Source organism: Podarcis muralis, chromosome 6, assembly GCF_964188315.1.
Source record: "Podarcis muralis chromosome 6, rPodMur119.hap1.1, whole genome shotgun sequence".
Classification (NCBI taxonomy): domain Eukaryota; kingdom Metazoa; phylum Chordata; class Lepidosauria; order Squamata; family Lacertidae; genus Podarcis; species Podarcis muralis.
This window is the reverse complement of record NC_135660.1, coordinates 74,781,813-74,925,991: the sequence shown is the minus strand read 5'-3', so window position 1 is coordinate 74,925,991 and position 144,179 is coordinate 74,781,813. Positions and strand designations below refer to the sequence as shown.

At 42.2% G+C, this 144,179-nt stretch overlaps 1 protein-coding gene and 1 long non-coding RNA gene across 9 annotated transcripts; one reads left to right on the top strand and one right to left on the bottom strand.

Annotated features, from left to right (window-relative positions):
• Positions 1-32,929: 32,929 nt before the first annotated feature.
• On the top strand, positions 32,930-39,106 carry LOC144328046 (uncharacterized). Its single transcript, XR_013393284.1, has 2 exons — positions 32,930-34,186; positions 36,047-39,106. It is a non-coding gene; the product is annotated as an uncharacterized LOC144328046 (long non-coding RNA).
• Positions 39,107-66,251: 27,145 nt separating this feature from the next.
• Positions 66,252-120,303, bottom strand: CCSER2 (coiled-coil serine rich protein 2). 8 transcript variants are annotated; one of them, XM_028729291.2, is made up of 13 exons: positions 120,025-120,295; positions 118,831-118,907; positions 109,123-110,577; positions 106,454-106,656; positions 97,896-97,986; positions 96,099-96,258; positions 95,388-95,577; positions 91,848-91,931; positions 90,589-90,675; positions 88,783-88,881; positions 82,631-82,715; positions 78,970-79,028; positions 66,252-71,914 (listed from the first exon to the last, which is right to left on the bottom strand). In XM_028729291.2, exons 3-13 carry the CDS (start codon positions 110,528-110,530, stop codon positions 71,102-71,104), a joined length of 3,279 nt encoding a protein of 1,092 aa, XP_028585124.2. In that variant the 5' UTR covers positions 110,531-110,577; positions 118,831-118,907; positions 120,025-120,295; the 3' UTR covers positions 66,252-71,101. The 8 variants fall into 8 exon arrangements, with proteins under 8 accessions (XP_028585124.2, XP_028585125.2, XP_077786702.1 ...); XM_028729292.2 differs by having other exon boundaries at positions 118,844-118,907; XM_077930576.1 differs by lacking the exon at positions 118,831-118,907 and adding an exon at positions 79,376-79,415 and having other exon boundaries at positions 78,970-78,991; positions 120,025-120,294.
• Positions 120,304-144,179: the final 23,876 nt, after the last annotated feature.

Genomic DNA, 144,179 nt, shown 5'->3' with positions numbered 1-144,179 from the left:
CCTCGCCACTAGTTCCCTGCACAACTGCTAAACTAGAGCATAAAAAGATAATCAAAGAGATTTTCTAGGTAACAAGACAAACAAAAAAGATTACAGAAATCTGGGTGGAAATGTTAATACTTGCTTCTTCCACAGTTCAGTAAGCAAGACTTACTTCATGCCCCATGTTAGAAGAGGAAGCTTTGTATTATCTGAACATGAGAGAGTTTCCATCCAGTGATGGTTTGAAGATTTTAAGATGGAGAATATCTGGATTCTGGTTTAATACTACTGTAATTTCACTAATAGCAGCTCTTGTTTGATGCTAATATTTCTCCACTGCTGCTTCTTTTTCTGAGTGTCCACTGCAGTCTTTAAAAATTATTGCAGAACTTGCTACACAAAGTATTGTCCTGAAATAAATTCTCAACACTTATTGGAAAAGAAATCTCAAAGACCGCAAGCTTTGCTGATGGATACTGCAAGTAATTGGATGCATAGCATGCCATTGGATTAACGGCTACTGTCTCCACTTGGCAAAGCACTATAGCATGTGTTTAAATTAGTAAGTCCCAACCTCAGCCTGGGAGGTGCTGTAACACAACAAGGGACTTTAGTGGTGGTGGGGAGGCAGGAAAAATCCCATTGAAGCAGCTAGGGGCTGGTGCCTGTAGTAGGTACCCCAAATTAGACCTAGTGGAGGCTGGTCCACTAGGGTGAATTGGAACTGCCCCATCAAGGCGAGACTGCCCTCAGCTAGCTTCCACCAGCCTGCATTCTTACAATGACTGAAGAGAGCGGCACTGCCTCTCAACTTCCTCCATCTTAGTCTGTGTGCCCTTTGTAGATTCAGCAGGGAGGAGGACAAAAATAGAATTAGTTTGCTCTGCATCTTGTTGACTCTGGCTTACCGTGCTCCCTACCTACTTCCCTGCCAATCTCAACAGGTGTTAGCCACCACTGATTACACCTCGCAAGCTTACTTGAATGGAGGAATCCTGCCCTCTTGCAAACTTATGTCTCACAGGAACAGAATCTCTGCAGTTCCTGAGATCTCAAAATATCATGGAGGGAGATGAGAACTGTAACAAGGGGATATGCCTGGAGAAGGCTTTAGTTTTAATAATTTTAGGTCTTTTAGTTTGCTGTGCCTTATTATACAAACGATGTTTTCATTGCACCTTATATTTAAATTGTCTCATCGAAACTAGAACTGAAGCAACTGGTTCCTAGAATCATAGAATTGTGGAGCTGGAAGGGTCTACGAGGGTCATCTAGTCCGACACCTTGCAATGCAGGAATCTTTTTACCCAGCGTGCTGCTTGAACCCACAACCATGAGATTAATAGTCTCGTGCTCTATCGACTGAGCTACCCCAGTTTTGGTTGTTTTTCATACCAGCATTTTTAAAAATGGATTACAGAACCTTTATTGGCTTGAATGGGAACCAAAGCCTGAATGGTTTGACTAAAGCTTATTTTCCACTGCAAATAAATAAGTTTTTGACTAAAAGTTATCTTCCACTGAAAATGGAGCCTTCTCAGAAGCTCTGTTTCATCCAATGTGTTGACAGCTAGCAATGGAAATTTGTCTGCATGTTGATTCTATTTTAAAACATTTTTCTCTATAATGATGGGCGCCTTTTACTATATCCTTGCCAGTAGAGTAATTTATGTTAAACTCACAGTATTCATTCCCTAGCAATAAGGGAGCCCCAGATGGGTACCAGAGAATTCATTAAGTCAGTCCAACTGTTTAGTTGAAGTGTGAATTCCCCACAATAATATAGATCTTAATTTTGTACCCATACTCCTGTTCTCATATCAGAACTTGTTAGGTTGCAGTCCTAACATAGACAGGGGGTATCTCAACCTAACCTACCTCATAGGGTTGCTTTGAGGATAAAATGGAGAGCAGGAGCAGAACCATGTACACCACTTTGAAGTAGGTCCTTAAAGTGGCATATAAATGTAATAGTAAATAGCGGCTAATGTTAAGTATAATTGGTTTAATTCACACTGATATGCAAATTCCTGTGTATTGGTAAAAAGGTTTAACATGGGGAGATTCTGCTGAAGCTTTAGAAAAGCAAGAAGAGCTCTCTCTGTGCTTTAAGTAGTTGATAATTAACTATTGTTGTTTTCTGCTAGCTAACACGTGAGTGTTTAACCTTAGATCAGGTGATTAAGGTAAAGGAAAAGGTAAAGGGACCCCTGACCATTAGATCCAGTTGTGACCAACTCTGGGGTTGCGGCGCTCATCTCACTTTATTGACCGAGGGAGCCGGCGTACATCTTCCGGGTCATGTGGCCAGCATGAATAAGCCGCTTCTGGCAAAGCAGAGTAGCGCACAGAAACGCCGTTTACCTCCCCGCCAGAGCGGTACCTATTTATCTACTTGCACTTTGACGTGCTTTCGAACTGCTAGTTTGGCAGGAGCAGGGACCGAGCAACGGGAGCTCACCCCGTCACGGGGATTCGAACAGCCGACCTTCTGATCGGCAAGTCCTAGGCTCTGTGGTTTAACCCACAGCACCACCCACGTCCCGTGATTAAGGTATTGAATTCCAAATTAGTCATATTGGAAAGGATTCTTGTTCTTTCAGACGATATGGAGTAAAGATGCGTAAAAGACTCTCCCAAAGGGAGAGAAAACAGCTCTAGGGAAATGGAATGCAGGCAATGAAGCCTGTGTGTGTGTGTGTGTGTGTGTGTGTGTGTGAGAGAGAGAGAGAGAGAGAGAGAGAGAGAGAGAGAGAGAGAGAGAGAGAGAGAGAGAGAGAGAGACTTGTGTTTGTCAGGTCTGATTGTACATTTATTTTATTTCTAAGAGGATGCTGAGCCTGTGATGGATATGCACAAGATATGGAATTTTTTGAATGTATCATTTACCTTTTGGTTATATTTTAAAGAAAGTTCTGCATGTAAACTTTGCATAATATTTTCATAGGTCTGGACAATGTATTTTACTCCATAAGGACTCTATTTTTAGCACCTACTTGCTTCAAACTGTGCAATATGAATATCTGCAATCCAAGGCCTATGGAGGGCACCAGGTTGGAGAATCCTGGTGCTAAGCCACTGCTGTTGTGTGTTTGTGTGTGTGTGTGTGTGTGTTTGTGTGAGGTGTGGGAACTCTCATCTCTCCTGACGGAGCTAGAAGACTCTGGCTGCTGTGAATACGCTTATCTTTGCATTGTGTATAATTGTGCATGTTTGTCTGTATGTCTAATGCATCCATAATAACCTCAATTACCTAGGCTGTTAGCGTTATCATTGTGATTTTAGGCCAGCAGCTCAGCTCTTCCCTTGACTTTCAATGATCCAGCAACTGCAATACTGCACCAGAGACTGTAGGAATACACGCAGCAGTTACTTACAAAGCATCAAGGCCAGACATTGAGCAAAATGTCTTGGCAGCACATAATCACAGACTATAGCAAAGATGATCCTTTCCCTTTCCCTTTCCTGCATGAATTTATTCACTTCACAGTTTGTTTCCGAGCCACCCGGCTGAATCTTCTTTTCTGACACCTTCATGAAATCTTTACTGATTGTTCTGTTTCCATGGATCTTTGTGTTTGTTTCTGTGCACGTGAGATGAAAAGAATATAGAGTCTAGTATATTTCTAGTATCTAACCTGAAATTGCATCTCTGCTTTTTATTATTATAAAACAATACCGTGCGTCCATTTCACCTGCCTTCATTTAATCTCATTAGGCAACTAATTCACCATCTGAACTACACATTTAAAGCAGAATCTTATCGCTTTAAACTGTCACCCCTTCTCCCAAAACTATCTTGGGAAACGGTAGTTTGTTAAGAATGCTCACAGTTGTCGGGAGACCCTTCCCCACCCCCTTCACAGAGCTATAAATCCCGAGAGTTCCCTGAGAAGAAGGATCGATGGATAAACTACTCTGAAAATTGTAGTTTAGTGAGGCATGGCCAAGGTGGTATTTGAACCTTGCTCAAGCATGTGTCTCACATGTCGGCCCCATGAAGCCTTATGCCATATTCGGTCTATTTGTCACAACAACCCTGTGAGGTGGCGTTCCATGACAACATGCTGCTGGAGATGTAATAAGGAAAATGCTTCTTTGAAGCATAGGTTGATTCAGTGTCTGATGCTTACAAATATTTGGAGGAAAATACTAAGATGTAAATCAGGCATAGGCAAACTCAGCCCTCCAGATGTGTTGGGACTACAACTCCCATGATCCCTAGCTAACAGGACCAGTGGTCAGGGATGATGGAATTGTAGTCCCAAAACATCTGGAGGGCCGAGTTTGCCTATGCCTGATGTAGAAATACTACCATGGGGGGAAATGTTAAATTGTCAGATGATAGTATTATCCAAACCACAGGTGGTTTGACAGCAGGTCAGCATAAATGTACTCTTCAGGCTCTGACTTAAAAGACTGATATTGATTCACTGGAAAGATAACACCCTGCCCCCCTTTGAATGATGGATAGAAAATATGACTACTCTTGCACCAGAGTGAGAAGGGGGGGGGGAGGGAGAGAAACAGCAATATTTTATCTTTTTAAAAAAGCAAAGTTAAGCGTATCTGTAGCATCATACCTAACACCTAGGTTTCCACAATTCTGAAAATAATCCCTTGGAGTTGTAATATAAAACCAGTGAGTAAGCCTGAGACTTACAGAGTGCCCTTCCTAAATGGTACCCATGTCTGCTAATGAAGATGACATTTTGATCAGATGGAGGAGGACAGGGGGAGGGATTATTTTAAACTCAAGGCTCTGATGCCAGTTTGACCTTGTTCTAAATATGGCCATGTTATGAATAAGTCATCCAGATGACTTGCTTTTTATACTTTGTCCCCAAATGCTTACCCACACAGGAGTATCCTTTGTCTCATGTATCAGTTAATCCCACTTAATTGCTGCATTGCCACAGTAGATTCAATAGCATCAAAACCAGACTTCTGAAAACAAGGTTATAGGCACATTTGGGAGCTGTTATTGAGGAACAGTATGGGACGCGGGTGGCGCTGTGGGTAAAAGCCTCAGCGCCTAGGGCTTGCCGATCGAAAGGTCGGCGGTTCGAATCCCCGCGGCGGGGTGCGCTCCCGTTGTTCGGTCCCAGCGACTGCCAACCTAGCAGTTCAAAAGCACCCCCGGGTGCAAGTAGATAAATAGGGACCACTTACTAGCGGGAAGGTAAACGGCGTTTCCGTGTGCTGCGCTGGCTCGCCAGATGCAGCTTGTCACACTGGCCACGTGACCCGGAAGTGTCTCCAGACAGCGCTGGCCCCCGGCCTCTTAAGTGAGATGGGCGCACAACCCTAGAGTCTGTCAAGACTGGCCCATACGGGCAGGGGTACCTTTACCTTTATTGAGGAACAGCACCAAATAAAAGCATACAAACCATGGTAGAAATGGATCGTGTTAGTCTGAAAACCCAACTCAGCAGGGCAGCTAACAAAGAAAGCTGTAAGCTAGCAATGGGTAAGGAATTTGTGAGGTGTTAAAGAAGTATTTGTCCTTTTTAAAAAAAATAATGCATTTTCTGTCTGAGTCCAGGAGTATCTGCCCCGGTGCGTGAGTATTCTCATGTGTCAAGATTAATGGATGTACTGACTTTTCGACTGAGTAGTGGTAGCAAAAGGGACGCAGGTGGCGCTGTGGGTTAAAGCCTCAGCGCCTAGGACTTGCCGATCGAAAGGTCGGCGGTTCGAATCCCCGCGGCGGGGTGCGCTCCCGTTGTTCGGTCCCAGCGCCTGCCAACCTAGCAGTTCGAAAGCACCCTCGGGTGCAAGTAGATAAATAGGGACCGCTTACTAGCGGGAAGGTAAACGGCGTTCCGTGTGCTGCACTGGCTCGCCAGATGCAGCTTGTCACGCTGGCCACGTGACCCGGAAGTGTCTGCGGACAGCGCTGGCCCCCGGCCTCTTGAGTGAGATGGGTGAACAACCCCAGAGTCTGTCAAGACTGGCCCGTACGGGCAGGGGTACCTTTACCTTACCTTTTAGTGGTAGCAAAGAGCTAAAAGTTGTGCAGGAAGGAAGTAAATGGCTGGATTTCCTGGTCCGTACACTACTTGAGCGTTTTCGCCATCACAGAAGGCATAGAGGATGCATCAGTTAGAAAACTAGACAAGAACTTTATTGTCTTGAACAGCACAGAAAATGTTTGCCTCCACCTGGATACAACTAAATCCAGTGCCACCTCATGACTAAACTACATAATGGCACTATTCGCTCCCTCAACATGCACCTTTTTGTTGTTTTCCAGTTCTGTAGTTCACCTTCTGGCCTCACTCATAAAGGAAATTCGGTACACAACCATTCAGTCTGGAAGTTGCCTGAGCATGGAGTACAGAGGCCAAGTCATTTCTCTCCAAAAACAGCCAGAGCATTCCTAGTCACCAAGGCCACCAGAGCCTCCAGCAACAGTGTTGAATCCAGCAACACGCCTAGGACTTCCACACGTCTGGGTTTTCCAGGACATTATTCGTTCAGGAAAATGGCGTCCGGGCGGATTTTTGCTGAAATGGTAAACGTCCGGGAAAACCCGGATGTATGGTAAGTTGGGCTATTTTTATTTTTACAATTCTTTAAAAATACAAGAAAAGATACAAAATGAATGTTTTTGGGGAGCTCAACAACTTTGCCCCCCCCACCAAAAAAATCAACAACTCGGTCTGGATTTTCACTTTGGGAAATATGGGAACCCTAACCACCCGTAAAGCTGTAGTCCTGCTCCTTTCAAGGTAGTGTAACATTGTCCAGAACAGGATGTCTCGCCGCCTCCCTGGGCTTTGCTGGATTCAAATGAAATGGCAGGATAAATGTGCTGAAAGAGACTTTTATTCTACTTGGTGCTGATAAGGGCTTAGTGATTTAAGAAGTCCCCAGAAGGCCAACTGCAGAGATTTTGAATTGCTTGTTTGGAAATAATGCGGGGTAAAGCTGTGATTTATAATCTTTCTGAAATTTTGCTCTGGTTTTTATTTTATTTTTAAAGACAGAAATTCCATTTTACTCACTATGACAGCCTATTGTTTACAACTTACCCCTCCTTTCCTTTTTCTGACACCACCGGACTGTGTTCTCGCATTCTGATTTCTTCCACCATGTTTCTCTCTTACGCACAAAGTAATTACAGCCAGCCTAAAACACACTGCCCGTGTCACAGTCTTAAAATTTATAACACTGATATCCTAACATACTTCCCTAATACCTAAAGAACTGGCTTTTTACCCTTCACTTGACAAAACTGCATACATCACGCAATGGGTTAGATCCCAGAGGTCCTGTGTTGTGCCAAGCCGACTTCCCTGGGATTTTTTGTGCTTTATGGATCTCACTCTATCTCCCCATCCATTGCCTGTGATGATTTGTACATTTCTTATTTTGCCATTTGAATAGGAAGGTTGCATAAAGTCAAGTCACTGGAAATTATTTATTGTTTTCTCTGGATAATTTCACTCTAATGGGGCTGAGAAAGTGACATCTGCTCCACACACTAATGCTAGTTACAAAAGGAATCTCCAGCAGTGGGAAATCCAACTGCTTGATGGGTGCAGATGGGCAAAGTTCCCAGTTTTTCCACACCTCAAATGTGGCAGCAACCTGTTATTCTGGGGCTCACGGATCGCAGGGGAAGTGGTAGCAGCCTTAAGGAAGGTCACATCAGGTCAAGTTCATATAAGGTCAGGTCCCAGTAAGCAGGTTTACATCAGGTCAAGTTTGTGGGATGGGTTTTTAATGAGTAAGAGAGGATATATTAATTGCAATTTATCCCTCCAAGTGCCCACCTGTGTGAGTTGAAAAGAGGTTCAAAATCCCATCCTTAGGAGCAAAATTAAAAGTATAGGAATTAGGCTATAAAACCTTGTTTTGAACAAGTTCAGCTATGGATTAAGCTGGCTCCCCTTTCTTATCCCACTTAACAAAGAATCAACTTACATATTCTTGCATTGGTTCACAGCGATGGCATTAGTCAAAACTATGCAGGCAAAACACTCATATTTACAGTATGTGCCTAAAGTTGGAACAAGCAAAAGGCTCGTCTGCCCTCATGGCTGATCACTGGAAGAAAGAGAGGAACAAGAAGTACTATATGCTCCTTCTTCTCCAGGAAAGGAGGGGAAATGACATCACACAGAGACCACTCTACCAGTTGTATTTCTATGTTCTGAGTACCTGCCTATCAGCAATACAGCTCTGTGGACTTAGCCCTTTCTCATGCTAACCAGCAAGAATATACATTAGTTGGGTTGGACTGCTAATCTCCCACAAAGTCAGATTTAGAAGCACTTTAAGGTGGGTGGCTACCAAAGAGAGGGTCTTTTCAGTGTTGGGACCGTGCTTATGGAATAGCCTCCCTTGTTTGGATTCTTGTTTGGGGTTTTTCCGCAGTGAGCTCTGCTGCTTGTAGCTCTCCCTCTACTGTAGATAACATGGGAATGTGGCTTCAGCTAAGCATTGAAGCATCATAAAGCTACGGCCTGTTATTCTGCTGGCACTGTCTCCCTAGAGCAGGCTTCCTCAAACTCGGCCCTCCAGATGTTTTTGGCCTACAACTCCCATGATCCCTAGCTAGCAGGACCGGTGGTCAGGGATGATGGGAATTGTAGTCTCAAAACATCTGGAGGGCCGAGTTTGGAGATGCCTGCCCTAGAGGAACAATCTGTTCTTTTAAAATGGTTTATTTTTGGTTCTGCAACTGCAGAGAAGCAGGAGATGCTACTGAAGGCTCTGAGTCTGAGGAAGGCAGAAGTTCCATGTCCTCAGGCTTGAAAAGTGTGAGATGCTGAAAGTCTATCCACTGGGTGGAGCAGTGTGAATCTTTTCCTCATCTGGGCTTCCTTTGGAGGCAGTGCAAGTTATCAGGTTTGGGAGGCCATGGCAAACCCATTACCAAATCTTATATTTTTCTAGCTTTTGGAGAACACAAATGAAGAACACGAGAGCTAACTGGTATGAGCTATTTCCAGCTAAGGCTGCTTATACATTATACCTTTAAAGCACCTTCAAAGCACATTCTTTTACTCAAGGAATTCTGGGCTCTGTACTTTAGCCCCCACAGCTGTAATTCCCAGCAAGCCTTAACAAACTGCAATGCCCATAATTCTTTGAGGGAAAGAATTAAATGTATAATGTGCACACAGCCTAACAGTCCCTGGTTGTAAATTAAAGGTAAAGGTAAAGGTACCCCTAGGGACGCGGGTGGCGCTGTGGGTTAAAGCCTCAGCGTCTAGGACTTGCCGATCGAAAGGTCGGCGGTTCGAATCCCCGCGGCGGGGTGTGCTCCCGTCGTTCGGCCCCTGTTCCTGCCAACCTAGCAGTTCGAAAGCACCTTCGGGTGCAAGTAGATAAATAGGGACCACTTACCAGCGGGAAGGTAAACGGTGTTCTGTGTGCTGCGCTGGCTCACCAGATGCAGCTTATCACGCTGGCCATGTGACCTGGAAGTGCCTGCAGACAGCGCTGGCTCCCGGCCTATAGAGTGAGATGAGCGCACAACCCTAGAGTCTGGGAAGACTGGCCTGTACGGGCAGGGGTACCTTTACCTTTACCTAAAGGTACCCCTGCCCATACAGGCCAGTCGTGTCCGACTCTGGGGTTGCGCGCACATCTCGCTTAAGAGGCCGGGGGCCAGCGTGACAAGCTGCATCTGGCGAGCCAGCGCAGCACACGGAAACGCCGTTTACCTTCCCGCTAGTAAGTGGTCCCTATTTATCTACTTGCTCCCAGGGGTGCTTTCGAACTGCTAGGTTGGCAGGCACTGGGACTGAGCAATGGAAGCGCACCCCGCCGCAGGGATTCGAACCACCGACCTGACGATCGGCAAGTCCTAGACGCTGAGGCTTTAACCCACAGCGCCACCCGCGTCCCTAAGGTTGTAAATTAGCTGTGTTTAAACATTTTTTTAAAAAAAAATCGTATACCATCCCCCCTTTAGTTCCTCCCCCCCCCCCCAAGTTTTATTGTCCCTTTGCAAAACTTGTGGTTCCATCAAACCTCCGGATAGCTCCCTCATGTACAAGAGTGTGTGTCCTTCTGCCTACATAGACAAACCACACACATCCTGAACACTGGAGATATTAGTATATTAGGAAACTGGCCCTGTAATGGCTTCCCCTGGAACAGCCTTCTCTTCAAGGTCGCAGAAGGAGCAAAGGACTTTCTTGCCATCATGTTTCTCTGAAATAATGCAAGGCCTATGAGAATTCTGTCAAGTACAGGCACAAGACAATAATGAAGCTGAAGACAAAGAACTTGTAAAGAGAATTTTGAAATGATAATGTTTTCAGCGCTGGATCCTAGGGAGATTTGACTTTTACTGAAGGATGCTTCCTGTGTTAAAAATCAGCCTTGTGGGAGTGTTCTGGAGAGCTAATTCCCTTCTCAAAACATAGCATGGAAAGAATGAGACTCTTTCATTAGGCCCCCTCCTCCCCCCTGAGATGTGGGCACCTGAAGAATCCCACTCTGCCAATGTTGAAACTTAATTATTGACAAAAGTTCCCTTTCCCTTTTGCCGTGGAATGAAATGTCTAACAAACCCCAATGAATAGTGATTGTTTAGTACACAGCACAGCCCCAGATTATCATCACGCTGTCAGGTGGAAGAGAGAAGCACTGTAACTTCCTCAGCCAGTGGGTCGCAGTGGTTTTTAATGCGGTTCTAACAGAATATCAAAGCCCATTATCCCTGGCTGAAACATGATGTGCTTCAAAAAGAGATATTCACTGAGAGATACACACACACACACACACACACACAGAGAGAGAGAGAGAGAGAGAGAGAGAGAGAGAGAGAGAGAGAGAGAGAGAGACCTAGGGATTCAGGCAGGGGGCAAAGGGGAAACTAACTGAAAATAACTGAAATTTTGGGGGATTGTCTCATCAGAAATATATTCCAAAATGCATGGGTGCCTAGTGAACAGATGAAGGAAAGCAGGGAATTGGATGAATAAGTGCATCAAAATCAAATGTTAAAGAGCTTGGCTTGCAGCTGGTACCCAAGAAAATGCCAGTGTGATATTTCTAATGGGAAAGTCTTGGCAGATTAACAGTAATTAAAACAGAGCTAAATACTCTCTTCCTTTCTTCCACATATTTATCCAGTGAATAATGTGCGTTCAACTCTTACTAAGTCCCAGCACAATGCAGAATTGCATTCCTTTGTCTCCCTATTCCTTAATAATTGGTTACTCTTGCTCATGAATTTTACTCTGAAATGGAGCCAAAGTTAATGTATAAAGAATACCACTGTTGTCAACTTCAGTGAGAATGTTTTGCAGGAAGGGGGTTTATTTTAGAATGTCAGCTTTCACGCAAGATCTCTCCTACTCAGAGCAGTAGCTCCCACACTTTCTGTGGCAGAATAGTTCACCCTTCATTTCAGAGGGCCTTCTCGGTAGTGGCGCCCACCCTGTGGAACACCCTCCCTTCAGATGTGAAGGAAATAAGTAGCTATCCTATCTTTAAAAGACATCTGAAGGCAGCTCTGTTCAGGGAAGTTTTTAATATTTAATGCTGTATTGTTTTTAATACTTGATTGGGAGCCGCCCAGAGTGACTGGGGCAACTCAGCCAGATGGGCGGGGTATAAATAATAAATTATTATTATTATATAGTCCTGCTCCTTTTCCTATTACCAGATCCTAGGAGCCAACTCCTAGGAGCTGAGGTCCTATAAATAAAATAATTTTATTTATATCCTGCCCTCTCCAGCCGAAGCTGGGCTCAGGGTGGCTAACAACAATGCAACCTTGCTGGAAAAGGCCAGTGAAATGTTGACCAATTGACAATCTTTACATACCCTTCAGCATTTTTCCAAAGATATTTTGGAAATATTTTCCATAAAATATTTGAGGGCACCAGGGACCCCCAAGCTAATGGACATTGCCATTCAAATGATGTGTGCGCACCATGTCTTGTGATCAAATGGGGGGGCAGATAAACCCCATGTTTTATTCAGAACAGATTTGAGGGCACAGAGGGAGAGGAAGTCTCATTGCGCAGGCAAAAATCTTACAGTGATGGGATGACTTCACTGGCTACAACACAATGTTGAATTGATAGTAACCAGTTAGAGATTTTTTAATGATTAAGCAGTATATAAATCCTGTTAAATAAAACAAACAAACAAACAAACAAAATCTGGCAGAATCTTGTTTGTCTAGCACAGAGTGTAGCGGGATTTGATGTTTACTCACTTTTACTTGACAGAATAATAATAATAATAATAATAATAATAATAATAATAATAATAATAATAATTTTATTTATATCCTGCCCTCTCCAGCCGAAGCTGGGCTCAGGGTGGCTAACAACAATGCAACCTTGCTGGAAAAGGCCAGTGAAATGTTGACCAATTGACAATCTTTACATACCCTTCAGCATTTTTCCAAAGAAAATAGGGACGTCCCATTCCATATTGATCATTTTACTTTTTATGCCCCACATATCTTACTGGGTTGTCACAGCCACATAATAAAACATTAAACATTAAAAAGAACTTCCCTATACAGGATTGCTACTGAGGCCTAATTTGAATACAGTGGTTCTCAAACTTAATCTGTTCCGGAAGTCCGTGCCAAAACCAAAGCGTTCCAAAACCAAGGCGTGCTTTCCCATGTAAAGTCATGCAAAATGGATTAATCTGTTCCAGACAACCTCTAAAACAGCAATTTAACATGAATTTTACTATCTAAGGAGACCATTGATCCATAAAATGAAAAAAATAATCAATGTACCATGCTATATAAAATAAGTAAGACAGTACTGTAGATGATAAAAATTAAAATTATTATTTTTTCCTTACCTGCACCAATGTTAGTCATTGTTTGGATGGGGGGCTTTTATCCATTTCCACAGTCACACAATCAATCAATCAATCAGTAGCTGAACTGGGTTCCACACAGTCACAAAAACAAATTAACTGAAAAAGCCTCAAAAACAGAAACGCAAAATCAATAGCAAAAACAAAAGCGCCAAACTTAATCCGTTCCAGAAGTCCGTTTGACTTCCAAAATTGTTCAAAAACCAAGGCGCAGCTTCTGATTGGTGCAGGAGCCCCAGAAACCATAGCCAACAACCGTATCGGACGTTCAGCTTCCAAAAAACGTTCGAAAACCAGAACACATACTTCTGTGTTTTCGGCATTTGGGAGCCAAGGCTTTTGAGTGTCAAGGCATTTGAGAACCAAGGTACCACTCTAGTAGAGTGCTTGGCATCTGGTGGGTGGGGCTTGTGTGCTTTGCTCCGGAATCAGCCCCTCCCTTCCATTTGTGTTCAGTTCTGTTCAGTTAAGAATGTCCGTTAAGAGGGACCAACTGTGTCTTCTTGTTTCTTGCCTCCTGTTGCTGCATTTAGTTTCTCTCATTATGCTATTCTGTTACAGTTTTCATTATTATTAAAGCTTAGTTTATATTTACGCGAGCCATTTATTTTTCTCAAAGAAAAATTCATGGGTGGGATGGCCTTGCCTGACATCAATATGGGCATGGACACTGGTATCTGTTTACCTGTAAGCACACACCTTTAATACACACACACACACACACACACACACACACACGTTTCTCAATCTACCAGCTTTGCACAAAACAGAAGCCGTGTGTGTGTGGCCAGGACGCAGGCCTGTTATAGCTTCTGGGCTTGGCAAAAAACGTGAGCCTCACCTGAACCTTCTCCAGATGAGGAATCACACACCTCCCTCCAAGCTAGCGAGCCCCACCTGGGCTGTGGGTCATTGCCTGCCTTCCCTCAGAACTGACAGCTGTAAGTTCTGGAATTCTGAGATCAGGGGTGGTACATCCTATTTCACCACTTGAGGCAAAACAGGAAGTACCACTCTGCTCTGCCACACCACCACCCGTGGGACACTCCCTGCCACTGCGCCACCTGCCAGTGTCACTGCTGCTGTACCATAGCTTCGAACATTTTTCCAGTGAAAATAGGGAAGTCCCATTCCATAATGATAATTTTACTATTTACACCCACACATCTTATTGGGTTGTCCCAGCATTCTGGGCAGCTTCCAACACATATAAAAGCATAAGAAAACATTAAACATTTTTTAAACTACCTTCCATATACAAGATTGCCTTCAGACAACTTGGGGGTCAGATAACTCCATACCCTCCAACATTTCTCTGATGAAAATAGGGACCTCCTAAGGAAAAAGGGAGACATTTCAGGATCAAATCAGAACCCAGGAAGACTTCTCTAAAGCAGGGACGTCCCTGGAAAATAGGGACACTTTTAGGGTCTGTTCTGACTCAGGCCAGGCAAAGAAAACTGAAAAACATGTGACTGTCTTATAGAGCCAAAGCAATGACCCACAGATAAATATTGACCAATGAACTAGAAAATTACACACAGACACACATACACACACATGTAAGGTGGGATGGGGTAGAGGTGTCCTAAAAAATGAGTTGCCTGTACTCATATATTGATCAAAGTGTTATGGGTGCCCACATAAATAGCTGTACTGGTGAGAACTCTCTCTCACACACCTCACACACAAGCCTGTTGTTCAGTGCAGACATGAAGGATACCAATCCAACCAAGAAGCATCTCGAAGACATTTTTTTCCTCAGCCAATCATTCCCAAAAGAAAGATTTGTGTTGACAGAGCTTACACTGTGCAGTGTATTTGCTCTACAATATTTCAGCAGTTAAGCTGCTACAAACGATACAAAGCCTTCAGTGATCCTTTGCGGGCTTCCACTCTCCCAGGAGATAAATGACTTCTGCAACCTTTTAAGGTGCTTTTTTATAAAAAGGAAAAGAAAAGAAAAACTGGGACCTGAACGGAGGGGGACAACAGTGCCCCAAATCAGTGAATTTGACATTGTGTGGTTTGATTATCAAGCTCTATGGTTCCCTCACACCCTTAGGTGAGAAACATCTGTAGTTATTAGAAACTGCTCCAAGCATGCTCTCAGCTAGATCATTATGTTATTTTAACGTGCCTCATCCAGGATTTGAACTTCTGGAGGGCATAGCATGCCCCTATTTATGCAGGTGCAGTAAAAGATTTTGCTGTATTTCATCTCTGCCTGTCTCTCTTCTCCATGCAAATGGGAATGCTTTCCCATGGAGCTCCCTGGCTTCATGAATTTTGACAGCACTAGTGATGTCTCTCCCATGAAAACCCATGAAAGGAAAGAACACCTGCGCAGTAAACTTATTTGCAGTAAAATATCTGACAACTGGAGATAAATGGAGGTTGCGACTGTGTCCTTCTGTGATATCCTTTTTACCCTTTCCAAATAAAACTTTCTATGATTGCTGGATTTGCTAAGCAGAGAGAGAAGCGAGGCCAGGTGCGTATTATATGCCTGTCATTACTAAGGTGTGTATTCACGGATATATTCGTATGCAGATGACGCCGTCATCTTATCCAGAACAGCTGCAGACCTAGCAAATACAGTTAATGCATTTATCGCCTATTGTAAGGCGGAAGCTCTTAATATTAATTATAAAAAATCGAAAGTCCTCCACTTCACTCGTTCCCGCAAACTCAAGCTGGAGCCGCTTAAGATCACAGGTGGCTACTTAGAAAAGGTAAAAGCCTTTAAATACCTAGGCTTAATATTCACCTATAATCTCTCCTGGACCACCCATCTACAATCTGCCTTTCTCGCTGCAACCACAACCTCTAATGCCATTGTCCGATTTTACCACCAGAAGGGCAGCAAACACCTTCCAGCAGCAATTCAAATATTTAATGCCAAAGTTGTCCCTAAATTATTATATGGCTGTGAAGTATGGACTACAGCAATATCAGGTAACTTGGATTGCCCACTTCATATGTTTCTGAGATCTCTTTCCGGCGTCCCGAGATGTGTCTCAGGTGCAGCCCTACGACTTGAGTTCGCCCAGCCCTCAATTGTAAAACGAGCATGGAGTCGAGCCATTTCCTATAGCTCCCACCTACTAGCATCGGATGCTCAAATTAGAGGTGGTTTTTCCAATCTGATCCTAAGAGATATTCATAATTCCCCCTGGAAAACTACAATTAACCTCAAACTCCACTCTTTTCTCAATCTGAATTGCAAAACTGTTCTTAACTTAGAGTGTATCAGTCCGGCGGCCCTACCTCCAATTAAAAAGAAGCTACAGCAACTTGACTTCTCTAATACAGCTGCCCATGCAAGAGGGCCGTGTTCAGGCCTAGCCCTAGCTATTCCACCCCCTGAAGGGATCCCTCTATACTGCTTCACAATTTCTTCGGAGGCTAAGCGAAGGGCCTTTACCTGTGCCCGTCTCAACTGTTTTCCTACAGCAGTTCTGTCGGGTCGTTATTCCAGAGTTCCCATCGCAAATAGAACATGCACCTGTAATGACACGGCTCTGGAGACTATGGAACATGTAATGCTCTTCTGTCCCAACTGGACAGATGAAAGATCTCGGTTTTTAACTCCTCTCATGAACAAGCTTCATCTCCCAATCCAGCCCTGGATAGTGTCCCTTTTTTTGCAGGATTCTGATTGTTGGATTACCGAGATGACAGCTAACTTCCTGCTCAGTGTGATGAAGAGGAAAGCGGCACTAACTTCTTCTTTAACACCACAGCTGCAGTCGATATGCCGCACAACCGAACGAAGTTCCAAGTAGCCTTATTATACAAGGACAATGGAGCTAGGACACATCTGAGGAGCCGAAGGACCCTTTAATGATCCTCCGCCAGCCTCAGCAGTTTTTTGTCTTTCTGTTTTTGTACTATCTGTCACTCGATGTTTTAAATCCCCTGTCACTTTTGTTATCCCCCTTTTTTTTTTCTTCCCCTTTCTTTAAGTACTCGCCCAGGACGATATCTACCTTAATCTCCCCACCCCCATTTTATGTTGTTATTTCTATGTATATCATGCTATGGCCACACGGCTAACGCAATAAAATCTATTGATATATTCGTATTGCAAGAAGACTGGTGGGACGCGTTCCTACACAACTGTCAACAGACACAGGGTTAACCTGGGATAATGAAGGTGGTGATGGTGATGATAGAACAACAATTTCTGGTGCCCCACCCATCTGACTGGGTTGCCCCGGCCACTCTGGGTGGCTTCCAACAGAATATAAAAGAATGTAACAAAACATTAAAAGCTTCTAAAGCACCATAACAGAGTACCAGTCACGTTTCAGTTTTATGTGGTGGGAATATGTGTGCCTCCCCACTCTATTACAGACCTCCCCGTGTTTATAGCAAGGAAAGTGTGTTGAAGGTTCCAAACTGTTTTCGCTTAGCTAAACTGAAGTCTTCACTTAATTGAAGTCTTCAAGCTATGATAATACAGGGCTCCTATGTGCAGAGGTGTCTACACTCAGTCAAGTAAATCCAGGTAAAAGCCTCATTCAGACATCTCCTGCTCAACCTGGGAAGATCTGGGGCTGACCAGCATGCATGGCTCAATACCCCAAATCCAGACTGCTTTTCTTGCTCAAGCATGATGCCTGAATGAGGATAGAGTTTGTTAATCTTATCAGAATCATTTTTCCTGCCTTTAAAATCGCTGCAGATGTTTTGGCTGCAGAAGATTTTACAGGTTTGACTGGTGTCTCCCAGGCAATGTTTGGTGATGGCCTTCAAGTTGAACAAATCCAGTTTCCACTGACATTCTGTGTATGAGGTAACAGTGCACTTGGGTCCCGCGACAAAACTTTAAGCGCGCCAGCTTATCTCGTAGCAGATGCTCGAGTGGCAATAGAAAATGATCAAAGTTAATCCTGTTCTGAGAAATAATGAGCACAAACAGTGCATAACAAGCGTAAACTTAATCCCTTTCATCCGAAAGGGTTATTAGAAATGGATTCTTACATTTTCCGCCAGTATTTGAACCTACGGCTATGTTATCCCGTTTCGACTCTTCTCTGTGCGAATGATCGTTTCTAAAAGAACATCTCACTCCTCATATATGCCAAATTGTTCACTGTGATCTATAGGGGAAGGATCTCCTCAGGAGGTCCATTGTATATGATACAGGAATCAGGCCTCTAGCATGGTGGCATCTACCTTTTGGAACTTCCTCCCTGGTCCGGCCCACCCATGAGGCAACAAGGTGAGGCAACTGCCTCAGGCAGCAGGATTCACAGGGGCAGCAGATCAGGTATCCAAGGAATGCATCACCCACTGCTGCGGCTGCCACAGTAGCAGCTGCAGCGTGCTCCTTGAAGTCGGGTCTGCTGCCTCCTCATTAGCCACCCTGCTATTCCACTGCTACAGTTGCCTCTTGGTGAACAACAGATGCTTCTGGTCTCCTTTCACCCTTGTTCCTGGTGTAGATCTTTATTCCACACCCTTGCTCCTGATGAAGTTTCTTCACTCACCTTTCTTGGTGGGGGAGAATCACCATTGTGTCCTTCACCTCAGATGCCAAAATGCCATGAGTTGGCCCTACTCCCTCTTGTTGCATATCAGACAGGGGCTGTTTCCGTTGTCCTCCAGTGCCTAAGGAGGCCCTTTCTTCTTCAACAAGCCTTTTAAATGGAGATCTTTAGCCCAGCCAGTATCTACATTGGATCTGAAATTGTTTTTGCACATGAAACTTCCTTTAGTTGGTTTCATACATGAAACGGTCCATTGGTTTTCACTGCTGATGTTTTTATCGTGAAATCTCTTCGAGATAATTTAATTCATAAACAGAACAAAAATAAGAATAAAGAAGAAGAAAAAATAAGAAAGAAGAAATAAAGAGATTGCACCGACCTCCCTTTTCCCTGCTCACAATACACTTTCCCACTTAGGAAGGAAGTTCTAATTACAGTGACCATCTAACGTTTTAATGGCTTTAATGGTTTTTAATGGCTTTAATGGTGAAGGCTTACTTTGAGAGATGTGTGGTGATGCTGTAGGCACATTTTTCAAGGTGGAGATGCTCTGGTAGAAAGGATCAATACTCCCATTGCCAGAAGACCACATGTAGAGGTAAACAATGTTCTTCATTCTGTGTTTAAAGACGTGGTGCTGAGACGGCTAAATCATGCTCAAGTTGAGCTAGGGATTTGGCTTTTTCTTCTTCTTGATTTAAACCATGAATCCTTTCTACCAGATGAACAGTAGAGGAAAGGATAGAGGCGGAGGAAACTCCATAGATCAAGAATAGTCAACTGACAGCCTGCAGACCAGCCCTAGAGCAATTTTATCTGGTCTCTAGTGGTGGTACCAAAATTTAATCATGGTGATAGAACAGGTTTGCTCACAGCTTCATTCCCAAATAAAATAAAGTGCTTACAATTTGTTAGGGAGGAAATATTATAGAATTGTAGAGTTGGAAGGTACACTGATGATCATCTAGTCCAAACCCCTGCAATGCAGGAATCTCAACTAGATCATCCATGACAGATGGCCATCCAACCTCTGCTTAAAAACCTCCAAGGAAGGAGAGTCCACCACATCCCGAGGGAGTCCGTTCCACTGTCAAACAACTCTTAGCATCACAAAGTTCTTCCTGGTAAGGCTTGGTTTCCAGACCCTTGATCATCTTGGTTGTCCTCCTCTTCACATGTTACAGCTTGTCAATATCCTTCTAAACAAGGACTTCTAAACATGACAGTATCTGATCACTCTAAGGCCTCACTTACACTATATATTTGAAATAGTATCAAACCACTTTCAACAGTCATGGCTTCCTTCAAAGAATCCTGGGAACTGTAGTTTGTTAAGGATGCTGAGAGTTGCTAGGAGACCCCTATTCCTCTAGGCTTAACTAGGCTGGCCCTACCATTAGGCTGCCTAAGGCAAAGGACAAGATGGTGCCTTCCCCAGCCCCAACCCTCCATTTCACCTACAGAAGTCATGCAGGATGTCATCTCCCGAGACAACCCTTGCAACCAAGCAAATTGTCTGTTCCACATCTCCAGAGGTTATCTGTTGGGATGCCTTCACTGATGTTATTAGGGTAGAAGGTGCTGCTGTGGTCTAAACAACAGCCTCTTGGGCTTGCCAATCGGAAGGCTGGCAGTTCGAATCTGCGCCACAGGGTGAGTTCCCACTGCTCTGTCTCGGCTCCTGCAAATCTAGCAGTTCAAAAGCATACCAATGCAAGTAAACAGGTACTGCTGCAGCAGGCAGGTAAACAGTGTTTCCATGCGCTCTGATTTCCACCACAGTGTCCATTGTGCCAGAAGCGGTTAAGTCATGCTGGGCACATGACCCGGAAAGCTGTCTGTGGACAAACGCCGGCTCCCTTGGCCTGAAGCGAGATGAGCACCACACCCCATACTCGCCTTTGCCTGGAATCAACCATCCAGGGTCCTTTCCCCTTTCCCCCTTTTACTGATGTTGTTAGCATAAGCAGCATGGAGAGGGGATGAAAATGTAATCGGCACATATATACTTGTTCAATATACTTGTCTCCATGCTCTGCAAATATTAATTAATAGGGAGAAAGGGGTAATAGTCTGTCCTCACCCTGATGTCCCGCTGTCAAGATGCAGGACTATAAGAAGTGGGAGGAATTAGTGAAAGATTGACTCTTAAAACAACAACAACACATTAAAAATACATTAAAACATCAGTCATTAAAAACTTCCCTAAAAGAGTTTCAATGCAGGCTCTTCTTCTTGCCATTTGAGACCATGCAGCTGTAATAGTTTCCCTTGCTGGGCTTGGGAACCTGCGAGAGGTTGTTCTAATTTCATACCAGCTTACAAAGTCTAGTGCCCTTATAGAAAGAGCAATTATATCCACCCTTTAAGCAGCAAGCGGCAAAAATAATTAAATGAGTAATTACATCCCCACTTTAAAGCTGTCACACAATTAAACTTAATTAGACATTCTCTATACTCCGCTAACCTTATAGAAACAGCAGAAGGTAAGATGGGTGGGGCAAGGAAGACAGGAAAGGGGTTTTGGCAAAGGAGTCGAACTAAAAACTTATTATCTCTGTTACGATGAAAGAGGGGAGCTGTGCAGATCTCCCTAGAACAACTCTATAGTAGCCTCTATAGTAGCGTAATAGATGAGGAGGTTCCACATTGGAGGAGCAAAAGTCATAGTTACATGAGACAAAGCAAATCCTGGAGGAAGCCATGGGGACATAGCCTAGTAGCACAGGGCAGATTCAGCTAAACAGTTATTCTAGAGGGAGCAGTGCAGTGAGTCCCACTAGTGCAATTGAACTTCCCTTCCTTCTTCCCCCCAAATTGGTTCAGGAGGCGTCAGGCTTCCTCCCCCCCCCCCCCAATAATTTTGATTAAATTTTCCATTTTAGAATATTCATTTAAACCAACTTAAAATATCAGTGACTTCCCTTCTTCTCTTTCCATGGTTCATTTTGCATAACATAAATCCCTGCATATTTTATATAAACTAAACTATGCTGTATTCCATTATTACATCCATCAAAACTTATGGTATTTACACTGTTGAATTTATCTTAATGCTGCCCACGTTCTCCAATATACACAATTTTCTTCCAGATATTCAACAAACATTTTCCAATCTTCTTTAAACATATGTTCTTTTTGTTCTCTTATTCTGTATATTAGGTCCGCAGGCTGTGCATATTCCATCAGTTTAAGTTGCCATTCTTCTTTAGTTGGGACTTTGCTCGTTTTCCATTTTGGGGCTAACGAAACACTGGCTGCGGTAGCGGCATACATAAATAACCCTTTCTGATACCTGGGAATTTCCCTCTGAATTGTCCCCAGCAAAAAGGACTCTGGTTTGTTTGTTTTTGGGAAAGTACTTTTAAACATTTTTTTCTATTCATCATGAATTATTTCCCAATACTCTTCTACCCTTTTACATGTACACCCCATATGATAGAAGGTACTGTCAGTCTCATTGCATCTCTAACACTTATCTGATTCAGTCTTATGCATCTTAGCAAGTCTACTCGGAGTTAGATACCATCTGTAAATCATTTTGAAGTAGTTCTCCCAGGAGGCGTCAGGCATGGGGCAGGGAGTCTAGCATAGGGCAGCCTTCCTGCTTGCCTACGCTGCCCCCAAGGGCACATGCTGGAGCAACCTTCAACGAGCTCATCCTTACTATGTGGCATCATTCACCATTAAGCCCCTATGGCATGATCCGGGACCTACAGAAAAGCACTACTATCTAAGGGCTCATCCAGACATCCTTTCGTGCTGCATGTCCGGCACAGGTCCATGTTTCAAAGCTCTCCGTACCTAAGCACTTTTCTTTTTTCCCCTTTTGCCCCAGCAACTTCATACCCTCCAACATTTCTCCGATGAAAATAAGGATGCCCTGTTCCATCATCATAATAATATTTATAGCCTACCCACTTCACTGTGTTGCCCCAGCCACTCTGAGCAGCTTCCAACATGTATAAAAACATAACAAAACATTAAACATTGAAAACCTACAGGGCTGCTTTCAGATGTCTTCTAAAGGTTGTTGTATAGTTACTTCCCTCCTTGACTCAGGGGTTGCATCACTCCATACCTTGCAACATTGATGAAGATGGAAATGTCCTATGGAAAAGCGGGACGTTCCGGGATCAAATCAGAAACTGGGACAGCTTCTGTAAATCCAGGACAGTCCCTGGAAAATAGGGACATTTGGAGGGTATGCACTTACCCTGCAAAAACCTGCTCTTCACCACTGAATCAGGGCCAGAGGCAGATTTAGGGGAATGCGACAAATTCAGTCACAGAGCAAGGAACCTTGGGGGTGCCATGGGGGACACCACAACTATCATTTAGAATGGAGAGCAGGAGGCAGAGGGTGCAGAATTTTAGCATCTCACAGTGTGCCACTGAAATTTGAGACACCAAGATCTCTGCGCAATCCACAGAAAACCTGAGTTGCCATTTGTTCAGATTCAGCATTAGTGAGTGGGTTTTCTTGGGGAAAGCGGAGCAGGGGGAAGCCTTCAGGCATGGAGCTTTGAAGTGTGGATCTGTGCAAGGCACGGGGCAAAAAGGAAGTTTGGATGAGCACTAATGGGACTTCTGCTGGGAAATTTACCAGCCATTCGTGCCTGCTATTTCTAGGCCCAAGACTTAACTTGCGTTGTTTTATATTCTAAGGAAAAACTTGCAAGAGAGATGCAGACTTTGATTTGTTGTTTGAGTTAGGCTCATTAACCAATTTGCTGAAACAACTGAGCAGGCCTGGTTTTCTACACAGAACATGCGTCTTTTCTTCTCTATCCTCTTCTCTCTCTCTGACTTTTATTACCATTTCATTTATGTGCTAATTAGCTCTTGAAAAACATGCTTGGGAAGGTTCCCCTTTAATTAAAAATTTATCTGAAGGCTGAAGAATCTGCACCCAGAATGTTATCCTTTTTGCCTTTCTCGGAAATGCATGCATCCCATTATAGTCTGCAGAGCAATGCGGAAGCCCTTGTGCATTTATGACAGCTTTCCTGTTCCATTTCCACACTTTGCTGCTTTGCACGCGATAGGAGGGCCTGTTTTTCATCCACTTAATAGAGACAACCACAACAAAAGTCCACATGACGATGATTACATGGTTGTTGTATCAGTGGTTTGTCAGTAATCATATTGCAGTCGGTCCTTAGCCTGTCAGTGGCCTCTACATATTTGGAGAACATGTAAAAGGGGGAGCATGGCTGCATCTGCAGGCCCTGTTTGCAGCACGAACATTCGCAGTGGCTCCGATCTCAGACATCCATGCATTCAGCAAATGTCTGAAGTGGTGGCCTATGTGCGCATAGCCAGGTACATGTAGGTAGAGGCGTAGCTAGCTGCTCGGGTGTGGGGATGTGTCCTGCAGCCGTGGGCAGGGTGATCCACCCGTGGGGGCAGCGCGATCCGCCCATGGGGGCAGGACAATCCACCCATGGGGGCGGGGCAAGCCTCTCTGACGCTTGGAGCCTCTCCGCCGCCTCCCCCTCAGCTGTAGGGCGGCTGAGGGAGAGGCAGTAGGCAGGGGCAAGTCCCTCGCTGCCATTTCAGACAGAGCAGAACCTGCAGGCGCCAAAGCCACCACGTCACTCCTAAAAAGTTTCGTGAGCCCAATTTGGTTTTTGTAACTCATTTTGTCACACACCCTCCCTCAGTGATGACACCCAGGGCAGGCCGCACTCCCTGCACTCCCCCTTCCTCTGCCACTGCATGTAGGCTTTGCCATGTGATCAGGAGCCGCTGTCATGTGTGGCTCCCAGTCTTGTGCTCATGTAGAGCTATACACACACATAAGTTCTCCCTTTAGATCTTCACTGGAAACACAGAGGTGCAAAGGACAGAGCCAGGAATGAGGCAGATTTAGAGTTGTACAAGCAGTTCCGCCCAGTGGCATAGTGTGGGTTGCTAGCACCCAGGACTGCGTGGAGGCAGGAGTGGGTGTGAGGGAGGGAAACAGGTGGAATATGCATGCCCATTCAACTGCATGATGGCATTGTTCCATTGTCTGGCAAGGTCACTTCCTGGTTCACGCAGCAAAGCCATTTTCAATGGAGCCCAGCCATGGAAGCATGCAGCTGTATTGAAGCAGCTCCGAGTGTTGAAATTTTGCTCCCCGGGCAACTGCCTCTGTGGCCCCTCATGCTATGCCACTGGTTCTGCCACACTGTATGATACAAAGCCTAGAGGGCACCACAACTATGACATGGTGAACTGAGCAGAAAGCAAGGTGAGAAATTTGAAAGAGCCAAGTCTGCCAGGGGTGGTAATGTTTGCACTGGAGGCGCAGCCTGTGCATATAGCCATGCTCCCCAGGGCCAGCCTTGTCATGTGGCACAGGAGGTGCATGAGGAGAGGCAATGAATTGTGCCCTCCCTCCATCTGCTGCATACAATTCACCAGCTGAATAACGCTGCCTGTTCACTGGCGCCACTCTTGCCTCCTGCTGCCCCACCCACTCACACTGCAGTGGCGGCAAGGGCGCTGCTGGCTTTGCTACTTCAGAGTGTCACCTTCAGAGTAAGGTTGCCCAGGGAGTGCCAATGCCACCGCTGCCTTGAGGCATTGTAAAGCTGTATTTCTGAGACCCACCGAGTGGCACAGGGGCTTTCTGGGCAACTTTGCCAACAACACCGCACTCTGAGCAAAGGCCCCTTCCTTGGAGCAAACTTGGCAGTGCCCACGCTGCCAGTGCTTTGTCAGAGGCCAGCTGGCTGGTGTAAATAACAGGCAAATGGAAGGGTCAGAGGAAGCCAGGAGCGGAAGGAGGCAGAGAAAACTGGGTCAGCCTCAGGCGGCACGATGTCTTGCACTGCCTCTGCTCTCATGGACCGCTGAATGCACAGAGGCAAAATGCTTGAATCTGGCCCATGTCATAAGCATTTCCTTCCCTTCCCTAGGTTCTGTTGCCTATGTTGATTCCTCCTCTACATTCTGATGCCTTGTCTGTCTTCTCTTCTTCCCTAACCTCACACTCCTGTGCATCAAAGGAGGCAGAATGCTGCTGGAGGACGACAGGAAGAGATTGAGGCAACAGACACCAAATGAGACATAGGCTTCGCTGGCGCTGCAAATCTCTCCCACAGGCTTTAGGCTGCCTGCTCAAATTGCTGGGTTCTGGAAGAATGAAAAGGAAGTCACCTGCTTTGAGATGGTAGGAACCTGTCCTCTTGGCAGATGTATTGGGAAAGTTGCTTGCAACCTATGAAGCTGTCGGGGAAACAGCTTAATTGACTTTCATGGGAGCCACTTGCTTCCCTTCGATGACATTGCAGGGACCTGGATAGGCTGTGACAAGTTTAGATAGAAAGCGCTGGACAGGAGCAGTTTTCTTCCATCCGTAACATTTATGATTATGATTTAGACTAATATAATACTTGTTATAAAGAAGTATGGAATAAAATACAAAAAGCTGAAAACATATAAAACTGAATAGTTAAAAAGCAAACTGTAACAGAATTAAGACAATGAAAAAATAAATGTATTAAAATACATGTAGCAAAAACAGCACAGCGCTATTAAAAGCTCTTTCCTTAAAAGCAGATAATTTCCAAAAGCCTGACAGAATAAAATGATTTTCACTTGCCAGCAGAAGGACAGCAAAGAGGAAGTCTAGCCTCTCTAGGAGTTCCAAAGTCTGGGAGCAGCCACTGAGAAGGCCGTCTCTCGCATCCTCACCGAGTGTGCCTGTTCATATTCATTGTTCATATTCAGTAACATAGTTAATAATGTCAAGGTAATTGTCAATGGGCCAGTAGTAGTAGTAGTAGTAGTAATAATAATAATAATAATAATAATAATAATAATAATAATAATAATAATTTTATGTGGCTGGTTTCCCCAGCCACTCTGGGTGGCTCTTTATCCATAATGGAGAATTGTATGGATTTCCATGTATAATAAAATATACACGAAACTTCTCTCTGTGAAGATATAGCCTACAGCGGATGAATATTAAGGTGTGAACCAGCCCAACCTCTCCTGCAAAAGGAGGGAGACACTCCCTGTGCAACACTTACTTGCTCTTCCATTCAAGCCGACACAAATTATGACAGAAACTCACAAAGCAGGCTATCGTTTCATCAGCACTCAACTTCTCCTCTCACCTTTTGCTCTCAGAGATTCATAATTGGAAGTGGTGCAGTCGTAACTCTTCCAACAGCAGCTCTCCAAATGTATCGATCAGAAAAGAATTAGACAATTAGACAGGCTTGGCGCCATCATTATATAGCTTTAGGTGCCAGGCAAAAACTTTCCTCTGTAACCAGGCCTTTAACTATCAGTGGCCTTTTAGACGAGCGGAAGGATGTTTTCAATGTACAGGCCTTTCATCTGCTCACCTGTGGCAGGTGAGAATTTCTTCCAGCAGCAAGGCAGAAAAGCCGGTTGACCGTTCCAGTGTTATGGGCTAGTGACTCTTGTGAACATATTTGCAAGGCTGATCTAGCCTAGGAAAAGTGATACAGTAATAATTGTGGCACTCATAATAGACTTGTCTCACAGCTTGGTTCCCATTGTTAGGCAATTACTTAACATGGAAAAGACATGATCTGTGGTCCCTCATCAGATCACCTTTTTTTTTAATGATCTGCTTATGAAAGCTAAATTGTGGAAAACTTTTTCATTAAACCAAGCCTACGCAGACACATAACTGAGTTACCTAAATTCATTTGAAAAGTTTTCCTGTTTTCATATGTGTTTTAATGGTGTCTATTTTAATAGGTTTGTGAACTTTAGCTGTGTTTTATCTACAGTTTTGTTTTGAACAGAAAGAGCTCTTTGATTAAGTGGTCTATAAACCTTTCTACAGAAATAAATTAACTCGCATATAGAATGATGCCACCTACACATTCTGAACTTTTTGTGATGTGGGGACCAATAGATAGGGGCGGGTGGGGGGAGTCAATGTAAGCCTCACTGTGATTATTCATTCTTGGAACTCTACACTATGAGCATGCCAACTTTCTGCTGAAAGGCAGCTCAAAAATAGGAGGAATCATAACTTGAATCCAAATAATTAAGCAATCCAAACAGAAGAGGATCTAGAAGAGGGAACCATGTTGTCAGGAGATTGATAGCTTGAACTAGATATTGCAGCAGTGCTTGAATGGGGTTGGCACAGAGGTCCCAATACCTTCTGTGGTGCCTTAGCTACTGATTCTAGCTACTTTTTTTAGTATAACTGGAGCAAGTCTGAGGTTGAGGTTTGTGGATTTCATTTAAGCCCCCCTCTACTTCCTCTCAACTCGAGCACTGTGAGCAGGGAGCAGCTCGGTGGCTCTGATGTTCAGCCGCCGCCACATTTGTCATACTATCTAAATGTGCATTAGTGAAAAGTTTTAACGTGGGTAGACTCCACTGAAGCTTTAGAAAAGCAAGCAGAGCTCTCTCTTTGCTTTTAATGAGTTGATAATTAACTAACTGCTGTTCGACAGTGGAATTTGTTTGTTTTTTTTAAATCATATTTATTGAAATTTCCAAAATACAGAAAGTAAAAGTAAAACAAAAATAAAATACATTTGAAACCTTACTGTCATTACCCACTTTCTGGGACTCCCCCCTCCCCCATCCCTACCATATTCCCCTTTCATAACGTTGGTTCTACAAGCTCTCACTCCCAATTTAAAACTTAATTTGTTTAACCCAATATTCAAATTTGAATTTATACAGTCATCATCATTACCTTAAATAAAAATCAAAGATTCTCCCCCCAAAGTCCACCCCATTTTCCTTCCACGAATTCCCTTTTTTTGATAAAGACGCCCCAACAAAGTATAAAAAACTATATAAAGATATAAAAGATAAAAAGTATATAAAAAAAAATTCCAGAAAATAGTTACCCAGCCTTTGGATTCTAAATCTCTCCCCCCCCCCTTCCCCGGTTTAGATTCCCCATGTCCATCAGTCTGTCTGTTGTCTGCCTGGAAGTCTTAGATCCATAATCAGATTTTCCCCCAGTTCCTTGCCAGTTTTTTTTTAAAGTTATTTTTATGGTATTTAACTTCAAATCTCCAATCCAAAAACGGCCCCTAAGGGCCTTTAGTTTCCTTGGTCTTTAAGGCTCCCCCCATTGTTCTTTCCATGTTGTAGTCCAGTTTCTTGTCTTGTTCCGCTGCTAAAACGTTCTAATTCAGAAATTTAGTAGCTCTACAGGGGTTGTTGTTATTCAGGAACAAAAACTTGCGTTCAGTCCCTTCCTTTCTTCAATAGAAAATTCTATTGTCTCCTTTAATGTAAGCACCCCTGTAGACAAAATACTATTTCAGTTTTGCAGCTTTCCCAGGAGATAACAAGTCCTGTACAATTCCAAGAGTATTTTTCCACTTACATCCATCTTTGTAATGTCCCGAAACCCCTCTAGGGGGATTGTAGTAACTTTGTTTCCTCTGATCCAAAAGACCGATTGTTGTTCCATATTTTCAACATTTTGTATCCAAATCGTAGCAAATTGTAACGAAATTAACTAGCAAAGTCCTCATAGCAGAGTCCTCTTTAAATTTTCCGACTTTGACAGCTACTTTGACAGCTGTCAAAGTCTCCGTCTCTTTTCACCAGGCTCTCTCACAAATCGCCCCGGTTCCCGGGGGGGGGGGTTGCGTTTTCCTTCTCCCTCCACTCTTCTCCTCCAGCACAGTTCTTGTAGTTTTCCATCGTGGAATTCTTAATTTTTGTCAGAAATACGCTTCTTTTTAGACCTTGGTTACCCAGTCCTTGTTTTAAAATGTTTACAGTAGGGAGGGGGACTGACTTCCTTTTTGGACACCCCCCCCCCCGTGCTAAATCCGAAAAAAAATTTCCTTTTTTTTCCCTTTTAAACCCGGTTTCCCAATTACTCACGGGTTGTTGTTAAAAGTCCGAATTTTCAATGGAAGAGGTCAGCGCTCTCCGCCGGATGGCATGCGGCTTCGCTCGGCAGGGAAAGCAGAGGACTCAAAGCACCACGCCACTCCCCGGCACCCAATCCGTAGCCTTTAAAAAGGCTCCTTCACGAGTCGGGAGGGCGCTAACGGTGCCAGCCGAGTCACCCATGTCCACGGGCTCCGTGCCCGTGGTTTTTAAGGGTCCCCGCGTCGCCGGCGCGGTAGGACCCAGCCCCTGCCGAGCAGGCTCCCTCCGGAGCTTGGAGGGAGTCCGCCATTCGGCGATGGCGCCAACCCGGAAGTCTCGACAGTGGAATTTGCTGCCAAGGAGTGTGGTGGAGTCTCCGTCTTTGGAGGTCTTTAAGCAGAGGCTTGACAACCATATGTCAGGAGTGCTCTGATGGTGTTTCCTGCTTGGCAGGGGGTTGGACTCGATGGCCCTTGTGGTCTCTTCCAACTCTATGATTCTATGATTCTAACTGCTGTTTCCTGCTAGCTAACACATTAGTGTTCGAATCTTAGATCAGGCGATAAAGGTATTTGGTGGCAAATCTCCATTTTGAAGGGAGTTGCCAGTTTAGCCCCCCCCCCCCCAAACACCACAGAGAACAAAAGCATGTAAAATGACTCAACATCAGCTGCAAAGTCGAAGGCCAATGGAGGCTGGAATGCAGGCTGGCGGGGAGAGACACAGTTTGGATTTTTGGAATTGCCTTTTATTTCTAAGATGCTGAGCCCGTGCTGGACAGCACAAGATGCTTTATGGATATTTTTGGTTGTATCATTTGATGTTTCTGTTTTGTTTTGAAGAGTTCTGCAAGATAAAGTTTGAATAATATTTTTGTGGGCCTGGACATTTCTTCCAAAAGGAGTAAGTTCTTATGCTTCCAGTTGCTTCAAACTGCACAATATCAATATATGCAATACTCCTGACCCCCCCCCCGAGCCAATCTTTTGGTTGGCCCACAACCCAGGGAGAGGAGGCGAGGGGTTGAATCGAGCCCTCAGCCATTTATGACCCATCTCTCGTAACTTCCTTGGAATGTCCAAATGGGCTTTAAGTCCAGAATAGAGAGACATGATCAAGAGCAGGGGTCCCCAAACTATTGCCCACGGGCCGGATCCGGCCCGCCAGGCTCGTAAATCCGGCCTGCCAGCTGAAACGCCAGGCACCTGCCCCGAGTGCAGCGGCCATGGTGGCAGCGCTTTCTCTGCCCGCCTGGCTCACTGGACTGTGGCAGTTGCGGCAGCAAGAGCGTGGAGAGCAGAGAAGCCTATGCCCGCTCCGGCCTGCCCAGTGGAGCAGGGGTGCCAACAGGGGAGTGGCAGCCAAAGAGCAGGCCTCACTCAGCAGCCTGGGCCCTCCACCGGCTCCACTGCTAGGGCTCCTCATTTGCCACCTCCCCCTGCAGACAAGCAGCGAGTTGTGGCAAGCGAGTGGGAAGTGCCACCTCACGCGTAACCCGCCACCCCGTCCTTTGATGACGACGATGCCTCGTTTTCCCTCTGCCTCTTCTGCCAGCTCGGGCAGCAGCCTCTGACAAGCCCAGGAGGCCCACTCCAGCCTGGCTGCAGGCAGGCACGCGTCCTCTGGCTGGGCGCTCCGGAGAAACGAGGCCGCCCAGGGCAGAATGGAGGCCCTCGGGAAGAGCGAGCAAGGTAGCGAGAGAGAGAATGGCTTCTCCGGGCAAGGCATGCCGCCCCCCACAACGTGGAGGACCTCGCTGCCCGCTCAGTCCATCCCCGCACACTGAGGTAAACACAGCGAGGCGTTTCCTTGATGTTATGTATGGGGTTAACACATTTTATGTTACAAGGAGCGTTCTAACCAATCGTAGAAGCGTTGGTAGACGAATGTTCTAATGGCAAGTAAGCGCATGCACTGTCAACTGTCAACTGTCAATGGTCAGTTCATGCTCAGCATTATTATTGTGTTGTCCAGTCAGTTTGGTTCTTGTGTTCCTATGAGTGAGCTGTTGTCACTGACAAATGTTGAATAAACTTAGTTGAGGAACTTATACTGCCTTGGGCTTCTGACTTTTCCCGAACATTTAACACTTGAAAAGAACGCGCGTGTCAGGGGCTCAGGGGCAGAGCCAAAGGGGAAAGAGGAGTTGGAGAGCGAAGGGGAGGAATCTGAGGGGAGCTTAGGAGGATATGACAGTGACTCGAGAGATTCCATGAGTCTCTCCAGCGAATCAGAAGATTCTCAGAAAGAGGCGCCCAGGGTCAGGGCAAGGGGGGCCAGCGGTGAGTCCCCAAGCGGCAGCTGGAGATCAGGGCCAGCTTCCCTGCCAGAGCATAGCGGGGGGGAAGAAGCCCACAGATCAGAACCGGCGTCCACTCCAGCAGGGAGAGAGAGAGAGTCAGAACTGACCACGCCTCCGTCGGAGAGTGGAGGGGCGGAGCGGAGGTCAGTTCCAGCCAGCCCCTCCGAAGGAGGAAGCAGTGACAGGAGCAGTGTAGCCGTTAGGAGGAAAGTGGCTGGCTGGGCGCGCGCGCCAAGTTCAAATGTGCAGGCGCGCGGGTCAGCAGAAAATCCGGATTGGGAGCCAGGTCCCAAAGCCCGCCGGAGACAGGGGGAGGAGTCAGAGGAATCCGCCTCCGAAGAGTCCAGGAGGGGTGGAACCCCAGGGGGCAGGAGGACCCAGAGGAGAAAAGAGCAGAGGAAGAGGTGGAGCAAAGCTCGGGTGTTAAACTGGTGTAGGGGAGGGGAAGAGTCAGACGGAGCTTCGACGGTCTAGAGTTACAGACATAGGGATGCGCGCCACGGATGTAAAACCAACAATGAACTTCAATAAAGACCTTTGTATATAAAGAGACACTGGCGTTGGTCCTTTGTGAGCTGGGAGCTGAGGCACCCCTGACAGCGCGCCATGGCCTCAGGAGCCCAGGATGTGAGTGGAGTCCCCCAGCCCCTCAGTTTGTTTCTCTGGCCGCTGCCTCCTCCCTCCCTCCCTCCCTCCCTCCCTCCCTCCCGCTGATCACTGAGTGGAATGGAGCCTGAGTGGAACATGTCTGGTTTGTGCCCCCATCATGGTGGCTCCCGGTAGCTGCCTGGCAAGAGGCTATTGTTAGGGTGAGTCATGGCTAGCAGCTCTAGGGAGGCTGGTGGAACCCTGGGGCTCTTTGTGTGTGTGGTGCCATGCCATGTGGTGCCCTGGCTGATGTGCTCTGCCCGAGGCTCAGCTCGGGGCAGCGGCGCATGCCCTTGCAAGGAACAGGCAGTAGTTGTGCATGGTGAAGCTGATTGTGTGGCCAGCAACTGCCCTCTTCCTCCGTGTCTTATTTCCTCCTTTCCAGCATCATAATATGTCCCCTCACTGTGGAATGCCCTCCCATCTGATGTCAAAGAAATAAAAAACTATCAGACTTTTAGAAGACATCTGAAGGCAACCCTGTTTAGGGAAGCTTTTAATATTGGATGAATCATTGTATTTTAATATTCTGCTAGAAGCCACCCAGAGTGGCTGGGGAAAACCCAGCCAGATAGGTGGGATATAAATAAATTATTATTATTATTATTATTATTATTATTATTATTATTATTATTATTATTAATGTTGGCATATCGCAAGGTTTAGCTGGAGATACATTATGATTTTGGAAATCAGGTATCACTCAGCCCTAATGTCAACAACTCCTTCATCCTCATTAAACAACAAGCTGCAAAATACCTTTTTAGATTTGGTACACCCAACCCTCCCCTTTCCTTTGCCTCTTGTAAAGCTTTATAGCTTTCCCCCTTGCTATATTGAGGCATCTGAATATAGACTGCATTTTTAATCAAGGCTTATATTGGCTTATATTTTGATCAGATACCTGTATTCTTAAAATGAGCTTAAAATATATTTTAAAATATCTGTATCTCTCATGCCAGGCAGCATCTCTCATGCCAGGCAGTGAGTGCATCGGCAGATGTGCTCATCTTAAAGAGGGCCCCTTTGGTTTATTGGTTTATTGCGGTCATAAAAAGGCTGAGAAGCAAGGTCACTGAACTTACAAATTACAGAATAATCAAGTTGCAAAAACACAATTAAGCTGGTAAATAGTAAGAGTATTGTGCCACAAATAGGACAAACGGCGAGAGCTAATGGAAACAGCAACTGGCTAGGGAAAGGGGGGCTTCTCTCTGAAGAAAGTGTTTTTAAGTTTTTTCTTACTGTGAACGTCTTTGCTTATAAAAAAAACTATATATGTTATGTATTAAATATATTGGCTTAAATGTAATTATGCAAAGGATTTAGAAATTTAGATTCTTATGTTAGATTCTTATTTCATGGAGTCATGGAATCATGGAGTTGGAAGAGACTACAGACCCTGCCGGGCAGGAAGCACCATCGGAGCGCTCCTGACGTGTGGTGGCCGAGCCTCTGTTTAAAATGAGATTAAAAACCATCTGGTTTGTAGGGAATAGGGAAAGAGGGGCCAAAGGTTATCTGGTAATTAAGGTGCCTTGTAGAGGTTAATGGCTACTTGTTTGCCATTTATAAATAGAAGAAAATATAGCTCTCTGTCTCCCATAAAAGGTAATAGGAAATGGGTGTATCTTTTGTGATTGGATATAGCAGGCAGCCAATAGGAATTTCAACCAGGCTGATTGGACAGATGCAGCCAAAGGAGGAGCAAGGGTGCTGGGCTGAGGGAATATAAGTGCTGGCCATAATGGCAGGAGGCCAGGCCAGAGCTTGGTAACCATATACCACTGTGCCTCTCATTTATTTGTCTGACAAATAAATTATTATTTTAATTTCTCTATTGCTGCGTTGAATATTTCATTCCAGCTAAGCGTTAACCACAAGCAGGGTGCTACATTTTATGGTGCGCCTGTGACTCGGATAAGTGGTCTGCTGGAACGCAGCCCCTTCGCCCTATTGGACAGGGTACAAGAGAGAAGACAACTGATTGCCTACCCAGCGCGCATGGGAAAATTTTTCCCAGGGGAACGCAGCAGTCTCGTCTGTCTGATACCCTGCTCACTGGCGGCGACGGACCGGGGGGAAACGGAACCAACCAAGGGTAAGTGCACAAAGGGATTTTTGGCCCTCCAATTAATTGGGAGGAAGAGAAGTCTTGATCAAACTTCTGCGTCTCAGTAAGTGGGAACTGAGTACGCTAGGTGGTTGGGTATATCAGATGGTGGTCTGGTGGGGGAAAAGGGAAGAATGGGAGGTAGAGTGTGGTGAAGTATCTTGCGCATTGTATGTGTGAGAAAGTACAGAGCAATCTGTAGCTGACCTGAGTGTGGAGTGGGTAGTACTTCGGTTCCCAGTGAGGCGACTCCATCTGGGCAAGAAACCCCACGAAGCGTGTGTGTGAGTGACTGAGTGGATACTTCACAGGGCCATACAATGGGAGTTGGGGGTTCAAAGGGGGGAAATACACCTCTTGAATGTATGTTAAATAATTTTAAGAAAGCCTTCTCAGGGGCATATGGAGTCAAAATGACGCCAGAGCGCTTGAGAACGTTATGTGAACTAGAATGGCCAAAACAAAATACTGGATGGCCATCTCAGGGAACTTTTGATATAAATTTAGTAAGCAAACTTTGGTCTAACATCACCAAAGAAACTGGAGGGTGCCCAGAACAATTTTCATATATAGATTCCTGGCTGAGCACATTAAATAAAAATCCTTCATGGATAAGGGAATGCAAAGTCCAACGATGCAAATTATTGGCTGTAAAAGCCGAAGCTAGGAAAGGAATCTTGCCAAATAAACTCAAACCCATTTTTGAGGGACCAGAGGAAGAGGTGCTTCCACCTCCACCCTATGCTCCACATCGAAGGGAGCATAATCCAAACCCTCCACCAGTTGTAACCCCAAGGCAAGAAAGTGGAACGAATAATGGGGGTAGAGACACAGAACTTGACTCCTTGATAGATTATGATAAATATCTTCAGGAGGCATTGGAGTCCTATAATGAAGCCCAAGCAGAAGTGGTTATTCCATCTGTGAGTCCCAGTAGAACTCCATCTACAGTCTCTTTTAATGGAACAACTGATTGCCTACCCCAAACCCCTGTACATCCAAGTCCTAGAGAATTATTACAGAAGTTACAGGGAGACCTTAATCGGTCAGCAAGCAATACAGCCAGGCGTATTAAGCTGCTAAAAGAACGCCTTGGGACAAATACCATCCCCTATGATTTGAGGCCCCTAGAGCAAAGCGAAGAGAAAGATCACGTAGTAGCCCCTCTCAGAAGAGTATTTGATGCACTTGAGGAGCCTGTGCTGGTTAACGGGCAACTCGGACCAAGGCCACCTCGAACTTCGACCCTTCAGTACATTCCATTCACAACTACGGATCTGATGAATTGGAAAACACACACCCCATCTTTTGCAGAAAAACCTCAGGCTATGATGGACTTGGTGACTTCAATAATAAATACTCATAGTCCTACTTGGACAGATTGTCGCCAGCTTCTGAATACTCTGTTCACCACTGAGGAAAGAAGAGACATAATTGAAAAGGCACAGATATATTTGCGTGAGCAGGCCAGAGTGGGAAATATTTATAATATTGACCGTCATCTCCAGGACAATTTTCCCTTGGAAGATCCTAATTGGGATCCAAACAATGCAATTCACCTGGCCAGGCTTACCACCTACCGCCAGACGCTTGTGCAAGGTATCTGCAGGGCATGCCAGAAGCCCACTAATATGTCTAAAGTCTCAGGAGGGTAGATGTGTTACCCATAACACTGTTTCGTGTTCGGTGTGCACCCACAAAAAGACTTAAGTTGTCACCTTTTGAGCTCCTGTATGGGAGACCGCCCTCCTTTGTTCAGGATATTCCAGCTGACCTTAAACAAATAGGAGACTATGTGACACAGGGACAAGTGCAATCTCTCTCCCGTGTTTTTGTTTCTCTTAACAGGTGGGTCCTCGAGCGCACGCCGTGCAGCATTGCCGAGCCGATTCATCAGTTCCAGGCTGGCGATAGCGTATGGGTGAAAGAGTGGAAACGTGATCCACTCGCACCTAAGTGGCGTGGACCTTACACCGTCTTGCTCTCTACTCCAACAGCGGTGAAGGTAGCTGAGGTGACCCCCTGGATTCATCACTCCCGTTTGAAGAAGTCCGAAGGCAGTTGGACGTGCAAAGGTGACCCCTCTAATCCTTTAAAACTGACTCTCTCCAAAAACCCCTGTATCTAGCCCTACCGGGAACGGGCTAGGTCACGGGCAACATTAGACGACCGGCCTGCTGCAGCCACAACCTGGAAGCTGGCTGACCTGCGCACGCCTGAAGCTTGAGGAGCATCTGAACCAGCGATTGTGAAAGGGAAGATTCTCTAATACAATTGATTGACTGCCCCCCCCCTTGTGGAACAATTATCAGAGATATTACTCACTGGGGATCCTCGGGATATATGTTTTGGTCTTGGTGGTTCCCCATTTCTGTCACTGGGGGAATTATATTGGGACTAATAGTTTTATGCTATCACAATAAGGTAATCTTTTGTGGAAGGAATGCATATGCTAGACATCAACATGATTTTATTATTAATCCTGATCCCTTGGGAAGGGGAAGGGTCCTTGAATCTGACCAAATTTGCTAAATATGGATTCAGCCATGACCACAATATGTGGGTAGGTTTAGCTGAAATGGTAGCCAATGTTGCAAATAGGACCAATTGCCTTGTTTGCTCTCTTGGGCCAGATGATTCAGAGGGAGGTATGCCCTTATTACCGATACCATTAGATGCCATTGGTATGGTAAGCGAAATGCCACACCAAACAGAAATACAGAATTTCCCCGGATGGAACTCAACTAAACCATTACGAGTTATACCTGTACAAGGGGAATTCTGTGTACATAAATCATCAGATGCAGCTGATTCTACCATGATAGGCTCTTCTCATTGTCACTATACTTGGGATTATTTTAAGAATAGTCATACCTGGGCACACGGTACTACCTATCGAACTCGGAATACCTTGCCCTGTGCACCTCCTTTTATTCATGCATGGAAAGCGGTATGGAACATAACTGTGACAGAAAAAGGCAATCTAACATACTGCACTGTGAACTCTCTACCTCTTTTGATATTTCGCCTTCTGTACTCCACGTACCAAAAACCTCAGACCCGATGGTTGTGGTGGATATGTGGAGAATGGGCATACAAGAAACTCCCTTCCAAATGGAGTGGGACTTGTTTCCTGGGATGGGTATTACCACCAATGTGGATTATGCCCACTAGTTCGGCCAAGCGAACACGAAGGAATGCTGATATTTCTCGTATAGCAGGAGGAAGTACCCAAAGTTGGAGCGGTACTGATGATTGGCCACCAGAGCGCATTATAGCTTATTATGATCCTGCCTCCTGGAATCCTGGTGAGCTCATACAAGGGGCACGGGATCCTATTTATAATCTAAACAGAATAATTCGATTGCAAGCAGTAGTGGAATTGGTAACCAATGCAACGGCCCAGAGTTTGAGACTTATTGCACAACAGTTGGATGAAAGTAGAGCCGCCATTTTGCAGCTGAAAATGGGAATGGATTATGTACTTGCCAGGCAGGGAGGCCTATGTGGAGTCTTGAACTTGACAGGGAATGCCTGTTGCTTTAACATTTCTGATAATGGTGAGGCAATCCGTGTGTTGGCTACAAAGATGGAGAATATAGCACATGTCCCAGTACAAACATGGGAAGGATGGGATATGGGATGGCTCACCAATTGGTTACCTAATGTCACAGGACTCAAAGGGATACTATTGTCTTGCTTGTTTTTCTTGACAGTAGTGGTAATGGTTTTATGTATGATGCCATGTATCATTTCATGTTTTAGAAGTACAATTAGCAAGATGGTTTCAAATGAAACTCTACCTCATATCATGGCCCTATACAGAGCTTTACCTCAGGAATATGATGAAGGTCAAGCTATCAAGGACACTTGGTATGAAGGTCCTTGAGCTTGAAAGGGGGGAATGAGGCATCTGAATATAGACTGCATTTTTAATCAAGGCTTATATTGGCTTATATTTTGATCAGATACCTGTATTCTTAAAATGAGCTTAAAATATATTTTAAAATATCTGTATCTCTCATGCCAGGCAGCATCTCTCATGCCAGGCAGTGAGTGCATCGGCAGATGTGCTCATCTTAAAGAGGGCCCCTTTGGTTTATTGGTTTATTGCGGTCATAAAAAGGCTGAGAAGCAAGGTCACTGAACTTACAAATTACAGAATAATCAAGTTGCAAAAACACAATTAAGCTGGTAAATAGTAAGAGTATTGTGCCACAAATAGGACAAACGGCGAGAGCTAATGGAAACAGCAACTGGCTAGGGAAAGGGGGGCTTCTCTCTGAAGAAAGTGTTTTTAAGTTTTTTCTTACTGTGAACGTCTTTGCTTATAAAAAAAACTATATATGTTATGTATTAAATATATTGGCTTAAATGTAATTATGCAAAGGATTTAGAAATTTAGATTCTTATGTTAGATTCTTATTTCATGGAGTCATGGAATCATGGAGTTGGAAGAGACTACAGACCCTGCCGGGCAGGAAGCACCATCGGAGCGCTCCTGACGTGTGGTGGCCGAGCCTCTGTTTAAAATGAGATTAAAAACCATCTGGTTTGTAGGGAATAGGGAAAGAGGGGCCAAAGGTTATCTGGTAATTAAGGTGCCTTGTAGAGGTTAATGGCTACTTGTTTGCCATTTATAAATAGAAGAAAATATAGCTCTCTGTCTCCCATAAAAGGTAATAGGAAATGGGTGTATCTTTTGTGATTGGATATAGCAGGCAGCCAATAGGAATTTCAACCAGGCTGATTGGACAGATGCAGCCAAAGGAGGAGCAAGGGTGCTGGGCTGAGGGAATATAAGTGCTGGCCATAATGGCAGGAGGCCAGGCCAGAGCTTGGTAACCATATACCACTGTGCCTCTCATTTATTTGTCTGACAAATAAATTATTATTTTAATTTCTCTATTGCTGCGTTGAATATTTCATTCCAGCTAAGCGTTAACCACAAGCAGGGTGCTACAATATAAACCTAGATAAATATTTTTGCCATTGTTTGAACTGCAAGTCATTAGCTGTAACATGTAATGTGCATAGGAATTCGTTCATTTTCCCCCCCAAAATGTAGTCTGGCCCCCACCAGTGTCTGAGGGACAGTGAACCGGCCCCCTGTATAAAAAGTTTGAGGACCCCTGATCAAGAGAATTGGGAAGGCCCCTTTAAAATTTTGGTTTTCAACTGTGCATTTTCATCTCAAACACGAGACTATTATAATACATTAATGGCTCCGAGCATTGTGGTAGAAAATCACCTTGGACTGCAAACCTATTAACTGCTCCATACGCATTAGGGGAGAAAATAAAGACATGGCTATGCACTTCCTGAAATAGTCACTCTGTCACATCACGATCAATGAAAGCGGTGAAATAAAACCCCTGGCAGTTTTGCTGGCCTGGAGTGATATGCGTAAACTGTTAGCAGAAGCTTTGCTTCTGCAAATATTTTTTAAAAGGACCCTGCAAACACACACACACACACACACACACACACACACACACGAGGCAGAGAGAGAGAGAGATGCTCTTCAGCTTACACTCTGCATCTTTCAACAGTGATCTATAATGTTATCAAAGAAGCTTGAATTCCCTAGATCCCAGTTGTTCTTCTCCACTTCTATATTCAGAATTAGACCAGGTTGTTCCATGCACAGGTAGTTCATGAAATCTAACCATCAAGAGTTCTCTTCTCGATCAAAAATGCACCTCGTTTCAATTGCAGAACGTACTTTAAACATGGCAAACGCTAAGTGGGATAGAGAACAACCAAGAGTTGCCTAAATAACTCACTGTGAAAGGTGAGGTTACAGGGAACCAGGCAGAGGGCCTTCTCAGTAGTGGCACCCGCCCTGTGGAACACCCTTCCACCAGATGTCAAGGTAATAAACAACTATCTGACTTTTAGAAGACATCTGAAGGCAGCCCTCTTTAGGGAAGTTTATAATGTTTGAAGTTTTATTCTGTTTTTAGTGTTCTGTTAGGAGCCACCCAGAGTGGTAGGGGAAACCCAGCCAGATGGGTGGGTTATTAATAATAAAATAATAATAATAATGCTTATTATTATTATTATTTTCTGCGAGGAGATGGAAAAAAGAAATTGTGTTGAAAGAACCAAGTTCTTTTTAGAATAAATTTTGTGAACAATTAAAGAACCAACATCATATGTTATTATTTTCTGTTTTTAGTGCACTTTACTATTTTGTTGGCATAACATAATCATGAAGTTACGTTGAAGGCATAGGATGTAAATAATGAAAACAAATCAAGTCTTTTCTGTGTAAAAATAAGAGAAGTTAGATTTAAAAGTGAGGGGCCTTTATATATGCTAGCAACTGATTAAGCAATTAACCAGCAGATAAAACCATTATTTGCCTGCAGTATTTTCAACTTAATGTTTATATGAATAAGGGAGGAAAAAAGAGACCCTGTGTGTTTCTTTAACAGAATTTGAAAAGAAAGTTGTAGACTGTAAAAAGCAAAACCCTGAAGGTGTATTATTGAAAGATCTAAACTGATTACAAGCATGGTGAATTAAAAAGGAAACACTATATGAGGTTACTGCCAAAAAAGGCACCCCTTTGTCACATGTCCTCACCCCAGTGACTTGCCCGTAGTGTGCCATCATAACTTCATCATAACCTCCTGTCCCACTTTAAGTAACTGGTATCAGTTGTGAAGTCTGGAAAACAAAAGGGGCAGGTCAGCCTAAAAATACCTGTACAAAGAAAGAGAGAGAGAGAGAGAGAGAGAGAGAGAGAGAGAGAGAGAGAGAGAGAGAGAGAGAGAGACTCAATATAAGCCTTTCAGTTACAGATAGGTAGCCGTGTTGGTCTGCCATAGTCAAAACAAAAAAAATTCCTTCCAGCAGCACCTTAAAGACCAACTAAGTTAGTTCTTGGTATGAGCTTTCGTGTGAAGAAGTGTGCATGCACACGAAAGCTCATACCAAGAACTAACTTAGTTGGTCTTTAAGGTGCTACTGGAAGGAATTTTTTTTGTTTTGACTATAAGCCTTTCAGTTTCAACAGCCCTTCATCTAGTATTGCCTTCATTCAGCTGCTGGAATCCTAGGGCATTAGCAAAACAATAGGAAGGCTGGTTTGACAGAGCTAACAGTGGTTGGTAAAACTACGATTCAGTGCATTTGAAACATACTCTCATTAGAAAACCCTCACCCTGGTTCAGGTCAGCTCCAGTTCCCTTCAAATCTGCATCCAGCTCAGATTTGCTCCCACAAGTCACACCCAATCAAGCCACTACCACTTTGACCAAGAGGGAAAATCTATTATCTGAGCATGCCCAGGAAGAACACTGCCACTGAGTTTCTCCCTGGGAATACTCCAATAGCACTATCTCCTGTAAAGTAGAGACCAGCAAAGCCTCTCTGCCACTGCTTATAATACTTTTTTTTTATTCTTACATTGCACAGGAAAACGAACTTGGGCTAGTATGCTTCACTCTTATTTTTTAAATTTAATTAAGAATACTGGCTTCTTTCTCAGTATCTCCAGAAAAGGTGCCCCCGCTCAGTCATTTTTGAGGCAAACCAAATAGAGTCTCCCATCATTCAGCTGAACGAACCTTGTTTACTTAGCAAATGTTCTGCTTAGTTTCCTCTTGACCCGGTATTATCCTTCAGTGTGAGCAACCAAAAGGGAGGAAAGAATAAAATAGGATGTAATCTTTGCTAACTGTCAGTGCTATTGATAAAAGTATAGATTTTCCATTACAGCCTGCTTCGGCAATAAGTGTTAAAATCCATCCCTGGATGCTAATCCACCAAAATAAAATATGGGTTGCCTCAGAAGCTCTGCACCTGTCTTTCTGTTGTCTGGAGCTAGAGAAATAGTAAAAAGCGTGCAATCCCCTGCTTACAGAACACCCACTGATTTTAATGGGGCAGGAAGGACTTCAGTCAAGTATAGCAGCTTATTGAAGTACATGATTAAAAAGCAACTGGCATTGTTGGGAAACCTATGTGAACACTTCACGGCTTTTATTAGAAGCAGGGTTATCATTCACATATATTGACTTGGCTATCACTGCCGTGCGATGCTATTCACAGGTTTTCTCTCGGCAAAATCCACAATCTTCTGAAACCACGCACAATCGGAGCAGTATATCTTGATATCAATAAGGCAACCAAGATGTCTGGAAACTGAGCCTTATGAGGAATGGTTGAGGGAGTTGGGTATGTTTAGCCAGGAAAAGAGGAGACTAAGAGCAGATGTGATAGCCATCTTCAAATAGCTAACGGGCTGTCACATGGAAGATGGTGCAAACATGTTTTCTCCTGTTCCAAAGGGCAGGACACAAACTAAGAAAGTAAATTCCAACTAAACATCAGAAATATCTTTCTGACAGTAAAAGCTATGATCCATAGCTGTTCTGCTTCATAGCTATGGAGCAGACAGTGGAACAGAAACCTTCAGAAGGTGATAGACTCTTTTTCATTGGAGGTTTTTAAGCAGAGCTTGGGTGGCTATCTGTCATGCATGCTTTAGTTGAGATTCCTGCATCCCAGGGTTTTGGTAGGTGGCCCTAAGGGTCCCTTCGAACTCTACCATTATATGATTCTATGTTTGCCCACCTCTTCCTGAACTGCTTTGCTGGCACAATCAGGAGAGGGACTATTGGCTAGTTGTGAGGGGAGGGGATATTATAGCTTCTGTTTTGTGGAATCTGTGATAAGCACATGAGAGGAGGATTCATCAAGATCACACCCTTCCCCCTAAGGAGCCACAAAAGACCCTCACACAAACCCCCACTATCATCTCAGATCTGATTGCTCACCAAGCAAACTGCATGCCTCACACTAAGCTAAGGAACTTTTAACAAGCCTGGAAGAAAACTGTTAAAACTTAGAATGAAGAAGTGGAACCTGCAAGCAAATGCTGCAGTGCCTCTTCACTCCTGAACAGGTATGTTTCTGTTCTGAGGGCTTGGTGGGCATGACTTCTTCTAGAATAAACTGTTTGGGGCTCAAGCAGGTGTCATAGACTGGTTGCACACAGAGGAATGGTGGGAGGAGCCAGCTGGGTAACCAGTGGAGAAGAAGACTCAAAGCCCAGAGAGTGGCGGGACGATGATGAGTGGTCAGAGGGAGAAGACAGGGAAGAAGTGCCAGAAGCTGAATAGATAACAGGGCTTAGTGAGCTGGGAGAGTCTGTGGCAGAGAGAAATCTAGAATCAGAGGCGGAAGCTGAAGTAAAAGAGTGGGAGGAGAGAAGCCAAGAGGCAGAAATAAGTCTGAAGAGTCATGGGTGTCTCCTCCTCCTGCTGTGACAAGCTCCCCTCTCCACTTGTCTCCCAGGAACAGACGAGGCATGAAAAGGATGGGGCAGCAACAGGCTCCCATCAGCCCCCTTCAGCGTCGCCAGTGGTCAGGGATGATGGGAATTGTCTTCCACATGATCTATGACAATATATTGTGCTCTATTGTGATGTGAGGGTTATAAAGGAAGCCCCTTATACACAGAAAAATCAGGAAGTGAGAAGTAACCAGTATTCATATAAAGAAACTCGTCCTCAAGGGCCGTAAAATCAAATTATAAGCCTGGCTAGGAAGACTCTGGATCTCTTAACATTTGTCGCAAGTGCTAAATTAGTTAAAACATAATTGCATTTAAAACGGTGAAAGTCAATTGAAGATGGAGATGCTAATTACTCTCCCTGGTTTATTTTATAATTATGGGTTCATTGAGTTAATGATAAAGAGACAGCAGCTATATTTTCTATTTGGGGACTACACTGGGGCTCAAGCTTGCCTACTTCACATGCTCTCTGTACTTAAAAACATAGCTCCTGCATCCAAGAGTTGATTGAATGCTTGTGACACTCTGCACGTAATTATTATTATTATTTACACCCAATCCATTTGACTGGTTTGCCCCAGCCACTCTGGGTGACTTCCAGCATAATAAAAACACAGCAAAATGTCAAACATCAAAAGCTTCCCGATACAGGGCTGCCTTCAGATGTCTTCAGAAAGTTGCGTAGTTCAGTGAACTCTCTTCCTTACTGTTTTTTCACATTTTAGTGCCTGAGCTCTGTATTTGTAGACACAATGGATTGTATTCACCTAATTTTTACTCAGAGCAGACCCACTGAAATTAAGGACCATGGCCAACATAAATCCATTTCAATGGGCCTACTCTGAACAACAGTTAATTGACTACAACTCAATCCATGCTGGCCCTATGGCTCATTTGACTGAAACTCCTGCTGAGTGGTTAGAAGTTCATGGGAGAAACTACACTGCCCTAAGCTTGTTTCATATTTATATTCCTGTGCTTCTTTTTTCTTTTAAATCAAAGGGGCTAGCACACATGCAGCTGAACTCAGCAGGGTAGCCTTACCAGATCTCCAGCTTCGGCTCAGACATTCCAGCCTCAAAGCCCAACCTTCTGAGCTCTGGGCCAACAGCAGGTTTAGGAGCCCTGGAAAAGTTGTGCTGTGCTCTGCAGACACACACATGTGGCAAACTGCCAGCAGTCAGCAAAGACCCTGATGGTTATGATGTAACAATCATCAGGCTCCACCTGGCAGCCTCATAGGTTCTTATTCTTCCATGTCACAATGCTTGGTTCTTACAAGATAGCATATGTAATGTCTTGGAGGCTTAAGATGCACGGTGGTGTAGGGGTTAATGTGTCAGATGAGGCTCTGAGGGACCAGAGTTGAAATCCCCATTCAGCCATGACGACGACGACAATAATAATAATTTTATTATTTATACCCCGCCCATCTGGCTGGATTTCCCCAGCCACTCTGGGCAGCTTCCAGCACATATAAAAACATAATAAAACGTCAAACATTTAAAATGTCCTGATACAGGGCTGTCTTCAGATGTCTTCTAATAGTTGTGTAGTTCTTTACCTCCTTGACATCTGAAGGGAGGCCATCCCACAGGTGGTCTTCTGCCCTATTCCCTATAACTTCACTTCTCGCAGTGAAGGAAACACCAGAAGGCCCTTGGAGGTGGACCTCAGTTGTCACAGTCCAGTCTACGGGCAATCGAAGTCCCAGCTGAGGACGTCGGGACCGGGGGCAAGATGGCAGGGTGGGAGCAGGAACAAGAGTCCAGAAGCCAGGGATCCGAGGGTCAGGAAGTAGGGAGTCATGAAGTCAAGGGCCAGAGGGTCGAGAAGCAAGGAGTCACAACGTCAAGGGTCCGAGGATCAGGAAGCAAAAAGCCAAACAAAGCAAGGAAGGAAATGTTTTGCTGTGGCAAAGAGCCAAAGGGAAATGCTGACATATCCCTTCCTGGCTCTTGCCACCAGGTGCAGTGAGTTACCAAGTGGCCTCACCTGTGCGGCCACACCTTGCCTCTCCAGAACAAATGTAGGAAGGTCCCAGTCCTGTGAAGCCCTACTGGTCACAGGACCTGGCTCCTGCATGCACTTCTGACATCAGTGTTCGGGCTGAATGATGGGGGGGGGGGGTGGAGACGCTCCTTCAGTGATCTTCAGCTTATCTTTCTGTCTCAGTCTAGCCTGCTTCACAGGGTTGTTGTGGGGATAATGTGAGGAGAGGGAGCAATGTATATACTACCCCGAGCTGCTTGGAAGAAAGGTGGGGGACATACCTTTAATTGATAAGTTTGGTTGAACTTGCTTAAGTGCTACACCAGAAACAAATGAACGAGGTCGTTTTTTCTTGGTGCTTGTCAAAGCAACAAGCAGAAGGAGCACTAAAATCTGTTTTGTGCCTCTAGTTATTATCTGTAACACTCGCCAATGCTATCAACACTGTCTCTTTAAAGAAAGGCACCACAAGTGGTCATCAAGGTAGTGGCATGAATTCGTCAACAGCGAGAGATTGTTGTCAGGGAAACTCAGCAGAATGAGCTGTGCGGGGTAGGAAATCAAACTTCACCTTAAAAGGATAACTAAAGACACTTCTTACAAACTCAAGATAAGGAAACAAACTACAGGACATTCTGCAGAGACTGAAGTGCCCCTTTGTGGCCTACAGTGGAACAATCCAAGTGAAAAATTTGTGGGTGCCTGGGTCCCCAGGCCCCCCTGGAGATGGTGCCAGTGACGAAAAACCCGTGTGGCCCTCCAGGTGTGGTTGGACTTCAGTTCCCATCATCCTTGACCACTTACTTACTTACTTACTTACTTACCATGCTGGCTGAGGCTAATGGGAACTGGAGTCAAACCACATCAGGAGGGCCACATGTTCCCCATCCTTGTGGAACTGACCTTTTCCCCCTCATCTGCCTTGGGAATTGCATACCCACAGAGCCCTCCATTAGAGCTGTCTTTGCCTGGAAAAACAAAACAAAACAGGAGCTATACCCTGTCCAGCTACATAGGTGAAATACCTTGTCTCCCACAGTCAAAAATGTCACAGTAACCCTCCCTGCTGGATCAGACCAAAGGCCCATCTAGCCCAGAATCTCGTTCTCATAGCAGCTAACCGGATGTCGGTGGGAAGTCCGCAACCTGGACATGGTCGCTAGGTACCACACACACAGGGAGAGGGAGATTCTCCTCCATGGTTACCAGGGAACCCACAAAGAGCATCGTTTGAAATAGCCGCAGATGTCTTGGGATTAGACATCGTCCATAGTTGTTCTCCCAGAGCCTACATGAGCCATCACTGCCTTAAAAAAATAATAATCTTATTATATGTACACAGGTTTTCACTTGGAGCCCCACTGTCTAGTAGAAAGGCAGGCTATAGAATCATCCAATCAGTTAATTGTATCCACGTGCAGGCTCAAATGCCCTTATTATACAAGACTGAATATAGCAATCTTTGCTTTCAAGAACATGTTTAGAAAAAAAAACTTCTCATGTGGGGCCAAGAGGCTGTCAAAGATGTCCCTTGCATTGTCCTAGGAACATCCTGAGAGAATGGGCACCTGATATTTCTTTGCCATGCTATTTTGAAGCTGTCAATTGAGGGATTTAGCAGCAAGACTCCCACTGCAGCCAGCAGGAGCCGAGCGGTTAAAAAGCCCTTGTGAGAAGCTTTAGAAGCAACTCACTAATGTCCCCATTTCTGTGTCCAAACAGAACAGTTATCTGTCAGTAAGGAGGCGGCGGGTGGCACATCAAAACTTGGCTCTCTTGGTCGACAGCAGCTTCCATTTTCACACAGCGGGATAATTTGGGTTCTCTCAAAGCTTGGTTGGAAGTGTTTTAATTCTTCTCTGAGTGGACACACAGATAGGCCTCCCAGAACTGGCCAAGGCTCCTGACCCCACTGAAAAGCCTCAGTCCCCCTTTGCCTCACAGAGCTGCCTTCCAGTGACTAATTGATTTGTTCCTTTCTATTCCCACCACTTGCACTGTACTTTTCTAGTCTTTCCCTCGAGAGACTTGCCTCTTCAGCTGACCAAAGCATCAGGTCCTATTCTGGGGAGAAACAGACCAAACTGCAATTATGGCTGGGAAGGAAAGAGCGACGGTGAAGGAGAAATGCTGACAGATCTTATGAAATTTTTGTGGGTAACTGTGTTCACATCTGTGTGATGCTTTGAGTACAAAGTGGCTGGGGAAACCCAGCAGGATGGGCGGGGTATAAATAATAAAACAATTATTATTACAAGGCTTCTCAGCCCTTTCCCAGCCCTTAAACATACAACTTACCTTTTGTGATCAATCCCTCAGGAATCCTCTCCCCTTTCTCTTCCATTTGCCGCAATCACATTATTCATATTTTCATTGTATTTTTGTTGCTGCTTTGCTTTGGGGCATCACATGGCAGGACAGAGTCTCAAACAAAGATGTGCTCTTCCAAGCCCACAATCTCAGCATGTTTGCACTCCTGTCTCAGTGATGTCCACGCTGGCTTGGTCATGTGCACAGAATGGAAGATGTGCTTTAAGGGGAGCGGGCTTTAGGCACCAGGCCTGTTGGCAGCTGAGAATAACTTTTTTTCTTTAATGCCTTCATTGGCATTCAGTGTTGGTGCATAAGCGCTTAAAATAGTAGCCTGTTGGTTTTTGGTAAGTTTTATTTGAAAGGTTGAAAGTTACTCATTAATGCTGGTAGGGACTTCTGACAAGAGCTTCACAAGATCGTTTTTGATAGCAAAGCCTACCCCATGTATTCAACATTCTTGTTCAAGTAGACCTTGAAGGGAGTCTTGAAGGGAGCCAGTGTGGTGTAGTGGTTTAGAGCGGTAGTCTCGTAATCTGGGGAACCAGGTTCATGTCTCCACTCCTCCACATGCAGCTGCTGGGTGACCTTGGGCTAGTCACACTTCTCTGAAGTCTCTCAGCCCCACTCACCTCACAGAGTGTTTGTTGTGGGGGAGGAAGGGAAAGGAGATTGTTAGCCGCTTTGAGACTCCTTCGGGTAGTGATAAAGCGGGATATCAAATCCAAACTACTCCTCCACCACCTTTCCAGAATAATGTGTAGCCTCCTCTTTCTTCCTTCAGTTGTCCCTCTCCTGCTCTTTGTTTCTTGAAGTGCTGCAATATCGATGTTAAAACATTGCAACTCTCTTGCAATGATGGCAGTCCTGCATTCAGGACACTCAGTATCTTTGTTATATTGTTCTGTGTATTCCATGTTCCAAAGGTCAATTTTTACGACCGCTGGGTGGCGACCCCACTGAGTGCAGTAATCAAGTCAGGGAAAAAGTGAGGCAGGTTATGTTTAGGGCACCTTTTCTAGCCCCTCCCCCTTTTCGGGGTATGCAGAGTGGATCCTAAATAGGGCTTCTCAGTCCTGGATACAGCTGCCGAGCTACTCAACTGCCTCATTCCTTGAGTCAGAACAAATGAGTCTGTATCCACTGCCCATGTGCCAGTTCATGACTAGGAGCTTCCAGATTTCACGATCTTTTCCCCGTTACCGTGGGGCTTTGGGTTTGGGATGGGTTTTTGGAAAATGCCTGTGCATGAATTTGTTTTATTTGTGTATTTATTTGTGTAGATCAGTGCACGCAGTGTAGATCGTCTTTGCAGTAAGGCTCTATTCTGATGGCATGAGTGTCACAATGACTGGTAGATTCTTATCTGCTGCAGCCTTCATCCGCCTTCACAGCCATTGTAACATACCACTTGCTATCTTCTGCCTGTGCTGCCATTGAGAATTTCTTGAATCATTCTCTGTCTAGCTCCTCCCCCTTGACCTTACCACCTTGGGTGACCCTACTGGGAGTAGGAGACTCCCGACAGCTTCACTCACAAGGATCATAGGAAGGTGCAAGCCCACTCACCACAACAAGGTGATGATCCAGCGAGTGATCCAGATGCATGCATATTCCGAAGAGAGATTTTTGCTTAACTGAGCTTCAAGTCAGTGGATAAGATTGGATTTTTGCAAGGCGCAGAACAATGAGAAAAGCTCTCGGATGTCGGGGGAATTAATTGATACACAATACAATTAAGAAAACGGGCCAAGCGAAAGTGTGGATGAGCACACTCAGTGGAGAATAAAGCATTCTGGATATTCTCAAATCCCAACTCTACTTTTGATCTTCCAGGACTGTGTTATGGCTCAAAATTAAAGCCTCATTATACTATTCATCTACTGACTACAGTTCTACATGACTCCTTCATCACATGCTCACACAAGGTAAGAAAAATTGCTCTCCTTAGTTATGTGTTCCCCTTCCCCTTGCCAGAAGTTCAATCAAAGCAAAAGCTCTAGCTAAAGACAGACTTGGAAGTCAGCTCCTGGAGTGACCTTGAACTTCTTGACTCTTCTCATTAAGCAGCTTGGCTCAGAAAGGGCAGACTGACTGAAGCCAGCACAGTGCCCCTTCGTACAATATCCAATTACAGCCACTTCTCTTTCAGTCTTGCAAACTACTAGATAGCGAGGGGCGGAAGGGTGCCACTCAAAAGCTAAATTTGGCACCTAGGCAGAGACATTATGATCTCCCCGCCGTCTGATTCTTCCTTAGACACATGACATAATGAAGTGGCAAGGTCTGAAATGTCTGACTTGAGTTTCTACCAACTACAGCAGGCTTCCTCTGACATACAGACCCTTGCTGTGGGTGTGACCGTATGATAAACTTGAAACAACCATCTGCATGAAGCCTGAGCCTAAGCATGCACCCCATAATACACTCCATCTGCATGTCAACCTCAGATTAGTTGATCTGCAGAGGTCAAAGTCTGAATTGCTGTCACTGGGTTAAGATATAAATCCTGTCTGCACCAGGTATTCTGCTCATATTTGTATCTCAATGTGCTGCATGCAGCTTCTATGCTTCTGCCACAGGATTTTTTTTCTTAAGTGTGAAATTCAGCATCTCCTGAAGCATGTAGTAACCTTAATGTGATGTCCCTTAGGTTAGGGTGGCATAACACTATTTCTTGCACTGTCCCCACATCCAAATCATTGCCCCAGCTCCTTCTCCTCTAACTCTCCAGTTCTTCACTATAACTATTTCATCATGCAAGTTATCAAGACTTTGAACAGCGGCTTCCATTTCAACCTTGTAGAACATGTTGAAGTACGAAGAGCGAAATCACAGCTAAGAAGCTCAAATCATACACGACTGACACTCTTCTTTGGAATATCCAGACTTTAACGTTCAAAAACATGCATGTTACACTAGGGTAAAGTGTGTATGTAAATGTGTAGCTCAATAAAGCCATAAACAGAAAAGGTTGTGGGTGAGATGTTTTACTGACTCCTTTTTCACTCTGAAGGGACAGCTAAAAAACTGTTGGTCATCCTACCTCAACAGGACGCAGCCTCAGAAAACATATTTGGAACAAATCTAGGGTGATCTATTAGCCTAATTCAGTTCAGGTTCTCTCTTTCAAATCATACAGACTCTACACAGACAGCTAAATGGACCTCAGAAATGCCCTTCTTGACAAATTCTTACAAGTAACAAGGGTAAGCTAGTTTTGAAACTCACTGGGAGAAATGGTAACAAAGAGAAGAAATCAGATATCCCTGACCAATTTTTTGGTGAATATAATATGCCACACCTTCAGCAGGAGGTTCCCAGATAGCTTACAAACACAGGAGAAAAATATAAGACCATAAAAAAATCAATAAAAAGCAGAGGTAGATCAGCAAACTCAAGAGGCTTTTAAGCAGCTACAATATATAAAAAGCTGAGGAGAATTTTTAAGTGCTGGCAACTCACCAAACTAGGCCCTGAGTCAACAACTCCAGAGATTATAGTGATCAGAATCTAGGGGTGTGAATTTAGACCTGTATTTGGCTATACTTGTACGCCAGTATTATGAATGGGGCCTGCAACAGTATTATGGGTGTGCCCCACACAACCCCTGATTCCTGTCACCTCCTTTTCCTCACCTGACACTCCATTTGTGACTCTCTCTTTTGACCCCATTTTTTTAAAAAATACTTTTTATTAAAGATTTCTTAGTTTACAAAAATACGTGCATTGTCTCTTTTTTCAAGTTGTTTTTTTCTACAGATCAGTTTCATTGGTTGTGAGACATTAGTGTTGCAAGCAGTATTAGGCTGGGAAGAAAACAGGGGGAAGGGGGGTGTATGGCGTAGGGTTGGGTGGTAATGCCTGTATTCTTCTACTTAGTGTATGTGTGGGGTTTTATGTCAGCATCACTTGTATGGGCTCTCTTTCTGTTCGTTTTTTATATTTCCTTGGTGGTGGAGGTTGTGGGTGGTCTAGGGTTTGGTTGGTTGAATTTGGTTGGCTTTAGTGACATTTGTTTTTGTGTGTGTGTGAGGTGTGTGTGCGTTTTTGGATCAGGTTAGCCAGATTGATTTGTATGCTGTTGGCGGATTCTTGTTGTCTTGTTGGGCTGTGTATGTGATGAAGGGGAACCATACCGGAGTGAAGGCGTCTTCTTCTATTTGTTCCTGTGTCAATTTCAGTTTATTGGTTAACTTTTCTAGTAAGGCTGTTTCCCATACTGTTTGATACCATTGGTCCATGTTTACTCCTGACAGCTCTCTCCAGTGCCTGGCTATGATGTTTCTGGCTGCTGAGAGTAGGTGGGTTATGAGCTCTTTATAATGTGAATGGGCATTGTTATCTTGGAAGATGTTGAGTAGGGCCAGTTCTGTGGTGACTTCTATTTCCTGCTTAGTGATTTTGTGTATTTCTTATATGACTGATGTCCAGAAAAATTGGATTTGGGGACATTCCCACATGTGCAGGTACGTACCTGTGGAGGTGCAGCCTCTCCAGCATTTTGGTGAGGCTCCTGGGCTTATCAGCGCTAGTTTCTGTGGTGTTAGGTACCATCTGTAAGTGAGTTTCAGGGTGAGTTCTTTTCTTTTAGCTGAGATGATTTAAAGGGGGGTTTAGACCATGCCCAATCCACTGGGTGGGGTTAACCTCATAGCCTATGTCGTCCTCCCACTGTTTTTTGATTATATCGAGGGGTATGTGGGGATTTTGGCGCAGTATTTTGTATATTGTGGATACCATTCCTTTGCCGTATCCCTTTGCTGTTAGGAGGTTTTCAAATGTTGTCAAGGGCCTGGTTGATGCTTTTACTACTGGATTGTTTAAGAAGGCGTGTAATTGGTGGTGCGTTAGCCAGAGTATTTGGGTGTTCCCAAGTTTTTATTGTTTTTCGTGTGGTGATGTGGGTTTGTTATTTTGCAGAAGTCTGCTAGGCGGGATATGCCTTTGGCGTGCCATGTTTTTATCTGGAAGTTTTGTGCTGCGTGGTGGAATAGTAGGTGGTGAGCCAGGGGGATTAATGGGTAGGGGGTTGGGGACAGTTTGCCTGCTTCTCCCTTCCATGCTTTAAGCATGGTTTTGACCCCCAATTCTGACCCCATCTTGCTCTTCCTTCCTTCTAGTCCTCTCTCCACCTTATCCGCTTCAGCTGCTCATTCACCCTCTCTGCCGCCTTCTACCTCCTGTTCCCCCTCCCCAGCACGAAGAAGCAAGCGCATGAACAATGTTTTCTTTGAAAGTGAGCCCTGCTCACACGAGACCAGAGAAAGTCAGGCCTGTCCGCACACGTGTGTCATTGCCTCCTAAGCCTTCAGTTCCCATTTTGCCTACAAAGATGCTTGCACAGATCACCCAAGTTCAGCATTAGAGGGAGTGACTGAAAAGAACACCATCTGCCTACTCTCAAAATGGCTTCAAAGTTTCTGTGTATGCCAGATACGACCAAACCCTAGTCAGCAGGGTTGCAATTATGTGTTTTCCACAACAGGGAAACGTTGAAGTCAGTATCTCTCTCTCAAAAGAAAGCATTCTTCGGAAAGAAGCAGAGCTGCTTTTCTCACTGGTGAAAATGCTTCTGTAATTCCCTGCTGTGAAATATTTGCTAGCAGCGGTGCTCTGTCACTACAGAAGATAGGCCGTACTGTATATTGCAAAGGAGATCTTGTTATTTTGGTATATTTTGTATTCAGTCATTCTCCTTGAATGGTGATTTAGCCTTCCTCCTAAATGTTAGGTTGGGAGAGAGCGGCTTTCCCAAAGCCATGCTGTGAGCCTCTTATCGGAACATAGATTTGAGACAAGTTTTCCAGATCTGAAGCCACATCTAGGCCACTCAGCGCACTGCAGCACAAGCTGTTGATGAAATGCAGCCCTCTCAAGTGAAATATCTACTTTGATATGAATTCCAGAAGAAAGGTGACTAGGGAACTATGACTCTAGGCACTGATCAGAGCCTTGCTACTCCTTTCTACATTCTACAGCGATTCTACTCCTTAAGCTGAAGCACATTAAAAAAACGCCTTGCTGGATCCATCCAAAAAGTTTATGGCTTTGGAAGCTCACAAGAAGAAGTCAGAGGTGGCCAACTTCTCCTGTGGTTTGCCCCAGCATCTGGTACTCATAGGTAGAAGGCCTCATAACCTTATATTTCAAATTATCTGTTAATTCATTGTTGAGAACTCACTGCTTGATAAGATACTGGAAAAACCATGATCAGGAAGGACTCTGCTTCCCTCATCAGGACTGTACATTTGTCTACAAAGGCTATTTAGTTCCTCTTGAAGCTACATGGTAGAGAGTAATTAGTTACACATGAGGGAAAGGCTAGTGTACGGCTTAGAGGCCTAGCTGGGAGGATGCTATATTCACTTGACCAGAGCAGTGAGGTGTCAAAATTCTTGCAAACTGAGGCCAACAGAAATTATTGTACTCTAAATAGGTCACTTAATTCTAAGAGTCCATTAACTCCTGCTTAACTAGTGATGAAGAGGGCCGTATAGATAGAACGGTAGAGTTTGCCCGAATACTAACTAATAGATTAATTCATTTATGACCCAAGCCATTACAGTAAAGGGAAAATGAAATCTTTTTTTAATGGAGCTGTAAAAGTATTATAGGCACAGCAGATGAAAGGAGTCTCTGTAATAAAATGGGCATTTTGCTAGCAACCAGTGACCTGATTCCTCCATTAAGTCTAACATTAGTTATTACAGAATGACAAGTGTTGGAGCCAAGTCCTGCAGGTTCCTCAAGCTCCAGCTGGCAGAGCAATTAGGTACTTGCTGACCTATCAGAACCTCCCTGCTTGCATTCTCCTCTTGTCAGTTTTACCTATAGCCAGCCCAACAGCCTCTCGCACAGAAAATGAAGCGCACATGATGTATTAAAATAGCTCCTTTTTTAAACCTTATTTGTTGCTTTTTGGACTGAAGTGCCTGAAAGAAAGTTACAAGATAAAAAAAGAAACTAATAGGAAACATTTAAGGTACAGTGGAACCTCGGTTGTCGAACGTTTCAGAAGTCGAACATTTCAGCTTTCAAACGCCAACAACCCAAAAGTGAATGCTTCCGTTTTTGAACATGCCTTGGAAGTTGAATGGCTTCCAAGGTGTGTTTTTCCATTTTTTCAATGGATTTTGCCAACCAGCAATTGCGCCTCAGTTGTCGAACGTTTCAGAAGTCGTACAGTCTTCCAGAACCAATTACGTTCAACAACTGAGATTCCACTGTATACACACACACACACACACACACACACACACACACACACATAGACCAGAAATAAAACAAGGCCTAAAGTGCTAATCCAAATTGTATATATTTCTCTCTCTCTCTCTCTCTCCCCCCGTGTGTTTGTGTGTGTGTGTGTTTGGAGCAAATCCTCCCCATCTCACTTAAAGGATGAGCACATCAAGAGGCTGCATATGACTAGATACTGTCCAAATTAAGGATCAAACTTCTGGATAAATAAAAACGTTTTTACCTGTCACCTAAAAGCAATTGATGGCACCAGACATTCTTCCATGGAGACAATGTTCCACAGATGGGGAGCTGAAAAGGCCAGATTTTTTTGTCATCACCTCTCACACCTCCCAGAGAGAGCACATGGAGAGGGGTCCATGCAGTCATATTAAGATTGGCGATGCTCGGATTGTGTTGCCCCAGTCAGCTACTGAAATCTGAGCTGCAGTTTCCAGCCATCTTCAGAAATTCATTGAGGTAATCTAACCTGGAGGTTTTCTGTCAGCCACAACTGTACTTTACACTGTTCTGTTTGTGCAAAGTCATGCTTATGTATTTACCACACATATCAGGGTAGTTGAATTGTCTGTGTGGACTTTTGAGAGAGCTATTGTGTTGTATGTGTAATTCTTCATTAAGCCAGATATCTGTATTGTCTGGAAGTAAGGAGAATTTCCCCAAATATAATGCGTGGCAAAATGTACCCACTCATGAACAAAAATATTACATGTACACTCTGTAATGCTGCTACACTACACAAATGTCTATAACATACCCTCCAACATTTCTCTGGTGAAAACAGGGACATCCCATTCCATAGTAATAACTCTACTATTTATACCCCACACATCATACTGGGTTGCCCCAGACACTCTGGGCAGCTTCCAACATAAGTAAAAGCATAATAAAACATTAAACATTAAGATAACTTCCCTATAAAGGATTGCCTTCAGATGGCTCAGGGTCGGATAACTCCATACCCTCCAACAAAAATAGGGATGCCCAAAAGAAAAGTGGAACATTCCAGGATCACATCAGAAATAGGGACGGCTTCTCTAAATCAGGGGCATCCCTGGAAAATAGGGACACTTGGGCCAAAAGTTCCTGTTTCAATTAATTGATAGTGTAGTAGTGCATATTGAAGGGAAACAGGTGCTACTATCCATAGCAAGTACAAAAAAGTTTTCCCATATTTTTATGAAGGTGAAACCGTATGACTAAACTTAAGCCAGACAGGCCTGCCTTTAGTTTAAAAAGGGGGTGTTGAAGGGAAATCTTACTTGGTTTTCCACACATGGTTAGTAGACTCCCCCCCCCCCCAAAGGCAGACGAGATCAACTGTGAAATGTCATACACTGTGGAAAAACAACTTGGTTGGTATTCAACCAAGTTTTATCCAGAGCAGTCTTATTGAAATTAACGGAAATTAGTCGTGCTCATTGATTTCTTTTCTTTTCTTTTCTTTTGTTTATACTTTTCAAGTATATACATTTCATTGGTTTTATAATCAATTTAACATTTCAAAGTTTGACTTCCCCCTCTTTCTGCAGTTCCTTAAATTTATTTTTTAATATCTGCAGGCTTTTTAGTAACTGCAGGTTATTATAATAAACCTGCTAATGTTTTTATCTGTTTGCAATTAATCTGTAAATATTCAATAAACCATTTCCATTCTTTTATAAAGTTTGTTATCGTGATTTCTTATTCTTCTGGTAAGTTTCACCATTTCTGCATATTCCATAAGTTTTTGTATCCATTCTTCCTTTGCTGGGACTTCTGCTTCTTTCCACTTTTGGGCAAGTAGCATTCTTGGTGCTGCAGTAACATACATAAATAAATTTCTATACAATTTAGGTAGTTCTGTCCCTATAAGTCCTAAAGAAAAGCTTCTGGTTGTTGTTTTTTACAAAAGTTATTTTGAACCTTCTTTTCAATTCACTGTATAGCATTTCATTGTATATCATTAACTGAAATCAATAAACATGTATAATGAACACGATATACAGTATTTTTCCATGTATAAGAAGCCCCCATGTATAAGACGACTCCTATTTTTTAAAACCCAAAATTAAGAAAATGCACTATGCGCTATCCGTGTATAAGACAACCCCTTATTTTAAACTTCAAAAATTTAGGAAAAAATATAGTCTTATACACGGAAAAATACGGTACATGTTCACTAATTTCAAGAGGTCTGCACTGAGTAAAACTTCACTGAATATCAGGTAGTGGGGTAAACCTCAAGAAAGAAGTATTTTTTGTACCTTGATTGTGAGTTGTTTGGAGACAACTGCTGGACCTCTGTTGGCTAGCAAACAACCCTATGCATGTTTACACAACAGTAAGTATTCAATGAGGCTTACTCCATTGTATAGGCCATAGGGGATTGCACTATGTTGCAGGAAATGTTTGGACTGTCATCAACCACACTTTCTGGATAGTTCTGGTTGATGTAATCAGGATCCCACGGTTAAGGGATACACAAGCTTCCTGACCTCAGAACCCAACCCAGGCCATCAACATTTTTTCCACCAGTTACCAGTAAGAATATTTTCTCCTGTAAGGGTTGAGCATCTACTGCAGCATTGCCTGGCAACCACAACAGAGAGCCCCTGTGTTCCAGCTGGGTGGAGTTAAGTCTCCAAAGGTGTTGATGAGATTATTCACATTTTATTGAAGTAGATTAAAGGCAACCCATGGAGATGAGATCCTTTTATCAAAGCTGCAGAGCTGCGGAGATGAGAAAAGTAACTGAAAATAAATTCTGACAATGTTTGTTCTGTTTGTCTAAGAAATAAACCCAAACCCCCAAAGCACAGAAAGATTAATTATTACCGTACCTTTGATGGAAAGAAGACCGATGCTGGGGGCTTCCGACGGCAAGCAAACACCTCCGAGGAGCAGGAACATTGATGAAAAACGATTTCCATGGTTTCACTGGTAAGAGGTTAATTCAATGTCAATTTATCTAATGCTGATGAAAGGCTGGTGTCAACCAGAGTTATGATGATAAAAAGCTCAGCAATACTTACAATACCCCAGGGTCACCATGCAAAGGGGTAATTTACAGGCATCCAACAAGTCACAAGATATAATCAGACTTCTGAAATGTGAGTCTGGGGGAGGGACAATGACACAAGCGAGAGCTGGTAAGAACAGGAATTGGGGTATGGAACTGATCTCAATTTAGCTTTCTAAAAATGGAGCTGAATAGGCACTCAAAAGCCATTCTGTGGCAGTCAAACAGTGATTGTGATGATGCTTACTATGATGGGTGATACAGTGGTGCCCCGCAAGACGAATGCCTCGCAAGACGGAAAACCCGCTAGACGAAAGGGTTTTCCATTGCGGAGGCGCTTCGCAAGACGAATTTCCCTATGGGCTTGCTTCGCAAGACGAAAATGTCTTGCGAGTCTCGCCATTTTTTCCCCGCTTCCCCCCCTTTTTCGAAGCCGCTAAGCCGTTAATAGCCTTTTAACAGCTTAGCCGCTAAGCCTTTAATAGCCGCTAAGCCGCTAAATCGCTAATAGCGCTAATCCGCTTAGCCGCTAATGGGGTTGCTTCACAAGACGAAAAAACCGCTAGACGAAGAGAATCGCGGAACGGATTCTTTTCGTCTTGCAAGGCACCACTGTATGTATGTGAAGTCCTACATACTAGAAACACAGGAAGCTACCTTACACCAAGTCAGACCATTGGTCGGTTTAGCTCAGGATTGCCTACACCAGCCTTCCACAGCTTGAGACCTTCCAAATGTTTTGGATTACAACTCCCATTATCCCCAGTTAGCATGGTTTGTATTTAGGAATTATATAGGAGTTGCAGTTGAAAAGGAGAGCAACAAGCTGAAGACTGGCAGACAGTGGTTCTCCAGGGTTTCAGAACTGGCCTTTCCCCAGCCCTTTTGGAGACAGGTGCCAGGGATTAAATCTGGGACCTACTGCATACAAAGCATGTGTACTACAACAAAGCCTACAGAGTCTGTCCAAAAGGATCTTCCTTTGTGGCCCCTGTTGGTGAGCTAGTGTTGACCATCAGCGGAAGAGTAACTCATGGCAGAGGAGGCTCACTAAACTCCTTTCCAGCCTTTCCAGTACTGGAAATGGTGCTCTTCGGGCATGCTTTTGTTGAACCTTCTCCAACATGGTACCCCCACCAGATGTTTTGGACTAAAACTCCTGAACCATATGTTCAACAGTATGCCATGCTGCTTGGGATTGTCCTGAGAAATAGTCTCTGATTTGGAGAAAATTAAGCCTAACCCCGCAGGGACGTGGGTGGCGCTGTGGTCTAAACCACAGAGCCTAGGGCTTGCTGATCAGAAGGTCGGTGGTTCGAATCCCCGCGACGGGGTGAGCTCCCGTTGCTCAGTCCCTGCTCCTGCCAACCTAGCAGTTCGAAAGCACGTCAAAGTGCAAGTAGATAAATAGGTATCGCTCTGGCAGGAAGGTAAACGGCATTTCCGTGCGCTGCTCTGGTTCTCCAGAAGCAGCTTAGTCATGCTGGTCACATGACCCGGAAGCTGTACGCCGGCTCCCTCGGCCAGTAAAGTGAGATGAGTGCCGCAACCCCAGAGTCGGCCACGACTGGACCTAATGGTCAGGGGTCCCTTTACCTTTAAACCTAACCCCGGCTAATGCTTCATTGCATGAGGGGTGGTCCCTGTTGTTTTGAAAGAGGCAGTGGTGTGGTTGTTCCCAGAGAAATTAGCTCTGGACCCTTTAGACTCAAGCAACCATCAATCCCTATCAAATATACCCCTTTGAGGAAAGGAGAGGGTTGTGGTAGGGCCACTACAATCATTCTTGGATGACACAGATTATTTAGATCCATTCCAATGTGGCCTCAGGCCTGATGGATGATATTTGCAGAGACTGGGACAGAAGGAGTGTGACTTTGCTCCTGTTTCTTATCTCCTGTTGACTTTTGATACCATCAGCCATGGTGCCCTCCTGGACTGGCTCTGGTTAAAAAAGGCAGCCTAGTTCTTGTTGAATGGTATGCAAGTAGCACTTGCCTTACGAATCTCTTCCTTGCTGGTTCCATGTCGACATCCATTTCTCACGCCCTCCATGGAGAAATCCATCTTTCCAGGAAAAAAACACTGCTGCATTTTTTCCTGCAGGTCAGCTCAGCAGGCTGATGCAGTAATCTTCAAGCTCCACAGGAAAGAGCAGAAGTTATGACGAGCGCCGGAGGCAGAAGCAAACATTTGGTCATATTCAGCCTTGCATATATCAGAAAACTGCCAGACATTCATGCAACGCTAAGAACACTGTCCTAGTTTGGGGAGAGAATAGGCTATTTGGAATGTGGAATAAAGAGGATTGATTTTTCTCTCTCAAGACTGTCAGCACTTTTCTAAAGAAGCGCAACGTCGGGTAGCTTCAGATGGAAGCACTTTAAAAGGTATTTATCAAAATGTATTATACAGGGTGGAATTATTGACTGAATTCTGTTCTGTGCAAAATGTAAACAAACAAACCAAACTAAAAGAGAGACTTACATAGTTTATGGCCTCAAAGACTGGTGGTGCAATTATCTCATTCAGCCCAAAGCACAATAAAACACTGCTTTCAACAGGTGAGAGCTCTTAAGATGCTTCCAGGCATCAAAATGTGGGCTGATACTTGTAGCCTTTATGTTCTAGCAGAGGATGGAGTTGCTTTTCATCCTGATGACTGCAATTCTATTGATTAACATGTAGAGAGGGTTAGGCAAAAATTACTGCGCTTAAACAGCAAAAATCCTTTGGAAATTACATATATGTGAAAGTTTTCTGCATTCTCTAACCAGTGAAAAAGTCCAGGTCATACAATTTATATGCTATGGAAAGCACACCTTTGATTAATTTAAAAATAAAAATCTACCTGGGGGAATAGTTCCCTCTGGTCCAGAAGCCCCACCCCTGAATCAGAAAGGTTATTTGGTTCCCGATTCATACATTATGGGTTGGCTGTAGATCAGTGGTTCCCAACCTTTTTTTGGCCATGTCCCATCTAAGCATCTCTAAAATCCCGATTCTGCCCCCCCCCCCCCCCGGTGACATAAAATTCTTATTATTCCAAAAGTGAACTCCGATTCACGCGGAGGAAGCCTAAAAGGCCACTCACTGTTAATAACTCATTCTCAAATTGCCCGCCTGTGGGGCGTGTGCCCTACATTGGGAACCATAGATCTAGATGTACAGAGTAATCATATGCATATCTACCCAGAAGAACAGGGTGCAAGGACACAATCTCTGCCAACCAATTTGTTGTCGTTTTGTTTACCCATCAGTTTCTGTTGCACTCACTCCCTGTATATTTTAAAACACTGGATAGTAAGGATTCAAAAAACAAACAAACAAACAAACAAACAAACAAACGAGGAGCTTTGCAGAAGGTTCTTTGCTTGTAAGGTCATCCTCTACAAGTTGGAGAGTGACAAAAATGAGCTACCATGTTCATCTCTAGACACCCATACCCAAATGTGGAGTTAACCTTTACGTGTAACTGTAGCCATCTTCAGGCACTGCTACAAAGTCAACTTTATTTCAGTGAGAACTAAGTTGAGACATGACTGTCTTTCCCCACTGGCTTAAGTAGGATCAATATGCTATGTACAGGGACGTGGATAGAGCTGTGGGTTAAACCACAGAGCCTAGGACTTGCTGATCAGAAGGTCGGCGGTTCGAATCCCTGACGGGGTGAGCTCCCGTTGCTCAGTCCCTGTTCCTGCCAACCTAGCAGTTCGAAAGCACGTCAAAGTGCAAGTAGATAAATAGGGACCGCTCCAGCGGGAAGGTAAACAGCATTTCCGTGTGCTGCTCTGGTTCGCCAGAAGTGGCTTAGTCATGCTGGACACATGACCTGGAAGCTGTCTGCGGACAAACGCCGGCTCCCTCGACCTATAGAGCGAGATGAGCGCGCAACCCCAGAGTCGGTCACGACTGGACCTAATGGTCAGGGGTCCCTTTACCTATATGCTATGTATTATTATTATTTTGTATTTTACTTTTGTTGTAAGTTGCTTTCAGACTTCTTCGACTGGGGAAAGCGATGAATAAATTAAGTCTGGATTCAACTCTATAGGCTGGATCCACTGTGCTAGCAGAAGCCAATACAAAGTCTCCTGCTAGCGCAATGGGGCTCCCCCCCCCCCCCTTCTTGTCCCATATCTGCTCTGAAGGGTGGGGAAGAGAGCGGAAAGCACTCCCTTTGGCAAGCAGAAATGCTTGTGCTTCTCATCTTAGCACAACGTATCCCCCCATGAGTCTATCCTTATTTGTACAACACCTTCATACAAGTTCCTTACTCATCTGTAAAACAGGGAAACTGTGCAATTCAGTGGTAACGTATATGCTGTTTGCATATATATGTTCAATCTGCAGCTTCTCTGGGAAAGAGCAACTTGGTTGTAGAACATACAGTGGGGTGGGGTAGAAGAAGCTGGCCCCAAAGTTTGCAATTTACAGCAGTCTTATATTGGACTGCAGAAGGATTTATGAAGATTTTACTGGCTTGGCATCTATTCAAAGTGAGGAGAAACCCTCCCAGCCCCGCAGTATTCAGCCCTCTCCCCATGTCTTTTCTTCCCATAGCTATGAATTATAAATGCAACCAGCTGGAAATATGAGGCCTATGAATGATATACATTAATAAACATTCTGTTTCTAATTACAAACATACTTTACCTGGGTTATCAATCACACTCTGTTTCCCTCCTCCCACCAGAGTAATGACAGTTTCTTTCAGCTGAAGAGTTGTGGCTGAGCTAATTTGCTGCTGCTCACTGTCAAATAGATTGTGAGTGGGGGGAGAAAAATCAGAATACAGTTAAGTGTTTAATTTGTGGTCCTCCCAACAGTGAGAACAGGAGACGTGAGGGGTAGACTGCAGCAACCGCATTTGTCAAGGACCCAGTCATTGCACAAAGAAACTGTTTTTAACACAGGCAGGAGTTTCACACACCATTTTAGAATTCACTTTTCCCCCATTAGCTTGCATCACAGTGCCCTCTGCTGCACAACAGCCAAAGCAAAGCATTTCTTTCTCCCATAACCTTTGATTTAAAACAACAAGTGGGGAAGACAGAAAGAACAGGCCTGCCCACTGGCACTACGAAAGCAGTTATACAATTTCTGGGAGGTGCCGAAACTCATGTGGCAATTTTACCCTGCTCCTTGTCATGCCCAGGTTCTCTGTGTGTGAAACAGAAGCTAGATTGTGCTTCCTCTGGTAACTGTTCAGATTTTCCTCTCAGGGGCTATTCCACACAAATTGCAAAAACTGAGTACAGTGGTACCTCGGGTTACATACGCTTCAGGTTACAGACTCCGCTAACCCAGAAATAGTGCTTCAGGTTAAGAACTTTGCTTCAGGATGAGAACAGAAATCGTGCTCCGGTGGTGTGGCGGCAGCAGGAGGCCCCGTTAGCTAAAGTGGTGCTTCAGGTTAAGAACAGTTTCAGGTTAAGAACGGACCTCCGGAAGGAATTAGGTACTTAACCTGAGGTACCACTGTAGTAAGATCACCTTGTGAGGACTACCTAGTCAAAAAATGTATGCTATTCAGAAGCACCGGCACTGGAGACCATCGGAGTGCTGTGAAGAAGAAAGGCCACATTAACAAAAACAGCATGGTGAAACATCATAGAATCATAGAGTTGGAAGAGACCACAAGGGCCATCGAGTCCAACCCCCTGCCAAGCAGGAAACACCATCAGAGCACTCCTGACATATGGTTGTCAAGCCTCTGCTTAAAGACCTCCAAAGACGGAGACTCCACCACACTCCTTGGCAGCAAATTCCACTGTCGAACAGCTCTTACTGTCAGGAAGTTCTTCCTAATGTTTAAGTGGAATCTTCTTTCTTGTAGTTTGGATCCATTGCTCCGTGTCCGCTTCTCTGGAGCAGCAGAAAACAACCTTTCTCCCTCCTCTATGTGACATCCTTTTATATATTTGAACATGGCTATCATATCACCCCTTAACCTCCTCTTCTCCAGGCTAAACATGCTCATCCCCTTCTAAATCATCTATTACCTTCTCTTGCCTCACACTCCCTTTTCCACTCTTGATTTGGAGAAAAGCAGGTGCTTCCTGGCTTGAGGCACATCTGACAACAGCACAGCCTGCTCTTTCCTGTTTAAAAAGTAGTAGTAATTGGAGCTCAATTGAACTAAGTTACTTGGCTTGGCCAGAGGGACTAAATACTAGGCGCTTTGATTAAAGACTGGGTGAAGGAGGAACAGCTTCCTCTTGAACTGAGATGGATTGAGTGCCAGGGGGTGATGTCTGGTTTGATTATTTAGTTGGACTCAGGTTGCCATAGTAGATTTTTCCCTTTCTTCCTCTCCTGCAATCAATTTGTAACATTTGAATAAGGGTAACCAATGTGGTGCCTTTCCAGATGTTGTTGTACTACAGTTCCCATTAGCCCCTGCCATTATGGTCAATGGTCATGCATCATGGGAGTTGTACCACATGGGCTATGGCTGCATTAGAGCTCAGACTTCTTAGGGCTAGCTCAGAAATGGCATTGTGAAGACACCAGCAGGAAACAGGAAGCAAGCAGCCATCTTCCTCAGAGTTCTACTATTTGTGGAAAGAGAGTTGATACTTTGCCTCTTGTTTGTTGCACAAATCTCAGCCTTGACTTCAATCCTTACCTCTAGGCGATTTAGTATACAGTAAGCCCGTAACTTATGTGCATTTACCTTGTGTGCATTTAGCTTTATGTGCTTGACCTTTTTCTTTTTCTTTTTCTTTTTCTTTTACAATTAAAAAGTGGGCGGGTGTCAAGGAAATAGACTTTGGCAATCCCAACTGCCATTGCACCCCATTTGTTTTGACTATATGCGATTTTGGCTTTAGGAGCAAAACCCTAACGTAACCCCCACATAAACTGAGGGCTTACTGCAATCCATTATGGGCTGGGGTAGACCAGTTCCTCTCCTCAAGCTGCCTCTTCCATTGGGCGCAGTGGTTTGATTGCTGGGCCTGGACATGGGAAATTCTGCTTTAAATCCTTTATATGTGTTCAATAGTGGTCCTTGCCCAAGTGACTATCTGCCTAATGTATCTTACAGACGAAGAGTACCAGTTCGGAAGAGGACATCCCATGTAGTACAGTAGACAGGATGCTGGGAGTTAGGACTAGAGAGAGCTGGGTACCTTTGAACTCGCTCACATTGGCCAGTCACTTTATGAAGGTGTTAAGAAGATTCAGCAGAGAAAACACCACATCATTGGATGTGGTGTGTATGGCCTACAAATGTGGTAAGGGTGGATACAAAAATAAGTGTTTACACAGAGCTAGGTGCTAAAGAAACACATGCTGAAATCACAGTAGGCCTGACATTGTTTTTTATGAAAGACAAGGAGTGCAGTGCATACTACATTTCAAGAACCTGTAAGTCAAGTCCCGTCAAATGACTGTGTTGGCTTCAAAGTGTGTATCTGGATTGCAGTGTTTTATATCCAATGAAATCCAAGTTCCCACATGAAATCCTTACTTTCAGAGCAGCAATCTGCAGAAACATTTAGAGACTGCACAAACTGATGCAATATTAAAAAGCAGGAAAGTACATTAGCTAGAATACTTGTCCCCTCCAACTATTAATATTTTACATGTTCAACTATTATATAGACATTTTCTTCTGAGGACAGCGAGATAGCACCAAATAACAATAAGGATTAATACCGAATGAGCAAAAAGATCGTTTTAAAAAGATTGTTGCACAGTGGTGTACTAGTAAATTTAGAAATAAGAGAGCACATCATGGCAGACCCAAAGCCATTACCCCCAAGGAGTCTTAAAATGTAAGCAGCTGTGCAGTCTTACACACCCAATCCAAAAAGCAACAGGACACGTAGTAATACTCAGTTTATTAAAATTAGCATGACTGAATTCCTATGCATAGCTTGGGAGTAAGTTCGACTGAATGCAGTTGCATTAACTTTTGACTGGACGTGTTCAAAACATTTTTGTAGGACCCATTGTTGTCACTACCCCATTATTTCCATTATTCTGTTCATCTAAAATTACATTGGATTTCAGATGAGACAACGGATTGTGATTTGTTCAGATTTCCATTGACATCACTAGGCAGCAGAATGCTCATTTTAAAATTAAGATCCAGAACACTCTGCATCTCCCAGAATCTACCCAAGCAAACCACAAAAATGCAGACAAATGACTGCTAACACACAAAGACGTTCAGAATTATGAATTTTATTCACTAAAGCAACACTGAGGAAAGTCTTTACATACAAGTTTTTAAATCATCTTTACAAGCAAGTTCCAATATACAGTATTTACTTTAATATTTTTTTAACGAAATACTATGTATTAAGGGTACTTTTGCAGCTAGTACCAAATTTTATACTAACACTGCAGTTAATATTAATTTATTGTGGTGCTTTTGACATTTATGTAGGCAGTGAGCAGCTTTACCACAGCAGTGATCAAAATATTTTGGAGTTTTCCGAGAGCATGGTTGTAGAAGAGACTGAAACCCGGATCTACGACCATGATTGCGTTTCAGCAGGACAAATTTCACCAGCATTAAGCACACAGGTCCCACTGATTTCAATGAGGGAGAGCCAAGCACAAACCAAACTCACCTATGGAAATCAACAGGCCTTAAAAGTGCTTAGCTTTGCCTGAATTGTGCCCATGGTGGTCAGAGAATCATTGCAACCAGGTGAAAACAAAGACAAAATGGAAACCCCATTCCAAAACCAATATCCATTTTAATGGTATAAGAAGGCGTGCCTAGCAAAAATGCAGATAGTTATGCAAAAAAAAAAGTAATTATGTTTCATTCGCAGACGTATTACTCTACCAGTATATGAAAGGTTTCATGAATGCACATGTATTGACATGCAAGGAACAAAAGAAATCACAAATGCCATTCTATTTACGTATGCCGCATTAGAACAGCAACAAAAAAACCCAGCATTTGAGACCGAAGATTGATTTTTGTGCAGTCAACTTGAACTTCACCATAGCTGGAGTGGGAGTTCATGTTATATGTTTGTCTGAGAACCACTTGAAAGAATTGATGCTCATTGATTACACAAATGACTCACTCAACTTTGGGGAGGAGGGTGCTTAGTATTGCACATGGTTTCATTAACAGATCAAAAATCATATCGAACCGTATAAAACTTGAAGAACAAAGTGGAGTATTTAAGCCTCTGTTCTGGTGTCTCCAGGGGCCTCTCCTTCAAAAGAAATTGCTCCCAATTTTTTAGCGATAGTATGCAAATGCTAGGTATTAAATAAGTGGATGCTTAGTGAGACAAGCATTTGGGGGACAATACCTTGCAGTAACGCACAATGATACAGTGAACATTTGGAGATAATAATGAACAGGTGGCAGGGAATGGAAGAGGCTGGCGGCATTTGTAAGCTGCATCATCCATGGAAAGCTGCCATTGTTTTAAAAGCCCAAACACTAATTCCAATGCATAATGAAAAACTATTTCACTAACTCAACCACAGGCATTTAGATTAAATTTAGGCACAACTCCAAGCAACGGAGCTCATAGTTTATAAAGTGCAAAATTAGTTTTGTTTCGCTTTTACAGCTATTGTTAAAAGATAGATATCTTCAATATATATACGTTTTGAGGAGCTGTTTAACACTTTAGGAATTATTGCATAACGTAGGAGGATCCAGAAAGGTAGAATGCACACGTTTAAAAACCTAAACAAAATCCAAATTTTTAAATATCTGCATTTAGAATAATCATCTCTATTGGTACCAATGGCATTTCTTCCCCTTAAGTATTAATATTTATTGAAATATATAACCATTAGAGTCCCACTACAGGCCTGGCACTCCAAATAGCACTTTCTCCAAACCACCATGAGCCTTCAGTTTTCCCTCTCATCACCTAAAAGAGCTTTGTCTCACACTCTGAACTTTCTCAACATACTTTGTAACTTTCTTTGATATAGTCATACTTGGGGAAAGATTACATATCCAGTTTAGAGATTGACAAATGCATGATGGTGAAAGCCCCTAGCTAAGCTTCCTCTGTCAGATAATTGCCTTTGGCAGTGTGGCAACTCATTTTTTCTAGCGACAGTGGCAAACTCAGCCCACCTCAAAGTTTGCATGTGCTGGCAGCACAATCAATTTAGATTATCCATCTAAACCTTACATGTAATCGATCCGCTATCCTCAGCATTCTTTCTAAATTGCCAGACATTTTTTTTAAAATGGGGCATGCAATCTTAAAATTATATTTGGAAAATACTTCATTTTCATTAGGTACTATATTTTAGCAATCTAAGAAATAGAACCAAGACCATCTCCAGCGCTAACTTTTCATTAAGTGCTCTGAGGAATACAGTTATTTTAGTAATATTACTTTTTAAAAATAAATAATTTAATTATTTCTAATTTATATCCAAGGAAATCTGTAAAAGTCCAAGCTTTAAAATGTGATGCAAAGGTCTTTAATAACTGAAAACAGCTTTTAGAGTAGTTGCCCTGGGCAAGTGATAATTCCTTTCCAGAAGAGCAAATTGTCAGACTGCTCATTATACATGTTGGTGGGTTGGCAAATTATTTTTTTGTAGCTGGACTGAAATTGACTTAATAAGGGTAGATGTAGAATGATAAGATATAATCAAATTATTCCTAAAACTTCATTTACCAATGGCAGCTGGTCTCTTTTCTTCAACAAGATGTCTGAATTTATCTAAAGGGGCAAGAAGATGCATCAATAACTTTTGCTCCAGTAATGTTTGAATATTGGAAAACCATTGAGTACCAGCTGTAAATGTCAATATGGGATCATGCTATATTTGTTTTACAAAGAGTATGCTGTAATTGCACCTTGACTCCAACCAGAAAGGAACACTTTTGCAACACAAACTGCTGTGCCACTGTAAATGCTAAAATATCTACTGTGAGCATCACATCTACTAAGTAACCATTTAATCAAACTATTTGGACAGATGGAATATAAAAGGAAGCGTTTAGTCTGCCTTAATTAAACAGAATAATGTGAGAATTTGAGTTATAATCCATTTCAAGGTTTGAGAAAACCATTGTACAATTTAAATTTTAGGACCTCGTATTACCCTATCCCTGGTCACAAAAAGGCAACTGATGTTTAAAAAAGTTGTGTTGCTTTAGGAAGTTAGTTGTATTTTAGCCCTTTTAATGCATTACTCATGCAAAAGGGTTATACAGGGGGTGCGGGCCTCATTCTGACCCTTCACATATTGAAGGATAACTTCTTCGGAATCATGTAGACCCATGTGCTGCCTTCAAGCAATTTAGAGGGTTCTAAATTGCGTTGGGAGCCTACAATGATAGGGCTTCCCTATTAGTTATCACCAAAATGTATGGTGCTGGGAGGCAAAATTCACAACCCTGCAGTTCCTATCGACCAGCTTTGCATCCATCTTGAAAATGTTTCCTGCTGTTGACAATTCTTGGGCGGATGAGAGTATTCCCTAGTTGAGGACAGCAACCACAAACATATGCTCTTACAGGTTTAAGGTGCATAGATTGAGTTAACCTAAGAGGATATTCTTGGTCAGTCTTATGACTAATGAACCATGTTTGATTTATGGAAGCGTCTTCAACATCCCTTCGGAGGGAGGCATATATTCTTGGATTAAAGGAAGTCCAAGCTGCAAATGCTCTCGTTTCATTTATGAAGTATCAATGTTTGAGACAGCATTCAACAAAGGATTCAAACCTACTACTGTAATGTACTCACACCTGCTTCATTTAACAGTACAAAGGGCAGCATCTGAAAAGGCTACCTTCTAACCGTTGTTCTCTGGTTGGCATTCGAGTAAGACTTAGATGCAGTTAACCTACTACATATTTGGTTTTGGGGTGTGCAGTGTTTCTCATAAGAGCATTTTATTGCATATTTGCTAATGTAAGTTACAGGTATATCTTTACACTTCATTGCGCCATAAATATTTAAACTACAACCATCTTCATACAGAGTATTTAATAGTTTTTTCTCCCTTACCAGTCATTTTCCATCCTTCATTCAATACCTAGGAACTAGCCACAAATGCAATATTATTAATCTCTGAAAGAGTACCAGTTCTGTTCTTATGACTCCACAAGATTTCCCAAAGTGTGTCTGTGTATTTTAAAAATATTTTTTTAAAAAACAAGCTTTTATTATGAAAAATAATTTTCAAATCCCTACATTTATGGCAAAGGTTTGTGCAAACATTTCAAGTTGGGTTCATAAGACTTGCAACAGCAACATAAATTAATAAATAATGTTACAATTAAGTTAAATCTTAACATGAAAGTTATGTTGCGAAAATCCACAACACAGGTGTCACGGAGTCATTATTCCCAGGGTCACAGCACATACCATTTTACAACTATCTGCATGAAAAGGTTTTGGGTGGATTAATGTTTAAAATTTAACTAATATCCATTTCACCCTGTGAAATTTTGTTTGCCGCTTGTGAACAGTGAAATATAAATTCAAAAAGTAACTACAGCAATTTGGGATCCTCCTGGCATAAAATTAAAACCCCAATTCAACACCAAATATACATCATTTAGACAGTCTTGGGTTCACTGTTGTAATAAATAGGAGCATTTTGCATAGGTCTCTGAGATACAGAGTCAGAATTATGGCTGAGATTGAAGATAAAAAACTAATTTATCACTTATAGTTGATGTCAGAGCCAAACGTGTATCCATAACCACCTAACATTCAGTGGTCCAAACTACTAAGGGTTGGATTTCCAGCAAGCAGCCTGTCCTCCTCAAACAAATGGTGCATTACTCTTAGCAACCAGTAGCCATTTCAAACTTTAGTATTAAGCCAAACAATCTTAAAAGGGGACAAATGGGCAATGCAATCAATGGATAGCACAGACTTCTAAATGGCACAAAATCAAGGGAGATTAGACTATAACAGTTAAGTACCAAAAGAACTGAAGCATTCAGTGCATGCATGCTTTTGATGAAGATTCTTGACTGAGACAAGAAAGGGTGAGAGTAAGCAGCTTTACAATACAGGACACTGAGATGTTCATATGCAAGTCATGATTTCAATTATGTCTTTGGTTTAGGGAGGCGGGAATGCCGATTAGGAGCCACACAGTCACCAGAATGAATGTTTGAATCTTGATTCTGCATATTTTCTTTTGCTTGTATTAGTTGCCTTGAGTGGTTTGTCTTGGACCAGGTATTCTGAGATTCAGGAGGCATCATGATTTTTGGATTTGTCGTTTGCTTGGGCCTAAAGGAAATCGTTGGAGGACGAAGCTTTGAGATTTTCTGGCTCTTATGACTCTGATCAGACTGACTGGATGCCAGCTGCAGTTGTGTTGGGTGGCTTGGCGGCAGCTGTTCAGGCTCCTTTGAAGCAGAAGAGCCATCTGCAGATGTTGCTGCTGCAACCGTTACTGGAGGAGGCACTAAAGCATTCTGCTTTGGAGTCTTAGTGGCTCTTGAACTCTTTGGCGCTGAAGCCTGGTTTGTCCGTGAGCAATTGTTTTTTAGAACTAATTTGGTCTGCACTTCTTGAGCATTTACTTGGGAAGATGAGTGAGAAGAGGGATGCGAATGTAGTGTATTAAATTTTCTACCAGACAGTTCTTTAGGTTTCTCTCTAACTTTTACATTCTTGGTGGAATGTGCATTCTCCTCTGACTTTCTTACATTTAACTGTGTATTTAAAGTGCTCAGTTCATTTAGGCTATTGGTGAAGGAGCCATCTGCAGCATTTTGAGCTTCATGGCCAGCACTTTTCTTTTGGTCTTCTGTTGGTTCATTGTGGGCCCCGATGAGTGACGTTTTTATTAATTTTCCCTGGGCGAGGTCTGTGAAACTGGGAAGGTGGCTGGAAGGCTGTAGTACTTGAGGCTATAGGAGAGAGAGTTACATGCCAACAATTAGGTAAAAATCAGTTAATATAAATGAAAGACACACTGATCTGTTAGGGTAATTTGAAATCCAGCTTTTCCCTCAAAAGTTTACATTTGAAAAACAGGTGAAAAACATTCCAGACATCTGAAACAACAAAAGAATAAAATCCAGCAATCTCAAATAAATTGTGCAACACAGGGGGAAATCTATTAACTCAATTGTAGCAGGAAAAATAGCCAGATCAAACAATAAAAACCCACACACACAGCCCAAGAAATGGTAAGCAAATTTAATGGCACACACATGTAAATGAGAAGTTACACCTATAATTTCTTATTAAGTGCTCATACGCTACAACTATGAATAAAATTCTTAAGGCTTTATTATATAAGGTGGGGAGGGGAAACCTTTTCTTCTGTTGAGGGCTGCTTTACCTTTGAGGTGACCTAAAGGGGCCACAAGTCAACTATAGGTAAGGCCAAGCTTCTCCCCCGGCTCCCTGACAACGCAATGGGCTGCCAGCAGATGGTCTGATTGTTGTTGTCAAAGGTCTGAACTGAGAGCTTGCAGAATGCTTTTGCAACCAGGCCGTTGACATAAGGAATTTGCTGCCCCCCCCCCCTTTTTGAAATAACACTTTGCAATGCATTGAATATACTTCTTTCAAGAAACAGATGAATTGAAAGGTTTGATTATAAAGCTAGAGATTAAAAAGAGAGATTTTTAATGAAGTCACTGCATAATACAATTATACAGAATGAACCCTGAGTTTAGGAACATTATATTGCAATTGCCACACCTGAGAAGAGGATGTAAATATACAACAAAGAACTTATATCTAAGTGAAAGAGCATGAGCTTTGTGTACAATAGCCATGTTCATACTGCCTCAATTTAAATGAACACAGGTAGGAAGGTTGGAGAAGATCTTTGCCTGAGACCTCAAAAAACTACCACCTGTCGAAGCAGACAGAACTGGGTGAGATAAAGCAGCCTATTATGTTCACTGCATGTTATGTATAGGTTCATCTCATTTTACCAATGGAATTTTCGGCACTTAAAAAAACCCTACCCTACACAAAGGCTTACATTTAGTTCTGTAAGAAATATCAATGTGCTCCTCCCTCTCCCATAACTTTAGAAAGTGAAAGACCTGGAGACTATAGTTTGGAGTACCCTGCCCCCTCAACAAGCTCAACACACTGCAAATTAGTGGAACATACTGACTATCCAGTCCCAAGTTTTCAACATAAATACCTAAGTTGGAATGTATCAAGAGCTAGTCAAAGACCAGGACCACACACAACTGTAAGCCATTGGCTTATTGCAAATGTGGAAGTTCCTGGAAAAGATATTTCTGCTGCTTTGCTGCTCCCCCTGTCCTGCTGCGCTGCTCTGAGCTTTTTTATGGCTTGGCTTAGTGTGTAATATGAACCAGGGTTCATAGTTTGTCTCACTCCAGACAAACCTTTGAGTCTAGGTTCAGATGAGGAATTAGAGCTAGTCAATGGGTCAGATGCTTACCTCCCTCACCCTTCATGTGGCATTTTCCTTTGCCCACATGGTCTGACATCAAACCATGTGAGCAAAGGCTCAGTGCAAGCTCCACTGATCAGTTGAGTGTCAGTGGTTTCAAAGGCATAGGGCTTTGCAAGTGCTGCTGATCAGTGGTGCCTACAAACCCAATTTCAGCAAAGAGCTGTGCCTTTACCTGCCACACACTTCATGCTATAGATGGCATCAGGGGTAGGGCATGTAAGCATGGCTTAACCAAAACAGCCTAGTGGGCCAAATGTAGAAGCTCAGTGGGTCTGATTAGGCCTGTGGGGCAGAGATGTCCCCACTGTGGCTTAGTTCACAGGAGAGCAGTAGGACTGGGGGAGTAAAGTGAACCTGATCTCCTATCCAAGGCCTTACTCATTCATGCTAAGCTGTGTTTTAGCTTAGTGTCAACTGCAAACTGAGCCAAAATAAACCCCAAAATAAAAATGGCATTACAATTATCATTATGTCAACATTGTGGGCAGATACAGCTCAGTATATGTTAGGACTGGGTTGCTAGCCTACTTTTGTTCTCAATAAATTTCTGTATAGCAATCCTAGCTTTGTAGATGTGATGTTAGACGACATACCACTGTTGCATGAGTGTAGTCACTTTGTGCAGGGCTGAAGGGAAGACTACAATGTTTTGTGGGAGTGGGAGGGAGAAAGAAGACTACACAGCTTCCCAGAAAGCTAGTTTTAAAAGCAGTTACAAAGTGACCCAAAATAAAGTAATATAATTAGTAACAAGGGAAAAGGGTGTGACTGCAAGATATATGCATGGATAACACCTTATACCAGAATCAAGCTAGGAGGATTCCCATACACTACAGAAAGAGGGAGGAAAGCAAAACTCAAGCAGGTAATGAGAATGCAATGTACAAATGCTGTACTTTTTTCAGGTCAGCAATCATCCATTGATCAGATTGCAGAAGCACTTTTAGAACATTCTGCTTCCTTCCTAACCCCCTCTGGATGATGATCATCATCAGGGATCTAGGAGGCCACCATGTGTGAGTGAGAAAGAGTGTGCGCACACTTCTACACTGCAGTACATCATCACAACTATCCAAACCTCAGTCATTTTTTACAAGCTTCACCATCTTATTTTGACTGAAACAAAAGTGAAAATAACTTTTTCTCAACAAGCCAGTATTTATGGTGCAGAGTGAAGCACAAGTTTCCTTATCAGTAGCTCCCCAACTGTACTCTTTTATTGCTTAGGGGAGTTTAAAAAGCAGCTTGGGGACTTCCCTGGAAGGTGCAGGTTGCCTCAAATGAAAACATCCACATATTCTGCATGTGGTTAAGTGCATCTCCCTGGGCCAGAGATGCTTTAAGTGGTCTTCAAACTGCCCGGTCCTGGAGATTCATGACTGGGTGAGCTATAACATTTGTCAACTTTGCTAGGCAGATGTATTTGCAAAGTAATGAAATTCCCTTTTGCTATATGAAAACAACAGTGTGTGTGTGTGTGTGTGTATTTCCATACACGCACACGTCCTATAGTCATGGAAACCCCTTCTCCTTTCTTAACTGCACTCTAGGACTGCTCTTGTATTGTAGAAATCTAACTATAGACAGCCATTGCAAAGTCTCCTTTACAAAATGAAAGAGTTTTATTGACACAAAGTGTTTTAATATTCTAAGGTTGCAATCCTTGGCACATCTATCTGACAGTAAATACCACTTTACTATAAAACCTACTTCTGAGCAGATATGCACTTGACGGTTCTATTAATGATTTTCTATACGTACCAAGAAATGCAGGAACAAATATTCCAGGGACCTTAAATATTTCTAAACTATCAACATTTCTTAACATTTAATGTTGTAATATTTACTCACTTCTTTATATTTATTCACTTCTTGTATTTCCCAGCAGTCCATCATTTCTGACCATATGCCCCAGTAAAAATACTGGCAACTCAAGGAAATGAAAATATATTACTACTAGAAGAAGGCATACAAGTGCCAGGTACCGTAATGTGGTGTGAAGAAAATCCACCTGTAAATCCTACCCCTTGCCTAAAATTCTTTCATTTTCTGTCATTTGTCCAGTGCCTATCTTTTTGACGTTCTACTTCTTCATATTTATAAATTGTATGCCCACTTTTGCTCTTCTACATTTCCTCCAGCACCTAGAGTTGCTGTCAACATAAGGAATTGCTAAGAAAGCTGTCAGGGAACTGCCATCGGAAGGACAGGAGGTGCAAAGGCTCACTGAGGTGGAGAGAGACATAGCAGCTGAAGAGGGAACCAGTAGGGGGAGAGGAGGAACTCCAAGGGAAAGTGAGTCGGAGGGATGGCTCAGAGACGCTTCCAGCGAAAACAGTGGGGAGGTCTCAGGACCTCCTATAGGGACACCCACTCCTCGCCGGAAACTGTCACGCCGAGAGTCCAGAAGACGTGTTTCCGTTAAGGAGCTTTTATGTTGGAAACCACTTTCGGATTCTGCTAGCGACTGACGCAGCCATGCCGGAGGGGCTCCGTCACAGGCAGAGGTTTGAAAACCTGATCAAACTCTGAGGGACTTGCATTTTACGCACAAGCAGCTCATCATCCCATCACAAAAGCAATTTGAAGATTTGAACATTAAATATGATGTATTAATTTCCTAGTCTCAGGGCAGGTACACACAACAAATACAGTATGTAAACTAGGTGTTTTCCACAACAATGTTGACAACCTAAGTGTGTATATGTGTCTAAGCAATCTTGACAGAACCCCAACTTCCATGTGTGCATGTCACTTAACTGCTGCAGGAGACTCCAAAGTAACACGGAGGTACATGCAACACTGTGTGTAGGAGGACTTAACATGCCACAGTTTACTATTTTAGGAGATGGAAAGGGAGAAAAGAAATGGTTAACAGAAAAGGACATGCAGAAGAGCCAGAAAGGTTGTCCTGGCTTGTAGCTGCCATGACATCTCCAGACTGTCAAAGTGGAGAAGCATGGCAGTGGATGATGAAGACAAAAAGGGATAATTCAGTGCTTTACTGTGCAGATCCTTTCTCCATTTCTACCATTACTGAAAGTTACCATCCAATTATGCATTTTTAAAAATCACTAGTTAGTAGTCGTTGCAGTGCATCTTTGCACTAATGCATTAATGTAGTGGGCTGTGCCCTGTGACTTAACAGAAGAGCACTCCAGACCCTAAGGATTCCCCTCATTTGCACAAGCAAAGTATCAACACCTTTCTATGGCCTACTCAAGTTAATAGGCTGCATCCTATATTTTCCTTATTTATTGTTTCTTATACTGTAATCCAGCGTTCCCCAACTTATGACGTTAGGCCTCAATTTCTACCAGTTCCATCCAACATAGCCAAAAGTAAGGGATAATGCGAGCTGAGAATCTAACTACATCTGAAAGGCACCACACTGGAGAAGACTGCAATAACCCAATCCCCACTACACTGTGGCACTGCACTGCATTGATGCATTTCTCCTTATGCTCACAGTTCTTTGAATCAGTTTGCTTTAACAACTGGGGTCACTTTCATAGTAAAAGGTTGCTAAACCTGCCATCTGGCCAAAGTAGAAAATTTAATTCCCCTGCAGGTAGGGCACACAGAAATCTTTTCCCAATTTGTCATATGGAGCCAAGATTAGAGGAACAATGCAGACGGAATAGCTAGAAATTCCACAAAATAGATTTCAAAGACTTCTATGCCAGAAGTTTGAATTAGGACGGAATTGAAATTTATAGCTAAAAAGTTCTGAATCCTTATGCAGTATTAAAAGCCTCTTAAAATGGATAATACCTTATTAGCAAAGCAGAATCAAATCCAGAAACTGGATTTCAATGCCAAATTTAGGATCATGCCACAATATCTAAAAAATCAATGTCAGGCAAAAAACAACAACCTACACACACCTTATCATAGCGAAATTAAGAAAACATTTCTCTAAAAGATGGAAAGAGTTTGCTCCTAATCTTCATTTAAAAAACGGTCCACATTCTTTTCAGGTATTAACATGGTTTGTCCTGCATAAAACATTTCTCATATTGGCCACTATGGAAAATCTTACATTAACAATAGAGATATCATAAGCCTTTTACCCATCCATGCAGTAAAGCCAGGAAGTCTTTAATTAACAAGGGTCTTCAGTTTCTGCCCCCAAATTCTTTCCCCTCTGGGCAAGCCTCCTTCATGGCCTATCCTAATGGAAGGGCCAATGGAGAACATGTCATCATAAAGAGGAATGAAGGGGCTGCCTATGTGGGTACAAGTCTTGTTCATATCTTGGCTCAATCATCCAGGATATGATAATCTGAATATGGCTACTGATATTCCAAATCATGTCTACTTGATATGAGGAATGGGATCAGAAAATTCCTTGTTTTCAATTTGTTGAGCTCAGGTGATCAAAAACATTTGTTTTTATGTACTTTTATTACTGACATTTATACTGAATCCAGAAGGAAATTTGCTAAGTTATTATTGAATGATTTGGCCACTTTTAATAAGCTTAGTTTAAAGATGCACCTTCTGTCTAAGCAAGAGAAATGTGTTTACATATTCAAAATTACAGTATTTTCTATAATCACAATGAATAGGCCATTTATTGAAACAAATGCTATCAACTGTAGAAATCTGCATAGGCATTAATATGTGCTTTCCAGTGTATGGAATGCCTATGTACTACTTGTTTGTTTGTTTTAATTTAGGTCTAGTTTAATTTAAGCCTGAGTTTTCTTTTACTTTCAGTTACGGAAGTATTTCAATAAGCTAACTGGTTAAATAAGTCGACTGGCTGGCTATACATGTATAGTCTGAAGTATATTGAAACCGCATGGCTGAGATGAAATTGGAGAGGGACTTTCACAAACACTTTCACCCACTACAAAAACCAGCCTGCTTTGTAGCACTCATGTAAAAAAATTGCTGCAGGGGAAGGAGGCAAACACGTTAATTTGTTTTATGGAGTAAATGTCAGAGAAACAGAAGACGTATCTCCATTGCCAGGTTCCCCTCTAAAGCTCTACTTTCACCCTTAAGTTGTTCACCAGCAAACACCTAGTACAGACCTAACTGAAATGTATATGATAGCTACTTGTTTAAACTGTTTTGTGGAGCTTTCCATTAATGTAGCAGATATAAAACTAATGTTGCTTGACAGGAGAAGTTGTGAGTCAGGTCCCAATTTAAATTTCATTTCTACCATGAACTCATTGGGAAGCATTAAGTAATCACACTTCCAACCGTATCCCCATCTCACTTTGTAATATGGATGTAATAACAGCCTCTTACAAGGATGTTATAAGGATTAATGAAAACTCATATGCAATGCTGTGTGCACTAAGACAAGCACTATATGTTTATTGTGCTGTAGAATACTTCAAATGCTGTCTAACCAAGGAAGCAGATTATGACAAAGTATTAAACACCAATTGTGCCTTTGGATATTGTCAACATGTATTTTTACAATAAAGATAGGTTCTAGAAATTATCCATTTCCAGATTTCTCTAGATGTTCTAGTATAAAGGATCCACACATACCCTGCCACAATATAGCAGCATCCTGTGAAGGCTGGTTCTACATGAGTTGTCGCAGGGTGCTCAATAGCAGAAAATCAATGAAGAGAATTGCCACATAAGACACACACAGTAAACTGGAAATTACTTCAAATGTTTTGCAATTTTGCATACAACTTAATGCCACTCAGTAAGGTGTAGAAAAATACAGGCATGAAAATGTGATTCTCTTGCTTATAACACAGGTGAGATGAAACATTTACTTTGATTTCATTAAGAACTACTGAACAGCCTTTTCCTATTAATGTTATGAGGTATGGAGAAAACAAGACAACTCTGCATGCACAACTTTGACATGCATGCACCATGCAGGCAGCATACACAATAGTGAAGAAGTGGAAGGAGGAAGAAATCTGAAGTTGTACTGTACCACGCTTTATCATAGAAGTAATGGACTAATTCCTCAACTCCTTGCCAATAGCAAAATGGAAAGCAGAGACAAGAAAAAGACAGGACAGTGGTGTCAGAGGACCAAGACACAACAATGAGCAATTGCCATGACCAGAGTACCCTCTCTTTCATTACATAGCTGTGTATATGAACCTATTGAGGAAATCTTTTATTCCAGTGTACTAACGCAGGTCTTTTACATAAAGCAAGTATATCCCTGAATCTTAAGAACAAATCTATGTCAACTTTTCAAAGGACAAAACTGACTTGGCACCTAATTTCTACTCACCTTTATCAGGAACTCAGCATTGACTCTAATTATGATAATTTGAAGGATTACACAGAAATTCTAATAGCCTCTTGATTTCCTGCTCATCACATTGTTTTGAAGACTTTATTTGTCTATATCAGATGTAGGAAACCTGTGCACCTCCAGATGTTGTTATATTCCAGCTCTCATCATCCTCACCATCGGTCATGTTGGCTGGGGCTGATAGGGGCTGCCATCCAACAACATCCAAGGGCCCCACATTGCCTGCCCCTGGTCTGCAGTCTATCATTAATGCTCAAAAGGTAATATGTGATACACTATAAGCTCATATTCCTTTGGCTTTCCCTCACCCAGAAATGAGTCAGGGTATTTCCACAGCTCATAATCTCCTAAATCCACAACTACTCTGCCCAACCCCTAGCTGGTTTTGCACAAGTTTCTATCCTGAAATTATGCCAAATTTGTTCCACTTACTTCCACCATCCTGACTCAATATAGGTATGATTGGTCCTTTGATCATCAAACTAATCAGCACTTCTGTGACTGTTCACATACCAAAGACTCTACAGAGAAGCTTCCAGGCAACTGGGTATGAGGGATTGAAGTTTACCAGTCTAGATGGGTGATGGGGGAGTCTGTGTTGTTGGATTCCAATCCCATCAGCCATGGATGTTTGGAGTTGGAGTCCAACAACATGTGGACTAGACTAGGTTTACCACACCTAGTCTAGACACATAAGCAGCTTCCTATGCTGCTGTTGCACACTCTTGCTGCTTCCAGACCACAGACAAATCAAGCCAGAATTAGGCTTGTCGTTTCATCTGAACCCAGGTTTGGACCTGTTTCCCTCAAACAAATGTCAAGCAGTGAGCAAAGAACAAGCCTTGGTTACTACTTGTGATTTGTTGGAAGGAAACAAACTATGAGCCCAGATTTGGACAACACAAAAAGCAAACAGGTTTGTTTTAAATTAGGAATCGGAAAACATTTTCAGCCTGAAAACTATACTGCCATCTGGACAACCTTCTGGGAGTGGAGACCACATGCTAGTGCCAGGAAGGCAAAAGTGGGTAGCTCCTTTCTATAGTACCTTAGTTTCTACACATGCTCACACACCTCTCTTTGTCCAGCCAGATAAAAAGAGAGTCATTATCAGTGTCCAAGGACACATTCCAGTCAAGCAAAAACTCCAAAGGAGAATGTGAAGGAAGGCCAGTTAGGGGTGTAGTTTGGGGAAACAGTGTTGTTGGGGAGGGGGCTTTACTCGGAGAGAGTCCCAAAGTCTGGGAAGAGGCCAGTAGGGCTGCATTTGGCCCCTGGGCCATAGGTGCTCCATCCTGTTTCAAACTTTGGCTTAATGTGATGTGTGAACTAGGCCAGTTAGTGCATTCCACTGAACTCTTTCATATTACTTATTTCACTGATTTTCTAGCCCTAAGCAACTTTCACTGCACAGCTTATAGCATTGACAATTAATGAACCACCAAATATGGAAGACATGCTAAGATCATAAGGAGCATCCTGTTGGACCACAACAGAGGTCTATCTAACCCAAACTCTATGAGAAGATGGGCCTAGGCAAATTCAGCTAAGCAGCCAAAGTAGTTCATCGTCCAAGTGTAGTCCAGTATAATGGAAACTAGGCATTCATTTGGGAATGAGACCCCCTGAATCTCAGGGGTCATGGATTTGAACGACATGTTGGGAATGTAGCACATCCGTGTGTTGCTGTTTAGAACAGGGGCATGTCCACAGCAGGAACTGCATATAGCAAAGTCCAGATCCCAGGGTAAGGGTGAAATAATGCCAGTTCTCAGTTCCAATTCTGCCCACAATATAAAATAGGAGCAGGTTTTTGCTCTATTCAAAAGAGAGCATATATATATATGTGTGTGTGTGTGTGTGTGTGTGTGTGTGTACACACACACACACACACACACACTTACCAGTTAGTATTCAGTCTTTGTTTAGTTCCCAAATAGCATTCTCACAACATACGTAGCCCTTTAGTTATCATCCTTTTATATTCTTAAGAACATTGCCGAAGATCTTAATTTCTGCCCATACTTAATTTATATAGCAGCATCTAACTGAAGCTGAGAATGCAAATTCTCAAACTACTAAAAAAAAGTATGTCACCACTCAACTTTTAATAAAATTGATTGGAATACATCCTTACTTTGCAAATAAGCTTTCTAGGGTATGGATAATTTAAAATGCAAAAAACCTACCATAAGCAAATGAAAATGTTTACACAAACAAGGTAGCCACTTTATATTTCCCCTGAAATAATTTAAGCTAGTGCTTCACAATATATCAGTTTTACTAGTTTTCTACTCTATTTTAGTACAGTACAAATCAACAAATTTGTCTTTTCTATTGTGCATAAAGAACAATATCCCATTTTAGATCAAGCTGTTGCTAGTTAATGAGTAATATTAATAAATCATGCATTGCTGGAAAAGCCACTACTTCCTTAATTTGTTACTCTGGCACATTGCTGATTGAGAGATCTCTTAGAAAAGCTTCACAGCTGAAAGAAAAGTTTAATTTTCCAAATATAGCAATGTGTCACATACTGTTATCAAAGTATGACTTGTATGAACACATCTCCACAAATATCAAACAAATATATTTGGATGAGCATACATGCTGATAACATGAACAAACAGGACAAACACGCACTTTAAAAGCCATGAAAGGGTGGAGAACAAGCAAACTTTCAGGATAGATGAAATAAAGGTTTCAGGTAGCTTTTAAGATCTATTATTAAACGATTTGATAAAGGTGTTAAGTTGCAGTTATATCGTTAAGTGAAAGAGGTGCTGAGGTTAGACCACAGACTCGCATGTGTCTCGATGTTTTTGCTTGAAAGAACAGAATGCTACACAATGAACAGTGCGTGCAAAGGGAAAACTGCTACTGGAGCACAGTGAGGGATATGAGTGAGAAGTACAGACTCACTCTGTCTGCGTTGCGGTGGAACAGTCCGAGGGATGCCCTGGAATGAGCCCTGCCAGGGAGAGAAGGAAGGAGCAGAATACCCACCCTGTGCAGAGAAAGATGGGGGAGAAAGAATAATAAAAAAGAGAACGGAGAAGGGGCAAACAGCACCAAAAGCCACATTGTTCCTCTTACTAAGAACAAGTACTTTTAAATCTGAAATAATTGAAAAGATCAGCAAGGTTTGTAAAAGCTCGATTCTGGAAAATATTTGAAGGAAAAATTGGCTTTAGGTATTAGAAATGTATTTATTAAATGCAACACCAAGTCAATCAAGACAAGAATAGCCTTTTTATATACATTTTAAAATTGTTTCAGAGTACCTGGTGGAAGTAAGTGGTTTGCTTATCAAATTCTAATTTATTATAAAGATCAGTGAAGACGTCCAAAGAACAGGGAAGGCTTTAAAAGTGTATGCCTTTCAAACCTGAAAAGATTATAGCAAGGAACTTGGGGTAGATTCTCTATTGCCTGCATACCTCAAGATCTTTGAAAGATGTTTTAATGGGACCCACATTTTACACCTGGGATGAGATGTTAAGCCTGACGTACACAAATAATTACAACTCACAAAATCCAATCAGCATAAACACAAGACAATACACTAATTAAAATGGCTTACTGAAATTGTAAAATTCTTAGAAGTCCTGGGTAAATAGAAATAGCTAGACTGGCACCCAAAGGGTAGAATAGATCCTAGGTGCACTCCTCCTCTCGGTCATCACATTTGTCCAACATCAGAAAAACTGAAGAGGAGTGTTGGTAGATAGCTGAATTTGTGGGCAGGGTGATGTTGAGAAAGGACTTTAGCGTCAACATGAGCAACTCAAACTGGGTTTGAAAATCAAATGGTGGTCAGTGAAGCTCTTTTGATACTGATGGGAGATGTTTCAAATGTGATGCCCTGGTTAACAGTCTCATGGTACAGTGTCTATCTGTAGTTTCCAAACCATCTTTAAAGGATAGCCCCATATATAATACATTCAGACTAACAAAAATGTTATCAGAGCATGGATAATTGCAATCGAGTGCATGCTTGGGTTTTAGGTTTGTTTCAGACTGTAAAAAGACGTAGCTCCAAAAAAGCTTAACTAGTTTAAGAAGCAGTTAAAAATTATCCATGGCAATTGCCTTTCATTCCAGCCACTGCATAGAACAGTTGCCACGTGAAGGCCAGTTCATGCATCCCCTGGGCAGTAATCATCATGTGAATATCAATCTCCATTTTAATGTAGAAAAAGGGGTGCCTGGTTTGTTTGTCTCCATGCTAATAAATAGAGAAATGCCCTTTTGAGGATAGTGAAACCATGTCCTCTCAATTTGTTCTGCAGCAGGTGCACACATGCATGAAACCTGAGTAACTCGGTCTTTTAAAAATGCATTTGGCAGCCACAACAGGAGTTGCTCTCAAATAATGTGCACAGGACTGCTACTTTAGAAAGAGTGGACAGATTTTGCTAAGTTGAAACATAGGGAATTGTAGTCATTATATTGTGGTGGGGGTTACACACACACACTACATTTAAATCTGACTTACATAGTTAGCTAGATAGAGGTGAAATTTCAGATGAGACTAAATTCTTAAAACAGCTCTATAACCTGCATGTGTGGATTCTATATATTATGCTGAGCTCCAGAAAACAAAAGCTTGCAATACAAGCAGAACATTCAGCAACTTTGCTTGATGTTACAAGAGATATTGGTGATACTTTTGATAACATACAATGAATGGTACAATGGTATGAAGAATAGACAATATAGTATTGCAAAACAGTTATGTAAATATCCATTGCTTTGGTTGCCTGTGTGAAGAATCAACTCTGAGCAACCTTTAAATAAGATTTCTTCCTTTTCTACAAGGCTGCAGTAAATCTATGGTGGTTTGGTTGCACATCAGTAATCCATAGTTAAACATATGAAATAATAAAAGTTGTTTTCCCCCGCTGGTGGACTGCAAAGTTGCTACGATCACTTCTTCCTTTGGCTGAACCCCTAGCACATAACTTGCACTCTTCTAAATCAGCTATTAACAATGAAGGTTTTTCTTTAATAAATTACAGCAAAGAAGTACACAAATTATAAAGCTGCTAGCATGCCTGCCCTCCCATCTCTGTCTCTCTCTCTCTCTCATGTAATATTTATGTGAGAGATGAATTAACAGCTGTAATTCCTAAGGTAATGCTGTAACCTTATTGCAGAGGGGGTGTAAAAAGGAAGTTTAAAAATGGACTTAAATGTTTCCCTCTGTCGTAAGCTGTGGAGCTGGCCTACCTATTTGTGGAAACAAAGCTGCTGCATTCTTTTTCTCCCCCCTTGACAACTAATGGGGGAGGAGAACTGAAAATTAACCATGGGCAGAGCCAGAAGTAGCACAAATCAGGGATAGGTTGCAGATTTTGATACATCACCATCGTCCCTGCCCTGAAAACTGCAGCAACAGAAGCTCTGTAGTCGATTTGGTAAAACACAAGCCCTTCCTTTTGAAGCAAGTGTCCAGTCTACCCCTATTAAAATGAAAGGGAAAGTGACACTACCACACACTTTGGGCTAATTAGGGTCCATTTTATCCCTAGCAACGTCTCAAAATTGGGTAGGAAAAATAACTTCACATTTTGCCTATCATCATAAATTAACGCCGCCGCCCCCCGCACTGTGTGTGTGTGTGTGTGTGTGTGTGTGTGTGTGTGTGGAGGTTATACACCATTTCAAGAATGGTTCTCCTATATTTAAAATAAATTATTACAGCACACTGCAGAATTCCATCAGACCACAAAAATTGATTTTACCGCAGGAGGTTAATTCTGTTCCAAGCTGATTTTTATCTTGAAAGAAACGTTACTTAGTGCAAACTTACAACACTGAAATTTTATATGGGGGAGGGAGTAACTTCTGGATTCAGCTAGTGTTAAAATCTAAGCAAGGATTCAAATTCCTGGAATAGTCAGGTAGGCTTTCTGGAGATAGCTCTAAGTATGGGTCATTAAGGTAGCAAAGGAAGTGGCTCTGTGTAGCAGATGTGTGTAGTTAGTAAGATAAAGACTTGTGAGCTGAGTTTTGTGTGTGTAAGTTAGAAGCTGGAGGAAGAAGTATGCCTGATTTCTGCTCGCACCCAAGGCTGTGGCTATGGGTGAAGCAAGACTCTTCTGGGATGTTAATGCAGTGAACCACTCCATCATAGGCTCAGGTTGTAAATAAACCATATATCATAAAGACACCACAGTCTCTGCTGTTCCTCATTCTGAAGGAAACACAAACTTGGGTGCCTGGAAACCCTGGAATCTCACAATGCTCTGGGATTGAGGTGGCATGCAACAATATCTTGTTCTGGGTGGATGGGGGGAATATTAGGAGAAACATTCAACCCCTTTCATTATTTACTATGGGCCCAGTATTTCAGCTAGTCATTTTTTGTTATTGTTTCTGTTCTGCCATAGGAAAATGACAGTGGTTTCTAATAACATTTCTTGTTTTTGTTTTTATTATGCATTTTGTGTTTTGATGCTGTAAACCACCCTGAGATCTTTGGATGAAGGGCGTTAGACGAATTTTAAAAATAAATAAACAAACAAAATTATTCAATATGGGGGTCTCAACAGGTCAACTGAAACATGCCTATATGCGTATATCTATCTGTATACTGAATTAGTTTCAAATGAAAATAGTAAGAATAAAAATATAGAATATTATAGAATTTGTTGATGAATCAGTGAGGTTCATTTAAATTGTCCTTCAAAAATTATTCAAAGTAGATTAGAGTCAGAGTGTCAAGAAGAGTCAAATCAGGAATTCTGAGTTTATAGTTTTGCTTTACCCTAATCAAGTATGAATTCCAGTACATATTGCACTATGCTAGTTTTATTTGCCTACAACAGGGGTCAGCAAGGTTTACCTCGCCTGGGCCGGTTCACTCCAGCAGAGATCCCTCCATGGGCCGGATCATGAACACACTCGCGATTTCAGGCATCTGCATCGACATGATTTCTGGCGCCACGGAAGCAAGTCCCCGCACCGCGCTGGTTTAGCGCAGCACGTGGGGACTCACTGAGTGGGCGGCTCGGGGGCTGGTTAAACGACCCCTGTGGGCCGCTTGTGGCCCATGGGCCTTAGGTTGCCAACCCCTGGCCTACAAATATACAAAACACGTCCAATCACTATGATCTGAGTATGGTTTTTTTGTTATTTGTTCTTCCAAATCATGTACTGAAAAATGTGAAAGATGTTTTTTCAGCACAAAACCCTAAAGCTCACTTCTAGTCCACAACGAAGTGTCCACTAACAACTCTTAGAAATAGTATAGGAGAGGCTTCTGGGGCAGTTTCATAGAATAATTTACAACTAAAGACCATATAGTACTTCTCAAATCATGCCCTGGTTTGCGTAGCATGTTAAACTACTATTTTCCCTACTACTGCCACTGCCACGAAACAAGTCAGAGTTTGGATTGTGATGACACCTGAGCCCAGGCTTTTCATTTGTTTCACTGCCTACAAACTGTAAACAATAAGCAAAGAACAACCTTGGGATACTGCTTCTCTGTTTAGAGAGAAACAAGCCAAGGTTCAGGCATCACAATCCAGATGCTGGCTTGTTTCCTGGCAACATACCCACACTTAGCAACAGGAACTTTTCAGTAGTGTGCACTAGTACACTGCATGTTCACATTAAAATATGGGCTTGTTTTTAACCATAGTTTAATGTGCCATGAGAACTACAGCAGTATAATGCCGTTTCAGGGCAATTCTTTTAGTGCTATTTTGCCTCTAGTTTACTAATAGTTGAGCAGGACAGAACTACAGGCCTAATTATGCCACAGCCGGGTCCACTGTTCCATTTGTTCGTGTCTAGCCATATTATGAAGTCCACACAGGTGCCTGTACCATTTGTGGCACACATTCTGCATACTAGCAATCCATAAACTACATACTGCACTGCTAGGAAATTCCATTAAAAATCAGTGATGTGTAGAGCATGTGACATCATAGAACACTTTGTTGCCATTTCAACAGTCAAAATATATTGCTACAGTTTGCATATAAATTTTTTCTTTACCCTAGAAAAGATGCTCAACCATCAATGTTGAATAAGATGCATAGAATTAGGAAATCCTCTCTTTCCTCCTCAGAAATATGAAAACACTAACCTCAAATTAGCTAAAAGGGGTAAGGACAAGTGAACCCCAATTTTTCTCATTCAAATCTAGAACTAGTGCGATTTCTGCTGGTGTCCAGTGTTATTCGGAAATCCAAAAGGATCACAATTTTCTTCTGAGAGCTATTTCATATTTTTGGTAAATGTGTGCTCCACTGCTGCTGTGCATTATGAATGCTAATGGAGAAGATGTTCTACTAGAATCCATCAAACTTGTAAAGAATTATATTATCATCTACACCAATACTTCAGATTCCAAAATTGGAAACAGAAATAAACCCAGGACTAAAATTTGACAGTTATTAAAAAGACAAAGAGGTAACCTTGCCAGGAAAATATGTACTGGTAATAGATTCTTATGAGATTTGAAAATAGTGGGTTATAGCCAACTAAGTTATACTCACAGCAGACCCGCTGAAACTAATTGACCTAAGTCACTAATGTCCATTCATTTCAATGGAACAATCCTGAATAGAACAAATATTGGATACACTCCAGTGAATTTAATCCATAAGAATTAAATATAGACTACAGAACCCATCTAAAATGATTTACTAAGATCCAAAATGGTTTTTCGATTCTGGAATGTCTGCAGTTCATATTAAAGTTTAATATGAACTACATTAGCACTATATTGCATTTTGATGGCATTCCTAAAAATGATGCTTAGGAATCAGGAAGGACTGGAAATTGAAATCCTACTTATCTGAAATCCTAAATTGTATTTTTAAGACTCAAATGAGAGTCAACACACACACAAAAATACACAACTGTTTGTCTCCGCCACCCGATAAATAACTATGTATATACAATGTAGCAGATTGCAAAACATCTTTAAAATTATATACAACTAAAAAGAAGAAATTGAAAGAACCCTAGGTAACATGGCAAGATGACGAAACCTAATGGATCTAAACCAGGAGCTATCTTACATAAACAACTGTAACTTTTGATCAACTACTCACAGCACTTTTCCTCCAGGAGGTCTGTGTGTATTTGTCAGCATATGTGCACGCAGGCTGTTCAGATATCTTGCTGTCTCTGTCGCAGACACACCTAACAGACTTTATGCATACACAAAAGACAAACGATCTGATGATTATTTATTACGCTTTTTAGTTTCTTTACATAACATCTCAAAGTGTCTTACAGATAGTATAATACACAATATAACATTTAGCAAATGAATTAAACAAAATATGAGGTAGTAAGGCCATAAAATAATCCCTCCATACTCTCATGGGTTTTACCACCGCAAAACAGGCGCCACAAACTGCTGCTAAGAAAGAAGAAAAGGATGGATACAGAGGTCCAAAGGCTGATCCACATAATAGACATTAGAAATACTTATTTCAAGTGTAAACTGAACAGTGTGTAAACTGTACACAAACAGCAGTGCAGAATATAAAGAGTTGTAACCCATCAAGTTATTCCATTAGTTCAAGGGCTTCCACCTGCAGAACAGGACTTCCTCTTCCCATGCACTCCCGCAAACCTCCCAGATCTCCTCCAGAAAGTTGGGGAGAAACCCCTAACTGATGGGGGGGTTAGTAGCAAGGACAGGAAATGAAAGTCCCATCCCATTGTGCAGTTGGAAGTCTTGCACTAAACAGAACAAGACAAAAAAAATTCCTTCCAGTAGCACCTTAAAGACCAACTAAGTTAGTTCTTGGTATGAGCTTTCGTGTGCATGCACACTTCTTCAGATACACACTGTGTATCTGAAGAAGTGTGCATGCACACGAAAGCTCATACCAAGAATTAACTTAGTTGGTCTTTAAGGTGCTACTGGAAGGAATTTTTTTTGTTTTGACTATGGCAGACCAACACGGCTACCTATCTGTAACTTAAACAGAACAAGGTCATGGGTTACAACCCAGTGTCTCCCAGATAGGAACCTAGACTCATATAGTGTATTTTTCGCTTTATAAGACGCACCAGACCACAAGACACACTTAGTTTTTGGAGGAGGAAAACAAGAAAAAAAATATTCTGAATCCCAGAAGCCAGAACAGCAAGAGGGATCACTGCGAAGCGAAAGCAGCGATCCCTCTTGCTGTTCTGGCTTCTGGGATAGCTGCGCAGCCTGCATTCGCTCCATAAGACGCACACACATTTCCACTTACATTTAGGAGGGGGAAAGTGAGTCTTATAGAGCAAAAAATACGGTATATCCTGATACTTTTATACACTTAAATTTATCACAGTTATCTGCAATTAACATGAACTATTTCCAAATCATTGACAGCAATTTCAATTGTTTGGAGAGTTTTTCATTTTCATTTTATTTTTAAATACCTCCTTCCATAATAGTTCCCCTGAATGTGTTAATATTGTAATTTAGGCTTTACATTATAAGAAACATCATCTGCTGCTCTTTAAAGTATAGTTAGATTACTCATGCCAAGTCTTATCACTTGATACAAATTGCTAAATGCAGCTGCATTAAGAGTAAAATAAATTGACAGTGTGATACATTAAAATGAAGACTGGTGCGGTTTGAACTCCTGTTATTTCAGAATCCTGTGCTCTAAGTTAACATACACAGCACATGGCCATAGTATGTAAGAACATTAAGGTATCATACTTCTGATCCAGGAATTCCTGTGACTGTTCCAATTTACATAAGCAGCTCCTATAAAAGGATTTCCCACTGACTTAAATATTGAAGTTAGTCCCACGCAAGTGAACAAGAAGTGCTGTCACATTGCTTTATAGAAATTATGGTAGATATCACATTCTCTGCAGAGTATACTGTATAATATACTCACAAGCCGATGCTCTAGTTGTTTGATTGTTTCATCCTTTTTCTTTAAATCTTCTTTAAGCTGTGTGATCTCATTCAGCAAATCATCAGTCTGCCAAACAAAAAGTGGAGGTCTTAATGTTTTCCATGAAGTAGACAAACATAATTCTTATCTGTCCAGGGGGTCAGGGAAGAGAGAAAGTAAAATCTTTGTCTAGGAGCAAATTGCTTTTTAAAGTTTAGGCTCTGCATTATTTTCATTACCAAATGTTGAGAAAGAAAACAAAAAACAAAACAAAACTGCAAATATTGGCCACATTCTGGCATCATAGTTAACAGTGACGTAGAATGGGGGGCTGAGGGGGGCCATCACCCCAGGCAGTCTTTTGGGGGGTGCATCATGGCGCTCTGCCGCATGGTGAGCTGTTGTGTCCTCAGCTGCCCTCCAGCTGTAGGGTGCAGTGAGAGGATTCAACAGCATATGACACCCTTCCTGTGAGCCCACTGCCACTCACAAAAGCAGCACTTGGCTTGCAGGGGCCAGGGTGATGCCTGTTGCTTTGCAACAGCTTGCGGTGCCCCATAAGTGTGCCCTGCTTTACAGCAGTGGGCAGGGGTCGCTCTGGCAACATACCCTACCCCACAGCATGTCCTGAACGTACCCTGGTGTATGCATGCCCTGGACACAGGCGGTGAATGCTCCACCACTGGTAGTTAAGCTATGGTTTGAAAGTTCTGGACAATTAAATGGACAACTAACTATGGCTTACTTGGGGGCAACAGACCACTGGGTGATATCAAACTACATCAAACCTACTGAAATAAATAATCTGATTTCCCTGAATCTACTCCAACATTATGTCTGAAGTTAAGATCCTCCCTTAAGTTTGGTTTGTTTGCAATCCTGCCCAAGACTCTTACCAAATACATGTGGCAACAGCAGCTGGAAAACAAAACCTGCTCCTTGGCCAAGTGTTTCTTAGTGGTGCTTTTCCTGAAACTGTCTTCTCTCCTCGTTCTGCCTAGCAACATGGTTCTTTGCTTGCCCAGTTTTTCCACCACAATTCTTATCTCTCAAAACAGTCTGCAGAGTTTGCAGCTGCTTTGCAAAGAAAGAAAAAATTAAAGGAACTCCTCTCTTTGTCATACCTACTAAGGGTAAACAAGATAATTCTTTAAATAAATAAATAAATAAATAAATAGTGCTGACCTACACACTTGATGCTTTTTCATTAGCTCCTTCATTCAAAAGGGTCAACTCTGAAATAAGCACAGTTGGTTTACCTTATAAACTGGTTCAGGCTCCTGCAGTTCTGGGCTTGAAGGAAGTGAAAATGTGATGTTGTGGAGTGACACATTTTCATCATTCTGCAAGAAGAGAAAGGTTTCCATTTATTTGAGCACCTAAATCCTATAGTATTTGAATGATAAATACTACTAATTCCTGGATTATTCCTGACATATTGAACTGACCTTGGGAGATCTGGTAGTTTCCAAATGGTTCCATCTTATCAGAGTTTTATTTCAAACACAGATTTCCAAAACTAGATAGTGAGATCTGCTAATAAATTGTATGCACTGATTTTACTTTTCATTTTAGTTTCTCAGCACTAAGAATCTATCAGGTTCCTGAAATTGTCAAACGATTTCTGGTATCCATCTTCAAAGAAACTTTCCCCCCTAGCAGTATTCAACATGTTAAATACTAGCTTTATTATGAAACTGCTGAGAGAGAGAGAGAGAGAGAGAGAGAGAGAGAGAGAGATATGAAAGAAAGTGTTTCTTAATGCCTAGACCACACAATGATTTATTCAAGAATTATAAGGGCTGGAACTTAATTTGTTACTTCTAGTTTGTTTGCTGAATAATTATAAAAAGGTCACATAGCTATGGGGTGTTATACTATTCCACTTCACCAAAACTTTTTTGGTTCAGGGATTTACAGGAATCTTGCATCATAGAAGGCTACTGAACTACAGAAAAGTGAAGCTTGCATTTAAACTATTTCCTATGTGTAACCAGGCACTTTGGTTATATTAGTGCAACAGATTCGGTAAGATTGAGATTGTAAATTTGTGTTTTGGCTGCACTACTAAAAGGGGGGGGGTTCCTCCATTCAAAACATTTTCACCACAAGTGATGTTCACTTCATGAAATATTCTACTGTCCACTATTTACAGTGCACCAATAGGTATAAAAAACAATAAAAATGAATGTTTAAAAAAGGTGTTTGGGGATATCTGCACCTTCTACTCGGCTTGCTAGTTTTCTATATACAAGAAGACATTCAATCATGTGAGCATCCCCCACCTGCAGTTTGAAGTCGTATAGTCCAGAGGCAGGATTAAGGCCTAGTTCTCACTGGAGTGCAACAGCAAACTGAATATCACTATTTCCAGCCAAGATCCACACATAATAGGTTGTTACACTATATCCCTAGCTTGATAGGACACATACAGTGCAGCACCTTTGTGCATGCAAAAAATACCAGGTTACATATGGTTACTTTTTTTAAAAAGCCCCCCTTAAAATATTCTGAGTATTTGAAAACAACCTTTTTTTCCAATTTTACTTTCCGTCTACATGGCATATATTGAATTCTTCTTATACTTCCCAGACTAGCTGAAAGATACATAATCACCATAGACTACTTAGTTGTTTTTAAGAACTAAGAATGTTGGGCTTCTTCTGTTCAAAGGGACCTCATCATTAGTGACATCATAACTGTAATAAGTGAACTTCCTCTACAAAGCCAGCACTGTACTGATATGTTAGAAAATGGAAGATTTCAATTAATCATACATTTTACCAATGTACCATAATTTGTACTAGCAGCACACATTTTACTTGGGAGCACAATGATGTGATGTTTTATTTCACTTTCCCCAAGAAAAAGCAGTTTGAGGAGCAGGTACTGAAAACTGTTCCCTCACTACATAGTGCTCTTAGACACAGCTGTAATTGAGAGGGAAAGATGCGCAGGAGGAAGCCTTCAAAATGCTGTGCTTTATATTTTTGTTCCGGCAGGCTTTCCCAGCTGGATAAATGGGTCTTTACCATGAGTGTCCATTTGTTGGGGTTTTAGTATTGTTTTAAATGTATCTGTTGTTTTTGTGTTTTTAATGATCTTACATGTAAATGGCCTTGAGACAGTGGTTTACCAGGTGAGTAACAGATCAACTGTAATAAATAAATAAATAAATAAATAAATAAATAAATAAATAATAATAATAATAATAATAATAATAATAATAATAATAATAATATAGCAGAATGGCACTTAAGAGCAGTGCTTTACATACACAAGCACCCTGGGAAGCACAGCTCCTAAAGGAAGGAGCGTTCCGCCTTTCCATCCAGGCTGCTCTGTAGCTAACAGCAGTACTCTACTTGCCAGAGGACCTGACTAGAGGGAGGGCAGCTAGAGTGTCCATTACTGGGTAGGGTTTCTTGAAGCTGAAGTCCTTTCGTACTTAGAAAAGTCAGGTATGTTATTCACAGGTACAAAAATAGAAAGTCTGAGCCAAGACAGTTATGCACAGGAAAAAGGGATGACGTTTATGGTTATTGTTTTCGCAAAGTAACTTCAGAAGCAGGCCTCCCTTTCTCTAGCGAGACTTAGACTAGACATTTGCAAATCCAGTCCAGAACAATTAGATTAACACTCAATTTAACTTACACATTTTCAGTTCTTTGACTAAAGCTTTGTATGATCCTATCAATAAAGCTATGTATGCAAGTCTCTCTAACAATCACACCTTTTTCTTTTTTGAATTATTATGCAGAAGAAAAACAATCCACACGCATGTGAATTAACACCATAGAAATATGAGCACTACAAATCTGGCTGAGAAGTGTTAGAACATTCACAACCATTATTTCATCTAAAGCAGGTGTAGGGAACCCTTGGCCCTCCAGATGTATAACTCCCATCAGCTCCAGAAAACATAGGCAATAGCCAGGGATGATGAGGGTCACACTTCAGCAACATCTGGAAGCTCAAAGGTTCCTCACATCTAATCTAACCCCCTATACAGAGGTTTATTTCCTCCCCGTGACAGAACCACATCACACATTCGGCAAAACATGTACTTCTGCTCCCCCTTGCATGAAGGGGAACTTATGAAGTGACCTTCAGTGACATAGGGCATTCTAACAGATTTTGCTTCACTTCCATGCGTCTGAGCACAATTACATCACAAACAGTGTTCGAACCTCCTATTGTTCTAGGCTCATTGGCAACAGGGAATTTCATTAGCACAAGTAGTTTCTGAGCACTGGGCACAGTACTGCGCTTACGATTTCAGGTTAAAACTGCAGAGTAGAAGAAAAGGAGGACCTTTTCTGCCTCCCCACTTCCAGCTACTCTCTGAAGACTGGAAATGAGACCCTCTTAAGAATATTAGGGGGGTGGGCAGGGGAAGGACTAGACTATGTGAAAAATGAACGTATTGTTTTAGCTGCATTTTCAGCTATGTATTCTTGTTATAAAAAGAGTGTGCCTAGATATTCCGTTGTTGCGCCCATAACCTAGGTTTAAGGTGCCATTTAGCTCCTAGCTTTCATTTTTCAGTTTCTAACACTGATCACAAATGAAGCAATTTAATTCAAATGAAATACGATTGCTCGCTATTTTTTTAAAAAAAACAACAACACCAAGCCACCCTAGTCTTTTACTTGATAATAAAGACTAGAATCAAAGGAGGGTGAGGTCAGTTGGTATGGTGGCATGTATGTACACACACACTTATTAGCATCAAGTACCGTAACACAAACTAGTGACAAGTGTCCCTTCAATTCCCATGTTGTTAAAAACTTGCTAACCTGATTAAATATTCTTTTCAATTTTAATAACTGAGTTTTCACAGATGTGCAGTCTTGAACCATATGCCGAAGGGTCATTTCATCCAGCATCACAGTGTTTGCCGGCAAACTTCTCAGAGGTGGGTACAAGCTTGGTGCTCCATATCCTTCAAGGTGACCGACAGGAGGAGAGTCAAAATAGTTGCAGCTCCTGAAAAGTGTTTTAGAAATGTTTTAATAGACAATCTTCTGATGTACTTCAGTAAGAGAAACATTCTGAAATCTTTAATACCAATCAAATATTACTACAGCTATCACTCCATCCTTAAATCAATCAATTATGCATAGGGCTCAAATAGTCTTGAAGAAAAAAGGATACCTTTGTTTTTCGACAGCATATGTACAGTATATGCAAGAAAAAGTAGCCTTTTCTACAATATAAACTGTAGACTACAAGCACTAAGTACTTTCAGTCAGCTTTAACCAAATGATTTCTGTTATCTCCTTAAACACCCTTTGCCAAAGAAGTTGTACATATTTACACCCCCACCACATGTGAACATAATTCTCTGTTTCCTCGCATCCCCTCCAACATAACACCAAATAATCCTTGTTTATTTGATTTAATCTGACTGGTGTTAAAAACCATCTCCAAACTAATTTATAATAATTTTCTTTTATTATATATAGTTTTAACAACAACAAAAAAAGAGTGAAAAGTAAGGGCCTTACCTGTTCAGATCATTTCTACTATGGGAACAATGGTCAGTATGACCAAGATGATAATGGTCTTGGGCATTCCATCGTTGTGGTGTCCTCTTCCACAACCCCTCCTTCTGCTGTCGAATATTTCTTTCTGGCCGCTCATAACGATTCATATTTTCACAATCCACTACATAGATAATAGAAACTATTTCAATATTCATCTAAATGGAAATATGATCACCCAGAAATGCAAAGTGGCTGCCAGATAAAACTCATTACTGATTTACAATGATGTACGGAAATAAGTACAGGAACTGATGTACAACAAATTTGTGTTATCAACTGCTACTGCTGCTAACTTGGTGCTTTTAATTATTTGTATAAAACTGTAATGAGACTTTAATTACTGTTGTTCATCAGTTCAACAGCAAAAGGCAGGATACATATGTTTTAAATAACTGCATCCACAAGGTCACATTACTACTTCAGTTAAGAAACTTATTGTTTCAATCACAAAGGACAAGAAGTAATCAAAACTTAAAACTGATGCTGACAGAATTCAGCAGTATTTTTTGTTGTAATGAGTAATTCCCTTGCCATCAGAATCCTAAGATTTAAGAGCAACCTTTAAAAGCAACAGAAACAGCATTTCATTTTATGGCAAGATAGATATATGAATATTTAAACAGAAAGCACAATACAAAACAGAAATACAAAAAAGTTTTAACATATACATTCTATCACATAATGAAAATGAGATTTCAGAGATCTCTCAGTTTGCACGAGCAACAACAACAGATTAGTCAGTGAAAGCTGCGACTGGCAGCTACTTACAAGCTATTAAAAGCCAAGTAAAAAATAATAATGAAAAATACTGCCAGGAAGGAAAAGTTTCAAGAAACCCTTTAGGCTTTTTACTTACCCAGACACTTTCTCTTCACATTGTCAGGCCTCGGCTACGAGAAGCTTTTCATAAAACTGAGCAGTCTTATTCCACTGCCTACTCAGACATAGTTTTGCATAAGACCGTGGTAAACAGGCCTTCCTTCCTGCTCATTCCCTGCTTGCGTATTGTTGGGAAAGGAGCCCAATTTGACCCTGTGATTTAGAACTACCGCCTTGCTCACTGAGTGAGAACATACTTGCTGCACTAGAACGGTTGCTATAAATAGAGGGCAAGTTCCCTCACAGACTCCAAAATGTAACAAGTAAAGTACAGCCCTATGAACTATTCTAACAAACTTATTTAATAAACTTTTTATGAAGAATCTAACAAGTTAAAGTAAGGTGCATTAAAACATTCAACACAATCGTATATTCTTCAGCAGGTATTAGAACTCCGTCTACATGTAACAGCTTTCACAACTTAATCCTAAGACAGCCAAAAGTATTTGTATAAAATCCTTACACTCTGGCTGAGCTTTTACACAAAAAAAGTATGTGATTATTTAAAAATCTCTTATATAGAATGCAATACAAAACACATCAAGAATTCTCCTTAAAAGTACTTTGAAAGCTGAAAGCCATGACACTAAGTAAAATTAGTGCTCATAAACTGTTTGAAAAAGGTTTTAAGGAAATGCTGTTTTCAGAACAGGATGCTTTAGAAGCTGTATTACAGTAGTAGGAGCAGCATTTTCCCCTGAATAAAGACATGAAGCTGAACACAGGGCTCAGTGTTGCTGATGGTACCTCTGTGGATGTTTCCCAAGTTCAGGAAATGACAGTCATAGTTGGCAAGGAAAGAGAGATGGGCAACCAAAGTAGCCAGGGTAAGAGAAGTTGCAATAAAGCATTTAAACATATTCAAATTATTTCACTAACCATTATCACAGGGTGCATCTTCAGGTAAGTCAACATCGAGCATAAGATCATCATCTTCAAGATCGCATGAATCAAGATTATTCAAAATATCCTACAAGAAAATAAAAAATACCTGCTACAAGATGTGCACATTTGTGTCTGTCTCTCCAGTTTAAACTATGTGCCTTTTGAAATAAACATTTCATTGACTCTCCAACTGTCTCACACATCAGAACACCAAAGTGAAATTACCATGCTCCAAGCCAAGGTGTGTCATCTTTTCAAGCTCCTGGAAGTACTAGGAGAACTAGCTTCCCTTCCCTTTCTTATAATGCACTAGTTTTATGGTGCTGAATCTTCCACATAAAAAATAGACAGGTTTAGAAACCAAGGCTAGAAAGGTATTAGACCTGCCTGCCTGAACAGCTGTAATGCTAGTCATGCAGAGGGACAGAAGAATCATTCCAATGGCTACAGCAGATCCATCTACAGATGTAAATTGCCAGATGCAGAGGGTAGGGGAAACTTCAGGGATAGCTAGGCCAGCTAGAACTGAGCAATCCCACAGGCCACTTTAATGGGTGGGTGCAGCTCTCCACCTGTCAGTCATCTGCCATCACCAGGCTGCGAAGGAAGATCCATACCGAAAGTGGGGCTTGCAAGGATCAGTTGCCCTCAGGAGTTCCTGGTCAGAAACTGCCTACTGCACTTGATCCTAGGGAGAGGGGGATTGCTGTCAGTGCCAATCTGTACTTTAAGGCATCCAACTGTTCCTTTGTAGCCACATTTGACATGATAGCAGATGTGGGGCAGGTGGGCATCACTCAGGGAAGAGAACCTTGTGGACAAAATTAGGATCCCTACAAGGTGGAGGTTCCCCCTGCCTGCTCAACATAATTTATTTTGGAAGTGATTTTTAAATATAGATAGTTACTGAGTAAACTTATACTTTTATCAATCTTAATAATAATTACTCTGTCATTAAAAACAGCACAAATATATCTGTCAAAAGAAACTGAGAGTCCCTGTATCTCAGTAAATACCTTGCAGTAAAAAAAATAACCCTAATCTAATTCTGATATTTAGCTGCCTCATCTCATTAAAATTAAGAAATTGAAACAACATGGGAAACAAAATGATAGAGAACAATATAAACTTAGAAACATTTAGGCAAAGCTCACTGGCCATGCCATAGTGTCAAGCTTAGTGATATCCTGCACTCAAATAAATGAAGGATTGGCAGACAAGGTTTTGTTCTCCCCATTGCCTTACAACCATTACCCTGAAACAAGTCAGAAAGTTACAGAAAAGTAAGGCTTGACTAGCAATCCCAACAGTGATATTCTCTCTTTCTCAAAAAGGAGGGGGGCAACTAGACTGATTTTGATATATAGAATTTTATGTTGTTATGTTTTGAGCTATCAGACTTAGAACATCATACAATTTAACTCCTACCCAGGTAACACAATTAGCACAATGTAATAGCATTCATACCTTTAAGAATGAAAAAAGGAAGATGATTAAGTGTAAAAATGCTCCACAACTTAGGCTTACTATTGCAGCTACCATAGAAACCATGTGGTAAGTCAGGGAGTCCTTCTAACCTTAATCAACTAGCTGTCCAATCAGGAAGCAGCAACCACTGACACTGCCTTAACATCTCCAGTCTCCCTGAAGCCAACTAAACAATCACATAGGTCAGTATGCCTGTTGTCATGGTGACAAAGAAGTGCTACTATTAGCATTTGAAGCCACCACCCCTCCATCATCTTATTGACTCAGGCAAGCAAGCAAAAAATAAAAAAAATAAAATAAAATAAAATAAAAAAAAATCCATGAAGTATTTGCTGAAGTAAATATTAAAGAATAATTTATTTGGACAAAAAAATGTCTCTTCCAATTTAACAAATTTAATTAATTTAGATGCAAACACCAAAAAATAGGGAGATTTAGCACACATTTGCTCTCCATGGTAGTTACGCATGTGCCAGATATTAGGTGTAAGATAGCTAGCCTATACAAATGTGAAGGCAATAACTAAGCACAACAATAATTCATCTGTAATAACAAGCATTCATATTGCTTGTAATGGTGTTATCAAAAATATTAGTACATGCTCCTTTTTAAAACAAATTAAAAGAATTCATTAGATTTCTATCCTCTGCACTAGAATGTGATTCCATTTCTTCAAGAAACTTTTTACTCTCCCCACCCATCCTACAAGAATGAGTGCATGAAGTTCAAAAAAAATTCTACACGTTTAGAACATACGGATAAAATGGTATGTCTCTAGCACACATGGAATTAAAATTAAAGGCATGGTTTTGCAAAGCTTCCCTGGTTCTTTTCAAAAACACTTGGGAAGGAGAACTTTCCACTGGCTTCTGCCCACAGAATGTGTACTGAAACCTCAACCTCCATCTCTACGTGTTTATACTAGTTCTGCATGGAGTGTGTGAACTGGGATGGTTTCTATCAATATGGTTACTTTTCACTAGCTTGTAAGATTTAAACATATAGGTCAGTGCCAACTGCAGCAGTATTACTCATTCCTAGGGTTCTCATCTACTTTGATTCCTCCCACATTTCTCTTTATAGGCTCATATTTGCTCAGCGTGGCAGGGCGTGCCTTCTACAACTCTCTATTTTATTTTGTTGCCAAAGGCAATCACAAAGCTTTGGTAAGTTTGGAAACAAAATGCAGACAAGTGTCTTACTGGTAAAGAAGTTTTGGTTTTGAACAGCAACAAACCAACACCATTACTCTGAAAAAAATCTGGAAAGCAGTCCCACATTCAAAATGAAAATATAGATAATCTAGAAGATTAAACAATGTTCGTTAGTATCTCTGTTTCGGAGTAATATAATCAAGCTCCTTAAAACCAAATCCGAGAATGAATGCATACATACCATATACTAGAGAAGATTAAAAAAAAAGAAAAATGAGGACAGCCATCCTGTGTATACTGTCTATGAGAAGAATGGAAAACAACACTTACAATGCTGTCTTTGTTTTACGTATTATAATACCTAAGGCCCAGGTTTAATGAACAGACTGAGATGACAAACATGCTCATAGATTATCTTAAAAAAAAAAAGCATTAGCATTACTGACTTAAAATGCACATTTACTACCACTACTAAGGGATATACTTAGTTCATAGCACACCCATTTCCTGAAATGCACAAAAATATACCAGGAATACAACTATAGTTTGATAACATCCTGTAAGGCAGGGACAGGCAGACTTTAGATCTTGCTTGGTATTTTCTTTAAAAATAACAAGAGACTAGAATTACTATGGTTCAAAGATACATCTTATATTATGAAATAAAAGACCACAAGTATGCCCTCCTAACAGTTAAGGCATACTAATCTGTGTTATGTGGTACTGAGTGTGTACCATTTCCTTGCTGGTGGGTAAAATCAATACAGCACATACGTATATACACACACACTAGATACATAAGGTGGAGTTCAATATAGTGGACTCAGCTAGACTGGTAAAGAAAAAGCAATTTATATGTGTTGCATATGTGATATAACATGGTGCCACCAGATGGCAATGTAGTGTCCCATTTTTCTCTACCTGTTTTCCCTGTTCAAATTTACACCACTTTAAACTGAAATACTTCTTTGATGTGTCTAGATCCAGACAGTGTTAAGGGGGGGTATGTAAGAGCAAAATGAAGTCTGCTTGTACAACAGGACTTCCTTTCCACCCCTTGTGTAACCCCACACCACCAAACGGGGGGGGGGGGGGGGCAGAAGAGTTTTAGGGAGTGTAAGGAGCACACAGGGAGAGGGGAGAAAGTCCCATTGCATTAGCAAACCTTGCTCCACCTATTCAAAACCTTAGCTGAATTGAACCCAGAAAGCTGGGAACAGAAACATGAACATGATCTACTTTAGGATATTAGCAAAACCAAAACTTGCTTCACAGCAAGATCACAGAAAGGAAATATTAAATTTTAAGTTCCTTTGAGCAGCATTTTAAAAAATATTAATACTACCAATACATTTGCTTATGCAAAGTAGCAGCTTATTACAAAACACTTAATAATCTGCTAATATAGAAGTATTAAAATTTGCATTATGGGAAGTATTCTCTACTTCTAAAATTAAATGGAAAACAAAGGTACTGAAAATGCAATTTGTTATATACAATGAGAGCAAAATATGCAGAGCAAATATTTAAATATGTAAATTCACAAAGTCAAGCAAAGAACACATAGTAAATTTACATGATTAAATTTCATGGTATGAAAAGCAAAACTAAATTAGTGAAGTCCTTTCAGTGGGCTAGCAGGGTAGAATGGTTTTAAATAAATAAAAAAATAAATAAATAAAATAATGACACCTTTAAAATAGTACAATAGCCGCAAATAGCTACTATCACCAGATATAAAATATAGGCAGGGTCATTTAAGTGGAACTAACACCATACTAATGATACTACTTTGTACCTGGTAAGTTTTTCAGTATTTTACTCATTGGAAAGCTATGGCAAACATGCTAACTTCTGTGCAAATAATTAGATATGTATAGCATAGACACTTTCACTATGGCAAATGAAAGTAGATACATTTACAGCTGCAGATATTTGCATTTAATACTGCATTTTATATTCAATTACATAAAGAATAAAGGAGGCACCATGAAAGCTGTCCACCTGACATGATTTGAAGGATGTTTAAACCATCAGCTTATGCTCTTATACTGCCATCTAGCCTCCATTCATGAAGTTACCAAGAAGTGCACTAGATATTCAGCACCAAAGAGAATTCAACCAACTTTACAGAGTTAGATTATATGTTTATTTTTAAGGGATTCTTCAAATGGAGAGAGCTACTATCTCATAAAATGACTAATGTACTGTAAACAGCTACCACCATTACAAAATTTGCACAATATCCTTGTTGACAGGCTGGTAAAATATGGGTTAGATGATCTAAGTCATGGGTGGATCCACAGCTGGTTGAACAACTGTACCCTGTGGGTGCTCATTAATGACTTTGTCAAGCTCAAGGAAGGCTTTCATTGGAATGGCATAGGGCTCTGCCTTAGGCCCTATGCTGTTTAACATTTTTACAAATGACTTGGTCAAAGTAGAGGGGAAGCTTATCAAATATGCAGCTTGCATTATCTTGGTTGGAACAATGGACCCAAACCAACATGATAAAAATTCAGCAGAGATAAAAATAAAATCCTGCATTTAGGTACCAAGAATCAAATACACAAATATAGGGAGGGAATAAACCTAGCTTTGCAACAGTACTTCGAAAAGATTTGTCTAAATTAGTCACAAGATAAAGCTGAACTAGCAGTTCAAAGAGGTTGGTAAAATAACAAATGCAATCTCCGGCAGCATTGACAGAAACACACACTATTCGATGCTAAGCAGACCAGATCTGAAGTACTATGCTCAGCTCTGGACACTGCCTTTTAAGGAGGACACTGACAACTGGCAGCATGTCCAGAGGAAGGTGACCAGGATGGTGAAGAATCTAGAAACTAAATCACATGAGGAACAGCTGGATATGTTTAGCTGGCGAGAAACAGGATGGTGATATTGTCATGCAGAAGGTAGAGCAGGCTGTTACTCTCTAGGACAAGACTAGAACTAAGATGTGGAAATGGAAACCAGGTTTCAGCTAAATAATGTAAAAAGAGCCTTGCTTGATCAGGCTGAAGGCCCACCTAGTCCAGCATCTCGTTCTCCTAGTGGCCAAACTGTTGCCTTTGGGGAGGTGGCAAGCAGCACCAGAGTGTAAACAGGACCATTAGAGAAACTTCCTAACAGTAAGAGCTGTTTGACAATGTAAGAGCAACCTCAGGAGGGGGTGGGCTCTACTTTAATGAAGATATTTAAGCAAAGGCTTAAATGGCTGCATTGAAGAGCCTGCACAAAGCAAGAGTTTGAACTAAATGAACTCCATGATCCGTTCCAAATCTATGATTAAATGCCTGCATTTTTTCAAGCAGTTTAACACATTTTGATTACAGATATTTACAAGCATCAGACAACTAAGCACAGCTTCAGGTAACATTACATAGGCTATTGCTTCTTACATGAAACTTCCAACTCAAACTGTAACCCCTTCCAAACCCATTTATATTTCATACTATGAACAAGAGTCAGTGATTGTGGTTTTACTACAAAAATCTACAGGTTTCACAAAAAGAAAAAGATACTCTCGAAGGAGATAAATACTTAAGCAATAGATTTATTCTCTTTGATCTCTACAAGAGGGAGTTTCAGCTGAACAAGAGCTCTAGGAATTTTACTCAGCCTTACAGAAATGTAGTTGTGGTTAGCCAAATAAAGACCTCCAGTTGCCTGGGAAACCAAACTAATCTTGCTAGACTCAATAATTTCAATATATACTTTCAAAGTGAAATATATTTTAGGCATAATGACTATCAAACAAATCTTGAAGGTACATTTATCTGAATTTCTCTCCTGCCTGATCTTCAGAGTTCAGAGCAGGTTACACATATATTTATAGTGCTAAAAATATAAAGATGATTTCAGATTTCTTTAAGTAAAGCAGCAGCAGCAAAACAGACTGGGAGACAGACTCTTAGAAAAGAAAAAGTGAAAGCACTGCTAAAAGAAGAACAGGGGGATTTATAGAGAAAATTAATTTCTTTTTGTCTGTCTTCAAGTACAGAATATTTTTCCCCTACATCATTATATTTGAAAGGTCTTTATCCAGAATTTGTCCCTCTGAAAAAATAAAAAGAATTTATACAGGCAACACATCTAGCAGTCTTTATAAGTAAACTAAATCAGAGTTTAACAATGTGGCTTAGTGAAATGAATTATATTAAAGTTGCAAGATATTTTTCACTTTTCACCAGGTATCATCTTTGCCAGTTTTGTTTTAAATACTTTCTTTGATGAATAGCCAAAGGCAGCTACAATGCAGCCCATCTGCAACTTCAAGCAGATCATTCAATTGCAGCTAGAAGCTCTCCTGCGGTAAGAGGAAACAAGCGCAGTGCCTTATGCAGCAGCTGTAACCACAGAATGCAAGGAGATAACCACTAAAAGGCAAATGCAGGAAGCAATTGGAAGTTGTGCAATTTTTCACAGCAGGATCTCAGAACACTGCTTTAGAAGAGCTATTCAGAGTTGCATTTACTTTTTCACTAAATTACAATTCTCAACTTAGGAAATCCAAATTCAGCACCCTATGTAAGTTATCCAAACTGAACAAAAGCACATTTTCTGGATTATGTAAAGCCATTCTGCTCTCTAGACTTTGAAGCCCACCTCCAGGCATGGGAAATTTTAGCATTTCTTCAGCTTCTGAAATATCAGCTGGCATTGCCCACACATATTTCAGCATATCCTTGCAGCAATAAGGGCTATTTAAAAAGTTTATTCTTCCTCAATTCTAAACCCAATGCCACATTCTACCTATCCCAACAACAGAAGCAACTGCTACTGTGGCAAGTGTTTCTTAATGGAAATAATTCTACAGTACCAGTTCTGACCCAAAGCTTTTATTTCTGTTTCATTTTCATGTAAATGAGGACCCTAGTTAAAGAGTTTGTTAAATGCAGACAACCATTCATGAAGATACAATATATCCTCTGCATCATATATTACTTTGCTATATTTATGAGTACATACTTCAGGTGACTAAACTATCAAGGCCTACCAGGGGAAAAGATGGGGTATAAATATATAGTAATAATAATGAAAACCTGCAGCTCTGATTCCAATTATTTCCAATATACAATTCCAGATTTTAAATTAACATGCTACTGTTCTATTGGTTATGACTTTAAAAACTGAATTTCAGCAAGGTAAGCCTGCAATTTACATGGGGGTTACATTCCAGGGATTTTGCCTAAAGCCAAAATTGCATGTAGTTAAAACATTGGTTTCAAGGGAGGGTGGGATTACCAAAGTCATTTTTCCAGGAACCCCAACCACCTTTTAAAAAAAACCAAAAACAAACCTGACACACCCATAAAGCCGAATGCACATTTGTTAAAAGCACACAAGTTGCAGGCTTACTGTATCAAATTGCAAGCAAGAACTTGTTTCTACATCATTTCATGATTTAAAGCAGATAGTCAGCAAAAAGAAAAAAGTCACTGTCCTCACATATAATTGTGATATTGGAATTGTGATAAATGTGATATTGGAAGACTTGGCGTTTGAGCATAATACAAAATATTGCAATGGTCTCATTTCACCTGCATCAGAAGTGTGTTGCCTATTTATAAAGGATGCCATACTCCCTTTAAGTTAAACTCTAATTAAATAAACACAAGCATTTTACCCCTTGTGTCACTGGGAGACTAAACAAGCCAAAGCTTGGTTCGTCATGTGCAAACCCAAATAAGAGCAGAAACCAAGGTCTATCAAATCAGAACAAGCTCAGGTTGTGCATAATGTCAAACTAGGAACAGGGGAGCAGCAAAGCATTCATCTTTGTTAAATTATAGTCTTAAAACAAGACTGCTTTAAGGTTGCAGGTGAACTAGGCTATTGTGAGCCTTGCAGAAAGTTAACTGCTTTTGAATACTACCCCAATAATAATAAACAAGTTATACTTACTATACTATTCATTTCTGAAGAATCATAACTTCCACATGGATGGACACTTCCAATGGGCTCCAACCCTTCTTCATCCCACATATAGGTTCCATCGGAGCTATCAGATGGAGAAAGCTCAAAGGAAGAGCCAGCTCTGTAGTCCATGTCAGAGGAAATCACATTGCTCCCAGCAGGATGTTTTGAACTTTCACTCTTGTCATCTACTATTTAAATAAAAGCAAAAGAAAGAAGTTAACATTATACACAAACTCTCAAAATTTGCAATTTACATGCTACATTACCAACATGCAGTTATCAAAAGTCGCCTCAGTTTCTCTCTCTGTAAAGGTAAAGGGACCCCTTACCGTTAGGTCCAGTCGCGGACAACTCTGGGGTTGCAGTGCTCATCTCGCTTTACTGGCTGAGGGAGCCAGCATACAGCTTCCGGATCATGTGGCCAGAATGACTAAGCTGCTTCTAGTGAACCAGAGCAGCACACAAAAATGCTGTTTATCTTCCCGCCGGAGCAGTACCTATTTACTTGCACTTTGATGTGCTTTTGAACTGCTAGGTTCGCAGGAGCAGGGACCGAGCAACAGGAGCTCACCCCATTGAGGGGATTCGAACCGCCGACCTTCTGATCAGCAAGCCCTAGGCTCTATGGTTTAGACCACAGCGCCACCCACATGCCTTCTCTCTCTGTACTATTTCTAAAAAGTAAATATTCTAATGCAAATAGTTTAAGAGTTTTGTAAAGCAGGTCAGCCAGCAATGTTGCAAACATATTCAAGAATGGCAAGCTCACAATACTTTGTAACTTAACTTAGCTACATAGTTCTTTCCTGTTGATATTATTAATGATTACTATTTTTATTTTCATTAACCTTCACCCCAATATTTCAGGATGGGTTACAACAATTAAAACACAATATTAACATTGGATGCTGAGAAAGTGGACCTATTCATGAGTTCCAGTAAGAATTGGCAGATTAGCAAATACTGTTCTGTTGTTCAGAACCTCCTCTCAAACTAGATGGAACCTCATGTTGCAAACATTTTATATGTTCCACTGGAGTAAGCAGAAGTCAATTGTCTCCCCTTTTCAAATTTCAACCAAAGAGAAGAAACAGGACTCTGTCCTTGAATCTTGACCCTTGCTGTTGTTGGAATAAAAATACAGATTACCTCTTATATTTTGATCACAACTACAAGCATTCCATCTGTCAACACTTTCTAAGAAATTGTTCAATTTATAAAGCAAATATACCCAAACCTACTGATATTAATTTACTTCTATGTGTACATGCTTAGGATCACAGCTCAACTCATAGTTTGACAGTGTTTTATAGTATAAACTATTTTTCTTTTGGTGCAAAACATGGCTAAGAGAACATGAGGCAAGACTTTAACTTTCTAAAATTAGCCCTTCCAGAACAGACATAACTGATAAAGGGTGGTATATAAATCAAATAAATAAATAAATAAATAAATAAATAACAATGATAGCTTGCCATAGTTTCTTCTGCCACAAATGTTAGACTGTTGCACCTAAACTGCTTCTTATAAAGTACTAAGCACTATGTCACAGTTTAAAGCACTAATAAACTCCATAGACTTCAGTAGGTACAAGCTAGGCATTTGCTTTTTACTCTTCCATCAAATTAAAGAGGACTTAAAACTATGGTCAAATTTGGCTAGATCAGGCACATTATTTTAACGCAGAATTTGCATCTGCACACTGTCCACCAGCATGATGGCACTAAGAATCCAGGAAGATGAATAGCAATCAATGGTAGAACAGCTTCATAGTTACCTTGTTTGAGGAGATGTACAAATTACTGTATTTTTCGCCCTATAGGACGCACCTTTTCCCCTCCAAAAATGAAGGGGAAATGTATGTGGGTCCTATGGGGCGAATGCAGGCTTCAGGAAGCTATCTGTAAGCCTTGGGAGCCCCGCGCAACTTCCCACCGGGCTCCCAAGGCTTGCGGACAGCAGCCTACAGGCCAAAACCCAGGGAGCGCAGCGGAGCGCGCCCCGGGCTTCGGGCAGATATCCGCAAGCCTTGGGAGCCCGGCGCGACTTCCCGCCGGTCTCCCCAGGCTTGCGGATAGCAGCCTGCTTCCCGAAGCAGATAGCAGCCTGTTCTGGGGGCTGGGGTCGGGGGAAGCTTGGGCTTCCCCCGACCCAGCCCCGCGCCTGGGGAGGAAATTATTATTTTTTCTTTATTCCCCCCCCCCTCAAAAAAAAAAACTAGGTGCGCCCTATGGGCCGGTGCACCCTATAGGGCGAAAAATACAGTAGCTGCTTGGTAGTACCATTAGGACAATTAAAAATAGTTTTGTAATAGAGCCAAGTTTCTTAGTGTCATTGTATATAGAACTAGTTAATAATGTGTTTGTGGACAAAACACACTGGGTAAAACTTCCTCCAGAGCACCTAAGTCCAAGAAATAACTTGTTTTTTACTCTAAAACTGGCTGTGCATGTATCCTACTCTTTAAACATACATAGAAAAACTAATAAAATTTTGAACAATCAATAAAACCTATTGGTAGACTTCTTCACATATTTGTTATTTATAATCTAACCAAAAAAATTAATGCACACTATTAGGTGACAAAATAATAGTGGCAATACTGTAAGAGCTTAGGTTCCAATTTTCAAAGAAAAAACATAACATATATTTACCAGACACACGTATATTCAGCCATTCATCAGAATTACAGTTGGATCTTTCACTTTTCTTAAGAGACAAAATCTGATCTAGCGGTATTCCATTGCCATGCTCCAGCTCTTGAACAGAAACCACTTCTTCTTGAATTGTTATTGGTCGGTTGGGATCTTCTAGATCTATGAAGTCATCACTAAAGTCTTCGCTCAGATCATTTTTCTCAGAAGAGGACAAGGAAGATATAGATATTTCATCAACATCGCCATCCATGCTAATAATTTTATCTACATTATTATGTACAGTTTCTCCATCTTCAGTTCTTTCACTGTTTGGCATTCCTTTTGCATCAACTCCTCCACTGCTATTTGTTGAAATCAAGTCCTCCTCTGTGCAGTTTTCGGTATCTTTACTTGTGCTGCCATCCACAGGGATCTTTCTCCCCAAATGTTGGTTGCTAGGCTTCAATAAAGATGGACGGGCTGTTCTAAATCTGAGAGAAGGTGCATCCCCAGAGCCATTGGATAGTGATTGTTTTTTCAAACCAGGGGGAGCTAAAGCAGCATATGATCTAGAAAACCCATATCTTAATGGTTCGTTGCCATTGGGCATATCCAACTGCCGTGCACTTCTTGATAATAGATTTGACCTCTGAGATGCTCTAATAGTTAAGTGTTGGTTTTGATAAGGCCTTGTAAGATCCACAGCTCTGTTAAAAGAGTGTGACCTAGTTAGGGTCGCAGGGGGCAAGATAGAGCTTTGAATGGAATGTGAAAAGCTTTGTGACCTAACCATTTTTTCACAAGATTTATCATTGTCAGTCAATTTTGCCAGACTCTCCCCTGAGCTGCTCCTGGTGGCAGTAGAATTACCTCTATTCCTCTGCAAGCCTATAGTTGAACGGTTCCCACAAATTCCATTCAAGTGTGATTTTGGAGCATGAAGTCCAGAAAATGAAGTTCTGCCTAACAAGGAACTTTTACTGTACTTAGCAGAACTAGACAGCCCAGGCAAAGCCTTTTGGTTTAATTCTTCAGTAGGTGACACAAACATGCTGTTTTGCTTAGCTAGTTTTGACAAGGTGTTGCTTGAACCCACCCTGAGCACTTCTTTACCAACTGCTCCTTCAGACTGAGGGCACTTTTCAGAATCTGTCAGCCTTTCATTGGAATTATGACTAGAGTCAGATTCACTGCTGACCTGATCACCCAGTTGGTATTTATTTGATTTTCGCCAGTTAAAAGAGAAGGAAGACATACGAATAGTGCCATTGTGCTTGCCAAACTTTTTGTCAACGCTCCGAGTATTCCCTGATAAATTAACAGCTGTCCCATTTGGGATGGTCTGTAGCATATTTCCAGCAGGTTTTGTTCCATACTTTGGTAACCTGGAAACCAATGATGTCCTGATATGACTTTTCTCTTCCATTAGCTATAGCCCTTCCATGAGATATTGTCCTTTAACATTACTTGACTCTAGAAAGAGAAGGAAAGAGAAAAAGATGAAAATGTTAACTGCACAACCTTGATTATAGTGTATACACAGTGTATTATATAAATCTGACCTGACATCCTTAAAGGAGCAACTATCTGTTTACTGAAACGACTCAAATACATTTACAATGAATAGAATCTTCTTACACAGGAACAAGTATTTCAGAAAGAGACCCTTGTAAATCTGCCAAATGCAATTTTACCACAGTTACGCTAGAAAAGGGGAGAAGACAGAGGGGACAAGCTGAAATTGCAGAGTTATGAGAAGCTTAAAGAGAAGGTGCGAGACTGGTTACATTACTTTCAAATAAGAGAGGTTTATAACCAAGATAAAAAAATTGGTTTCCAGGTGGAAAAGTCAAAATTAGAAACAGAATTGTTAGAACCCAATGCTAAGATATTATCAAGAATGTACAATTTGCTGTTGAAATGGAACACTTAGGAAGAAACGGTAAAATCTGCTATGATTAAATGGGCACAAGATATAGGACATAATATTATGTTTGCTGATTGGGAGCAGTTGTGGACCACTGGGATTAAATTTACGGCATGTAATGCCCTAAGAGAGAATATTATGAAAATGATGTATAGGTGGTACATGACCCCAGTCAAGCTTGCAAAAATTTATCATTTGCCTGATAATAAATGTTGGAAATGTAAAGAAACTGAAGGTACATTCTTTCACCTTTGGTGGACGTGCCCAAGGATTAAGGCCTTCTGGGAGATGATTTATAATGAAATGAAAAAGGTATTTAAATACACTTTCCTGAAGAAACCAGAGGCCTTTCTCCTGGGCATAGTTGGCCAATTGGTGCCAAAGAAGGATAGAACTTTCTTTATGTACGCTACATCAGCAGCAAGAATACTCATCGCAAAGCATTGGAAGACACAAGACTTACCCACTCTGGAAGAATGGCAGATGCAAGTAATGGACTACATGGAAATGGCGGAAATGACTGGCAGAATCCGAGATCAGGGAGAAGAGTCGGTGGAAGAAGACTGGAGGAAATTTAAAATTTACTTACAGAAACATTGTAAAATTTTTGAATGTTGATGACATTGAAATGAAATGAAGGGGTTCTAGCAACAAGGTAAAATGTAAGATTGGATTGATAATAGATGAAAATTCGAAGTTATAGTATGTGAGGAAAAATAATTAAGGATAAATTAATAGGATATGAATTTGCTGAACCAATTTTTTAAAAAGGGATACAAAAAAGGGAGGCGTGAGGAAGTCAGGAAAATAAGTTAATCAAAGATGAGAAATTAAAAAAGAGGGATTTTTGTTTTTTGTGTATTTTTTTTCCTCTTTCTTCTTTTTCTTCTCTAGGTTAAACGTTTGTATTTTTGTATTTTGCAACCTTGTACTTTTGTGTTTTTATATTTTTCTTGTGTTTGTATTCTTATTTTTTCTTCTGTTTGTTGTTCTGGAATTTTTATTGTTAAACTTAATAAAATATTATTAAAAAAGAAAAGAAAAGGGGAGAAGACAGATGTAGGAACTAGTTCATGGATATAATAAAGTTGGCAAAGGGTGATGATCTGGGGATAAATCTGAAGTAAACATAGGAGGTTTCATCAAAATGCATCATATATCCAACTTCTTCATAAGTCATCCTGTGGGCTGCTGCCAATACAAATCATTGACTACGAAATCTTTCTAAATGTCACCTCAATACACTTTTAATATCAAGTGTTGTCACCAAGTAAGCACTGCTACCTGCTCAAGAGTCCACACTGATGCATGTAGCTGTTATCTCAAGATTATATTTTGTATTTCCAAGAACTCCACAGCAACAGTTACAATTTATCCACACAATATCTAAGCTGTTGAGAGCACAGGCAGAAAGATAGAAACACTTTCATTAAATGGAAGCCAAACATTGCGCAGGATCAGCTGTTCCATTTGAAAGAGAATAAAGGCATTCCTGTGAATACTAGCCCAGAACATGGTGGCAACACTGATCTAATCTACCAATATTCTTGTAAAGTATTAATTCCATATACCGGTATTGAAAATGGCTTGAAACTGTGGAAGGAACTGTGGCACCCACCCTGTTGAATGGCCTCCCATCAATTGTCAATGAGATGGGTAATAACCTTCAGGAGACATCTGAAGGCAGCCCTGGTTAAGGAATCTTTTTAAGGTATAATGTTTTTACTGTGTACGCAAATGGGTAAAATACTATAGGTTTTCAGTGAGCATGTCATGAGAAGCTTGGGTACCATACTTGATAAGTTTTTAACTACTGTTTGTAATTGCAAAACTAAGGAGACAACAAAATGGAAGAATTTTATTCTTAAGAATTCCAATCATGTTAACATGCACGCATAAAATTTCACTTTTGGACTTTGAATTCTACACTTTTTTATTTGTGTACACAAGAGCTCAGGGCTTACTATGAATGGTAACATAATTACTGTTGTGTGTACCAAAATTACACATACATCAAGTATAATAAAATAAAACTGCCCTAGCAAGTAGCTTGGGCTGCTCCATGCTTGAGGCACTGCCAGCATTTTTTGCATCTGAAACAGCTAAATGCTATCCTTCAAATCTAATAAGTAGAAACTCCTTATACTGGTAACTTGCTACCTTTGACTTCATTTCAGTTAGATTAGTAAGTAATTTTTGAACTAGAAATGGGTCATCCAAAGCTCTATAAATCCTTATCAGCTTTGATCATAAGCTCTTATAGCAAGTGTACAAAAATCAACTGCCACAGGAAAACATTTATAACCAAAGCAGATAATAGGTATCCAATAACCTTGATGCATTGCTTTATGCATTCCATTATACTTTAAAAATCTAAATATTAAAGAAGGCTATGGTTTACAAATAGCTTACAGTAACAACTGAACAGTCAAATCAATTGCCATCCAATGTATGTACTCTAGTTTCCAGCTAGTTATGACCTACATTCCTTCGTGAGAAATGTAGGTCACATGAAAAAGCCATATTTTCAATGTAGCACTGTAAAAACTGATATAGGCAAGGTACATTCATCTCTTCCAATCAGCAAGACAGTAACTCTTTCTCCATCCTGCCACAGTCAGTTACCTATGCTGGGTGCACCTCAAATATAGTTTGGGAAGGAAAGATGCAGTCACCATACCAGAGCCAGCACTTGGAGATCTTTCAAACTTATCAGAATGGAATGTTTACTCACCCTTAGCCACCAGGTGTGTAAATAATTCCAAATACGCTGTTGACCAAAATTAACCATCTAAATTAAAAATCACTATTATGATTGCCTGGGAAGTTGGTCCCATACAAATATAATCTGGCTAAGTTTTATGTCTGTTTGTTTTTATTTTGATTGATAAAGAAACAAACAATAATTAAGTGAAGCTTTAACACCCCTATCCTTCACTAATGTACTCTCTCTTGTGCTTATTCAAGTAGTAGTGTTTCCATTGTTAAAGCACTCTGATAACATACTTGAACATAGAGGGGGAATAGATTGTTTTTAAAAAGTGAATCATTATTTTTGTGCTATGAGGCATATGTAATTCTGAGATCAATATATTACAGTGTGTAATGTGTTACTGATACATATTTTACAATGGAACATAGGAAACAAGTCTATTGGCTATTCCACAATCCTTTGCTAAGGAGAAACACAAAGAAAAACTAAAGAATGTTTGCAGCATTCTGTAATCAAGTCGGGTACAATAACTACAATATTGTTTGCTGCTGACGCCTGCACGGTAAGTTTAATTATGAGGTGGGGAAAAGTGTTCCAGCATTAGCTAAACCCAATTAGTCTTTGCTAGAATGCAACCCAGAGACAGAACACTTCCTTTTTTTTAATGGACTACTGAATCCTAGCACTTATAATCTGACACATGTAAACATCCACTTGCTTGGTGATCTCCGATGATCATCAACAAAAACAGTCAACATCTGTGATGAAGAACAACAGTTGACCAGGCAGGGAATCTTTATAAATTTATACTGAATCTAGCAGTGTAAGATTGGAATTATTAAAAAATATGAATTAACCAGCACCTTCACTGACCAAATTCAATAGGTTAGGTTTATTGAATACAACTGAACCAACTATGTCTACTAAACATTTTGGATAAAACAATCTGGCCAATATTTAGCATCTTTAGATACTGTTAATTTAGATGGGAGAGTCTGGCAACTGCTGAAATCCTCCAGCAGCAGGCATAAATCCATTTAACTTTAGTTGGATCATGCTCTATGTTTATAGACATTGGGAGTTGTCCCCCACCATTATACAGGCACTACCAATAAGCCTGTGAGAAAGTGATTTTACAACTTTCACTGGCATTCACAAGAGCAGAGTAGCCCTTAACTTTTGTACATTGTTTGTTTGCCTAAGTTTATAGACTGAATGCTGATAAGATGGTGGTAGTGTGGCCAGGCAGCTCAATTCCAGGACTTGGTGAAACAGCTTGTTCTGGATGAGGTAGTACTCCTCCTGTAGTGGCATGTATGTAGCTTTGGGGCACACCTTAACCCCATGTTGTCAATGGGGGCTCAGGGGGCCTTGAAGTACCTATTTCCAGATGTGGCTCACTCAGCAGCTAAAGCTGTTCCTGAACTGATGGTTTGGCATGAGTGCCATATACTCTGGTGACCTCATACTTGGATTACTGCAACTCTAAGTGGGGTTGACCATGAAAATGGTCCAGAAGCTGTAGCAAGCGTAGAATGCTGCTGCTTGGTTATTAACTGGGAAAGTAAGATGGGAGCATAGAACAATGCTCTTAAAATCATTGTAATAGCTGCCTGTGGGCTGCTAGGCCTTAACGACTTGGAGTCTAAATATCTGCTGGAGCACCTCCTTGATACAAAACAACTCAATCAACAAAAAGCAGGGGGTTCTGCTTGTGGCTCCCCACTAAAAATCATAGCTCAGGACATACAACAGGGCATTTTTCACAGTGGCACCCTGACTTGAAACACCCTTTTCCCAGAATTGTTTCTCCTATGTCCTTTGAAGACAGTCTTGGATTTTAATATTTCAAATTTGGGAGATACATAAGCACTTAAATATATATGAAGGGTTCATCAGAACAACAGCCAAGAACCCAATGGTTTGTAATGTTTTATATTAGCATTTTTCCAAATGTAACCCTGAACTGAACAGGTTAATCATATTATGTTCAGAAAATTGAGACACTCAGTCACTAACCATCAAGCAGGTAAGCTTCCAGACAGAATCAGTTACTTCTCATTCACTTTTGTTACAAATGTATTATGTCAACAGGGTTTTTTTAAAAAGCTTTTAAGGTGTTATAGGACAGCTTTTAAAATCATCACACGTTGTCTCCATCTTCTCATTTATGTTGCTCATTGACACACCTGGGCAATATTGTAAGATCTGGGTACAAGGACTGTCTAGTGCTACATTTGACACTGCTTTGGATCAAATGGGCCTTAATTCCTGCCCGATTAGGAATCATTTGAAGCAATGCAGAACTCATTACCATTGACAAAATTATTTCTTATAGCACCTGGTATTTCTTGATTTGCATTCATTTTCTCTTCAATATCAGATCAATAGCACCCTTTGCTAGTGGTACTCAGATAAAATATATACTGATACATTTCTTAAGTAGATATCAACCATATGGATATCTACTGTGGCCAGCTAGCAAAGGAGAGTAGGATCTCACCATCTGTAGAGATTCCTTACACTTATAGTGAGGAACCTTTTGCCCATCTCCCAAAAATACCCTGTCAAGAGTTGTACACACATGGCTTTCCTCATGCTGCCTGAACATATTCACAGAAGCAGAACTGAGCACAAAGAAACTAAATCTGGATTGTGGGCAACAGGGAACATATTGCATTGGCACAGCTAACGTCCACACCATAAGGAATGCTCAAAGACAACAAACAGTTGCTGTCTTGTCCTGAAAAAGGTGATGAGAGAAAGGGAATGGCGTTCTTCATGAATGTTTGGGTTGCATATTATGTTCTCTTTTACTAGATTCCAAGTGCTAGACTGAATCCAGGCACTAGCCTTTAAGGCAACCTTTCTCAACCTTGGGTCTCCAGATGTTGTTGGACTACAATTCCCATCATCCATAGCTAGCAAGACCAGTGGTCCAACAACATCTGGGGAGCCAAGGCTGAGAAAGGCTTTGTGACACAACCTTTTTTTCTTTTTAAATTTCATTTCTTTCGTTCATTTTTTGGTTACTATTGCTATTACAATTTTACAGCCTAGAATTACAAATGTTATTAATGTACTACATCCTGAAAAATGTGAATGCTCATCTCATGATGGAACTTGCCAAGAACTGCTAGGCACCAGATGACACTGCAAATCATTAGAAAGATAGTAATGATGCTAGCCTTCAAAAAGGCTAACGGACAGGCCAGATTCCATCTGTAACTTGTTTGATCCTCTAAAGAAAAGACACAACAATCTGAACTACAACATTTACTTCTAGGGACCAAATAAAGATATCCCTAATACAAGAGGTATGCCTTCTTATGCTAAGATACATAATGATTTCTGCAGGGATCAGAACACTTCTAAAATAATTCTTAACTTTCCTAGAAATATTAAAAATTAACATTGTTTTGAAGACTACTACTTCAAAACCTATACTCAGCAACATTAACAGCATTTCTTATGGGCAACAATGAAGAAACTGCCCTTCTTGCCACTAAGACAAAGTGGATGGAATTCAACACAATGTTAAGGAGATTGTTCTGTCAGCACAAGTATTTCTATTTGCCCAACTGAACAACTTCCCCTCTCCTCCCACTGCATGCTATTTTGGGGGCTTTCCCAGACCTCCAGTGTAAATTGGGGGAGCAGAGGGGGAGTCCTGCTACGTAAGTGGGAGTCATTGCACTGACTTGCTAACAGATCAGGGGTTAGCTGAATCCAGCTCAGTATTATTAATAATGTAACTTAAGGAAACTATTGTTTGTGAGTAGTAGAAATCTATCCATGCTGTTACCTTCTGAGCATGACATTAAATAAATTAAATTTAGTATTTTTAATTGCTTTTAACAGTTGTGCAATGATTATCATTACTGCTTTCTGAAACAGTGCTCAAGTACCAACCTGGTTGCACAGACCGCACCCAGGGAGACTCTCATCTCAGGAACCAGAAACCCTTTAAAGAACTATAACCCAATCTATGTTGAGTCAGCGACCCATCCAACCAATTTCAATAGACTTTGGTGTACTTTGCAGAGGACCAGGCTGTTAGTCCTGTACAATTTCTAATCATTTACTTATCCAACAATTTTTAAAATACATACATCAGACAAACGAGGAGATCCAATTACACACAGAGAGACACTCTCTATATATGGACAAAATCTGCCCTCTCTAGTTTCAGTAAGTTGAAATCAACTCCAACTGTGTACTAGTGCCAAATGGGAGTGCAGGAAGCTTTTGTATGGATGAGCCCTTAGAGGTTACAGCTGAATGTCAATCCACTGTGAGAAACCTGAGAGATTGCTCACCAGATTACCAGAGAGGTTTTTCCCCTTTTAAGACCGGCAATAGAGATAAAATCATACTGCCTTCTACAACCCTATCATACATCCAAGCATAACATTTTTGCTTATAATTAATAACCCACACCACAGTTTGTGCTTCCAAATGTAAAACTGGCAAACCATGGTTTAGAATTGCTTGTTTTCATTTACTGTTTAGCACTTATCTTCATAAATTCACTTCCAGCTCCACAAATCATCAACAAACTACATTTATGGCTGCTGCTCAGTCTCAAGAGGCTGTTGCACTGTGAACTCATCCTTAATGTCAACCACAGCTGGGGCAAGCTTGCCAGTGCAAACCAGTTTAAAACAATGTTTCTATATCCTAAAACACAAAGTCAGTGAGCAAACATGGGTTCAGATGTAAAAACAACCCATGAATTGCCATGTCAGCTGAATTCAGCCTCAGTCTCTCCCAAACAGATTGAATTGTTTGACGCCTGCCTGACCCCTCTCCTTATACCAGCTGTCAGGAAGCAGAAGGGACAAGACTGCAGAGAAGGACAAGGGGAAAGGAGCTAGTCATACAAAACCATTGAAAAGAAGACTGTGGCAAGAATCTGAGTGTGTGAAAAAGTAACCATGAATGTTGTTATCCTCAAGTTTCAGAAATTCTCTCAAATGGACTGAATGGTGAACTTATGTTCCAACTATTTGGAAAAAATTTAAATACTGTTAATTATTAGTTTAGCATCACTTTCCATTTGCAAAGTGCTTTACAAACATTGTGCCTTTTATCCTCACAATAGCAGTAGGAGAGAATGGGCTGAGAAGTGATGATTTGCCCAAGGTCAGAGAGCTTCAAAGTCTGAAACATAAGAAAACAAAGACAGACACTCAATATTACCTTCCCTGACGGGACAAGCTTATAATGAGTCATTGTATGTTTGAAATGAGGATAAACACAGTAGCACTCCTTCAGTCACCAGCCCAGGTACAGAAGCAGCAGCCTTTGTCTGTTTTTAAGCAATATGGAGATGTCATCCGGCCTTTAAAGCCGGAAGAAGTGTTACCTGGCCACACGCACATATACATGCCCCCACCCTAGCATAAAAAGGACACCCCTACAGGAACACTAGTAGGCAGGAAACACTGCCGCAAGGCCACCTCCTGCCTCACGCCAGCAAAGGTGGATTGAGAAAGGCCTGCAGTTAGGACCAGTGCTCGACTCCTGCCAGGTCTCCCCAGCATCTCTTTTCAAGGCCTGGGCTGAATCCAGGAAGACATGCTGTAGGCAACCATGAGCAAGCACAAACTGAATTTCCCTCAACCTGCATAAACTAGGGAGTCCCCAAAAAGATCAGGGACAAGACTTCCCGGGCAGAGCTAGGGCGTTTCTCCGAGCAGATTTGAGCCCGGGCATCTCCCTCCCTCCATCAACCCGAGGGTTAGCAAATCTGCTCCCCGACGCAGCAGTTAAATCCGCCCTCCCCGCTCTCTCTCCAAGACACGACACGAGCATCTCCTAAGCCTGGTTTTTCTTTAAAAGGGAGAGGGAGAGAGAGAGAGAGAGAGAGAGAGAGAGAGAGAGCAGGCTAGTGGTCACGACGGTGATGCAGCATCTTCGTCTCCAGCACAGTCAGTCACACGGCCGTGCAGCCAATCGCGCCCACCGAAGAACCACGAGATTCGCAGATGGGCGGGGGGGACGAGAGAGAGGAGAGATCAGAAGCCCCCCCCCGGGGGGGGGAGAGGGAGAGAGAGAGATGGGGCGAAGGTACCACCAGCTGTCCGCTGACTCAGCCCACGAGCAGGGAGGCCCCTCGCTGCCCCGCCAACCTTACAATGCGGGAGAAGATGTTGGAAAGGGCATGGGGAGGGGGGCAACAACCAGAGACCCGGCCCCTTCCTCCTCGTCCCCCCCCCCCCGTCCCTTCAGCCGGCTCCTTATTCTCCATCTCAACACACCCGCGGCTGACACTCACCCAAGGGCGAGGCGGGGAGGGAGGAGCAGCGCCTTGCAGGTGGCGGGTGGGCCTCGCCCGGCGTCCCTCAGCGTACCGGCAGTGTTGGGAGAGGGGGAATAGCGGTCGCAGCCTCGGTCGCTCTCTCTCGCTCTCCCTCGCTCGCTCGCAGCCGGCGAGGAACCCGCCTCCCTTCATGCACACGCCCCGGAACTCGCAGCCGGCCTCCTGCCCCATCCGCTGAGGCGGCGGCGGCGGCTGACAGCTGACGCTGACGTAATGCGGCAGGCAGTGCGCACGCGTGTTGTTGCCGCCGCCGAGCGCCGCTTCGCTTTGTAAGCCTGCGCCCTTCCTCCCCCTCCCCCCTCGCTCATTCTTCTAACGCTTGTCTCGCGCTGCACAGTTACTGGGCAGGGAGTGCGCGCGCCGCTCGTGCTTCGGCCCAATCCCGACGTTCCGAAGGTGGAAACCCCGCCCCCCCTTCCCCGCGACAACGGCTTTTCCCGCCCAAATTCAAACCGGCGGCCGTAGCGTTTGTCCGGTGGCTTGATCCAAAAGTCCATAGAATCATACGAGTTGAAAGGGACCCCCAGGGTCATCTAGTCCAACCCCCTTCAAGGCAGGAATCTCAACTAGCTCGTGCATACATGACACAGATGATGGCCGGCCAACCTGTTAGCTGGGATACAGAGTAGATGCGTTGAAATTAATGGCCATGGCAAACCTAGTGCATTAATTCCAATGGGTCCACTCGTGAATAAAAGTTGGTATACAATCCAATAACCAATTGCTTTGTGAGGGATGAGATATTCCCCCAGCTAACTGCAAAACATAAAGTTGTCTAATACACAGTGGCCTTATATACATCACACCCGAAAAGGACACCGTTATAATTTTTCTGTTAGTTTTCAGGTTCAGACCCAAATTTAGAGAGAGATAAATCGCTATCATTTAAATAGAAATATATTTCACCTTATAAGGAAGACAGTACCTTGTGCTGCCTTCTCAATCTGTCCAAATAATGCTTGGTAGGGACCCGAAACCCACCTTTATCTTTAAACCAGGCTTGGCAGCTCCTCAGAAAGAAGACGGCTTGAAATAGAGGGCTGCCCTAAAGTAATGACCCACCCCACTTTTGCCTATGTACACCCATGAATGGGATTACTCTGCCTCCTCCAAAGCCTTTTGCTTTTTCATAAGACATTAGACCAGGAAGGGAATAATAATCTATTTACCCCAAGCCTTTTCCCCTCCTCTTAAGCATGTTTCACCTAGGAAGTGAGTGTTTATTACCTGCAAACCCCAAAATCAGGGATCCCCTTGAAACAGGTGCCAAAGTTTTGTAATCATTTTGTAGTGATTTGTAGGGCCCCCCATGTTTTGTAGCACCCCACAAAGGGAGCAATACACACTCAAACCCAGGGGCGATGGGGTTCCCCCAAACCCAACATTGTCCAGTCTGCTTGAAACTGGTGCCAAAGTTTTGTAACCGTTTTGTAGTGAAAACCCCGCATTTGGCAGCACCCCATATGAGTTTGAAACATTTAAGCTGATAAAAAATATGGTTTTGTTGATCAAAATTCACATTTCACAAAGGAATTGTTAAAAAATAATGATAAGTTAATATTTAAGATGTATAAACTATTGTTGGAATAGGAAACTAAGGATGAAATGGTGAAATCAGCAATAATTTGTTGGGCAAGAGATGTAGGTCACAATACAGAAATGGACCTGTGGGAAAAGCTGTGGAAAACAGGGTTGAAATTTACAGCTTGCTATAAACTGCAGGAGGCAGTGGAAGACAGAAGTGCCTGGCGTGCTCTGGTCCATGGGGTCAAGAAGAGTCGGACACGACTAAACGACTAAACAACAACATGCTTTGAAGGAGGGACACGGGTGGTGCTGTGGGTTAAACCTCAGAGCCTAGGACTTGCTGATCAGAAGGTCGGCGGTTCAAATCCCTGTGGCGGGGTGAGCTCCCGTTGCTCAGTCCCTGCTCCTGCCAACCTAGCAGTTCGAAAGCACCTCAAAGTGCAAGTAGATAAATAGGTACCACTCCAGCGGGAAGGTAAACGGCGTTTCCATGCGCAGCTCTGGTTCGCCAGAAGCAGCTTAGTCATGCTGGCCACATGACCCGGAAGCTGTACGCTGGCTCCCTTGGCCAATAAAGCGAGATGAGCGCCGCAACCCCAGAGTCGGCCACGACTGGACCTAATGGTTAGGGGTCCCTTTACTTTTTATGCTTTGAAGGAAACTTATATGACACCAAGTAAATTAGCAAAAATGTACAAGTCAGAGTCAGGTAATTGTTGGAAATGCAATGATATGCAAGGAACTTTCTGTCATGTGGTGGATCTGTAGAGTAGCAAGGAAAATTGGGAAATGATTCATAATGAGTTGAAAAAAAAGTTTTCCCAAGAATGCTTTCCTTCTAGGTATAAAACTCTTTCTTTCTCTCTCAGCCCTAGTCCCCAAACTGCAGGTTTTTATTGTTTCTTTCATATAGTGATCTGGATTGCATCATCCTTATCTGGCGAGTATCTTATCTACCCTGTTCTCTGATCTGGTTTTCTTATTTTAACAATTGGCTCCCATTTGGGCACATCACCTGACATTTTGAGCTCTTAATACTCATTTGTCAAGAGCAAGACTCTGGCTCCATACTGCCTTAAGGTAAACCCACCGTTATAGTTCTATTGACAGAAAACTGATAGCAAAACCCATAAGAGTTGAATTTCATGTGATTTTTTTTCAACATTATGTGCTGCCAGAAGATAGATATGTGTATATTTTATATATATAGTCCAGTGGCACCTTAGAGACCAACTAAGTTTGTTCTTGGTATGAGCTTTTGTGTGCATGCACACTTCCTCAGTTCACTACACAGATATATTTTGCAGAGGTTGCAAGATAAACAAAAATAACAGAATTTCTGCCTCCTATCTTTGCACTCAGGGCCTGATCCATTCTAATTTAAGTTAAAATCACTAAATTGCCTGATTGATTTCACGGGAACTGTTGTATGATTAACTTTCTCTTAATTTGCTGCCAAACATATGGAGTCTTCTAAAATCTTTTTTTCTTCCATCTTCCATTTTAAAATACATTTTAAACAACAACCTTATATTTAGGCTTGTTTTCTATTCTTGCTAGGGAAGGAATGGACCTTGAGAAAGTTGCTGAAACTCCTGTGGCGCTCAGTTATTGCATCACGATTGTGTGGTTTTATGCCCTGAAATGGGCAAATAATTTCTAAAGTGTGTGGAAACGTGGAAAGTGGGGTACACGGACATGCTTATATAAAACCGAGAGAAGCAAAACCAAGTCATGCAGACAGGGAAGACATAAAACAGAAAGAGGATGCTGAAAATCTAATTCAGATGGCAGTAGGTACCAGGAAATTTAGAAAGCAATCACTTTTCAGGGTGAGCAAATAATGTTTGAAACAATCAGAGGCAGCAATGGAAACAGCTATTGGGGATGCATTACATGTAATATTAGAAAAAGCACTTAGGTGGGAAACAATAAGAGTTGGTGGATCATTATAGATGGTGTGTTTGGCCTTCTTCCATTTCTAAATTGCTTTCGGTTATCTGTTTGGTTTGGAAGTATTTTAAACCACACACTGTAAAAGTTGTCTTCAATTTTGTCATATATATTTTTATAGCCCCTAGCATCCTTCTCTTTTCAAGGGCCATGTAGTACAATGGGCACACACAGTGGATGGACTGAAATGAACAAGAGGCTGATGTCTCAAGTGAACACTGCTTAATTATGTATGGCCAGCTGCTTTCATTGACTATGATACATATGTGCCAGAGGGGAGCAGGGGAAAAAGAAGTATGTGAAATGAGGGCCTTAATCTTCCATTTATTTAGTTGAGAGCAATGCCAAAGGAATTTTAAAAAGTTATCTATGCTAGCATTACATTGTTAACAAGTCTCAGTATTTGGCAGCAGTATGAGGAATTCTACACAGTCATAGAAAACGTGTCCCAATTGCATTTATCTCAATGCATTTTTAGAAAAGAGCAGTGTTAACATCCCATCTGTAGGTGGAAGGGAGTACAGGAGAACAGCCATGTTTTAAAAAGAAATTTGTTTTAAACAAAATATTTAAAAGAAAGCACTTCCAAAAAATAATAATAATAATAAGCAGGGCAGAGTGGTGTAGTGACACAAACTTGCTCCCATAAGGCTTTTAGATTTAAGAATGTTGTGCTCTTGGCTACAATAACTAGAAATCACAATCCTCTCTTAAATCCACATACTGGTCTGGCACAGAATTAGCCACATTCTTCTTCACTTGTCCAGATCCTCAAAGTGTCCCTATTTTCCAGGGACCGTTCCAGATTTACAGAAGCTGTTCTTGTTTCTGATTTTATCCCGCAATGTCCCGCTTTGCCTTAGGACTTCCCTATTTTCATCAGAAAAATGTTGGAGGCTATGGAGTTATTTGTCCCCCAAGTCATTTGAAGGCAGTCCTGTATAGGGAAGTTTTTAAATGTTTTGTGTTTTTTGTGTTTTTATATGTGTTGAAAGCCACCCAGAGTATAAATTTAAAAATTATTATGGAATAGGATGTCCCTGTTTTCATCGGAGAAATATTGGACGGTATGCTTGTCACCTTCTCAGAGTGATTCCTAGTGCTAATTCCTAGTGTTAAAACATTGGGACCGGGGTGGGGTAAGCCTCTATTTTTTCACTCCTCAACCTTGCTAAGAGGCTCCAAGAACAACTAGAGCAGAGCTTTCCAAATTTTTCATGTTGGTGACACACTTTTTAGACATGCATTGTTAAGTTGTGGGTGAACATATCAGACGACACAGCGATTCTTCAAACAGCTCTTGTTTATTCACAGGCCAGAACAGAACTGAACTGAAGGGTTCAGCAAGCCTGCTTATATAGAGCTCCACTAGAACGCAACAGTAACCATTTTCTGTCACTATCCAATCACTGAACGTCACTTTCGATCCCTTATTTGCATATGTGGACCTGAACTATCTACAGTCTCCCCCTGCTGGTCCAGGGTGAGAACTTCAGTACATAACATGCATCATTCTGTGACACTGTTTTTCAGTTTTACTAGCAAACCAGAGGTTAAAATAATCCCTTTCCAGCCCCGGGAGAACCGCAGGGCATGTCGCAACATACAGTTTGGAAAACTCTGTACAGTACTAGAGGCTACATTACTAGCCTACTCTCTGAGTACACTAAACTATTTTTCTTTACTGCATATATTCACAGCTTTTCTCCCACTTTCGCTTTATATATTGCTTTCATAAAAAGAAATCATTTAGAATATGAGTTTGACTGTATTTCTGTACCACCCATCGAGGTTGCATGGTGCCACTGGCTTCACTTGCAACAATCATCTCCAAAGGAAACAATACACACATATGTATTCCATGGATTTCAGAGACACAGTTGTGCAGGATTCCATATTGCATGGAAAGCATATACACAGAGAGGTCTGTGTGCACAGCATCTGACCACACCATATAGATGTGGTGTGTGTGTGTGTGTGTGGCAGTGCTTCACTACCTTGAGACTAGAACCGGAAACATGAACCTGGAGCCCCATTCTACATTTGATTCCCTTTCATGCATGAAAGAAGCGTGAAACTGCAGCATATTGCATTATTTGGAGGAAGGCCCTATGGTTTGAGAGCACTGGTAACAGGATATTTCTGCAACTTGTACTACCTTTTCATTTATATATATATACTGGGTATGTTTTTGTTTTTTACTGTTCAGTATGTCTTGGGATGAATATGTAAGTCATCTCGAGGGAACAAGTGGAAAAGCAGATTATATATGTTAAGATTAATAAACCAATAATCGACACACTAAAATAGAAGCACATTTTAAAAGAGAAAACTAATCTCTGTATTCACTGAAACCAGAGGATTTTTTTGTATCCTCAACCTTTGAAAGAAAAGTCAATAAAAACTTGAGTCTTAATTATAAGTATACATAAATGCTGCAAAGCTATTTTTCTGCCGTGTAACTCTTCTGACCTTCATTCCACATGCATGGCTGGGGCCAAGCACTTTTAAGCTCCATTGATTTTAGTGGGAAAGATTGAAGCATATGCTTATCTCCCTCCGTGGAATCAATGGGGCTTAGAAGTGCTAGGTTGGGAAGGATCATGTCCTACATAAATAATGTGTATGTAGAGCACAAGGAAGAAAATGCCTTACAGTTCTCTGACAGCAAATAGAAGGGCTCCATGCCTGTCGTACAAAGCTCTGCTGACAGATCCATGCCCATCTTTCATTAGCTTCAAATAAAGAAATATTGTTCTGGTCTCCCAATATTATTTCACATGGCATAGGCACATACTGTAACGAGTTTGTGTGCTAGCATTGGTGCTTTACAATTCTTGCAAGACCATTGTGCCAGAAAACCTGAAGACATAGCTTACAAGGCATTTTAAACATTTTTAATATACATTCATGTGGCATGTGGAGGCATACATTCTGTGCCTCCAGGTGTTTGTTGTCAGCATGTTTATCCTTGACCAGCAATCCCTTTCTTTGACTAGCATCACAAGCCTAACCATGTCTACTCAAAAGAAAATCCTTTTGAACACAATGGGACTTACTCTCAGGTAAGTGGAGTTCAGATTGCAGCCTCTTTAAAGTTACAGCACCCCTGTTTTTAGTCTTCAGATATCACAAATTAAATGTTTTTAACTAGTGTGGGGCAAGCCCATATAGATCCTTACATAGAAGTAAGGCATATTTTTTTTTGAGTAGGATTGCCTTGTTAAACTCTTTATATATTGGTTGCCCCGTTTCTAACTGGAAAGCACCAATTTAGCATGGCTTTGCCTAGGAATGAGCCAAGGAGGAATGAATGCCTGCTCCGACTCCTGAAGTAGTAGCAGGCCCCTCCCACTTTTACACACTGTCACATCAGTACATGTGTTGCTATCCTCTGCCACATTGTAGCACCCTGCTTGTGGTTAACGCTTAGCTGGAATGAAATATTCAACGCAGCAATAAAGAAATTAAAATAATAATTTATTTGTCAGACAAATAAATGAGAGGCACAGTGGTATATGGTTACCAAGCTCTGGCCTGGCCTCCTGCCATTATGGCCAGCACTTATATTCCCTTAATCCAGCCCCCTTTGCTCCTCCTTTGGCTGCATCTGTCCAATCAGCCTGGTTGAAATTCCTATTGGCTGCCTGCTATATCCAATCACAAAAGATACACCCACATCCTCCTGTCCTTATATGGAGCACAAAGAGCTATATATTGTTACATCTATAAATGACAAATAAGTAGTAATATATCTTACATGTGTCTCAACAAGGAATATTAATTACCAGCTCACCTCTTGCCCTATTGCCCTATTGCCTTCTAAAACAAATGGTTAATCTTAAATTTTTATCTTAAACATATGTCAAGGATCTTGAGTTTCACATCAACATTGAAAGATCTCCTTCATTTTGAAGGTTTCTAAACAAATGTCTGACAACCATATATCAGGAGCGCCCAGATGGCGTCTTCCTGTCTAGCAGGGGGCTAGGCTGGTGACTGACTTAATTTCAGGATAAATACAACTCTTACAACTATATGAAATAAAAATCTAGCATTTCTTAAATCCTTTGCATAATTACATTTAAGCCAATATATTTAAGCTAATATATTTCATACATTATCATAGGTAACCTTTTAAAAGAATAAAGCTTCTCAAAATAGAAAGGAAGGAACTCAGTAAAAAAACAGGTTTTAAAAGGAACCCTTTCAGTTTACCCCCCCTTCAGCCATCTGCTCTCCTCTTTAGCTGTTCCCAATATTTATTGCTCTCTTAACTCTCTCAGTTTAAGAAAGAAACTGCCTTTAAAAAAGACTTCCCAGAAATGCTCTTTTTCTGCCAGCTAGATGCTTCTCCATTGCTCTTGGCCTTAGAAAATACAGCTCAAGGTTTAAGAGAGGCTCATGGTATCATTTTTACTCATTCCTAATTATGTTTATCTCTGCTTTTTTATCTTCTGTAACATGTAGGTCAATGTCCTGCTCTCAGTCTGTAATTCCAGCTTTTACGACTTTGAGAATTGTTTTCTGCTATCAATCAAGGGGCCCCTTGTCTAGGAAGAAAACACTGTCAGTGTTTTCTTAAGCAGCTAGCCTTCTTGCCTGGCGTGAAACTTTTAAAAATCTAAGCCCTCTTTAATATACAAGCCCTGATCAAACATTAATAAAATGCAGGCTTATGCCTGATGCCTCATTCCCCCCTTTCAAGCTCAAGGACCTTCGTCCCAAGTGTCCTTGATAGCTTGACCTTCATCATATTCCTGAGGTAAAGCTCTGTATAGGGCCATGATATGAGGTAGAGTTTCATTTGAAACCATCTTGCTAATTGTACTTCTAAAACATGAAATGATACATGGCATCATACATAAAACCATTACCACTACTGTCAAGAAAAACAAGCAAGACAATAGTATCCCTTTGAGTCCTGTGACATTAGGTAACCAATTGGTGAGCCATCCCATATCCCATCCTTCCCATGTTTGTACTGGGACATGTGCTATATTCTCCATCTTTGTAGCCAACACACGGATTGCCTCACCATTATCAGAAATGTTAAAGCAACAGGCATTCCCTGTCAAGTTCAAGACTCCACATAGGCCTCCCTGCTTGGCAAGTACATAATCCATTCCCATTTTCAGCTGCAAAATGGCGGCTCTACTTTCATCCAACTGTTGTGCAATAAGTCTCAAACTCTGGGCCGTTGCATTGGTTACAAGTTCCACTACTGCTTGCAATCGAATTATTCTGTTTAGATTATAGATAGGATCCCGTGCCCCTTGTATGAGCTCACCAGGATTCCAGGAGGCAGGATCATAATAGGCTATAATGCGCTCTGGTGGCCAATCATCAGTACCGCTCCAACTTTGGGTACTTCCTCCTGCTATATGAGAAATATCAGCGTTTCTTCGTGTACGCTTGGCCAAATTAGTAGGCATAATCCACATTGGTGGTAATACCCATCCCAGGAAACAAGTCCCACTCCATTTGGAAGGGAGTTTCTTGTATGCCCATTCTCCACATATCCACCACAACCATCGGGTCTGAGGTTTTTGGTACGTGGAGTACAGAAGGCGAAATATCAAAAGAGGTAGAGAGTTCACAGTGCAGTATGTTAGATTGCCTTTTTCTGTCACAGTTATGTTCCATACCACTTTCCATGCATGAATAAAAGGAGGTGCACAGGGCAAGGTATTCCGAGTTCGATAGGTAGTACCGTGTGCCCAGGTATGACTATTCTTAAAATAATCCCAAGTATAGTGACAATGAGAAGAGCCTATCATGATAGAATCAGCTGCATCTGATGATTTATGTACACAGAATTCCCCTTGTACAGGTATAACTCGTAATGGTTTAGTTGAGTTCCATCCGTGGAAATTCTGTAATTCTGTTTGGTGTGGTATTTCGCTTACCATACCAATGGCATCTAATGGTATCGGTAATAAGGGCATACCTCCCTCTGAATCATCTGGCCCAAGAGAGCAAACAAGGCAATTGGTCCTATTTGCAACATTGGCTACCATTTCAGCTAAACCTACCCACATATTGTGGTCATGGCGGAATCCATATTTAGTCAATTTGGTCAGATTCAAGGACCCTTCCCCTTCCCAAGGGATCAGGATTAATAATAGAATCATGTTGATGTCTAGCATATGCATTCCTTCCACAGAAGAGTACCTTATTGTGATAGCAAATAAATATTAGTCCCAATATAATTCCCCCAGTGACAGGAATGGGGAACCACCAAGACCAAAACATATATCCCAAGGATCCCCAGTGAGTAATATCTCTGATAATTGTTCCACAAGGGGGGCAGTCAATCAATTGTATAAGAGAATCTTCCCGTTCACAGTCGCTGGTTCAGACGCTCCTCAAGCTTCAGGCGTGCGCAGGTCAGCCAGCTTCCAGGTTGTGGCTGCAGCAGGCCGGTCGTCTAATGTTGCCCGTGACCTAGCCCGTTCCCGGTAGGGCTAGATACAGGGGTTTTTGGAGAGAGTCAGTTTTAAAGGATTAGAGGGGTCACCTTTGCACGTCCAACTGCCTTCGGACTTCTTCAAACGAGAGTGATGAATCCAGGGGGTCACCTCAGCTACCTTCACCGCTGTTGGAGTAGAGAGCAAGACGGTGTAAGGTCCACGCCACTTAGGTGCGAGTGGATCACGTTTCCACTCTTTCACCCATACGCTATCGCCAGCCTGGAACTGATGAATCGGCTCGGCAATGCTGCACGGCGTGCGCTCGAGGACCCACCTGTTAAGAGAAACAAAAACACGGGAGAGAGATTGCACTTGTCCCTGTGTCACATAGTCTCCTATTTGTTTAAGATCAGCTGGAATATCCTGAACAAAGGAGGGCGGTCTCCCATACAGGAGCTCAAAAGGTGACAACTTAAGTCTTTTTGTGGGTGCACACCGAACACGAAACAGTGTTATGGGTAACACATCTACCCATCCCAATCCCGTTTCCTGGGTTAATTTTGCCAATTGGGTTTTCAGAGTCCGATTCATTCTTTCAGTTTTCCCTGAACTCTGAGGCCTATAGGCTGCATGCAGTCTCCATTTCACTTGTAGGACTCGACATACTTCTTGTACTACTTGATCAATGAACGCTGGCCCATTATCACTTCCAATGCATCTAGGTAATCCAAACCTCGGGATCAATTCAGTGAGGAGTCTCTTAGTTACCTCTCGTGCCTTTTCAGTTCGGGTGGGAAAGGCTTCAACCCATCCGGTAAGAGTGTCTACAAACACAAGGAGATACTTGAATCCCTTAGAAGGGACCAGCTCTGTGAAGTCCACAATTAGACTTTCCATGGGGACATATCCCACATGTTGGATTCCAGGAGGTTGTACCGGTCCCTGCCTGGGATTGTTTTTAGCACAAAGAACACATTTCTGTGAAATGCAAGTTGCTAATTGTGATAGGTTAATAATATACAACTTCCGACTGAGACTCTCTCTGGTTGCAGTACCGCCAAGGTGAGTAGATTCATGATAATTTCTTACAATTGTGCCTGCTAGATGATGAGGTACATAAATCCTATTGTCCGGCAGAATCATCCAACCGTCCTTCACAACTGCTCCTTCCTGTTCAGCCCACTTCCTCTCTTCTGGGGTATAGTGAGGTTTAACTTCTTCTGGAGCTACCTCTGGTATGAGGGCTGCTATAAATCCTCCCACAGGCTTTTGGGCTGCCTCTCGGGCTGCTTTGTCAGCCGCATGATTTCCTCTGGTTATTGGATCCCTTCCTCGTCCATGACCTTTGCAATGCATTACAGCAATCTGTTCTGGAGCCCATACTGCTTCTAACAGGATTTCTACTTCAGGTCCATATTTCAAGGCCTTCCCGTGGGCTCCTATTAGACCTCTTTCTTTCCATAGAGCTCCATGTGCATGCAGGGTTAAGAAGGCATATTTAGAATCAGTATAGATGTTTGCCTTACATCCGGCTGCCAATTGCAGAGCTCTAGTTAAACCTATAAGTTCAGCTTTTTGTGCTGAGGTGCCGGCAGGCAAAGCTTCAGCTTCCACAACTTCCTCATTGGTGACCACAGCATATCCTGCTCGTCTGGCACCTTCATGCAGGTAACTGCTACCATCAGTGTAATATACAACATCTGGATTTTTCAATGGTTCATCTTTCAGATCGGGTCTACTGGAATAAACTTCATCCATTACTTGGAGACAATCATGTGATTCCTCATCATCTACCTCTGGTAGGGGCAGCAAAGTCGCTGGATTGAGCATATTCACTACTCGTAGATGAATCCTGGGATTTTCACACAATAGGCCTTGGTACCTAGCCATCCTTGGGTTCGTTAGCCAATAACTACCCTTATATTCCATGAGTGTCAGAACAGCATGAGGTACATTCACATACATCGTCTGGCCGAAGGTAAATTTATCAGCTTCTTTGACAAGGCTTGCAGTGGCCGCTACTGCCCTTAGGCATGGAGGCCATCCTTTTGCTACTGAGTCCAATTGTTTTGACAAATAAGCTACTGGACGGTTCCAACTTCCTAATCTCTGGGTCAGGACTGCCGCTGCAATCCCATTCTGTTCATGTACATACAGCTGAAAGGGTTTTTCCGAATTAGGCAGTCCAAGGGCTGGGGCCTCCATAAGTCGTTGTTTGATAACTAAAAAGGCTTGTTGCTGCTCAGGTCCCCATACGAATGGGTCCTTCTCTGCACCTCGAGTGCTTTCATGTAAGGGCTTGGCCAGACTGCTGAAATCAGGTATCCATAGTCTACAAAACCCTGCTGTTCCCAGGAATCCTCTAAGTTGTTTCCTTGTGGTAGGTTCCTTGATAAGGCAAATAGCTTCTTTCCTCTCTGGTCTCAATGCTCGTTGTTGGTGTGAGATGTCAAAGCCCAAATATTTGACCTTTTCTAAACATAACTGTGCCTTTTTCTGGGAAACTCGGTAGCCAGCTTGCCAGAGCAAGTGGAGCAGTTCCTCTGTCCCTTTTTTACAGGTATCAAAATCTTTTGCTGCTAGTATAAGGTCATCTACATATTGCAGAACCACCTTTTCTCCAGGTATTGAGGGGTAACTTGTTAGATCCTTCGCCAAGGCAGTGCCAAACAAAGTTGGGGAATTTTTAAATCCCTGGGGCAATCTTGTCCAGGTTAGCTGGCCTTTTGTTCCTGTTAAAGGGTCTTCCCACTGGAAGGCAAATATAGGTTGGCTCTGTGGTGCCAGCCGGCAACAGAAGAATGCATCTTTCAAGTCCAATACAGTAAAAAATGTTGCTTCTGGTGGGATCAAACTCAGCAAGGTATATGGGTTTGGTACATTTGGGTGCAAGGTCTCGATAGCCTGGTTTACGAGCCTCAAGTCCTGCACTGGCCTGTATTCATCTGTCCCAGGTTTTCGAACAGGCAAAAGGGGTGTGTTCCATTCTGATTGGCAGGGCTTAAGCAGACCATATTTTAATAGGCGGTCCAAATGTTTCTGGATGCCCTCTGCTGCTCGCCGGGGTAAAGGATATTGCTTTACAGATACAGGGGTAGCCATAGGTTTTAAGGTTACTACAATTGGAGCTATATTCTTGGCCATTCCTGGTGGGCTATTTTCGGCCCATACTCCTGGTGGCACCTGTAGGGTTCGGAGGAGCTTGTTTAATTCTGTATCCAATGTGGGTTGGACTTGCAAGGCTGACATTAGGCGCCATGATTGTTCCTTAGGTACTGAAAGGGTAATTATTCCTGCTGCCTTTGATGGCAGTTTCATTTCTGGACCTCGAGGAGTGAAGGTGATTTGGGCCTGCAGTTTGGACAGCATATCTCTACCTAAGAGAGGTATTGGACACTCAGGTATATACAAAAACTGATGGGTTAAACGATGTCCCCCAATCTGGCATTCCAAAGGTTGGAGGAAAGACCTCTTAGCTGACTGACCAGTGGCACTTTTAATGACTACACTTTTGGATGCCTTTTTCTGCAATAGTTCTGGGAGTACTGAGTATTCAGCCCCAGTATCAATCATAAAGTCTATTAAATGGCTTCCTAATTGAATCGTGACCGTGGGCTCCTGGAAGCCTAACTTTATGGAGTCCGGTCGTTCCTAGTCTTGGGTAAAATCCTCCTCTGCCAGTCCAATGAAATTGTCTCTACTCTGTCCTTGTCCAGGTCTCTGATATCTTCCATTTCGGATCATTCCCCGTCCCCGTCCCTGGTTTCTTGGGCCGGAGCCTGGGCCTGGGCCTGGGCCTGGGCGTACTTCTTCCAACCTCAGGGGTTCAGGACACTCCCGCTTCCAATGACCCTCCTTCTTGCAATTCGCACATTGATTCCTTCCCAGTGGTGGATTCCTTCCCCGCCCTCTTCCTCCATTTAAGGGGCGGTAGTCTTGCTTCACTGCTGTGGCCAGCATTACCATCTTTTCCTTCTGCCACTTCTTCTTCTCTTGTTTCTCAGCCTCATCCCTATTCCGATAAACTCGGCGTGCAATGGCCATAATTTGGCTCATCAGCATCCCTTCCCATCCTTCTGACTTCTGAATTTTCTTACGAATGTCAGAAGCGCACTGGGCCACAAATGTAGCAGTAATCATTCTGCTGTTTTCAGGGGCTTCAGGGTCAAAAGGAGTCCATATACGATAGGCTTCTTGCAGCCTCTCTAAAAAGTCTCCTGGACTCTCATTTGGTTTCTGTTCTACTTCTGAGACTTTAGACATATTAGTTGGCTTCTGGCATGCCCTGCGGATACCTTGCACAAGCGTCTGGCGATAGGTGGTAAGCCTGGCCAGGTGAATTGCATTGTTTGGATCCCAATTAGGATCTTCCAAGGGAAAGTTGTCTTGGAGATGACGGTCAATATTAAAAATATTTCCCACTCTGGCCTGCTCACGCAAATATATCTGTGCCTTTTCAATTATGTCTCTTCTTTCCTCAGTGGTGAACAGAGTATTCAGAAGCTGGCGACAATCTGTCCAAGTAGGACTATGAGTATTTACTATTGAAGTCACCAAGTCCATCATAGCCTGAGGTTTTTCTGCAAAAGATGGGGTGTGTGTTTTCCAATTCATCAGATCCGTAGTTGTGAATGGAATGTACTGAAGGGTCGAAGTTCGAGGTGGCCTTGGTCCGAGTTGCCCGTTAACCAGCACAGGCTCCTCAAGTGCATCAAATACTCTTCTGAGAGGGGCTACTACGTGATCTTTCTCTTCGCTTTGCTCTAGGGGCCTCAAATCATAGGGGATGGTATTTGTCCCAAGGCGTTCTTTTAGCAGCTTAATACGCCTGGCTGTATTGCTTGCTGACCGATTAAGGTCTCCCTGTAACTTCTGTAATAATTCTCTAGGACTTGGATGTACAGGGGTTTGGGGTAGGCAATCAGTTGTTCCACTAAAAGAGACTGTAGATGGAGTTCTACTGGGACTCACAGATGGAATAACCACTTCTGCTTGGGCTTCATTATAGGACTCCAATGCCTCCTGAAGATATTTATCATAATCTATCAAGGAGTCAAGTTCTGTGTCTCTACCCCCATTATTCGTTCCACTTTCTTGCCTTGGGGTTACAACTGGTGGAGGGTTTGGATTATGCTCCCTTCGATGTGGAGCATAGGGTGGAGGTGGAAGCACCTCTTCCTCTGGTCCCTCAAAAATGGGTTTGAGTTTATTTGGCAAGATTCCTTTCCTAGCTTCGGCTTTTACAGCCAATAATTTGCATCGTTGGACTTTGCATTCCCTTATCCATGGAGGATTTTTATTTAATGTGCTCAGCCAGGAATCTATATATGAAAATTGTTCTGGGCACCCTCCAGTTTCTTTGGTGATGTTAGACCAAAGTTTGCTTACTAAATTTATATCAAAAGTTCCCTGAGATGGCCATCCAGTATTTTGTTTTGGCCATTCTAGTTCACATAACGTTCTCAAGCGCTCTGGCGTCATTTTGACTCCATATGCCCCTGAGAAGGCTTTCTTAAAATTATTTAACATACATTCAAGAGGTGTATTTCCCCCCTTTGAACCCCCAACTCCCATTGTATGGCCCTGTGAAGTATCCACTCAGTCACTCACACACACGCTTCGTGGGTTTCCTTGCCCAGATGGAGTCGCCTCACTGGGAACCGAAGTACTACCCACTCCACACTCAGGTCAGCTACAGATTGCTCTGTACTTTCTCACACATACAATGCGCAAGATACTTCACCACACTCTACCTCCCAACTTTCCTTTTCCCCCACCAGACCACCATCTGATATACCCAACCACCTAGCGTACTCAGTTCCCACTTACTGAGACGCAGAAGTTTGATCAAGACTTCTCTTCCTCCCAATTAATTGGAGGGCCAAAAATCCCTTTGTGCACTTACCCCTTGGTTGGTTCCGTTTCCCCCCGGTCCGTCGCTGCCAGTGAGCAGGGTATCAGACAGACGAGACTTCTGCGTTCCCCTGGAAAAATTTTTTCCATGCGCGCTGGGTAGGCAGTTTAGAGATCCTCTCTCTTGTACCCTGCTCAGTAGAGCGAAGGGGCTGCGTTCCAGCAGACCACTTATCCGAGTCACAGGAGCACCATAAAATGTAGCACCCTGCTTGTGGTTAACGCTTAGCTGGAATGAAATATTCAACGCAGCAATAAAGAAATTAAAATAATAATTTATTTGTCAGACAAATAAATGAGAGGCACAGTGGTATATGGTTACCAAGCTCTGGCCTGGCCTCCTGCCATTATGGCCAGCACTTATATTCCCTTAATCCAGCCCCCTTTGCTCCTCCTTTGGCTGCATCTGTCCAATCAGCCTGGTTGAAATTCCTATTGGCTGCCTGCTATATCCAATCACAAAAGATACACCCACATCCTCCTGTCCTTATATGGAGCACAAAGAGCTATATATTGTTACATCTATAAATGACAAATAAGTAGTAATATATCTTACATGTGTCTCAACAAGGAATATTAATTACCAGCTCACCTCTTGCCCTATTGCCCTATTGCCTTCTAAAACAAATGGTTAATCTTAAATTTTTATCTTAAACATATGTCAAGGATCTTGAGTTTCACATCAACATTGAAAGATCTCCTTCATTTTGAAGGTTTCTAAACAAATGTCTGACAACCATATATCAGGAGCGCCCAGATGGCGTCTTCCTGTCTAGCAGGGGGCTAGGCTGGTGACTGACTTAATTTCAGGATAAATACAACTCTTACAACTATATGAAATAAAAATCTAGCATTTCTTAAATCCTTTGCATAATTACATTTAAGCCAATATATTTAAGCTAATATATTTCATACATTATCATAGGTAACCTTTTAAAAGAATAAAGCTTCTCAAAATAGAAAGGAAGGAACTCAGTAAAAAAACAGGTTTTAAAAGGAACCCTTTCAGTTTACCCCCCCTTCAGCCATCTGCTCTCCTCTTTAGCTGTTCCCAATATTTATTGCTCTCTTAACTCTCTCAGTTTAAGAAAGAAACTGCCTTTAAAAAAGACTTCCCAGAAATGCTCTTTTTCTGCCAGCTAGATGCTTCTCCATTGCTCTTGGCCTTAGAAAATACAGCTCAAGGTTTAAGAGAGGCTCATGGTATCATTTTTACTCATTCCTAATTATGTTTATCTCTGCTTTTTTATCTTCTGTAACATGTAGGTCAATGTCCTGCTCTCAGTCTGTAATTCCAGCTTTTACGACTTTGAGAATTGTTTTCTGCTATCAATCAAGGGGCCCCTTGTCTAGGAAGAAAACACTGTCAGTGTTTTCTTAAGCAGCTAGCCTTCTTGCCTGGCGTGAAACTTTTAAAAATCTAAGCCCTCTTTAATATACAAGCCCTGATCAAACATTAATAAAATGCAGGCTTATGCCTGATGCCTCATTCCCCCCTTTCAAGCTCAAGGACCTTCGTCCCAAGTGTCCTTGATAGCTTGACCTTCATCATATTCCTGAGGTAAAGCTCTGTATAGGGCCATGATATGAGGTAGAGTTTCATTTGAAACCATCTTGCTAATTGTACTTCTAAAACATGAAATGATACATGGCATCATACATAAAACCATTACCACTACTGTCAAGAAAAACAAGCAAGACAATAGTATCCCTTTGAGTCCTGTGACATTAGGTAACCAATTGGTGAGCCATCCCATATCCCATCCTTCCCATGTTTGTACTGGGACATGTGCTATATTCTCCATCTTTGTAGCCAACACACGGATTGCCTCACCATTATCAGAAATGTTAAAGCAACAGGCATTCCCTGTCAAGTTCAAGACTCCACATAGGCCTCCCTGCTTGGCAAGTACATAATCCATTCCCATTTTCAGCTGCAAAATGGCGGCTCTACTTTCATCCAACTGTTGTGCAATAAGTCTCAAACTCTGGGCCGTTGCATTGGTTACAAGTTCCACTACTGCTTGCAATCGAATTATTCTGTTTAGATTATAGATAGGATCCCGTGCCCCTTGTATGAGCTCACCAGGATTCCAGGAGGCAGGATCATAATAGGCTATAATGCGCTCTGGTGGCCAATCATCAGTACCGCTCCAACTTTGGGTACTTCCTCCTGCTATATGAGAAATATCAGCGTTTCTTCGTGTACGCTTGGCCAAATTAGTAGGCATAATCCACATTGGTGGTAATACCCATCCCAGGAAACAAGTCCCACTCCATTTGGAAGGGAGTTTCTTGTATGCCCATTCTCCACATATCCACCACAACCATCGGGTCTGAGGTTTTTGGTACGTGGAGTACAGAAGGCGAAATATCAAAAGAGGTAGAGAGTTCACAGTGCAGTATGTTAGATTGCCTTTTTCTGTCACAGTTATGTTCCATACCACTTTCCATGCATGAATAAAAGGAGGTGCACAGGGCAAGGTATTCCGAGTTCGATAGGTAGTACCGTGTGCCCAGGTATGACTATTCTTAAAATAATCCCAAGTATAGTGACAATGAGAAGAGCCTATCATGATAGAATCAGCTGCATCTGATGATTTATGTACACAGAATTCCCCTTGTACAGGTATAACTCGTAATGGTTTAGTTGAGTTCCATCCGTGGAAATTCTGTAATTCTGTTTGGTGTGGTATTTCGCTTACCATACCAATGGCATCTAATGGTATCGGTAATAAGGGCATACCTCCCTCTGAATCATCTGGCCCAAGAGAGCAAACAAGGCAATTGGTCCTATTTGCAACATTGGCTACCATTTCAGCTAAACCTACCCACATATTGTGGTCATGGCGGAATCCATATTTAGTCAATTTGGTCAGATTCAAGGACCCTTCCCCTTCCCAAGGGATCAGGATTAATAATAGAATCATGTTGATGTCTAGCATATGCATTCCTTCCACAGAAGAGTACCTTATTGTGATAGCAAATAAATATTAGTCCCAATATAATTCCCCCAGTGACAGGAATGGGGAACCACCAAGACCAAAACATATATCCCAAGGATCCCCAGTGAGTAATATCTCTGATAATTGTTCCACAAGGGGGGCAGTCAATCAATTGTATAAGAGAATCTTCCCGTTCACAGTCGCTGGTTCAGACGCTCCTCAAGCTTCAGGCGTGCGCAGGTCAGCCAGCTTCCAGGTTGTGGCTGCAGCAGGCCGGTCGTCTAATGTTGCCCGTGACCTAGCCCGTTCCCGGTAGGGCTAGATACAGGGGTTTTTGGAGAGAGTCAGTTTTAAAGGATTAGAGGGGTCACCTTTGCACGTCCAACTGCCTTCGGACTTCTTCAAACGAGAGTGATGAATCCAGGGGGTCACCTCAGCTACCTTCACCGCTGTTGGAGTAGAGAGCAAGACGGTGTAAGGTCCACGCCACTTAGGTGCGAGTGGATCACGTTTCCACTCTTTCACCCATACGCTATCGCCAGCCTGGAACTGATGAATCGGCTCGGCAATGCTGCACGGCGTGCGCTCGAGGACCCACCTGTTAAGAGAAACAAAAACACGGGAGAGAGATTGCACTTGTCCCTGTGTCACATAGTCTCCTATTTGTTTAAGATCAGCTGGAATATCCTGAACAAAGGAGGGCGGTCTCCCATACAGGAGCTCAAAAGGTGACAACTTAAGTCTTTTTGTGGGTGCACACCGAACACGAAACAGTGTTATGGGTAACACATCTACCCATCCCAATCCCGTTTCCTGGGTTAATTTTGCCAATTGGGTTTTCAGAGTCCGATTCATTCTTTCAGTTTTCCCTGAACTCTGAGGCCTATAGGCTGCATGCAGTCTCCATTTCACTTGTAGGACTCGACATACTTCTTGTACTACTTGATCAATGAACGCTGGCCCATTATCACTTCCAATGCATCTAGGTAATCCAAACCTCGGGATCAATTCAGTGAGGAGTCTCTTAGTTACCTCTCGTGCCTTTTCAGTTCGGGTGGGAAAGGCTTCAACCCATCCGGTAAGAGTGTCTACAAACACAAGGAGATACTTGAATCCCTTAGAAGGGACCAGCTCTGTGAAGTCCACAATTAGACTTTCCATGGGGACATATCCCACATGTTGGATTCCAGGAGGTTGTACCGGTCCCTGCCTGGGATTGTTTTTAGCACAAAGAACACATTTCTGTGAAATGCAAGTTGCTAATTGTGATAGGTTAATAATATACAACTTCCGACTGAGACTCTCTCTGGTTGCAGTACCGCCAAGGTGAGTAGATTCATGATAATTTCTTACAATTGTGCCTGCTAGATGATGAGGTACATAAATCCTATTGTCCGGCAGAATCATCCAACCGTCCTTCACAACTGCTCCTTCCTGTTCAGCCCACTTCCTCTCTTCTGGGGTATAGTGAGGTTTAACTTCTTCTGGAGCTACCTCTGGTATGAGGGCTGCTATAAATCCTCCCACAGGCTTTTGGGCTGCCTCTCGGGCTGCTTTGTCAGCCGCATGATTTCCTCTGGTTATTGGATCCCTTCCTCGTCCATGACCTTTGCAATGCATTACAGCAATCTGTTCTGGAGCCCATACTGCTTCTAACAGGATTTCTACTTCAGGTCCATATTTCAAGGCCTTCCCGTGGGCTCCTATTAGACCTCTTTCTTTCCATAGAGCTCCATGTGCATGCAGGGTTAAGAAGGCATATTTAGAATCAGTATAGATGTTTGCCTTACATCCGGCTGCCAATTGCAGAGCTCTAGTTAAACCTATAAGTTCAGCTTTTTGTGCTGAGGTGCCGGCAGGCAAAGCTTCAGCTTCCACAACTTCCTCATTGGTGACCACAGCATATCCTGCTCGTCTGGCACCTTCATGCAGGTAACTGCTACCATCAGTGTAATATACAACATCTGGATTTTTCAATGGTTCATCTTTCAGATCGGGTCTACTGGAATAAACTTCATCCATTACTTGGAGACAATCATGTGATTCCTCATCATCTACCTCTGGTAGGGGCAGCAAAGTCGCTGGATTGAGCATATTCACTACTCGTAGATGAATCCTGGGATTTTCACACAATAGGCCTTGGTACCTAGCCATCCTTGGGTTCGTTAGCCAATAACTACCCTTATATTCCATGAGTGTCAGAACAGCATGAGGTACATTCACATACATCGTCTGGCCGAAGGTAAATTTATCAGCTTCTTTGACAAGGCTTGCAGTGGCCGCTACTGCCCTTAGGCATGGAGGCCATCCTTTTGCTACTGAGTCCAATTGTTTTGACAAATAAGCTACTGGACGGTTCCAACTTCCTAATCTCTGGGTCAGGACTGCCGCTGCAATCCCATTCTGTTCATGTACATACAGCTGAAAGGGTTTTTCCGAATTAGGCAGTCCAAGGGCTGGGGCCTCCATAAGTCGTTGTTTGATAACTAAAAAGGCTTGTTGCTGCTCAGGTCCCCATACGAATGGGTCCTTCTCTGCACCTCGAGTGCTTTCATGTAAGGGCTTGGCCAGACTGCTGAAATCAGGTATCCATAGTCTACAAAACCCTGCTGTTCCCAGGAATCCTCTAAGTTGTTTCCTTGTGGTAGGTTCCTTGATAAGGCAAATAGCTTCTTTCCTCTCTGGTCTCAATGCTCGTTGTTGGTGTGAGATGTCAAAGCCCAAATATTTGACCTTTTCTAAACATAACTGTGCCTTTTTCTGGGAAACTCGGTAGCCAGCTTGCCAGAGCAAGTGGAGCAGTTCCTCTGTCCCTTTTTTACAGGTATCAAAATCCTTTGCTGCTAGTATAAGGTCATCTACATATTGCAGAACCACCTTTTCTCCAGGTATTGAGGGGTAACTTGTTAGATCCTTCGCCAAGGCAGTGCCAAACAAAGTTGGGGAATTTTTAAATCCCTGGGGCAATCTTGTCCAGGTTAGCTGGCCTTTTGTTCCTGTTAAAGGGTCTTCCCACTGGAAGGCAAATATAGGTTGGCTCTGTGGTGCCAGCCGGCAACAGAAGAATGCATCTTTCAAGTCCAATACAGTAAAAAATGTTGCTTCTGGTGGGATCAAACTCAGCAAGGTATATGGGTTTGGTACATTTGGGTGCAAGGTCTCGATAGCCTGGTTTACGAGCCTCAAGTCCTGCACTGGCCTGTATTCATCTGTCCCAGGTTTTCGAACAGGCAAAAGGGGTGTGTTCCATTCTGATTGGCAGGGCTTAAGCAGACCATATTTTAATAGGCGGTCCAAATGTTTCTGGATGCCCTCTGCTGCTCGCCGGGGTAAAGGATATTGCTTTACAGATACAGGGGTAGCCATAGGTTTTAAGGTTACTACAATTGGAGCTATATTCTTGGCCATTCCTGGTGGGCTATTTTCGGCCCATACTCCTGGTGGCACCTGTAGGGTTCGGAGGAGCTTGTTTAATTCTGTATCCAATGTGGGTTGGACTTGCAAGGCTGACATTAGGCGCCATGATTGTTCCTTAGGTACTGAAAGGGTAATTATTCCTGCTGCCTTTGATGGCAGTTTCATTTCTGGACCTCGAGGAGTGAAGGTGATTTGGGCCTGCAGTTTGGACAGCATATCTCTACCTAAGAGAGGTATTGGACACTCAGGTATATACAAAAACTGATGGGTTAAACGATGTCCCCCAATCTGGCATTCCAAAGGTTGGAGGAAAGACCTCTTAGCTGACTGACCAGTGGCACTTTTAATGACTACACTTTTGGATGCCTTTTTCTGCAATAGTTCTGGGAGTACTGAGTATTCAGCCCCAGTATCAATCATAAAGTCTATTAAATGGCTTCCTAATTGAATCGTGACCGTGGGCTCCTGGAAGCCTAACTTTATGGAGTCCGGTCGTTCCTAGTCTTGGGTAAAATCCTCCTCTGCCAGTCCAATGAAATTGTCTCTACTCTGTCCTTGTCCAGGTCTCTGATATCTTCCATTTCGGATCATTCCCCGTCCCCGTCCCTGGTTTCTTGGGCCGGAGCCTGGGCCTGGGCCTGGGCCTGGGCGTACTTCTTCCAACCTCAGGGGTTCAGGACACTCCCGCTTCCAATGACCCTCCTTCTTGCAATTCGCACATTGATTCCTTCCCAGTGGTGGATTCCTTCCCCGCCCTCTTCCTCCATTTAAGGGGCGGTAGTCTTGCTTCACTGCTGTGGCCAGCATTACCATCTTTTCCTTCTGCCACTTCTTCTTCTCTTGTTTCTCAGCCTCATCCCTATTCCGATAAACTCGGCGTGCAATGGCCATAATTTGGCTCATCAGCATCCCTTCCCATCCTTCTGACTTCTGAATTTTCTTACGAATGTCAGAAGCGCACTGGGCCACAAATGTAGCAGTAATCATTCTGCTGTTTTCAGGGGCTTCAGGGTCAAAAGGAGTCCATATACGATAGGCTTCTTGCAGCCTCTCTAAAAAGTCTCCTGGACTCTCATTTGGTTTCTGTTCTACTTCTGAGACTTTAGACATATTAGTTGGCTTCTGGCATGCCCTGCGGATACCTTGCACAAGCGTCTGGCGATAGGTGGTAAGCCTGGCCAGGTGAATTGCATTGTTTGGATCCCAATTAGGATCTTCCAAGGGAAAGTTGTCTTGGAGATGACGGTCAATATTAAAAATATTTCCCACTCTGGCCTGCTCACGCAAATATATCTGTGCCTTTTCAATTATGTCTCTTCTTTCCTCAGTGGTGAACAGAGTATTCAGAAGCTGGCGACAATCTGTCCAAGTAGGACTATGAGTATTTACTATTGAAGTCACCAAGTCCATCATAGCCTGAGGTTTTTCTGCAAAAGATGGGGTGTGTGTTTTCCAATTCATCAGATCCGTAGTTGTGAATGGAATGTACTGAAGGGTCGAAGTTCGAGGTGGCCTTGGTCCGAGTTGCCCGTTAACCAGCACAGGCTCCTCAAGTGCATCAAATACTCTTCTGAGAGGGGCTACTACGTGATCTTTCTCTTCGCTTTGCTCTAGGGGCCTCAAATCATAGGGGATGGTATTTGTCCCAAGGCGTTCTTTTAGCAGCTTAATACGCCTGGCTGTATTGCTTGCTGACCGATTAAGGTCTCCCTGTAACTTCTGTAATAATTCTCTAGGACTTGGATGTACAGGGGTTTGGGGTAGGCAATCAGTTGTTCCACTAAAAGAGACTGTAGATGGAGTTCTACTGGGACTCACAGATGGAATAACCACTTCTGCTTGGGCTTCATTATAGGACTCCAATGCCTCCTGAAGATATTTATCATAATCTATCAAGGAGTCAAGTTCTGTGTCTCTACCCCCATTATTCGTTCCACTTTCT

Coding starts and splice junctions, on each gene's coding strand:
- CCSER2 (XM_077930576.1), bottom strand. CDS start 110,530: ATGGAAGAGAAAAGTCATATCAGGACATCATTGGTTTCCAGGTTACCA. Junction 91,932..95,387: donor TGAAAAGAATATTTAATCAG/GTTAGCAAGTTT, acceptor CTCTTCTTGCAG/AATGATGAAAATGTGTCACT. Junction 88,882..90,588: donor AACAACTAGAGCATCGGCTT/GTGAGTATATTA, acceptor GTATGCATAAAG/TCTGTTAGGTGTGTCTGCGA.